General features: G+C 42.6%; 4 protein-coding genes across 4 annotated transcripts; 3 read left to right on the top strand and 1 right to left on the bottom strand.

Moving 5' to 3' along the window:
• Positions 1-3,704: 3,704 nt before the first annotated feature.
• LOC130868614 (cancer/testis antigen 47A-like) lies at positions 3,705-5,590 on the top strand. Its single transcript, XM_057760770.1, has 2 exons — positions 3,705-4,509; positions 5,439-5,590. The coding sequence occupies exons 1-2, from the start codon at positions 3,705-3,707 to the stop codon at positions 5,588-5,590; spliced, it is 957 nt and encodes a 318-aa protein (XP_057616753.1).
• A 9,596-nt stretch (positions 5,591-15,186) lies between these two features.
• LOC130868613 (cancer/testis antigen 47A-like) lies at positions 15,187-17,072 on the top strand. The gene is made up of 2 exons (XM_057760769.1): positions 15,187-15,991; positions 16,921-17,072. Exons 1-2 carry the CDS (start codon positions 15,187-15,189, stop codon positions 17,070-17,072), a joined length of 957 nt encoding a protein of 318 aa, XP_057616752.1.
• A 9,599-nt stretch (positions 17,073-26,671) lies between these two features.
• On the top strand, positions 26,672-28,557 carry LOC130868612 (cancer/testis antigen 47A-like). The gene is made up of 2 exons (XM_057760768.1): positions 26,672-27,476; positions 28,406-28,557. The coding sequence occupies exons 1-2, from the start codon at positions 26,672-26,674 to the stop codon at positions 28,555-28,557; spliced, it is 957 nt and encodes a 318-aa protein (XP_057616751.1).
• A 23,016-nt stretch (positions 28,558-51,573) lies between these two features.
• Kiaa1210 (KIAA1210 ortholog) lies at positions 51,574-105,308 on the bottom strand. Its single transcript, XM_057760767.1, is given in 12 exon segments — positions 51,574-51,723; positions 55,889-56,071; positions 56,972-58,955; positions 59,172-61,506; positions 63,748-63,853; positions 67,388-67,567; positions 70,000-70,128; positions 84,566-84,721; positions 93,308-93,431; positions 98,563-98,568; positions 99,366-99,513; positions 105,254-105,308. Coding segments are annotated over 12 exon segments (5,556 nt in total).
• Between the last annotated feature and the right edge of the window lie 38,871 nt (positions 105,309-144,179).

The following is a 144,179-nucleotide window of genomic DNA, read 5'->3' as shown; positions in this document are numbered from 1 at the left end:
GCACACACAATCCCCAAGTGGTTGTGACAATGTGCACAAAACCTGCTCAAGCCCAGGCCAGACCAATTTCCAGCACAGAGAGGGGTATCCAGCAAACAATTCTCCCATTAGCCATGGAGTGTTTGGAAATTGCTAGCTGCTGGGTAAGGAAGAGTCAATTTGCTCTTAGAGTCTATGTAGACCCTGGTCATCCGGTGAGTGGAGGACCACACAGCCAAGAATGTTTGGGCAGCCATATTTGAAGTGAGTCTTGAAGGGTTAAAGAACTAAAGGGCACCAAGTTGGGTGGGCAAGAAGAGGGGATGGATTTGAATGAGTTCCGGAAGGATGAATATGATCCAAAAACGTTGTATGAGACTTGAAATTCTCAGGGAGCCAATAAAAAATTGAAACAAAGTGAAGGATGCCTCAAACAAGCCATAAGGAGTTCTATTCTTTTATGTTTAGTTAAAATTCCATATAAGAGAAGCTGGATGTAGGGGTGCACGCCCTTAGTTTCAGCATTTGAGCGGCAGAGGCTGGTGTACCTCTGTGAGTTTGAGACCAGCCTGGCATGCAAAGTAAGTTCTAGGTCAGCCAGGACTGTTTATACTACATATATGCATATATTACATATCATATGTATGTAGTTTATACTACATATATAATATATTATATAGTGTATATATAATAAGATATATAACCACATATACATATATTGTACATATCATATATATGTAATTTAATTGAATTTACATCAATTGGGGGTGACATGCTCTCCTCAAAACTTCCTTAAGTATCCTATAAAACTCCCAGTGCCTTGCGAGTCAAGCCTGCTTTAGAATATTTGGTCAGTACAGTCCAAGAGAGCCCTAAAACAATATAGTCCCTTGCCCTTATGCCTTCCAGAAAAAGAAGACAAGGCCCTGTTGCTGAAAACACAATGCACCTCAAACACAGGATTTGAAAGAATCAGTCTGGATCCCACCTCAAAGCTGCTCCCTGAAGGCTAGATCTCATAGTATCAGAAAGAGCCATGCAAGCTGCCAAGGCAAAGGCCATTAGTAGCCCTGTTCATCGCTATTGTCTTTGAGCTACAACATTAAAAAGTCACATGGCAAGATATTCTGAAAGTGCAATAGCGGCACTTATAGCCCGAGGGGAGCCAACAGCTTCCTAATTAGACATCAGACCCACTCAGTGGGAAGAAATTCATGCCTGGCACTACTAACCAACTGCCAGGTGAGGCCATGAAGCCCAGAGGAAAAACTGATACTCCTGTCATTTTCTTAAACCAATGCAATCTCTACCCTAATGGATCTTGTATCCACAGATAAAGGTAGCTTTCATCCCTCATCAAACAATCTTCCTCGCTTTTCAGCATTGGAAATCATTATAGAAAACCACAAGCAGTAAAAATGCAGAGATGAACTGACTGTGGAGTGTCGGCATCCAAATAATACCTGACAACACAGCCCCTACACGTAAGGCTCAGGGAATATCTCAGAAAGGGAGAGATACACAAAGATCGTAAGAGTCATAGCATCAAGACAGTCTCAAAAAAGGATGAGAGTGGTGTGGGTGGGGCAATAGAGGTGAATCTGGGAAAAGTACGGAGGGGACTGTGGCATAGATAGGATTAAGATATGCTGTATGAACTTCCCAAAATAATTAAGAGAAAATAGTATGAATTTTATTATAAGGATAGAAAAATTAATCACCAGTTTAATTACTGAGTGACAAAGAATTTGTATAGCAATTCAAAAGAGCCTTAAATTACATTATGACACACACTTTGAGATAAAGTTATATATCCCAAACTGTTTTTCAATTGCACCTTTAAAAATATAAAATGAAGATTTTAATCATAACAGAATAAACGTACAAAAATATCAAAACCACAGAGGCTGTCAGAAATATCTTTGAAATAATGGAGAAGAATGAAGAAGTCGAGGATACTACATTCTTGGCACATAAAAGTCAATATTTCAGAGATGTTTATAAAATGAATTTATTATCCTTTTAAAAAACAAATATTTGGTATGTTGGTGGTGGTGGTGCACACATTTAATCCCAGGACTCAGAGGCAGAAGCAAGCTAATCTCGCTGTGAGCTAAGATCAGCCTGGTCTACAGAATGAATTCCAACACTCCAAAACAATTCCGAGAAACCCTGTCAGGAAAATCCAAATAATAGTAATAATAATATTGTATGATAATTGTTCTGTGCGGGTGTTTGGTCTCCACATATGTCTGTGCACCACGCGCATGCAATGCCTATGAAGGCCAGAAGAGGGCTCAGTTCCACTGGGGTTAGAGTTCCTGACAGTTGGGAGCTACATTATGGGTGCTGGAAGTTGATCAGAGTCCTCAGAAGACCAGCAAGTTTCTCTCACCTGGAGCTACCTCTCCAGCCCATGAATTTGTAGTCTTAATGAAATATTCTAATTTTAAAAATATATATAAAGCTTGCAAGGCGGTGGTGACACAGGCCTTTAATCCTAGCACTCGAGAGGCAGAGGCAGGCAGATGTCTGTGGGTTTGAGGACAGGCTGATCTACCAGGCTAGTACAAGAACATGTGCCAAAGCTGCAAAAAAACCCTGCCGCAAAAACATTACACACACACACACACAAATCAACAAATGAACATTTACAATCAATTTTGACGAAAGAGAACACAAAAAATTTAAGTCCCTATAGGAAATATTGGCCTCACAAGAGTTCAGTGCTTGCCTTCCATAGGTCTTATTCCTTTTTAAGTAAATGCACTTATTGTGTTTGAATTTAAAGTGTTTGTGAAAATTTGTTGTCTTTCCTTAAGTGGAAATGGATAATACAAATTTTAACTTTCTTTGGGAACTTGAGAGCCTAAAATACTCTCTAGACTACAGAAGCTTCCCTGATTTAGGATCCTTCATATAGGATAACAATATTTTAGCTGATAACCATAGAATCAAGAGGATAGGGTTTGGCCAGGAGAGAGACAGCTCAGTGGCTAAGAACACTTGCTTCTCTTCCAGGGGACCCTGGTTCTGTTCCCAGCACTGACTTCCCTGCTCATAAATGAGGTTAAGACTATTCTAGCAGGAATACTATGCCCTCTTTTGATCCCATTAGGTTCCAGCACTCACTTGACATACAAAGGCACAGATAGCTTTAAAACAGGAGGGGAGAGGAGGGATAGAACAGACTTTAACATAAGGAGAGCCCTGTTTTTCTAAGGACCCAAACAAACAAAGGAGGGTGTCTTCTAGAAAGGGTAGAATTTCAATCCATCACTGGATGGTGGCCATGGCAATCTTCTCTTTTCAACAAATCATCTTAAAGCTATGTGGTGACAAAGCCGTTTATTAACCTTCCTAAGCCCCGCCCCTACAAGCTGTGACATGAGGACTTCCTATCTAGTCCCCGGATGTTAGAAGAGCCTCGCCGGTTGGCCGCCACCCTGTTTGGCCTCCTCTCCTCTCCTGTCCGCACTGCTTCCATGGGAACACCTCAGGTACCATCATAGACTTTTGTCCTTTCTCCAACTGTCTCTTCCAAAGCCCCCTCTCCTCTAACGCCCCTGTCGACTGTCCTTTGGGACCAGCAACTTCCTGTTTGTCCTGCCGTCGTCGTCGTCGTCCGCAGTCATCTAACATCGTCCCGGCCATTACGGTCCAGGTAGCCATTGTCGTCCTTAACACTACTCACTCAAGGCCTTGGTGAGGAATCTAAGAGTGTCATGTCTGCCCCAGGGGATCAAGATCCAACCGGAGAGACCCGAGAGAACCCAGTAACCCTTGAGGGAGAGTGGGTACAAGAAGCTGCAGGGGGCAGCGAGATAGGCAATGAGTCCGGCCTCGATGGGGCCTCTGCCACACCTGCCATTGAAGAAATACTGGCCTTTCATCCTAGGAGGGTGGACAATGTTGGGCCCGAAAGAAACCAGGAAGAAGCGGGTGATAGGAGAGAGAGCTCAGATGCTGTGGAAGACTCAGATATTGAACCTGTTGAGGAGGAGGGAGCAGGGGAGGAGATGGAAAACATAAGAGATCAGGAAATGGTGGCTGACCATCGATTCCCAATGGCTGGCTTCCGATTTATGTTTATGGATGTGATCCATGCCATTCTCAACCGTGTCTATTACAACGACCATGCCACGATCAGGCGCCCCCGTGAAAACGCAGGAGTGATGGGTACACCTGGCCCTTCTGCTTCTGGCCACTCAAGTCAGGTCCAAGTTCCATCCGGGCCCATTCCATCCACAGTGAGGGCCGCAGAGTATGAGGCCCATGAGGCCCGGGCCTCATACTCTCCAGGCCTGGCCCGAAGCCTGCCAGAGATTATCTCCACCTTTCCGGAGCTGGAGGAGCCTCCAGACTTCGAGGAAGCAGCAGATCGTTACCTGCCGGAGCCACATCTTTATATGCGGGAGCCAGCAGTTAGGGCAGCAGCCCAGAACCAAGCAGGAGAAGAGATGGCAGCACAGGCGACAGCAGAAAAAGAACCAAAAAAGGAAGTCATCGAGCAAGCCATGACCTCAGAGGGTAAGGAAACAAGCTCTAGGGGCCTAGATGAGGAGATTGGTGCTGGGCAGCAGTTGGGAGGCAGGAAATAAGGACAAAGATTGTTGTCACTGAGAGGGAGGCTGAGGCCAGGGCTTCTCTGGGTGCAACAATTGACTCCGCTCAGTGCTGGCCTCTAGTGGGCAAAGTCATGGCTGGGCGAGAGATGCCTCTGAGGTCAAATGGCTCTGGTTAAAAACTTGGTTCATGCCAGGCAGTGGTGGGGAAAGCCTTGACTCCCAGCACTCAGGAGGCAGATGCAGGGGGATCCCTGTGATGGAGGCCGGGTCTATAACAATTTTTACTAGTTTTTGATTTAAGACAGTCTCATGTAGCCTAGATTGGCCTTGAGCTCACTATGTAGCCCAGATGTCTAAAAGAGAGCTTGGGAGCTAATAGACAGTGAAAGAACAAGCAAATGGTGTTGCTCATTTTGTTTATGGCTTTAAAAGGTGTCAAGGCTCTTAGGAGTTTGATGCTCTGCATAGATGGACTAGTTTGGGAGCCCGTGCTGGGAAGGGAGTGTTAGTATTCATGGCTTGAGAAAAATTAACCATGGAATTCGTACTTGAGGCAAACAGGCATCTTCCTGCCCAGGTCCTGGCCGAGGTGTAATGCATGCAAAGGGGACCAAAGCTTCTGATGTCTTCTTCAAAGGAGAAGAAGTGAACATCATTGCTTGGGATATCTGCTGGGAAGGGGAGAGAAAGGTCACTGTGGGAATGAGCAGGTGGCAGAAGTGTGAAGATTAGGGAAGGGGTAGCGTGAACAGGAGGAAGGTAGCTAATTACTGGCTTTGTAGTTACTCATGTCCCCTCTTTATCCTGAGAGTAGATGTGGGTGGCATTATTGGTTGGGAATGAGGCTGTTTTTTTCTGTCTGTTTTTTAATGATCTTTACTAAATAAACAGGCGAATCCCATTATGATACCTGGAATGACAAATACGACATCTTTGAGGCGGATGAGGAAGAAAAAGGAGAAGAACAGAAGAACCAAGAAGATGATGAAGTCAGCCCAGGTCCAGCAGACTGCAGCACCGAAAAATCCAGGTTCCTGTGCTGATATTTGAGTATCCATCACCATCCCTGCAGTTCCTTTTCAGTGGTGCCATCTCGTTTTAAATTCTAATTGATTAACTGAGGAAACTTTACTTTGAATTCAAACAAAATTCAATTTAGCTATTTTAGAATGAGACAAAATCGCTATATGCTTGCTAATCTGAAATGTATTGTGTACTTGTTGGCGATTCCTGGGTTATTCTGAGGAATTTTGTCCATTAGATTAAGACTATTAACAAGTAGTAAAGCTGTTAGACTTAACACCCTTATCAAATTAGACCAATATCTGTACAGAGAACAAATGTCAGAATAAGGGTGGTGGTGGCTGGGTTGGGCACTAGCTGTGTCCTCAGTGCTCGACCACAGTTATGCAGTCACCTCCTACAGACAAACAGTAAACAGCTGGTACTTCAATTAGAATCATTTGTAATGGTTAACAACTAAATATCCATTTAGCTATAGATTTTTATATTTAAACCAGTCCAAAGAAATTTACTGCTAATATGACCATTTAGCACCAAACTGACAATTGAAATTCAAGAAATCTTTTCTTTCAGTATCTTTAAGTGATTAGCATTTTTTCTTCTCTTTCCTTTCTTTGTCCTTCTTTCTTTTCTTTTTTCCCTGTATTTTCACAGCTGAGTGCTCACTAAAGCATGCAGAAGCCAAGGGCCCAGGACGGTAAGGAAGCATCACCTGTGCAAATGGCACTGGTTTCTCTAGCTCGACAGACTTCTTTCCATGACAGCACAACTTTTTAGCAGAATAAACAAACCACACACAAGACTGGGGTTGTGGCTCATGGGGTTGGAATGCAGGACTCTAAGTTCAGTTCAGAGATGAGCACACACACATACACCAATAGTCAAACACACACAGACACACACAGAGAGGGAGAGACAACAATACCCAAAGATTTGGTGTAATCACTTGATTTGTTGCATAAGCACCCTAATAGTTCTGGGTTTAATTTATAAGAGAAAAGCATGTTGATTTTCGTAACCGTTGAGATAAATCACAAATGTGGCAGACACGCAGTAATGACTGCTCATTTTCTTAAATACAGGAAGCAGATTAATCTTGTATAATTGGTCATTCTCTCTCATTTTTATCTGTAGGTAAGAAGACTAGGAAGAAAAGGATGAAGAACGAAACATTCTTGAATGCAACTAAATTTAAGTTGCCCACTTCTGAGACGTCCAACAAGGTTTCATCACTGACACCTTTCTAAGTTCAGTATCTAGTAGTGATATTTCTCCTTGTGAGTTTAACACCATTCAGTCAAGTTCCACACGAAACCGTGTCATGGATAAAATAAAACATAGGCATGATTTGGAGGCAGCACTGTAATTCTAATTTACTTCTTTCATGTTCATTTGACAGGGATAGCAAGCATTTAATACCTCTTTTCAATTACTTTATTGCAGCTAAGTCATTAATATAACAAGCTTAGAACAACTTTATAGACAGGAGATGGAGAATGAGGCTTTAGTTGAAACTCCATGAATCTATCCAGTTACATGTGCATTTTCTTACCTGTTACAGATATGTTTGATAATATCTGATAAAGTGAAAGATGTGATTTTAAAAAGAAATGAACAGAAATATTGGTAGCTTTAATTAGATAAATAATTTTCATGCGTTTCTACTTTTCCCTTTTTTCGCCTCACTTTCACTGAATGGCGTACCTGTTTTATTTTATTGTGGTTCAAAATAATTCAATGCCAATTCTAAAACAATTTTTTTTTTCGTATTTTGTTTTTGAGACATGGTTTCTTTGTATAGCTTTGTATACTCTCTTGGAACTCCTTTGTAGACCAGGCTGCCTCGAACTCACAAAGACCTGCCTGCCTCGGCCTCTGCCCCTTTAGGGCTGAGATTAAAGGTGTGCACCCTTAAAACCATTTTTATATATGAGGCAGCAAACCTTTAAAGCTGTGTTCCTCCTCCCGTGAGTTACTAGTCCCAGGTACCCATTCAACACTTAATATGTGACTAATCCTATTTGGAATATGCTATGTGGAAAACAATGAACAATATCTCATTTACTGTATGCCTAAATGATAACCTATTGGGTTAACCAAAAATCTATGAAAATTACTGTCACGTTCTTATTTATAAAATATTTTATTTTGCCTTTTTTGATTATGATAATTTTATTATTGGAGAATTTCTAGAGACTTTTCAAAAGATTTATTTTTACTGTTATTTGTATGTGTGTGTGTGTGTGTATCTTAGTGCGTGAGTGGGTACCCATACAGAATAGAAGAAGGCACCAGATCCCTTGGAACTGGAGGTACAAGAGGCTTGAGACACCCAACGTAGGTGCTGGGACCCAAACTCTGGTCCTCTGGAAGAAGAGCAAGTACTCTTAACTACTTAACTAACCATCCAGTCCCTGTAATGCCTTCTCCATTAAGTGTTCCCTTATAAGAATATGTTCTTTACCTCACCTTACTACTTTGAATTTAGATATTATTTTATCAGTTATTGGGATAGCTGCACCTGCTTTTGCCCTGGTCCCATTGGCTTGGAACAGTTTTTCTATTTTTTTCTTACTATAAGGTGCTGCCTGTCCTATGATGAACTCTTGGTAGGTAACAGAAAGAAAAAATGGGCTTTGTTTTTAAATTCATTGAAGTAAACTGTGTTTTTTGGTGAATAAAATAGTTATTGAAAGGTGTGTGTCCATTGCTATCTTTTTGTTCTGTTTGTGTTCATAGCCCTATTTTGTGTTTCAGTAATTATAGCTTGATTTGTTTTCAGCCCACGTCCTTATGGCTATACTTAGTATTCTTTTCAGTTGGAATTATCACGTACAGTATTTTCTGCAGGACTTATATAGTTACACGAATTTTTTAAAACGGTTTGTATTGTGGAAACATCTTTCTTCTTCAACTCTAGAAGGTAGTTTTACTTGGTCCAGTTATCTGGGTTGGCACCTGTGGTCTCAGAACGTGGATAACATTGCTTTAGGCTTTTCTGACTTTTAACTTTTCCACTGAGAAGTCAGTGGATGTTATTTTTATATCAGTAATTGGAATGTGGTTTCCTTTATGAGAACAGTGATTTTTAAATTCATTAGTTTTGTTTGTTTTTTTCCTAAAAAAGTATTTATGCTTTATCTGCATACAACTTTCTACCAGAAGAGGGCACCAGACTCCACTATAGATGGTCATGAGCCATTATGTGACTGCTGGGAATTGCACTCAGGACCTCTGGACAAACAGTCAGACCTCTTAACTGTTGAGCCATGTCTCCAGCTTTCCCACTATTTTAATTAAGACGTATCATTTTATCCCTCCCCTTTCCCTCATTTGAACCCTCCTATATACCCCCTGATTTCTTTCATATTCATGTCCTCTTTTTTTAATTCCTGTTAATATATTTTACAGACTTCTGTGAAGCAGAGAATTTTGAAGGGCTCTCTGACCTTGTCTTGTTTATATGTATGTGTGTATGTGTGTGTGTGTGTATTTGTTTGTGTGTGTTTATGTGTGTGAGTGTGTTTGTATATATGTATGCATAACCAATTTAGTCCTTATATTGTCTGTATACTTTCCTGCCTAACTTTATCCTGTTCAGCTATTTGCCTGTCAGCTTCTTTATTAAACCAATAACAATGAAAAAATTTCACAATGTACAAAAAGATTATTCCACAGTATTTCCTGCTTTTGTCAGTTTAAAATGGAAGTTTTTCACTTTAAATTAGTAAAATTATATACAACAAAGTAAGAATTACAGTTTCAATATCCAGTCCATTTGGCTTTGACCAAATTGAAGAAAATATTCCATTATTTATCTTATCTTTGTGACTTCAAAGTTTGTACCTATTTTATTTTCTATCCTAACTATGGAAAACTGCGATTATCTAGTCTTCAATTCCATCAATGACCTCAGAAAGATGAAAGGTTACCAAATGACAGGAACATCAGGCTGTTTGACAAGTCACCCAAAGTTCCTCTGTAATGTTGGGGCATCCAGCTCTGGCCTACAGGCCTAGCATATCTGACAGACTTTCCTGTGAAGCAGGGAATTTGAAGACCTGTCTTACATTGTCTTAGCAAAGTTTAGCAGTCACCTTTCTTGTGTTTATATCATCTCAGCCAGCAGCCTTGAATCTATCCTGTATGTGGGATTCTGAGGAGACTGTAACAAAGACATTTTGAAATGCTGAACCACCTGGGGGTCATCTGTTTTTATTGATGTTTGACCCCCTAGCTCTGAAAATACATGAAAATTTAAAGGTATCAAATATATCTGCACTGATACAAGTATAGTCTGTGTATTGCACGTAAATCAGCAAAAGATTTTTTTGTTTTATGTTTGAACAGGTAAAATACATATATGTCTTGTAGCTCTTTTAGGTTTATTTCTTTATGTATGCAGTCAGATTTTTCAGGGGGTCTTTTGCTATCAAACCTAATTTTTCTTAACCTGGAATGAATCCATAGCCTCTCATTTTCTGTGGAAATTAAAGCATAAACTCTCCCCCAAAGTAACATAATTTTTGACTTGAATTTTGAAGTCAATATATTTTTCAAATATATAGGTTTTTTGGATCTTGCAGGTTGTATAGTCCAGTGTCTCTTAGCAGCCAAAATATTAAAGATAACCAGTAACATACAGTATCCAGACTCTCTGTGTATTTCTCATCTTTATGTGGCTTATCATATTCATATTGTTCTATTCCTTTTAAAAGAACTTCCTTTTCTCTTCCAAGTCTATTTATTTTTAACACACTGTAACACATTTAGAAGTTTTAATCATGTGAATTTGTCTTTACTGTTTATCCATAACCTTTTCTGTGTGCATGAGTAAAACCCCAAACGTGCCATGCAGGATGCTGCCAGAGATCGTGCTGGTAGTTTAAGTCTGCAGGCAGCAGCTGGGAGACGCCTCTCTGAACTGCAGTCTGTGTGAGAGACTGCAGGAGCCCACCATGCAGCATAGCTCATGGCAGTTGGCAGCTGGCTCCATTTCACAGACAGCTGTTGGAAGTTGCCTCTCTGCATTGCAGCTGGTGTGAGGCTGTGAACTAAGAAGCTGTGTTTGGGTCCATATTTGTGTGTTTAGAAACATGTTAAATCTTTTTAAGGTCTTTATGTGGATTTATACTAGACAGTGGGCACCATATGTAGGTAGAGATTTCCTGTCTCATAGTCACTTTCAAATAACACTCAGAGGCTTAATATAAATTACAAATTCTCAGCCAATAACTCAGGCTTATTACTAACTAGCTCTTACATTTTAAGTTAACCCGTATTCCTTATTTATACATTCCCCATGTGGCAGTATCTTTATTAACATGGCACATTCATCTGCTCCATCTGCATCTGGCTGGGAACTCCAGACTCTGCCCTTCTTCTTCTTCTCCTTCCCAGCATTTTCAATTTGGCTTTCCCACCTAACATTATCTGTTCAGCTGTAGTCAGCTTGTGTATTAAATAAATCACAGCAACAAATCTTCACAGTACACAAAAGGATTATTCCACAGCAGCACACATAACATTCTTAATACCTTTTAGATAATGAGAGAAAAACCTGAAAAGGACAATAGAAGATGGAAAGAATACCCATGCTCATGACCTTGCAGAGTTGCAATGATGACTATATCACTGAAAGCTACACATATACGATATATAATACATGCATATATGTAGTATAAACAGTCCTGGCTGCCCTAGAACTTACTTTGTAGACCTGGATGGTATCAAACTCACAGAGGTCCACCAGCCTCTACCTCCCAAATGCTGGGATTAAAGGCGTGCACCGCCATATCCAGCTGAAAAGAAAATTCTGAAGCTATCATAAATCACTGTGTGTCCTTAAAGAGAGGACCATGTAAAACAACACATTGCATGGAAGGACTCATCGTCGGGACCCAGCAGGTAGCTGCACACACAATCCCCAAGTGGTTGTGACAATGTGCACAAAACCTGCTCAAGCCCAGGCCAGACCAATTTCCAGCACAGAGAGGGGTATCCAGCAAACAATTCTCCCATTAGCCATGGAGTGTTTGGAAATTGCTAGCTGCTGGGTAAGGAAGAGTCAATTTGCTCTTAGAGTCTATGTAGACCCTGGTCATCCGGTGAGTGGAGGACCACACAGCCAAGAATGTTTGGGCAGCCATATTTGAAGTGAGTCTTGAAGGGTTAAAGAACTAAAGGGCACCAAGTTGGGTGGGCAAGAAGAGGGGATGGATTTGAATGAGTTCCGGAAGGATGAATATGATCCAAAAACGTTGTATGAGACTTGAAATTCTCAGGGAGCCAATAAAAAATTGAAACAAAGTGAAGGATGCCTCAAACAAGCCATAAGGAGTTCTATTCTTTTATGTTTAGTTAAAATTCCATATAAGAGAAGCTGGATGTAGGGGTGCACGCCCTTAGTTTCAGCATTTGAGCGGCAGAGGCTGGTGTACCTCTGTGAGTTTGAGACCAGCCTGGCATGCAAAGTAAGTTCTAGGTCAGCCAGGACTGTTTATACTACATATATGCATATATTACATATCATATGTATGTAGTTTATACTACATATATAATATATTATATAGTGTATATATAATAAGATATAAACTACACATATACATATATTGTACATATCATATATATGTAATTTAATTGAATTTACATCAATTGGGGTGACATGCTCTCCTCAAAACTTCCTTAAGTATCCTATAAAACTCCCAGTGCCTTGCGAGTCAAGCCTGCTTTAGAATATTTGGTCAGTACAGTCCAAGAGAGCCCTAAAACAATATAGTCCCTTGCCCTTATGCCTTCCAGAAAAAGAAGACAAGGCCCTGTTGCTGAAAACACAATGCACCTCAAACACAGGATTTGAAAGAATCAGTCTGGATCCCACCTCAAAGCTGCTCCCTGAAGGCTAGATCTCATAGTATCAGAAAGAGCCATGCAAGCTGCCAAGGGCAAAGGCCATTAGTAGCCCTGTTCATCGCTATTGTCTTTGAGCTACAACATTAAAAAGTCACATGGCAAGATATTCTGAAAGGTGCAATAGCGGCACTTATAGCCCGAGGGGAGCCAACAGCTTCCTAATTAGACATCAGACCCACTCAGTGGGAAGAAATTCATGCCTGGCACTACTAACCAACTGCCAGGTGAGGCCATGAAGCCCAGAGGAAAAACTGATACTCCTGTCATTTTCTTAAACCAATGCAATCTCTACCCTAATGGATCTTGTATCCACAGATAAAGGTAGCTTTCATCCCTCATCAAACAATCTTCCTCGCTTTTCAGCATTGGAAATCATTATAGAAAACCACAAGCAGTAAAAATGCAGAGATGAACTGACTGTGGAGTGTCGGCATCCAAATAATACCTGACAACACAGCCCCTACACGTAAGGCTCAGGGAATATCTCAGAAAGGGAGAGATACACAAAGATCGTAAGAGTCATAGCATCAAGACAGTCTCAAAAAAGGATGAGAGTGGTGTGGGGTGGGCAATAGAGGTGAATCTGGGAAAAGTACGGAGGGGACTGTGGCATAGATAGGATTAAGATATGCTGTATGAACTTCCCAAATAATTAAGAGAAATAGTATGAATTTTATTATAAGGATAGAAAAATTAATCACCAGTTTAATTACTGAGTGACAAAGAATTTGTATAGCAATTCAAAAGAGCCTTAAATTACATTATGACACACACTTTGAGATAAAGTTATATATCCCAAACTGTTTTTCAATTGCACCTTTAAAAATATAAAATGAAGATTTTAATCATAACAGAATAAACGTACAAAAATATCAAAACCACAGAGGCTGTCAGAAATATCTTTGAAATAATGGAGAAGAATGAAGAAGTCGAGGATACTACATTCTTGGCACATAAAAGTCAATATTTCAGAGATGTTTATAAAATGAATTTATTATCCTTTTAAAAAACAATATTTGGTATGTTGGTGGTGGTGGTGCACACATTTAATCCCAGGACTCAGAGGCAGAAGCAAGCTAATCTCGCTGTGAGCTAAGATCAGCCTGGTCTACAGAATGAATTCCAACACTCCAAAACAATTCCGAGAAACCCTGTCAGGAAAATCCAAATAATAGTAATAATAATATTGTATGATAATTGTTCTGTGCGGGTGTTTGGTCTCCACATATGTCTGTGCACCACGCGCATGCAATGCCTATGAAGGCCAGAAGAGGGCTCAGTTCCACTGGGGTTAGAGTTCCTGACAGTTGGGAGCTACATTATGGGTGCTGGAAGTTGATCAGAGTCCTCAGAAGACCAGCAAGTTTCTCTCACCTGGAGCTACCTCTCCAGCCCATGAATTTGTAGTCTTAATGAAATATTCTAATTTTAAAAATATATATAAAGCTTGCAAGGCGGTGGTGACACAGGCCTTTAATCCTAGCACTCGAGAGGCAGAGGCAGGCAGATGTCTGTGGGTTTGAGGACAGGCTGATCTACCAGGCTAGTACAAGAACATGTGCCAAAGCTGCAAAAAAACCCTGCCGCAAAAACATTACACACACACACACACAAATCAACAAATGAACATTTACAATCAATTTTGACGAAAGAGAACACAAAAAATTTAAGTCCCTATAGGAAATATTGGCCTCACAAGAGTTCAGTGCTTGCCTTCCATAGGTCTTATTCCTTTTTAAGTAAATGCACTTATTGTGTTTGAATTTAAAGTGTTTGTGAAAATTTGTTGTCTTTCCTTAAGTGGAAATGGATAATACAAATTTTAACTTTCTTTGGGAACTTGAGAGCCTAAAATACTCTCTAGACTACAGAAGCTTCCCTGATTTAGGATCCTTCATATAGGATAACAATATTTTAGCTGATAACCATAGAATCAAGAGGATAGGGTTTGGCCAGGAGAGAGACAGCTCAGTGGCTAAGAACACTTGCTTCTCTTCCAGGGGACCCTGGTTCTGTTCCCAGCACTGACTTCCCTGCTCATAAATGAGGTTAAGACTATTCTAGCAGGAATACTATGCCCTCTTTTGATCCCATTAGGTTCCAGCACTCACTTGACATACAAAGGCACAGATAGCTTTAAAACAGGAGGGGAGAGGAGGGATAGAACAGACTTTAACATAAGGAGAGCCCTGTTTTTCTAAGGACCCAAACAAACAAAGGAGGGTGTCTTCTAGAAAGGGTAGAATTTCAATCCATCACTGGATGGTGGCCATGGCAATCTTCTCTTTTCAACAAATCATCTTAAAGCTATGTGGTGACAAAGCCGTTTATTAACCTTCCTAAGCCCCGCCCCTACAAGCTGTGACATGAGGACTTCCTATCTAGTCCCCGGATGTTAGAAGAGCCTCGCCGGTTGGCCGCCACCCTGTTTGGCCTCCTCTCCTCTCCTGTCCGCACTGCTTCCATGGGAACACCTCAGGTACCATCATAGACTTTTGTCCTTTCTCCAACTGTCTCTTCCAAAGCCCCCTCTCCTCTAACGCCCCTGTCGACTGTCCTTTGGGACCAGCAACTTCCTGTTTGTCCTGCCGTCGTCGTCGTCGTCCGCAGTCATCTAACATCGTCCCGGCCATTACGGTCCAGGTAGCCATTGTCGTCCTTAACACTACTCACTCAAGGCCTTGGTGAGGAATCTAAGAGTGTCATGTCTGCCCCAGGGGATCAAGATCCAACCGGAGAGACCCGAGAGAACCCAGTAACCCTTGAGGGAGAGTGGGTACAAGAAGCTGCAGGGGGCAGCGAGATAGGCAATGAGTCCGGCCTCGATGGGGCCTCTGCCACACCTGCCATTGAAGAAATACTGGCCTTTCATCCTAGGAGGGTGGACAATGTTGGGCCCGAAAGAAACCAGGAAGAAGCGGGTGATAGGAGAGAGAGCTCAGATGCTGTGGAAGACTCAGATATTGAACCTGTTGAGGAGGAGGGAGCAGGGGAGGAGATGGAAAACATAAGAGATCAGGAAATGGTGGCTGACCATCGATTCCCAATGGCTGGCTTCCGATTTATGTTTATGGATGTGATCCATGCCATTCTCAACCGTGTCTATTACAACGACCATGCCACGATCAGGCGCCCCCGTGAAAACGCAGGAGTGATGGGTACACCTGGCCCTTCTGCTTCTGGCCACTCGAGTCAGGTCCAAGTTCCATCCGGGCCCATTCCATCCACAGTGAGGGCCGCAGAGTATGAGGCCCATGAGGCCCGGGCCTCATACTCTCCAGGCCTGGCCCGAAGCCTGCCAGAGATTATCTCCACCTTTCCGGAGCTGGAGGAGCCTCCAGACTTCGAGGAAGCAGCAGATCGTTACCTGCCGGAGCCACATCTTTATATGCGGGAGCCAGCAGTTAGGGCAGCAGCCCAGAACCAAGCAGGAGAAGAGATGGCAGCACAGGCGACAGCAGAAAAAGAACCAAAAAAGGAAGTCATCGAGCAAGCCATGACCTCAGAGGGTAAGGAAACAAGCTCTAGGGGCCTAGATGAGGAGATTGGTGCTGGGCAGCAGTTGGGAGGCAGGAAATAAGGACAAAGATTGTTGTCACTGAGAGGGAGGCTGAGGCCAGGGCTTCTCTGGGTGCAACAATTGACTCCGCTCAGTGCTGGCCTCTAGTGGGCAAAGTCATGGCTGGGCGAGAGATGCCTCTGAGGTCAAATGGCTCTGGTTAAAAACTTGGTTCATGCCAGGCAGTGGTGGGGAAAGCCTTGACTCCCAGCACTCAGGAGGCAGATGCAGGGGGATCCCTGTGATGGAGGCCGGGTCTATAACAATTTTTACTAGTTTTTGATTTAAGACAGTCTCATGTAGCCTAGATTGGCCTTGAGCTCACTATGTAGCCCAGATGTCTAAAAGAGAGCTTGGGAGCTAATAGACAGTGAAAGAACAAGCAAATGGTGTTGCTCATTTTGTTTATGGCTTTAAAAGGTGTCAAGGCTCTTAGGAGTTTGATGCTCTGCATAGATGGACTAGTTTGGGAGCCCGTGCTGGGAAGGGAGTGTTAGTATTCATGGCTTGAGAAAAATTAACCATGGAATTCGTACTTGAGGCAAACAGGCATCTTCCTGCCCAGGTCCTGGCCGAGGTGTAATGCATGCAAAGGGGACCAAAGCTTCTGATGTCTTCTTCAAAGGAGAAGAAGTGAACATCATTGCTTGGGATATCTGCTGGGAAGGGGAGAGAAAGGTCACTGTGGGAATGAGCAGGTGGCAGAAGTGTGAAGATTAGGGAAGGGGTAGCGTGAACAGGAGGAAGGTAGCTAATTACTGGCTTTGTAGTTACTCATGTCCCCTCTTTATCCTGAGAGTAGATGTGGGTGGCATTATTGGTTGGGAATGAGGCTGTTTTTTTCTGTCTGTTTTTTAATGATCTTTACTAAATAAACAGGCGAATCCCATTATGATACCTGGAATGACAAATACGACATCTTTGAGGCGGATGAGGAAGAAAAAGGAGAAGAACAGAAGAACCAAGAAGATGATGAAGTCAGCCCAGGTCCAGCAGACTGCAGCACCGAAAAATCCAGGTTCCTGTGCTGATATTTGAGTATCCATCACCATCCCTGCAGTTCCTTTTCAGTGGTGCCATCTCGTTTTAAATTCTAATTGATTAACTGAGGAAACTTTACTTTGAATTCAAACAAAATTCAATTTAGCTATTTTAGAATGAGACAAAATCGCTATATGCTTGCTAATCTGAAATGTATTGTGTACTTGTTGGCGATTCCTGGGTTATTCTGAGGAATTTTGTCCATTAGATTAAGACTATTAACAAGTAGTAAAGCTGTTAGACTTAACACCCTTATCAAATTAGACCAATATCTGTACAGAGAACAAATGTCAGAATAAGGGTGGTGGTGGCTGGGTTGGGCACTAGCTGTGTCCTCAGTGCTCGACCACAGTTATGCAGTCACCTCCTACAGACAAACAGTAAACAGCTGGTACTTCAATTAGAATCATTTGTAATGGTTAACAACTAAATATCCATTTAGCTATAGATTTTTATATTTAAACCAGTCCAAAGAAATTTACTGCTAATATGACCATTTAGCACCAAACTGACAATTGAAATTCAAGAAATCTTTTCTTTCAGTATCTTTAAGTGATTAGCATTTTTTCTTCTCTTTCCTTTCTTTGTCCTTCTTTCTTTTCTTTTTTCCCTGTATTTTCACAGCTGAGTGCTCACTAAAGCATGCAGAAGCCAAGGGCCCAGGACGGTAAGGAAGCATCACCTGTGCAAATGGCACTGGTTTCTCTAGCTCGACAGACTTCTTTCCATGACAGCACAACTTTTTAGCAGAATAAACACACCACACACAAGACTGGGGTTGTGGCTCATGGGGTTGGAATGCAGGACTCTAAGTTCAGTTCAGAGATGAGCACACACACATACACCAATAGTCAAACACACACAGACACACACACAGAGGGAGAGACAACAATACCCAAAGATTTGGTGTAATCACTTGATTTGTTGCATAAGCACCCTAATAGTTCTGGGTTTAATTTATAAGAGAAAAGCATGTTGATTTTCGTAACCGTTGAGATAAATCACAAATGTGGCAGACACGCAGTAATGACTGCTCATTTTCTTAAATACAGGAAGCAGATTAATCTTGTATAATTGGTCATTCTCTCTCATTTTTATCTGTAGGTAAGAAGACTAGGAAGAAAAGGATGAAGAACGAAACATTCTTGAATGCAACTAAATTTAAGTTGCCCACTTCTGAGACGTCCAACAAGGTTTCATCACTGACACCTTTCTAAGTTCAGTATCTAGTAGTGATATTTCTCCTTGTGAGTTTAACACCATTCAGTCAAGTTCCACACGAAACCGTGTCATGGGATAAAATAAAACATAGGCATGATTTGGAGGCAGCACTGTAATTCTAATTTACTTCTTTCATGTTCATTTGACAGGGATAGCAAGCATTTAATACCTCTTTTCAATTACTTTATTGCAGCTAAGTCATTAATATAACAAGCTTAGAACAACTTTATAGACAGGAAGATGGAGAATGAGGCTTTAGTTGAAACTCCATGAATCTATCCAGTTACATGTGCATTTTCTTACCTGTTACAGATATGTTTGATAATATCTGATAAAGTGAAAGATGTGATTTTAAAAAGAAATGAACAGAAATATTGGTAGCTTTAATTAGATAAATAATTTTCATGCGTTTCTACTTTTCCCTTTTTTCGCCTCACTTTCACTGAATGGCGTACCTGTTTTATTTTATTGTGGTTCAAAATAATTCAATGCCAATTCTAAAACAATTTTTTTTTTCGTATTTTGTTTTTGAGACATGGTTTCTTTGTATAGCTTTGTATACTCTCTTGGAACTCCCTTTGTAGACCAGGCTGGCCTCGAACTCACAAAGACCTGCCTGCCTCGGCCTCTGCCCCTTTAGGGCTGAGATTAAAGGTGTGCACCCTTAAAACCATTTTTATATATGAGGCAGCAAACCTTTAAAGCTGTGTTCCCTCCTCCGTGAGTTACTAGTCCCAGGTACCCATTCAACACTTAATATGTGACTAATCCTATTTGGAATATGCTATGTGGAAAACAATGAACAATATCTCATTTACTGTATGCCTAAATGATAACCTATTGGGTTAACCAAAAATCTATGAAAATTACTGTCACGTTCTTATTTATAAAATATTTTATTTTGCCTTTTTTGATTATGATAATTTTATTATTGGAGAATTTCTAGAGACTTTTCAAAAGATTTATTTTTACTGTTATTTGTATGTGTGTGTGTGTGTGTATCTTAGTGCGTGAGTGGGTACCCATACAGAATAGAAGAAGGCACCAGATCCCTTGGAACTGGAGGTACAAGAGGCTTGAGACACCCAACGTAGGTGCTGGGACCCAAACTCTGGTCCTCTGGAAGAAGAGCAAGTACTCTTAACTACTTAACTAACCATCCAGTCCCTGTAATGCCTTCTCCATTAAGTGTTCCCTTATAAGAATATGTTCTTTACCTCACCTTACTACTTTGAATTTAGATATTATTTTATCAGTTATTGGGATAGCTGCACCTGCTTTTGCCCTGGTCCCATTGGCTTGGAACAGTTTTTCTATTTTTTTCTACTATAAGGTGCTGCCTGTCCTATGATGAACTCTTGGTAGGTAACAGAAAGAAAAAATGGGCTTTGTTTTTAAATTCATTGAAGTAAACTGTGTTTTTTGGTGAATAAAATAGTTATTGAAAGGTGTGTGTCCATTGCTATCTTTTTGTTCTGTTTGTGTTCATAGCCCTATTTTGTGTTTCAGTAATTATAGCTTGATTTGTTTTCAGCCCACGTCCTTATGGCTATACTTAGTATTCTTTTCAGTTGGAATTATCACGTACAGTATTTTCTGCAGGACTTATATAGTTACACGAATTTTTTAAAACGGTTTGTATTGTGGAAACATCTTTCTTCTTCAACTCTAGAAGGTAGTTTTACTTGGTCCAGTTATCTGGGTTGGCACCTGTGGTCTCAGAACGTGGATAACATTGCTTTAGGCTTTTCTGACTTTTAACTTTTCCACTGAGAAGTCAGTGGATGTTATTTTTATATCAGTAATTGGAATGTGGTTTCCTTTATGAGAACAGTGATTTTTAAATTCATTAGTTTTGTTTGTTTTTTTCCTAAAAAAGTATTTATGCTTTATCTGCATACAACTTTCTACCAGAAGAGGGCACCAGACTCCACTATAGATGGTCATGAGCCATTATGTGACTGCTGGGAATTGCACTCAGGACCTCTGGACAAACAGTCAGACCTCTTAACTGTTGAGCCATGTCTCCAGCTTTCCCACTATTTTAATTAAGACGTATCATTTTATCCCTCCCCTTTCCCTCATTTGAACCCTCCTATATACCCCCTGATTTCTTTCATATTCATGTCCTCTTTTTTTAATTCCTGTTAATATATTTTACAGACTTCTGTGAAGCAGAGAATTTTGAAGGGCTCTCTGACCTTGTCTTGTTTATATGTATGTGTGTATGTGTGTGTGTGTGTATTTGTTTGTGTGTGTTTATGTGTGTGAGTGTGTTTGTATATATGTATGCATAACCAATTTAGTCCTTATATTGTCTGTATACTTTCCTGCCTAACTTTATCCTGTTCAGCTATTTGCCTGTCAGCTTCTTTATTAAACCAATAACAATGAAAAAATTTCACAATGTACAAAAAGATTATTCCACAGTATTTCCTGCTTTTGTCAGTTTAAAATGGAAGTTTTTCACTTTAAATTAGTAAAATTATATACAACAAAGTAAGAATTACAGTTTCAATATCCAGTCCATTTGGCTTTGACCAAATTGAAGAAAATATTCCATTATTTATCTTATCTTTGTGACTTCAAAGTTTGTACCTATTTTATTTTCTATCCTAACTATGGAAAACTGCGATTATCTAGTCTTCAATTCCATCAATGACCTCAGAAAGATGAAAGGTTACCAAATGACAGGAACATCAGGCTGTTTGACAAGTCACCCAAAGTTCCTCTGTAATGTTGGGGCATCCAGCTCTGGCCTACAGGCCTAGCATATCTGACAGACTTTCCTGTGAAGCAGGGAATTTGAAGACCTGTCTTACATTGTCTTAGCAAAGTTTAGCAGTCACCTTTCTTGTGTTTATATCATCTCAGCCAGCAGCCTTGAATCTATCCTGTATGTGGGATTCTGAGGAGACTGTAACAAAGACATTTTGAAATGCTGAACCACCTGGGGGTCATCTGTTTTTATTGATGTTTGACCCCCTAGCTCTGAAAATACATGAAAATTTAAAGGTATCAAATATATCTGCACTGATACAAGTATAGTCTGTGTATTGCACGTAAATCAGCAAAAGATTTTTTTGTTTTATGTTTGAACAGGTAAAATACATATATGTCTTGTAGCTCTTTTAGGTTTATTTCTTTATGTATGCAGTCAGATTTTTCAGGGGGTCTTTTGCTATCAAACCTAATTTTTCTTAACCTGGAATGAATCCATAGCCTCTCATTTTCTGTGGAAATTAAAGCATAAACTCTCCCCCAAAGTAACATAATTTTTGACTTGAATTTTGAAGTCAATATATTTTTCAAATATATAGGTTTTTTGGATCTTGCAGGTTGTATAGTCCAGTGTCTCTTAGCAGCCAAAATATTAAAGATAACCAGTAACATACAGTATCCAGACTCTCTGTGTATTTCTCATCTTTATGTGGCTTATCATATTCATATTGTTCTATTCCTTTTAAAAGAACTTCCTTTTCTCTTCCAAGTCTATTTATTTTTAACACACTGTAACACATTTAGAAGTTTTAATCATGTGAATTTGTCTTTACTGTTTATCCATAACCTTTTCTGTGTGCATGAGTAAAACCCCAAACGTGCCATGCAGGATGCTGCCAGAGATCGTGCTGGTAGTTTAAGTCTGCAGGCAGCAGCTGGGAGACGCCTCTCTGAACTGCAGTCTGTGTGAGAGACTGCAGGAACCCACCATGCAGCATAGCTCATGGCAGTTGGCAGCTGGCTCCATTTCACAGACAGCTGTTGGAAGTTGCCTCTCTGCATTGCAGCTGGTGTGAGGCTGTGAACTAAGAAGCTGTGTTTGGGTCCATATTTGTGTGTTTAGAAACATGTTAAATCTTTTTAAGGTCTTTATGTGGATTTATACTAGACAGTGGGCACCATATGTAGGTAGAGATTTCCTGTCTCATAGTCACTTTCAAATAACACTCAGAGGCTTAATATAAATTACAAATTCTCAGCCAATAACTCAGGCTTATTACTAACTAGCTCTTACATTTTAACTTAACCCGTATTCCTTATTTATACATTCCCCATGTGGCAGTATCTTTATTAACATGGCACATTCATCTGCTCCATCTGCATCTGGCTGGGAACTCCAGACTCTGCCCTTCTTCTTCTTCTCCTTCCCAGCATTTTCAATTTGGCTTTCCCACCTAACATTATCTGTTCAGCTGTAGTCAGCTTGTGTATTAAATAAATCACAGCAACAAATCTTCACAGTACACAAAAGGATTATTCCACAGCAGCACACATAACATTCTTAATACCTTTTAGATAATGAGAGAAAAACCTGAAAAGGACAATAGAAGATGGAAAGAATACCCATGCTCATGACCTTGCAGAGTTGCAATGATGACTATATCACTGAAAGCTACACATATACGATATATAATACATGCATATATGTAGTATAAACAGTCCTGGCTGCCCTAGAACTTACTTTGTAGACCTGGATGGTATCAAACTCACAGAGGTCCACCAGCCTCTACCTCCCAAATGCTGGGATTAAAGGCGTGCACCGCCATATCCAGCTGAAAAGAAAATTCTGAAGCTATCATAAATCACTGTGTGTCCTTAAAGAGAGGACCATGTAAAACAACACATTGCATGGAAGGACTCATCGTCGGGACCCAGCAGGTAGCTGCACACACAATCCCCAAGTGGTTGTGACAATGTGCACAAAACCTGCTCAAGCCCAGGCCAGACCAATTTCCAGCACAGAGAGGGGTATCCAGCAAACAATTCTCCCATTAGCCATGGAGTGTTTGGAAATTGCTAGCTGCTGGGTAAGGAAGAGTCAATTTGCTCTTAGAGTCTATGTAGACCCTGGTCATCCGGTGAGTGGAGGACCACACAGCCAAGAATGTTTGGGCAGCCATATTTGAAGTGAGTCTTGAAGGGTTAAAGAACTAAAGGGCACCAAGTTGGGTGGGCAAGAAGAGGGGATGGATTTGAATGAGTTCCGGAAGGATGAATATGATCCAAAAACGTTGTATGAGACTTGAAATTCTCAGGGAGCCAATAAAAAATTGAAACAAAGTGAAGGATGCCTCAAACAAGCCATAAGGAGTTCTATTCTTTTATGTTTAGTTAAAATTCCATATAAGAGAAGCTGGATGTAGGGGTGCACGCCCTTAGTTTCAGCATTTGAGCGGCAGAGGCTGGTGTACCTCTGTGAGTTTGAGACCAGCCTGGCATGCAAAGTAAGTTCTAGGTCAGCCAGGACTGTTTATACTACATATATGCATATATTACATATCATATGTATGTAGTTTATACTACATATATAATATATTATATAGTGTATATATAATAAGATATAAACTACACATATACATATATTGTACATATCATATATATGTAATTTAATTGAATTTACATCAATTGGGGTGACATGCTCTCCTCAAAACTTCCTTAAGTATCCTATAAAACTCCCAGTGCCTTGCGAGTCAAGCCTGCTTTAGAATATTTGGTCAGTACAGTCCAAGAGAGCCCTAAAACAATATAGTCCCTTGCCCTTATGCCTTCCAGAAAAAGAAGACAAGGCCCTGTTGCTGAAAACACAATGCACCTCAAACACAGGATTTGAAAGAATCAGTCTGGATCCCACCTCAAAGCTGCTCCCTGAAGGCTAGATCTCATAGTATCAGAAAGAGCCATGCAAGCTGCCAAGGGCAAAGGCCATTAGTAGCCCTGTTCATCGCTATTGTCTTTGAGCTACAACATTAAAAAGTCACATGGCAAGATATTCTGAAAGGTGCAATAGCGGCACTTATAGCCCGAGGGGAGCCAACAGCTTCCTAATTAGACATCAGACCCACTCAGTGGGAAGAAATTCATGCCTGGCACTACTAACCAACTGCCAGGTGAGGCCATGAAGCCCAGAGGAAAAACTGATACTCCTGTCATTTTCTTAAACCAATGCAATCTCTACCCTAATGGATCTTGTATCCACAGATAAAGGTAGCTTTCATCCCTCATCAAACAATCTTCCTCGCTTTTCAGCATTGGAAATCATTATAGAAAACCACAAGCAGTAAAAATGCAGAGATGAACTGACTGTGGAGTGTCGGCATCCAAATAATACCTGACAACACAGCCCCTACACGTAAGGCTCAGGGAATATCTCAGAAAGGGAGAGATACACAAAGATCGTAAGAGTCATAGCATCAAGACAGTCTCAAAAAAGGATGAGAGTGGTGTGGGGTGGGCAATAGAGGTGAATCTGGGAAAAGTACGGAGGGGACTGTGGCATAGATAGGATTAAGATATGCTGTATGAACTTCCCAAATAATTAAGAGAAATAGTATGAATTTTATTATAAGGATAGAAAAATTAATCACCAGTTTAATTACTGAGTGACAAAGAATTTGTATAGCAATTCAAAAGAGCCTTAAATTACATTATGACACACACTTTGAGATAAAGTTATATATCCCAAACTGTTTTTCAATTGCACCTTTAAAAATATAAAATGAAGATTTTAATCATAACAGAATAAACGTACAAAAATATCAAAACCACAGAGGCTGTCAGAAATATCTTTGAAATAATGGAGAAGAATGAAGAAGTCGAGGATACTACATTCTTGGCACATAAAAGTCAATATTTCAGAGATGTTTATAAAATGAATTTATTATCCTTTTAAAAAACAATATTTGGTATGTTGGTGGTGGTGGTGCACACATTTAATCCCAGGACTCAGAGGCAGAAGCAAGCTAATCTCGCTGTGAGCTAAGATCAGCCTGGTCTACAGAATGAATTCCAACACTCCAAAACAATTCCGAGAAACCCTGTCAGGAAAATCCAAATAATAGTAATAATAATATTGTATGATAATTGTTCTGTGCGGGTGTTTGGTCTCCACATATGTCTGTGCACCACGCGCATGCAATGCCTATGAAGGCCAGAAGAGGGCTCAGTTCCACTGGGGTTAGAGTTCCTGACAGTTGGGAGCTACATTATGGGTGCTGGAAGTTGATCAGAGTCCTCAGAAGACCAGCAAGTTTCTCTCACCTGGAGCTACCTCTCCAGCCCATGAATTTGTAGTCTTAATGAAATATTCTAATTTTAAAAATATATATAAAGCTTGCAAGGCGGTGGTGACACAGGCCTTTAATCCTAGCACTCGAGAGGCAGAGGCAGGCAGATGTCTGTGGGTTTGAGGACAGGCTGATCTACCAGGCTAGTACAAGAACATGTGCCAAAGCTGCAAAAAAACCCTGCCGCAAAAACATTACACACACACACACACAAATCAACAAATGAACATTTACAATCAATTTTGACGAAAGAGAACACAAAAAATTTAAGTCCCTATAGGAAATATTGGCCTCACAAGAGTTCAGTGCTTGCCTTCCATAGGTCTTATTCCTTTTTAAGTAAATGCACTTATTGTGTTTGAATTTAAAGTGTTTGTGAAAATTTGTTGTCTTTCCTTAAGTGGAAATGGATAATACAAATTTTAACTTTCTTTGGGAACTTGAGAGCCTAAAATACTCTCTAGACTACAGAAGCTTCCCTGATTTAGGATCCTTCATATAGGATAACAATATTTTAGCTGATAACCATAGAATCAAGAGGATAGGGTTTGGCCAGGAGAGAGACAGCTCAGTGGCTAAGAACACTTGCTTCTCTTCCAGGGGACCCTGGTTCTGTTCCCAGCACTGACTTCCCTGCTCATAAATGAGGTTAAGACTATTCTAGCAGGAATACTATGCCCTCTTTTGATCCCATTAGGTTCCAGCACTCACTTGACATACAAAGGCACAGATAGCTTTAAAACAGGAGGGGAGAGGAGGGATAGAACAGACTTTAACATAAGGAGAGCCCTGTTTTTCTAAGGACCCAAACAAACAAAGGAGGGTGTCTTCTAGAAAGGGTAGAATTTCAATCCATCACTGGATGGTGGCCATGGCAATCTTCTCTTTTCAACAAATCATCTTAAAGCTATGTGGTGACAAAGCCGTTTATTAACCTTCCTAAGCCCCGCCCCTACAAGCTGTGACATGAGGACTTCCTATCTAGTCCCCGGATGTTAGAAGAGCCTCGCCGGTTGGCCGCCACCCTGTTTGGCCTCCTCTCCTCTCCTGTCCGCACTGCTTCCATGGGAACACCTCAGGTACCATCATAGACTTTTGTCCTTTCTCCAACTGTCTCTTCCAAAGCCCCCTCTCCTCTAACGCCCCTGTCGACTGTCCTTTGGGACCAGCAACTTCCTGTTTGTCCTGCCGTCGTCGTCGTCGTCCGCAGTCATCTAACATCGTCCCGGCCATTACGGTCCAGGTAGCCATTGTCGTCCTTAACACTACTCACTCAAGGCCTTGGTGAGGAATCTAAGAGTGTCATGTCTGCCCCAGGGGATCAAGATCCAACCGGAGAGACCCGAGAGAACCCAGTAACCCTTGAGGGAGAGTGGGTACAAGAAGCTGCAGGGGGCAGCGAGATAGGCAATGAGTCCGGCCTCGATGGGGCCTCTGCCACACCTGCCATTGAAGAAATACTGGCCTTTCATCCTAGGAGGGTGGACAATGTTGGGCCCGAAAGAAACCAGGAAGAAGCGGGTGATAGGAGAGAGAGCTCAGATGCTGTGGAAGACTCAGATATTGAACCTGTTGAGGAGGAGGGAGCAGGGGAGGAGATGGAAAACATAAGAGATCAGGAAATGGTGGCTGACCATCGATTCCCAATGGCTGGCTTCCGATTTATGTTTATGGATGTGATCCATGCCATTCTCAACCGTGTCTATTACAACGACCATGCCACGATCAGGCGCCCCCGTGAAAACGCAGGAGTGATGGGTACACCTGGCCCTTCTGCTTCTGGCCACTCGAGTCAGGTCCAAGTTCCATCCGGGCCCATTCCATCCACAGTGAGGGCCGCAGAGTATGAGGCCCATGAGGCCCGGGCCTCATACTCTCCAGGCCTGGCCCGAAGCCTGCCAGAGATTATCTCCACCTTTCCGGAGCTGGAGGAGCCTCCAGACTTCGAGGAAGCAGCAGATCGTTACCTGCCGGAGCCACATCTTTATATGCGGGAGCCAGCAGTTAGGGCAGCAGCCCAGAACCAAGCAGGAGAAGAGATGGCAGCACAGGCGACAGCAGAAAAAGAACCAAAAAAGGAAGTCATCGAGCAAGCCATGACCTCAGAGGGTAAGGAAACAAGCTCTAGGGGCCTAGATGAGGAGATTGGTGCTGGGCAGCAGTTGGGAGGCAGGAAATAAGGACAAAGATTGTTGTCACTGAGAGGGAGGCTGAGGCCAGGGCTTCTCTGGGTGCAACAATTGACTCCGCTCAGTGCTGGCCTCTAGTGGGCAAAGTCATGGCTGGGCGAGAGATGCCTCTGAGGTCAAATGGCTCTGGTTAAAAACTTGGTTCATGCCAGGCAGTGGTGGGGAAAGCCTTGACTCCCAGCACTCAGGAGGCAGATGCAGGGGGATCCCTGTGATGGAGGCCGGGTCTATAACAATTTTTACTAGTTTTTGATTTAAGACAGTCTCATGTAGCCTAGATTGGCCTTGAGCTCACTATGTAGCCCAGATGTCTAAAAGAGAGCTTGGGAGCTAATAGACAGTGAAAGAACAAGCAAATGGTGTTGCTCATTTTGTTTATGGCTTTAAAAGGTGTCAAGGCTCTTAGGAGTTTGATGCTCTGCATAGATGGACTAGTTTGGGAGCCCGTGCTGGGAAGGGAGTGTTAGTATTCATGGCTTGAGAAAAATTAACCATGGAATTCGTACTTGAGGCAAACAGGCATCTTCCTGCCCAGGTCCTGGCCGAGGTGTAATGCATGCAAAGGGGACCAAAGCTTCTGATGTCTTCTTCAAAGGAGAAGAAGTGAACATCATTGCTTGGGATATCTGCTGGGAAGGGGAGAGAAAGGTCACTGTGGGAATGAGCAGGTGGCAGAAGTGTGAAGATTAGGGAAGGGGTAGCGTGAACAGGAGGAAGGTAGCTAATTACTGGCTTTGTAGTTACTCATGTCCCCTCTTTATCCTGAGAGTAGATGTGGGTGGCATTATTGGTTGGGAATGAGGCTGTTTTTTTCTGTCTGTTTTTTAATGATCTTTACTAAATAAACAGGCGAATCCCATTATGATACCTGGAATGACAAATACGACATCTTTGAGGCGGATGAGGAAGAAAAAGGAGAAGAACAGAAGAACCAAGAAGATGATGAAGTCAGCCCAGGTCCAGCAGACTGCAGCACCGAAAAATCCAGGTTCCTGTGCTGATATTTGAGTATCCATCACCATCCCTGCAGTTCCTTTTCAGTGGTGCCATCTCGTTTTAAATTCTAATTGATTAACTGAGGAAACTTTACTTTGAATTCAAACAAAATTCAATTTAGCTATTTTAGAATGAGACAAAATCGCTATATGCTTGCTAATCTGAAATGTATTGTGTACTTGTTGGCGATTCCTGGGTTATTCTGAGGAATTTTGTCCATTAGATTAAGACTATTAACAAGTAGTAAAGCTGTTAGACTTAACACCCTTATCAAATTAGACCAATATCTGTACAGAGAACAAATGTCAGAATAAGGGTGGTGGTGGCTGGGTTGGGCACTAGCTGTGTCCTCAGTGCTCGACCACAGTTATGCAGTCACCTCCTACAGACAAACAGTAAACAGCTGGTACTTCAATTAGAATCATTTGTAATGGTTAACAACTAAATATCCATTTAGCTATAGATTTTTATATTTAAACCAGTCCAAAGAAATTTACTGCTAATATGACCATTTAGCACCAAACTGACAATTGAAATTCAAGAAATCTTTTCTTTCAGTATCTTTAAGTGATTAGCATTTTTTCTTCTCTTTCCTTTCTTTGTCCTTCTTTCTTTTCTTTTTTCCCTGTATTTTCACAGCTGAGTGCTCACTAAAGCATGCAGAAGCCAAGGGCCCAGGACGGTAAGGAAGCATCACCTGTGCAAATGGCACTGGTTTCTCTAGCTCGACAGACTTCTTTCCATGACAGCACAACTTTTTAGCAGAATAAACACACCACACACAAGACTGGGGTTGTGGCTCATGGGGTTGGAATGCAGGACTCTAAGTTCAGTTCAGAGATGAGCACACACACATACACCAATAGTCAAACACACACAGACACACACACAGAGGGAGAGACAACAATACCCAAAGATTTGGTGTAATCACTTGATTTGTTGCATAAGCACCCTAATAGTTCTGGGTTTAATTTATAAGAGAAAAGCATGTTGATTTTCGTAACCGTTGAGATAAATCACAAATGTGGCAGACACGCAGTAATGACTGCTCATTTTCTTAAATACAGGAAGCAGATTAATCTTGTATAATTGGTCATTCTCTCTCATTTTTATCTGTAGGTAAGAAGACTAGGAAGAAAAGGATGAAGAACGAAACATTCTTGAATGCAACTAAATTTAAGTTGCCCACTTCTGAGACGTCCAACAAGGTTTCATCACTGACACCTTTCTAAGTTCAGTATCTAGTAGTGATATTTCTCCTTGTGAGTTTAACACCATTCAGTCAAGTTCCACACGAAACCGTGTCATGGGATAAAATAAAACATAGGCATGATTTGGAGGCAGCACTGTAATTCTAATTTACTTCTTTCATGTTCATTTGACAGGGATAGCAAGCATTTAATACCTCTTTTCAATTACTTTATTGCAGCTAAGTCATTAATATAACAAGCTTAGAACAACTTTATAGACAGGAAGATGGAGAATGAGGCTTTAGTTGAAACTCCATGAATCTATCCAGTTACATGTGCATTTTCTTACCTGTTACAGATATGTTTGATAATATTTAATACAGTAAAAAATGTGATTTTAAAAAGAAATGAACAGAAATATTGGTAGCTTTAATTAGATAAATAATTTTCATGCGTTTCTACTTTTCCCTTTTTTCGCCTCACTTTCACTGAATGGCGTACCTGTTTTATTTTATTGTGGTTCAAAATAATTCAATGCCAATTCTAAAACAATTTTTTTTTTCGTATTTTGTTTTTGAGACATGGTTTCTTTGTATAGCTTTGTATACTCTCTTGGAACTCCCTTTGTAGACCAGGCTGGCCTCGAACTCACAAAGACCTGCCTGCCTCGGCCTCTGCCCCTTTAGGGCTGAGATTAAAGGTGTGCACCCTTAAAACCATTTTTATATATGAGGCAGCAAACCTTTAAAGCTGTGTTCCCTCCTCCGTGAGTTACTAGTCCCAGGTACCCATTCAACACTTAATATGTGACTAATCCTATTTGGAATATGCTATGTGGAAAACAATGAACAATATCTCATTTACTGTATGCCTAAATGATAACCTATTGGGTTAACCAAAAATCTATGAAAATTACTGTCACGTTCTTATTTATAAAATATTTTATTTTGCCTTTTTTGATTATGATAATTTTATTATTGGAGAATTTCTAGAGACTTTTCAAAAGATTTATTTTTACTGTTATTTGTATGTGTGTGTGTGTGTGTGTATCTTAGTGCGTGAGTGGGTACCCATACAGAATAGAAGAAGGCACCAGATCCCTTGGAACTGGAGGTACAAGAGGCTTGAGACACCCAACGTAGGTGCTGGGACCCAAACTCTGGTCCTCTGGAAGAAGAGCAAGTACTCTTAACTACTTAACTAACCATCCAGTCCCTGTAATGCCTTCTCCATTAAGTGTTCCCTTATAAGAATATGTTCTTTACCTCACCTTACTACTTTGAATTTAGATATTATTTTATCAGTTATTGGGATAGCTGCACCTGCTTTTGCCCTGGTTCCATTGGCTTGGAACAGTTTTTCTATTTTTTTCTACTATAAGGTGCTGCCTGTCCTATGATGAACTCTTGGTAGGTAACAGAAAGAAAAAATGGGCTTTGTTTTTAAATTCATTGAAGTAAACTGTGTTTTTTGGTGAATAAAATAGTTATTGAAAGGTGTGTGTCCATTGCTATCTTTTTGTTCTGTTTGTGTTCATAGCCCTATTTTGTGTTTCAGTAATTATAGCTTGATTTGTTTTCAGCCCATGTCCTTATGGCTATACTTAGTATTCTTTTCAGTTGGAATTATGACGGACAGTATTTTCTGCAGGACTTATATAGTTACACGAATTTTTTAAAACGGTTTGTATTGTGGAAACATCTTTCTTCTTCAACTCTAGAAGGTAGTTTTACTTGGTCCAGTTATCTGGGTTGGCACCTGTGGTCTCAGAACGTGGATAACATTGCTTTAGGCTTTTCTGACATTTAACTTTTCCACTGAGAAGTCAGTGGATGTTATTTTTATATCAGTAATTGGAATGTGGTTTCCTTTATGAGAACAGTGATTTTTAAATTCATTAGTTTTGTTTGTTTTTTTCCTAAAAAAGTATTTATGCTTTATCTGCATACAACTTTCTACCAGAAGAGGGCACCAGATTCCACTATACATAGACATGAGCCATTATGTGATAGTTAGGAATTGAACTCAGGACCTCTGGATGAGCAGTCATTGCTCTTAACTGATGAGCCATGTCTCCAGCTCTCCCATTATTTTAATTAAGACATATCATTTTACCCCTCCTTTTTCCCTCATTTGAACCCTCCTATATACCCCCTGATTTCTTTCAAATTCATGTCCTCTTTTCTTAATTGCTGTTATTATATCTGACAGACTTTCCTGTGAAGCAGGGAATTTTGAAGGGCTGTCTGACCTTGTCTTGTTTGTATGCCTGTGTGTATGTGTTTGTGTACGTATATATATGTGACCTTGTCTTGTTTATATGCCTGTATGTGTGTTTGTGTACATATATATGTGTGTGTTAGTGTGTTTATGTGTGTGTGAGTGTGTTTGTATATACGTATCTACAACCTACTTAGTCCTTATATTGTCTCTATACTTTCCTGCCTAACTTTATCCTGTTCAGCTGTTGGCCAGTCAGTTTCTTTACTAAACCAATCACAATGAAAAAATTTCACATTGTACAAAAAGATAACTCCACAGCATTTCCTGTTTTTGTCAGATTAAAATGGAAGTTTAACATAGTAAAATTATATACAAGAAAGTAAGAATTGCAGTTACAATACCCAGTCCATTCGTCTTTGACAAAATTAAAGAAAATGTTCCATTATTTATCTTATCTTTGTGACTCCATATTTGTACCTAATTTACTTTCTATGCTATCTAAGGAAACTTGTAATTATCTAATCTTCAATTACATCAAAGACCCCAGAAAGATGAAAGGTTACCTAATGACAGGGACATCAGGCTGCTTGACAAGTTACCCAAAGTTCGTCTGAAATGTTGAGGCATCCAGCTCTGTCCTACAGGCCTAGCATATCTGACAGACTTTCCTGTGAAGCAGGGAATTTTGAAGAACTGCCCTACCTTGTCTTCGTAAAGCTTAGCAGTCATCTTTCTTATGTTTATATCATCTCAGCCAGCAGCCTTAAAAATGGTTGTAGGATTCTGAGGAGACTGTAACAATGACATTTTGAAATGCTGAAATACCTGGGAGTCATCTGTTTTTATTGATGTTTGACCCCCTAGCTGTGAAAATACATAAACTTTTAAAGGTATCAAACATATCTGCACTGATACAAGTATAGTCTGTGTATTGTATGTAAGTCAGCCAAAGATTCTTTTGTTTTTTGTTTGAACAGGTAAAATATATATCATATGTCTTGTAGGTCTTTTAGGTTTATTTCTTTATGTTTGCAGTCAGATTTTTCAGGGGGTCTTTTGCTATCAAACCTAATTTTTCTTAACCTGGAATGAATCCATAGCCTCTCATTTTCTGTGGAAATTAAAGCGTAAACTCTCCCCCAACTTGAACTGATGGAGGACACATATGGATGCCCACAGACTTCTAGAGGTCTGGGGTTGGGGTGTGCACAATCAACTAGGAACCTGCCTGGCACCTCTGCCCTTGTTGGGCATCATCATACCTAGTGCCACCCAAGGTTTATAGGTCCAAGCACATGAGAGAAGAACAACAACAGCTCCTTACTATGCCTTGAGGCTGGTGCAGGCGGGATTCAACCACACGCCACCTGTGACCCAACCAAGAGCCCTCGTGCCGTGTGGTTGGGCACCAATATGCTAAGAGAGTACTGGGTGGGGAAAATGTAAGAAAAGGCAGAATGGTTCATGGGTTGGGGGAGAGGCAGATCTGAAGAGGAGAGGGTGGTGAGGAACAGGCTGATGTGAATGGACCTGAGTCCAAGGTGACATCTAGGCCTGGGCTATTGCCAAGGGCCCAAGTCTTGGGCCAAGATCTGAAGCAACTAAAGGGGCCTGTATTGACATCTTATTACCACTGTGGTTCTTATTACCACTAAAGGCCATGCAGAAGTCTGTAGTCTGGGGCTGTGTTGGTATCCAAGGCCACACTGCCATGGGTCCATGCCAATCTGAGTGGCCTGTGCTGCTGCCTTGGTGCATGGTGACATCCTGGCCCAGCCTGCTGCTGAGGACCATATCTGGGTCCATGGTCCTACCATAGCCAGGGTCTGTGTTGATCTCCCTGGCCCACGTTGCCACCAAAAGCCACAAGATGCCTAGGGTCTAGGTCACAACCTGTGACCATGTTGGTGTCCGAGGACTGCGCCACCACCAGGGACAAGCCAATTTGAGTGGCCAGTGCTATTATCTGGGGCCATGGTATTATCTTGACCAGGGCCATGGCCAAGGTCACACAAGGAAGGGCCATGTCTGGGTTCACAGCCCTTCTGAATACAGAGTCTGCATTGATGTCTGTAGCTCCTGAGAACATCAGAGGCTGTGCAGATGCCAGGGGGTCTGGGCTACCACCTAGGGCTATGTTGATGGCCAATGGTCATGCTGCTGCAGGGGCCATTCAAATCTGAGTAGCCTCTGCTGCCACCTGGGACCATAGTGACATTCAGGCCAGGGCTACTGCCTAGGACCATATCTGGGTTCAAGGTTTTACCACAGCCACAGTCTGTATTGATGTCCATGATCCCAATTGCCACCAAAGACTATATAGATGCCTGGGGTCTGGTCTGCAATCTGTGGCCATGAGGGTATCCAAGGGCTGTGCCACCTCTCTGGCCATGCTGATCTGAGTGGCCTGCATTTTCACCCAGGGCCATGGTGTCCTCTAGGCCAGGACTGCTGCTGAGGGACATGTCTGGGTCTGTTACCCTACAGCATGTAGGGTCTCAGTTGATGTCCAGGGATCCTGTTGCCAGTGAGGGCCATGCAGATGACTGGTGTCTGGTTAGCCACCTGAGATCATGTTGGTGCCTGAGGGTCATTCTGCTGCCAGGGACATATTGATCTGGGCAGCCAGTCCTGCCACCTGGGGTCATGGAAACATCTGTGCCTGGGCTGCTGCCTGGGGCCATGTCTGGCTTTTTGGCAGCCAGGGTCTGGGTTAGTATCCATGGCTTCTGTTACCACTGAGGGCTCTGCAGATGTTCAGGGTCTGGTCAGCCACCTGATATCATATTGGTGCCTGAGGGCTTTGCTGTCACAGGGGCCATACTGATCTGGGTGGCCTGTGCCACAACCAGGGCCATGGTGATGTCCGGGCCTGAACTGCTGCCAAGGGTCATGTTTGGGTCCGTGGTCCTGCAGCTGGGATCTGTAATGATGTCCACGGCCCTTGTTAGCACAAGGGGCCATTGGAAGCATGCTGTGCTCAGCAAGCCCCACTCTTCACTGACCCTGGGGTAGCTGGTACTGCCCCTCACCGGATACTGCAGCAGGAGAGCTGGTACAGCCTCTCAGGGTAGAGCTTGTCCCCGCGCTAGGGAAAGGAAAGATAGCCCCATCCCTCACCATGGGCGTGCCCTCACCTAGACAGCACACTAGAGCTGACCCTGTGGTCAGGGACACAGATGAGGCAATCCTAAGGGTGTGAGAGCAAGAGAGCTTGTAGGGGAAGCCCAGCCCAAGGGGGCGTGTTTGCCTCGAGCTAATGTTTACTATAACTCTGAAGGGCGTGAGCTTTTTTATTACCTGGTCGTCCCTGGAGCCCTGGTTTGTAAGCTCTCCCCTTCTTCCCCTTAATAAAGCTGATATTAAAGCTAACCTGATTAATCCTATTTGCCGGTCGTTTACGCCCCTACAAGAGCTGACCACCCCTCAGTCACATGCCTCTGTTGGTGTGAGTGTGGTTGACCTGGATCCGAGAATCTAAAAAACAGAGAACTGGTTCCTGCTCCTGGCTGCAGGATGCACTGGGTAAGCTAGCCTGGGCAATGCTGGAGAGCTCACCTGGGTAGTGACAGATGAGGGAAACCTGGCAAGCTGACCAACCCAGCTACCACCCAGGCCCAGAACCAGGGCTATGAGTTGGCCCACCTCCACATCTACCTCATCTATGGACTTTTGGAAGGGGGCAAACCTACAGATCCAAAACAGCAGGATCTCCATGACATAGGGTAGCCAAGACTAGTTCCAGTGATAGCCCATTATCGGTAGTGTAGCAGAAGCCAGAGTCCTCGAGCCAGACCAATGACTTGTGGCAATGAACACTTACAAGTAAAGATGAATGGACTAAAGGGTGAACTATGGGACCCAATGGGCCACAGCTTTCACGACAAGATTCTATTCCTTTTTTATTTTGTTTGGCTTTTATTTTATTTTTTTTTGTTTGTTTGTTTGTTGGTTGGTTTTGTTTGGAGGGGTGTTGCAAGGTCAGACGCAAGGGGACAGGAAGATAAGTGAGATCAGAATGCATCGTATAACATCCACAAAGAATCAATTAAAATAAAAAAAGAAAACAAATGACAATGATGCTGATGGAGATGTAGAAAAAGACGAAGTCTTAGCCAGGTGGTGGTGGCTCGCACCTTTAATCCCAGCACTCAGGAGGCAGAGGCAGGTGGATCTCTGAGTTCAAGGCCAGGCTAGTCTACAAGAGTTAGTTTCAGGACAGGCTCCAAAGCTACACAGAGAAACCCTGTTTCAAAAACAACACAAAACAAAACCAAAAAAGAAGTCTTATACACTGCTGAGAGTGATGTAAACTTGAACAGTCACTGTGGAAATAAGTATAAATGGTTCTTAAAAAGAAAAAAAAACATTGGAGCTAACATGAAGCAGCTCAACCTAATCCTGTAGGATTCTCAGCAACATGTCAGAGATACATACACATACATTTTCTTCCTGCACTACACAGCTTAGCTAAGAAATGGAACCAGCACAGCTTTTTAAAACATGAATGCCTCAACATGCTGCACAGAGTCACTGAAACACTTTCACTTTATTTTAAAAAATGAAGGTTCTGGGGCTGGAGAGATGGCTCAGAGGTTAAGAGCACTGACTGTTCTTCCAGAGGTCTTGAGTTCAATTCCCAGCACCCATATGGTGGCTCACAACCATCTGACTCCCTCCTCTGGCATGCGGGCATACGTGGAGGCAGAATGTTGTATACATAATAAATAAATAAATCTAAAAAAATGAAGGTTCCATGGGTAGGGGCACCTGCCACCAGGCCTGAGTACCTGAGTTTGATCCCTGGGGCTCATGTATTGGAAGGAGACAAATGGCTCCTGAAAGTTGTCCTTGGGCTTCCACACATAGGCCACAGCATCCTCCCTCACCCCCCCTAACCCCCCACACTCATGCTCACACTTGTGCACACACTCAAAAATAAATAATATAATCAAACATTTAAAATCAAAATTGTGACTGACATTAGCAGGAAAATGGAAGAAACTAGACATCATGTTAAACAAAATTTAGAAAAACTAATATCACATTTTCTTATACTCACAGTTTAGGTTCAAATGTGTATGTGTATACACTTGTGTAGGTCATAAAATCAGAATGGGGAAGATGAAAGTGAGAACTCGTGGGAGGTGGGAGAGGAGAAAAAGAAAATATGATGTAAAAAGCAACCAAAATTTTAATCTCCCACTATAAATCAGAGTGAAATGTGAGCATTCAGTAGGCCACCAAAACCAGGAGGTGGTGGTGCAGGCCTTTAATCCCAGCACTGTTGTAGGGAGAGAGGCCGCTTGGTCATTCCCAGCTACTCAGCCCCGAAATAATCACACAGAAACTGTATTAATTAAATCACTGCTTGGTCCATTAGCTCTAGCTTCTTATTGGCTAACTCTTATATTAATTTAACCCATTTCTATTAGTCTGTGTATCACCACAAGGTTGTAGCCTACCAGCTAAGTTTCAACACATCTGTCTCTGGCATTTCCATGGCTTCTCTCTGACTCTACCCTCCTCCTCCCATGCTATAGGGCAAGCCAGATATTTATTCATAAACCAATAAAGGCAACACATAGACAGAAGGCCTACCACACCACAGCACTTGGGAGGCAGAGGCAGGCAGATCTCTCTGAGTTCGAGGTCAGCCTGGTCAACAGAGTGAGTTCCAGGACAGCCAGGGCTACACAGAGAAATTCTGTCTCAAAAAAAGAGAAGAGACCATAAAAAGGGACATATAATAAAATTTCTCTGGAGCAGAAAATTATTTCAAGCTTAGCATGAAGTTAGTTTTCATTGCCATGAAAAAAGCAAAGTTGTTTGACTTTGCAACATAAAAAATAAAAATTGTGTAATTACAAACATTAACCAACTTTCAAAATCAAATCGAACTAGGTAGTATTTTCAATAAATTCCTAAATTGATCTACTTCTATCTACCTGTCTGACTGAACTGACTGAAAATGGTTTATAAACTGTACAGGAAGGAAACTTAGAGTTCCATGTGACTGGGAAATACTGAGGTCTGACTATGCCTCTTTTACCTCTGTCTTTAAGTAGGGGTGTATGTGGAGAGGGCACACATTACAGGCACATGTGGAGGTCGTCCCATGGAACTGTCTGGGCTCCCCTAGGACTGTGATTAACAACACATGCCACCACTGCTGGTGCTCCCATCCAACTCAGGTCTCCGTGTTTGAGCACCAGAATTTCACTCGGTGAATCATCTCCCCTGAACCTTTTAAAAGTAAATTTGGCCTTGTCAAATCAACCAAATTCTAAATCTTCAGAATGTTTTTCTATTGCTGAAACCTGAGTGGTATTCTTTGCACTTTTAAGATGATTCTGCTTGCCAGAACCAATATCACGTGGCAACTGACAAATTACTCCCTTTAAACCTGTCTCAGGATCAAGTCTATACTAGCTTCCTATACTATCAGGACTACATATAAAATCAAAATGGCTATATGTGTTTGTATCTAAAAGGTAACCTTGGTAACAGACCCTAGAAAAAAGTGAGACGTTCATATTAATGGATGGGTAGGCTGGTCATTCATTGAATGATGGGCACATCATTCAACTTTTCAGCAAATCAGTGTAGAGTTTGCTATGCAAAGGGGAGGAGAAACGGCTCTTGGTTGGTCCTTGGTAACACTGCCCCCTATAGTCTGCTATAGGCTTATCTTTTTCTTCTACTCCGACTTGTGGAAAGCAGTTTCGGTTTTCAGTTCCTGAGATTGTACTCCTGTCTTCCCGTGGAACTTCTTGCGTGACGCTAAATTAGAATCTCAATTTATAGATTATCTCCTCCACACTACCCTCAGCCCTCACCATTACCTGAGCCCCCACTTCTTACCTCAGCCCCTACCCTCTTGCCCCCTCTGCCTCTTTCCCCTTGCCCCTACTTCTCACCCCACCTCTCACTTCAACCCCTATGCCTCCTTGATTTTCATGCCTCTTTTCAGATCTGCTCTCATCTCAGCTTCAGCTTCTAGCTTCAGCTACCCCATTACCTTTAGTCCTTGCTCTTGTCCCTTCCTCTCACTTCCGCCCTAGCTCTAGCTCTCTTTCCAGCCCTTTCACCTCAGCTCTCACTACTCACCTTGACCCCTACACCTCACTTCGGCCCCACCACCTCAGCATCCTTAGGCCCCTTCATATCAGGCACCCCTTACCTCAGCCCCAGCCCCACACCTCAGTCCCCACTCTTCACATTACTCTGTACCTCTCATGCTAGCCTCCATCCCTCATCTCAGCTTCCCAGGAACCTGAGCCTTGGGACTTCACCCAATCTCCTCCCATGTTTTTCAACCACCCCTTGTCACACAGTCCTACCCTTCACTTCTGTCCTCAGGTCTCTACTTCGCTCTCACCCCCTCCTTAGATTTCTTCTCACTTCAGCTAACCTTTCACCTCAGCTCCTCTCCCTTCATCACACTCTCTCACTTCGGCCTGGCCCTTTGCTTTAGCCCACTTTCACTCAGCCCCTATTTCTTTTTTCACGCACACCTCTTCACCTTGGCCCCTACCCCTAACCTCAGCTCTCATGTCTCACAACACCCATGGGTTCTTCTCACCTGCCTCCAGCTTGGCATTGGCAGGCACCATCTTCACTAGAGTAATTATTTTTCTTCACAGTCTTGGTGGTTCCAGGCCCATTGCAGCAATTACCTATTGGTATCATACCTGCCCCCAGGGAAGGAAACTGGAACTGGTGGGGTAAAAATGGTTAGATGAGTTGGTGAGTGTTGAAGTATAATTAGAGAATGTAATGAGATAGGCTGAAATCCAAGCCAGGACTTGGACCCTATGCCGTTGGTAATCTGGGAAGCCAAGTTGCAGACTGAGTAACAGAAGTTTACCATTCTGAGAAAGGCCCCAAGGAAGAATGATGTGGAAGAACATTGGTCCTGACCAGAGATCAAGAGGGTTTTTATTTGGAGGAAGACTGGTCTAGTATACCTGAAAAAGAGGAGGCGACCAAGACAGAGCATGACTGTAGACAACTTTCAGTTCCCTATGGCTGGCTTTCTTGCCATGATTTTGGATATTTCCATCCCATTCAGCACCTTGTCTACTGTATTACATTTTTATCTATTCCAAGTGTCCTGGAGGTTAAATACTATGGTTGCTTTGGCCCTGATCTTGGCCGTGAGCCTGATCTTTAACATAGAACTTACTCTTGCCTTCTTCTTGGGACTGTTCTTGTACATCTGTCTAGGCCTAGGCATGCCTGAAGAGGCTTCCAAAGTCAAGGAATACATGTAGTTAAACGAAGTTGAGGAATTAGACAAATGGGGTGCAGCCTTCCCCACCAAGGTTTCTGTGGAGTCAGCAATAAAGAAGAAAGAAAAGGAAGAATTGATAGAAGAGGATGTGGGCATACTGGTTAAAGACGTATGAGGTAAGGAACCAAAGGACCAGTGGGTTGCTGGCAAGGCAGTAAATGGTGGACAGTGGTAGGGAGGCAGGAAGGGGTACATGAGAGGGTGGCAGAGAGGCATCCGGGCTATAGACTCAGATTAAGTAGCCTTGGTGCAGGTCCCATCTGTTGACCTTCTTCAGCTCTGGCCTAGGACTGGGGAAGTGCTAAATGTTTCTTTCCTCTAAAGCGGAAGTTACGTGGGTCAGATTTAAAGCCAAGTTCTAGGAGGACATTTTAAGTTCCAGGAGCACATCTGCTCTCTAAAAACTTGTATTTAACAAGAGAGCTGAAATTCTAAACTTGTGAGCCCACAGTTAACTGTTCATGGCAAAGAGGTGGGGGTCAGGGTGCTTGGGAAAAAATGTGAAGAAAGCCTGAAGAAAAAGAACCGGTAGATATGTTTCTCATTTTAAGTTACAAGGATTTTTAAATTTTCATTTTTAATTAAAAAGTTTTAAGTTAAAATATATTGTTTCCCCATTCCTTTTCTTCCCTCCAACCCCTTCCATTTTAACTTTTGAGAATTCCATATATGAGTATTGTATTTGCATAACTTTACCCTCTCTCTCCTCTAGCTCCTCCCATGCCCGTGACCGCTACTCCCTCACCTGCTCCCTCTCAAATTCATGTCCACTTCTCCTTATTACTCTCTCTCTCTCTCTCTCTCTCTCTCTCTCTCTCTCTCTCTCTCTCTCTCTCTGTGTGTGTGTGTGTAAATGAACTGTTGAGTCCTATAGTATTGCTCATATATGTATACTTTTAGGGCTGACCACATGGTATTGGATAACAAATTAGATCTTTTAAAATTGTTAAGAAGGGCTGGAGAAATATAGCTCATGCAGAAGAACAGGGTTTGGTTCCAGCTCTCACATGGTACTTCTAAAGCATCTGTAACTCTAATTTCCAGGGAACCCAAGGCCCTCTTCTGACCTGTGTGGAGAGATTCTTGGATATTTTATCCCTCAATGTGATTAGCTGGTTAAGGGTCCCTTTGTGGAAAGGAAATCCACAAGGAGGTGAGGAAACAATCAGCTTTGTCATATAGTTTGCCTTTGAGGCAAATAATATCTTACCAGCACATCTGTCTCCATTGTGTAAAAGAAAGCAAGTCTTTCTTCCTTCAAGAAGTAATCAGCAATGCGCCAAGCAGGGTACCGGAAAAAGGAAAGAAACAGAGCCATGGTAATGATCAAATGTCTGAAACGTGAGGGCCAGGAAAGGTGCCCAGCTATTCTTTTCCTAGCTGCTTCCCTCGCCAGTTTTTCCCAAGGATACTGCAGCTAATACGTGCTGAGTAATTTTTTTACATCTCTTCTCAAACTGCTCTTCTTCACTCTAGCCATAAGTCAGTATGAGTTTAATCATTTTGAGGAAATCTATCAAGATGATGGAAGTAATAGAAAGAACCAGACGGAAGAAAAGGGGGCCAGGAGAAGCGGCTCCAGCACAAGTCTGTTCCAGCTGCTCCAGGTATCCGTGTGCCGCGTTGAGCGTCACTCCCCATCCCTGCCTTTGTCATAACTTTATTGTTTAAGTCTACTCAAGAAGCTGAGAAAAATATATTGAAATTTAGGTAGAAATTCGGTTGATCCTTTTTGAAATGTTGCCACATTATTGATATTGCTAGTAATAAAAAATGCAGTTTGATTGGAAATATATAGGATAGTTCTTCAGTACCTCTTTTTAAAAGACTTTTAGCAAGCAGTTATTACATCAGATACCTGGACCAGTATCTCTTTAGTGAACAGTTACCAGAAACTGTTTGCATTACATAGCCAGTCTCCTGTAATGACGAGAAGACAAGAACTTTTAGACTGTTATGGCTGACAAACGGAAAAAGTTGTTGATTGAACACCAGACCATGCATGTGACTAATAACTAACAGTGAATTTTATATATATATATATATGTATGTATGTATGTATATATATATATATAGCCATTGAAAGTACAAGTTAACCTTAGTATTATCACTAAATAAGGTTTACTTTCTGTCTTGTTTTTAATTAAGCTTAAGTGATGAGGAATTTTTTTGGTACTCTATTTAGTTTTTAGCAAAATATCTATGTTTTGTGACAGGATCTTAATATTTAGGCCAGGATGGCCTGAAATTCACTATATAGACCACGCTGGCATCAAATTCAGGAAAGTCTTCCCGTCTTAGGCTCTGAAGTACTGGGGTCACAAGTGCAAACACCCATCCAAGCTTCAGTGCTACATTTCCATTCTTCCTGGTTTCAGCTGCATAGTTCCTAAATCTCTTTCTCTCCCCTCCTCCTCCCAGATTTCCTTTCCTACATTCCTCCCTCACCTTCACGTCTTCCTCCTGCTTTTTTATAATCAGGATCTTAAAGGTTGGGAGAATTTCTTTAAATCTCCAAATGCTCTCTGGAGTGAAAACCTGGAGTTAGGAAAGGATACAATGTTGTTGGCCTCACATGTTGAAGCTATCAGTTTCCTAAGACCCTGACATTGCAGCATACAGGCTACAAAAGGAAATCATGTCCTCTGCTGGTGACGAATCAGCAGACAGATGTCTAAGATCTATGAAGGTCTCTGTCTACTTTGTTTTGTTTAGGGAATCATTGTGGCTGCTCAACGTTTAGTGATTCACTGTTCTTTCACTGATTCCACAGTTAGGAGATATCAAAGGAAGGAGGAATGAGAAGAAAGATGTCTTGCTCGTCGCTGTTTTTAGGATTTTCTGTTCTCGGAAGGCCCCAGAAATTGCAAGATGGACGTCAGGCTGTTTTTCATCACTCCAAGGCGGCTTACAATGGCACGCGCTGTTTCTCCTTCCTGTTGGAAATGTATCTCACAATGTTTGCTAATGTTAGAATTAAATTTAATGAATAGGCAGAAATACTGTCATGTTTTATTTACATAATCTTGACTAAAATCTGTGTTTTTCCTCTTTGGACACTTTTAACTTCATTGAGAAGTGACCTTGTTTCAAATTACATTATATAACCCAAAGTAGATTAAAATATCGTGCCTAAAACAATTTTTGTAAAGAGAGAGATGGAGACAAGCCTTCTGAGCTTTAGTGTTCTCGACATTAATCACTAAGTTCACGTGACAACTGAGTACTTACTTGAAATGGCGCTACTTTGGAAACGAGTGTAATTTTCAAATGAACAGTTTAGGTTAGCATACAAAATGGTGAGTCTCTTTTGTGGCTTGTGTGTGTGTGTGTGTGTGTGTGTGTGTGTGTGTGATTTTCTTTGTTCTTACTCATCCCTTTCCAGTTACTCTGCCTTATCTCTCCTGCCCTACTCTTGTTAGACATCCTTCCTCCACTGAAAAAGGCTTCCCTTCTGCTTTTCCATTACGGGTACTGCATTTTCTTCTCTTTTTCTCTCGGCTCATCTCTACTTTCAGGATCCCCATCCTATTTCCATGAGACACACACATACACACACACACACTTAAATCTAAATTCCACATATAGGAGAAAACATTTTTCTGGGTGTGGCTTATTTTGCTTAACATAATTATTTCATCCATTTTCCTGATTTCATTTCTTTTCTTTTTTTTTTGGGGGGGGGGCGATTTCGAGACAGGGTTTCTCTGTAGCTTTCAAGCCTGTCCTGAACTTGCTCTGTAGACCAAGCTGGCCTCAAACTCACAGAGATTTATCTGCCTCTGCCTCCCGAGTGCTGGGATTAATGATATGCACCACCACCACCCGGCTTGATTTCATTTCTTAGTGCAAATGGAGAAAAACATTCCATTTTGTATATGCTCCTTGTTTTCTTGCTACATTCATCTTTTGAACAGCGTCGCTGGCTCTGTTTTTTTTTTTTTTTTTACCTATTTTGAATATAATAGCAGTAAATATGGATTGCGTACATCTCTGTGCTCTGTTGACTTGGAGTCCTTTAAGTATATCTCTGGGATTAGTGTAACTGAGTATTTGATATTTCTGGGCTATTTTTTTGTTTTGTTTTTGGAGGAACCTCCACAATGATTTTCCTCTCACTAGGTTACATTCCTCTCACAAGTGTACAAAAGCCCCTCTTTCCCCATATCCTTGCCAATATTTGTTATTATTTCCTTTCTTCAGAATATCCATTCGGACTAGTGAGGGGCAATCTCAAAACTACCTTCCCCGTCGGATAAGGATACTGACCACTATTTTCAGATATTTATTTATTTTATTTTTTTTTGACTCGGTGAAGTTTTTATTAAATCCACAGAAGTAAAAACCATTTTGTGAAGAGGGACTGGAGGACAGGGCCACCAAGAGCAGGAGTCAGGCCACCAAAGGAGGAGAGGGTATGGGGTAAAAGGACAGAGACCAGAGCTTGACCGGGCTGACCACAAGAGCTCCAGCTTCAGGGACCATCACCAGGGCCACCGGACAGCTCCTGAGAACTTAGGCTAGCACTGGGAAGGTTCAGCGGTGGTGGTTCTACCAGCACAGCAGAAAACTTGGTGTCACCAAAGGCATCATTCGTGCGCGTCTCAAAGAAGCGCTGCAGGCCGATGATGGACTGCACATCCGCCTATTTTCAGATATTTAGAGACAACTTGTATTTCTTCTTTTGAGAAATGCTCGTTCATTACGATAGTCCATTCATTGATAAGACACATTTTGGTTGTTAGTTCTTTCTATTCCTTTGTATATTCTAGATATTGCTCTGACTGATCAGTTAATCTAACTGATGTATAGCTAAAAACCTTGCATTGATTTTACTCAGGGTGATAGGTAGGAATCTAGCTTTATTCTTGTACATGTGAATGGCTGATGTGAGGACATACTATTCAAGTATTTTTTGTTGTTTGCTTTTTATTGTTTTTGTTTTTCAACTGAGCTTCACGATGTTGCCCTAGCTGTACTGGAGGTCATTATGAATTCAGACTGAGATTCTCCTGTCTCTGCCTGCTCAGTGCTGGAATTAAAGGCATGCGACACAAGGCCCAGCCTTCTCTTATTTCTTGAATGTAAGGGATACAATTATTTCTGGACCTCATTTCCTGTGAGCACAACTAAGTGCCAATAATACTAGTGTGTGCCTCTCTCCTGGGTAGCAGGTATAAGACCCTTGGGGCAGGCTAACTGTGTCCTATTGTATTTTAGCTAGTCTGGTACAGTCCTTTTCATTTTCATATGAAAAGCTTTTCCTATGACTTCAACAGGCGGTCCAATTATCTATGTTCCTTTTGTGTTGTTGATAGTCAGGCTTTGGTCAAGTCGTTCCTACTCCAGTATAAGTAAACAGGTTTGCCTGTATGCATATCTTACAGTTTTGGCCTAGGTTGAAGAGATCAAGGCTGACGTTTAGTAAAGCCAGCATTTTGAGACATGGCTTTCCCACACGAAAGACTTCTCTATGGTCAGTTCCCATGTTATTCCTCTTCACCCCCAAGGCCCATTATGGTCTTATCTCCTTGTCACTCTATGTGATGTGGGAATGTCATATCAATCTGTTGATTTTATTGGTTAAGTAATAAAGATACTGCTTGGCCCTCATAGGTTAAAACATAGGTGGGTGGAGTAAACAGAATAGAATGCTGGGAGGAAGAGGAAGTGAGCTCAGATGCAGGGCAGCTCCTCTGAGAGACAGACGCCATGCTCTCCTCTCCAGAGCAGACACAATGAAGCTCCGACCCAGGATGGACGTAGGCTAGAATCTTCCCGGTAAGCACACCTTGGGGTGCTACACACATGAATAGAAATGGGCCAAATAGTGTTTAAAAGAATACAGTTTGTGTGTCATTATTTCGGGTATAAAGCTAGCCGTGCAGGAGCCGGGCAGGACGAAAAGCAGGCCCGCAGCTCCCTACTACATCTATGGGAGGCCCCCACTTCAAGGCCCCTTTTGTGAGGAAGTCTGCATGTGTTTAAGATAAGAGCAATAGGTTTCCTCACAATAGTTATTTTGTCCTCTGGCTACTCATCCGAGGCTGTTACTAGCTGGAGCCATAGCCAAAGGGACCACAATTTTACTGATTTTATTGTTTTACTAGTGTGGGCAGTTCCATCACTGCATACTAGGTCTCAGAGGTGATCCACGGCTGTTTATTCCAAAGTAGCACCACCTGGAGGAGTTAGTAAGTTACTCTGATGGGCATCCAGGAATTGGGGTTTCCTTGGAACCCCATACTAATGTATGTAACCGAGTCAGAGAGGCTGAGTGGGAACTGGCTTGGATGCACATTCATGGAATCAGGTGGGATGTCAGGAGCTGAGCCACTGTCCCTATTTCCAGGTCATTTTTGATATGGGCAGTTTCAGTGACTAGTCTGATCTGGCTCTCACAGCCCACTCCTGGCTTGGGTCCTCAGCAGCCTTGGTTGAGTGTGGTATATCCATGACTTGATGCCTGCAACTTTAAGGGATGAGGGGGTGATGAGGATTGGGCATTTTTTGAGCAGTGTCAGCCAGGTCTTCAAGAACCTCTAGAGGTGGTTATGTCCATACTCGCAGAGGTCCCCTGAGTCCTTTAGGAGTAGTGGAGGTGGCTGGCAAACATGATCTCAAAAAGGCAGTAAACATTTACAGGATGCACAATGCATCCTAAACAGTATATATGGTAGAGTTAAAGTCCTTTTATTTTCTCAACCAGGCCTGAAGGTTAGGGGGTGGTAGTGCGTGTGCAAGTTTCTTAGTTACTTCTCCATGCAGATAGAATAAGCTACGTAGCCCCCAAAATGCACACCATCACCAGCAGGTATTGTTAGCGTCTCCTGGGTTGAGTGTCTGAAAAGTCCACTCTGTTGTTCTTAAAAAATATGTGGGGGTCCCCCGGGGCTCACGGAGCAGCAGCGAGCTCCCGCAGATGCCAGCAGGGCAGGTGGGTGCAGGGCTCCAGCTGCCACCGGCTCCGGAGTCCAGCACCCTAGCGGCGGCAGAGTTCCCATCAGCGGGGAGCCACGCAGTGGAATTCCCAATGCAGCAGGCGCATGTGAGCAGACCCATGGACACAAAGGTAGCCATAAAACATTTATTGAGGGAGAGAGGGAGAGAGAGAGAGAGAGAGAAAGGAGAGAGAGAGAGAGAGAGAGAGAGAGAGAGAGAGAGAGAGAGAGGAGGAGGAGGAGGAGGAGGAGGAGGAGGAGGAGGAGGAGGAGGAGGAGGAGGAGGAGGAGAGAGGCAAAGCCCCGTGTGTACACCGGGAGAGAACAGAAGGAGAGAGAGAGAGAGATGGCAGCGGAGGTCAGAGGTAAAAAAGGAGTGGGCGTGGCTAGGGCAGGACCGAAAGAATAACACACTGTATGTTAAATAGGTAAGACCCCTGTTTTGTGTCAACATGGGGACCTTGAATCCCTGCTTGAGATTTTCCAAGAACACACAGTCTTTGCTAGTTCATTAGGTCAGTGTTGGCAACCTTGGCACCACCAAATACCTTTGTAATAATTCTTGAATGGCCATGGATCTAATCTACATGGGAAATAGAAAAAGACAAGATCTCCTGAGTAAATTGGCAGCATGGGGACCTTGGGAGAGGGTTGAAGGGGAGAGGAGAGGTAGGGAGGGGAGCAGAGAAAAATGTAGAGTTCAATAAAAGTCAATAAAAAATTTTTTGTATGGCAGTTTTTTTTCCCAGATGGGTTGCTTCATAAGCTTTCGGGATTAGACTGGGAGCCGTTGTCCCTGGAATTATTATCCATAGCAATCAGCCAGTCCTGATCTTTAGTATCTTCTTCATCAATTGTTAAAACAGCCTTAGCAGATAGTGAGAGGGGACTGGGGGCCTTTGTCTTCATGGAAGGCAGGCTGTTTGGCTGCCTAGTCTGCCAGTTGCTTTCCCTAATTCACTGGACGTTGACTCTTTGTGAGCGTGGCAGTGTATCACTGCCATGGCCAGCTTCAGAGGCAGTCTCCTGTTGGGTGATCAAGCCTGTCTGACTTTCTTGCCTATCTTCCCAGGTGTCCTTACCTGATCTGAATGTCCAGCCTAGTCTTGTTTTTTTTTTTTCCCACTCTTGGATCTCACAGTCCCCTTGGCCACTGGAATAAGACCCCAGAATCCAGTCAGGGGTACACACTTCTATGTTCCAAAGACCTTGAGTGAGCTGAGAGGCCTGGGAGCAGTAGTCATTCTTCAACAACTGGGGTCCTGGTGAAGGAGATATCACTGGAGCTTCCAGAAATGTTGACCCAATCCTGTAACCATGGAAGGAAACCAACTTGGTTGGCTTGATGTGCAATCTTCTTAATGTGTAAGGTCTTTTACAATCATTTCTTTAATTTTTTGAGATTACAATTATACCATTTCCTCCATCCAAATTCTCTCATATACCCCTCCTTACCCTCTTTCAAATTTAATTCCTCTTTACTTTGAAAGAATTTTTCAAAGAAATTTTACACTTACATCCATCAAGGAAAGTGGTCTGCAGTTTTCTCTTTGGTTTTCATGTCAGTGGTCAGTGCAGTACTGGCTTCATATAGGATTTTTGTGGGTATCTTTTTCTTTCTAATTTGTGGGAAAGTTTGAGGAGCATTGATATTAGCTATTCTTCAAAAAGTCACACGATTTGTCAGTGAAGACATTCAGTTGTGGGTTTCCTTGCCAGGAGTCTTAATCACTTTTTCATCTCATTACACTGTATGGGTCTATTAAATGGTTTTATTTGTCTTACCCCCCAAAGCCCTAGGCATTGGCTTTTACACTAAATGGATATTCTCTTAGCACACATTATGTTGAAGTAAACTTGACCGTTCTGTAACCTGTTTTATTAACATCAGTGTTGATGTTTAAAGCATACCATCATATAGTATTCCTTATGGCTAGGACTACATAATGAAGCAGAGACTCTTGTCCCTATTACCTGCATTGGAAGGACAGAATGAGTCAATAGATGGGTATTAGCATAGTGTAGTTTATGTTGTATAAGCTGTTAAAACAGCATTGCTCTTGGGTCTAATTATAAAGGATGCTTTCCTTGACCTCCATATTTCTTAAGCCACACCTTGGCCATTTTCCAATCTTATTCCTCTATAGAGGGTCAGAAACCTATGAAAACAACATTTCCTAATCCTGCTAGAATACGGCCCATGTAGTTAATATCTCTATTTCCTCTGCTTCTAGAGGCTGTACTCTGCCCTTAGGATGGTCCAACCTTGGTAAATCTGACTGTTCTACCAAGGCATAGGCTCCCAGAGCTAAGTGTGGTTAGAACAGGACCTGGAGCTGGGTCTAGGGGACAGGCTAGGGCCTAGCAGCAGAACAGGAGTGGGAAACAAGGCCCACATTATTGGTTAGGTCTTTAGTAGTTTGAATGTTCTAAAATCCATTCTAGTCTCTCTGGTCATTATAAATATACATGAAAAAGATAGACCATTGTATAAAACATGTTTTATTGGTTGATTTAAATGTGAATTTCTCCAACTGAGCTCCTGTTCTGAAATTCAGTTGTCTCACTAGCCAGACTAAATAAATAGTTGGTGTTATAACTCCTTTTTGTTGACAGAGGTTTCTGTCCCACCAGGTCCCACAGCCGTTCAGTCTCAAAGAAGTGCACAGAGGCCTACATTAATTATAAACTGGTTGGCCTATTAGCTCAGGCTTCTTATTAACTCTTACCTCTTAAATTAACCCATAATTCTTGTCTGTGCTAGCCACGTGGCTTGGTATTTTTATCAGTGAGGCATTCTCATCTTGCTTCCTCTATGTCTGGGTCATGACTGCAGACTGAGTCTTTCCTCTTCCCAGAATTCTCCTGTTCTGGTCACCCCACCTATACTTCCTGCCTGCCTACTGGCCAATCAGCATTTATTTAAACCAATACAAGTGACAAATCTTTACAGGGTACAAGACCATTGTCCCACAGTACCTTTTCCTCCTTTACTGTGTATCATCCATCTCTGCATGAGCCCGGTGCTTCCAAGATTTTGAAAATGACTGGTTTAGAAGCTTATCTTTGTGTAAGATTTTGATACAGTCCTCAAACTTCCTGGTTTGCAGCCACCATGTGCTGGGTCCCTTTTCCCACCCCACCAAAGCCTACATGGAGGCCACCAGCTTGGTCACTCACATCACTGTGGAAACTACTTCTATATAGGGCAACCTCTTAAAATATTTTGGTCCACTGACAATCTTCAATCTGAGTTGCCCATATTCTATTTCCCTTCCTTCCCCATTCCCCAGACAGAAATAAATGAAAGAATAAGTAAGCTTTATTGAATTTATTTGTTTTGTGTTAATCAAAAAATAAGAAAGTTAAAAGAAACAAACCTATCAGAATACATTCCTAGGCAATAAAAAACCTTAAGCTTGCGATTAAAAATTGAGACTTGTTAGTAATTGGAGAGATATCATTAATGGGGAGTTCTCATAGTGAGAACGATGCAATGACTACATGGGCAAAACTGGGGAAGGGAAGTGTTAGAACTAATATACTGTGATTACCTGTGTTAAGAGCATTAGTTTAAACAAACTATTCACCATAGGAAAAAATGGAATGAAATTCAATCATTCGAAAATTTAACATTATCAAAAGGGCAAAGCTAGAGGACCAAAATAAGGAGATGTCTTATAGATTAAATGAAAAAATTTAGCATGTTGTACAGTGTGACATTATAGCATCATCAGAAAAACCCAGCACCAGTAATTTAAGCTAGCCATAGACTCTCATTGCCTTTTTAGACATGGTTTTGAATGGGGAAGCATCCAACATAGATGTTCAAGATGCATGTCTGCTTAAGCAAAGCAAGCACATGACAGAAGTAGATGTCCTTTGGATCTAGGGGAAAGGAGCTAGATTTACTGTTAAGGCATCTAAATGTAGATCTCTCATAATGTTTGCTGGACTTGAGAGATAGAATAAATGTGTAGAATTTGACAATGGAAAGGTTGATTAAGGTGGAGGAAACCCATCTGCCATAGACAATATCATTCCCTAGGCTTGGATCCTGGACTATAAATATAAAAGGAGAAAGTTTGAAGCAAAATGTGGCTTTTGTCTTTCTTCTAAGGCACAATGTCTGAAGTTAATGATTTCACAAAACTTTTCTGGAGAACATGCTGGGTTTGGGGATATTGGTAGTGACTTTCTGAGGGTTAGACATTAGTAGTATGTATTTCACTCAAATGATTAAAAATGTTAATTGCTATTTCTAAAGTTATTTTCCTTAATAAAAACTAGCTCTAGAAAAACTGTTGTATGGAATTACCACAACTACTGGCAATTACTACTGAAAATGCTGAGGCTCCATCCAGGAGCCATTCATTGCATGATGTCTGACATTTGGCTCCATGCTTGGGCTTTCTTCTTGGCCACTGAGAACCACACAGGCTCCTTGGGTGGTGAAACTTTGGGTGGCACACTTGAAGAGCGTCTGGTATCTCTCTCCCTGGTATATGGGTGAAGCTTGTTCTGATCATCAAACACAACTGAAATCACAGTAAACAATGCACTGTCAGAAACCCCAGAGACACTAGAGCACATGTGAAGGTGAAATGCAATGGACCATTCTTTCAGGTTTGCTCTGATCCCCCAGTTCTTAGTACTTTCCAACCATTGTTCTCTTAGAAGGCAGACTTATAAAAATCAGAGCTTGGGCAAATGGCACAGTAAGTATGTGTGTCCAGGGGCAGCATTAGGTTGGAAATAGCTGTAGGGTGTCACCAAATGTCACCCAAAGGGAAACATTTTTACCTATTCCCTTTTTTATACATCAGATCTGTTTTCACCAGTCACTGACATTGTGAAAAGGAATGATGACTCAATAAATTGATCTAATAAAATCCAGAGAAATAATACTTTACTGACCCCTGTGGTCTGACAGACTACTATCTGCTCCCCAACTCCACTCCCTTTGACTAAACAAGTGTTTCTCAATTCTAACTACACACTGGAAACATCTAGGAGCATTTAAAAAATACCAGTGTGCCTGAATGTGATGGTCCATGCCTCTAATTCCAGCATTTCAGATGTTGTGACAGGAGGTCCAGGAGTTTGATGCTCTAGCTTGGGCTATATTGCTGAAATCAAATGACAACTACAACCCCCCCCCCAAAAAAAAACCAAAGAAACACAAAAACTGGCAGTGCTTATGCAATTTCTTGAACCAACCGAAACAATAGGGATGGAGCGAGGGCGTCTGTCATTTAACATTATTCCTGGTGGATCTATTCTACAGGGGAAGTTGAGAAGCACATCTTAGGAATATACTGCTCATAAGACATGGATCAGTATGATCACAGCTATTTCCACAGCCAAATAATGGGTTCCTGAGTCGAATGTAAATACATCCTCATCTCCAGTTTTGGTGAGGGTCCGGGGATGATGGTGTACCAGAGACCAGAGACCTTGAACCAGACCAATGACTCATTGCAATAAACATTTGTGGATGGGGCTGATTGGACAAAGGGTACACTGTGTGACACACCGCAGTTCTCAATGTCACTGGGATGAACTGAAGTCGGAGTGACCAAGGTGGGGTTTGATGTTTGTTTGTTTTGTTTTTAATTAAATTTTGGAGGATTTTTTTGAGGCGTGCTGCAGGGGTGAGGGGTAGATGTGGAGGGACTGGGAGATGAGCAGGATTGGGGTATATGATGTGAAATTCCTAAAAACTTCAATAAGTAATTATGTTATTTTTTTAAAAAAAAAACCTCATCTTCCTCAACATCAGCTCCTGCTAAGGAAATCCCTCTGGCACATAACTCTCACCAATGAGGTCACAGTCTATCATTTTCTGTCACATTTCTTTGCAGCTTTCAACATCATACCCCCATGTATCACACCCTCAGTCAGAATAAAGGGCATGTGAAGCAAGCCTTTGCAATAATCGTGAATCCGTGCTGATGGGCCTATACAGTGGATTATTGTCAACAGATTTCATTGAGGTTAGAACAGGTGAAGAAACACTGCCTTGCTATCAGCTTAAAAATGGCGTGGTACTTTCCTCTCCTACCTACCCACACGAAGATTTTGTGCCTTGCCTTGATCGCTTCTTCAGTGAGGTGAGAGACTAGAAAGGGCTATGGAAATTGCACACTGGACTCAGCTATAACAACTGGATTTCCTTAAAGTAAGCTAATGTCTGTGGCATTTCATGAAAGAGACATGAAAAAGTAATGAAGCTGATTTGATCAATAAGAGAAATACATTGCCTAAACTTGAAATTGCAAAATGTTTCACCACGTTCCTCTGGGCTTTTTTGACAGGTGAGAATGAGTGCTTTCACCTGATTTTGTAGACTTAGACAGCCTTGACGGCTCTTCTCTGGGAACAGTGGAAGAAAAAGTCATTCTTGAGGGGATATCAGTTGTGGGTTCTGGTTCCTGTAATAGCAAAATGAAAAGAAAACAATAAAGACAGCAAGCTACTTAGAAGACAACATGGTGTGAACCCTGTCCTGGGCATTATGAGTTCAACAATAATCAGGAAAAAAAGATAGAGGATATAGATATTGATGCAGAAGTATACATCTGGGTAGAAATCTCTAACTATTAAAAATTGATTATATAGATCAATAACAAAAGTTAGCACAAAGCTCCTTGGGCTTATAATATACACATATATAATACATATCTATTTAATGATTTATGTGGCATATATTATTTAATTATGTATCTATTTGTGTGTGTGTTCAAGTGTTTTGCTGCATATATGTGTGTGCAACACAGGCACTGCCACTGAGGCCAGAAGAGAGTATTGCATCCCTGGAACTGGAGTTATACTTGGTTATGAGCTGCTCTGGGGGTGCTGGGAATGGAATCCATGTCCTCTGAAAGAGCACTAAATGTTCATAACCACTATGTAATCTCTCCAGTACCAGAACTTAAATTATTAACAAATCCCAAACTGAATCAAGTTTGCCACCTTTCTTTCAGACCATGAAGAAAAGCTGTCTAGTAATACAAATAGTGTAAACAAACTGATAAGAGAATACCTTCTCTCTTGTCTATGACCAAAGCATCCTGACTGTTCCCAGTGTCTTCTCATCTCAGAAGCTAAGTTGTGCTGGAGCTGGTTATTACTCAGATGGGAGAACAACCTTCTCTATAACACTGTACCATCACTTACCTGTGAGCTAACAAGATGTGATGGTTCCAAGCAAATCTGATCCAGTTGGTTGAAGTAAGCACTATATGATTTCTACCTTCCAAAACTTGTTAGTGTATGACTAGAAGTGCTTTTTCCACTAGGAAACGATGTAACTGTATTGTGTAGGCTTTTAAAGTTGATCTGTTCTAAGTCAACAGTTTACACACTCTAGGGTATTTTCCCCTGACAAAAGAGGTAACCAATGACAAAAAAAAAAATTGGAAAGATCTTTAAAGCAGAGTGCTGATCAAAACATGACTCCCTTAATAAATTTAGTAAGCACTTCTATAGGATCTCAGAAACAGCTTTTGGTATGTAAATGTAATCTGCTTTCTTGAGATTCATTTTCTGCAGATTTCCTAAGAAGAAAGCATTATCCCATCATCCCTATCCTCATGTCTAGTACATCCTGTAACATTTTAAAATCTACAGGTAAGTGTGAAACCAACCAAATCGGTATGTAGAAGTGTGAACATCAACACCTAAAAGTACGTATTTAGGGACTGATATGGAAAGGGGTGCATAACGAAACATTAAATGAAAAAGAGCTCCCCTTCCCTAAGCTTTCACTGCCCAGTTTTAATTACACATGGTCAATCACAGTCCAAAAGTATTCAGTGAGATTTTTCATAAATAAACACTTGATAAAGTTTACACTGACTGCCATTTCTAGTGGCCCAGAATCCTCATCCCTTCTCATACCCACCTGGCTGTGACTCTCCCTTTGGTCCAGCATCCCACACTGTATGCTTATGTTTCCTGTCTTTTACTTAGCTGTCTTAAGTGTCTGATGCCCTGGGATGGTGTCATCATGAGTGCCCCAAAGTGCAAGAGCAATGATGCTGTCCATTGAGACCCAAGAGGCTCTTAAGGGCCTCCATTGCACAAACAAGAAAAAATCCTGGACTTACGAGGAGAATTTAGAAACATCTTAGGCTGAGGTTGCTAAAATATATAGTAAAAAATAAATCGAACTTTGAAATTGGGAGGAATACTATCTTTGAGCTCAGATTTTAAAAAGTTAACCATCATGACATATAAATAAGGAGTTAAAGTGGAAAGGACATTCAACTACAGGGCTCTTTACTGTGTGCAACTCCCCTCAGAGACTCTTGGGATAAAAGGGTTTTCTGTGTTCATAGTTTGATTCTCATTTATGAAAAACATGTGCATGTACTTAAAGGTCTAACATATAGTTGCTCAGTTTTTACTCTACTTGTTGTCTCTGTCTTATTATTTCTGCTTGTAGTAATAGGGCTGTTGTTTTATCTCATTTTTTATGCACCCAATTTCATGGGATTCCACTTTAGAATATTTAGGACAAGGCTTGATTTATAGACTCTCTTCATATCCATTACTTTTCATAAATGCTGTAAGAGCGTCTAGGCTGTCACATTTGTGTGAATACAAAATAAAGAAGAATTGTCCTTGGCTAATGCTCCCAATAAGAGATGGTCACTGCATGTCTGGCAGTGACTCCACTAACCTTTCGTGGACTCTCCATGCCTGGATCATATTTTGACTCATATTTTTGCTCCTTGGTCTCAGCCCTAATTTCAGCTCTGTTCCGGGGTTTTTTAGGGAAGTGGGAGGCAAAGCCCTTTTGCCTCTGTTTTGCCACACTGATCCAAGATGGTTCTGTAGTGTAATCTGACTTCAAACTAGAGGTCTTTTCTGAAAAAGAAAGGAAAAGAATTAGAAAGGAAGCCAGGCAGAAAGAGTCTTCAGTCTGATTTAGGTTGCCCACAATAGTGTTCCAAATAGGATCATTTCTGGTTGTCAATCAAAAATAGATACCATTTAGGGAAGGGCCGTTCTCTTTTGTACCCTTCCTACAAAGTGGGAAGGCAGGATTAAGTAGTTAAATAGTTGCGCGTTCAAATGGGCACACTGTCTCTTAGTGAATCCTTTCTTTCCTTTAGCCACCCCCCTTCCCATCCCCAGATCAGGACAGGACAATTGTCAGACAGGCTGAGAAAATTCTCAAGATGCCAAAGACTCAGACCATTGATACAATTCCTCCAACTCTAAGAAAAATCTTACAGATTCTGTTACTTCTTGGTCCCTTGTGCAAATGTCACTGTGAAATAGGTGTGATCAGAGGCAGAGACAATAACAGGCAGGGATGATACTAAGGACACAATGTTTTTCGAAAAGACTAGAGCTCAACAGGTCACCTTGATCTGGAGTAAATTAAGATGATTTCGTATTGCTCTTGATGAACTGGGTTTGGGGGATCTGATTGACAGATTAAAGTGACATGGTGTATGTAAAGTTATTATTTAATTTTTAGGAACTCGTGGGATTCTGCCCAAAGAACGCTCTACATGAGGTAGATGGAGAAGGGAGAGGAGGAGGTCCTGCGTCTATTAATGAGAAGTGAATGGATGCCCTGACCGCTGCCTCCTGGGGAAAAGGAAGAGTGCAAAGGAGTTACTTCTGAATATTTTCATCCTAGATGCAGCACTAGCCCCACCTCTAAATCCACAGCTAGTTCTGTCAAAGTCGTACAGTCGGAAACCTAGAGACCACGGAGTTCATGGCCCATTCATCCAAGGCTTTGCCTTACAGGTCTTCTCTCTGGAGAGACAAAACTCTCACCTGGAGGTCTGAAAACTGTTGGCTTCTTGAAAATGCTTTCATATCTGGGCCTGCTTCCTTGCTTTTCTGCACAGCTAAGTTCTTGGCTGGACTTCTCATGGCCTCCGCTGAAGCCCTGGGGAGTTCCTTTGTTCGTCTGTTCTTTTCCAGCTGGGACAACTGGCGCGATAGGTTCTGGGATCCCACTCCTCTGGGAGATTTTCCGCAGTCGCACTCCAAAAACATTTTCGACATCAGACTTGCTGGTGGAGAGAAACGAAGAACGCTCTTTTTCGTCACGACGCTGAGGAACTTCTTCCTTAGAGTAAGTGCCAGTTGAAGCAAATGCTTTCTGGGCAGGAACCCAAGTGAATTTGCCAGGTTTGGTAACGGAAGTTGGGGTGGTTTTAATGAAGTCCTCATAGCCTTGTATGTCTTTCATGGTTTTCTTTGTGGAATCCGGGCCTTTGGGCATGGACCAGCTGCCAGTATTCTTCCTAGAAGTGGTTCCTTCCGTGGCAGCATTGGCGGAACTTAAGTAAACTTGTTGCTGATAATCAGAGGTCACTAAAGCCTGAGCAGACTGACCGGGAGGCCGATGCCCCTCAGGACTGCGCCACTCCACAGGAACATTTGCAGGAGCTGTTGATAAAACCGGTGGCTGCGAACTAGCTACATCGAAGCCTTGAGAAGGCTGTGTGGAAGGCGGTTGGACTTCAGACCTCTTCCACTCTTCGGGAAAACTGACAGAAACGGAGACTTTCTGCCTGTATTCAAGCTTTCCCAGGGACTGAGAACTGTCCACTGCAGAGCTGCTCCACTTCCCAGGGGCGCCCTTAGAATACGACACAACTTCCTGGGACTCTTTTGGTCTTCTGGGCGACTGCGGAGGCTGCTTCAGGGGCAGCTTCTTCAAAGTGGTGTCTTCCTTAGGCTCATCATCCCAGTTACGTAAGAATGCTTGCTCCTCCAGTTTAGGCTTCACCAAAGATCTGGAAGGACGGCTTCGATTCTGAAGCACAGGTTTTCCATAAATGGCCGTCTCCCCAGTAGTATTCTCTGCCAAAATTTGATCTGCCATAAATTTCACAAAGGACTGGGAAGGAGCGTTTCTACCCTGTTGTTTCTTAGAGCTGTCTTGGTCATCAGCACTCTCCAGACTGGAGGGCATGTCCTTAACCTTAGAACTCATTAAGAATGGGGTGGCAACTTTGGGAGGCAGTGGCTTCCAGGAAATGCCTCCCTCAAAAGAGGGACTCTCGCACGTTGAGGGTGTCTTCTGGACTTGAAGTTTTGTAATGCTTTGGGAAGGATTTCTGGGAATCCATGCCTCCTTATAAATGTCCCCCTCTTTGGCAAAACCTTCTAGACTTGAGGCTTGGCTCTCAGACTCAGGACCCAACCATGGATGAGGTGCATATTTTGAAGGCATTGGCTCGATAGGAATGCCCCATTCTCCAGAAGCTCCCAATGAATCTGGGGAAACTTCTTCCTTGAATTCTGTGCTTCTTGGGAGTTGATGTCTTCCAGGCTTCATAATTGGAGAAACTCCCTCATCTGCTGCATAAGTCTCCGGATCTACTCTTGACTGGAAAGAGAATCTATAAGGCATGAGCTCCACAGAGCCACTCTGTGGTACAGAAATAGCCACTAACTCCGTGGAGACTGGCTGTTGGACTGCTGATCCTATCAAGGACTGAGAAAGCTCTCTGGGAGCTGGTGGATCAACAGGAATGCTCCACGTTGCTTTTGCAGCCTTGTCTGGGGGTGCAGAGATTTGTTCAAATGGAGAAGTTGGCCATGGCTGCAAAGGGTTTCTAGGAGACAATGGCTCTACAGCGACTTGTTGCATAGATGTGTTCATGGATCCTGTGGAGGCTGACTGTCGGACTACTGATCCCATCAAGGGCTGAGAAGGCATTCTGGGAGCTGGTGGATGAATAGGAATGGCCCATGCAGCAGGAACGTTGCCAGGGAGTACAGGTATTTGCTCAAAGTTAGGAGTCACCCATAGCTGGGAAGGGCATCTGGAAGAACCTGGCTGTACAGACATAATCCCTTGGGCCTCAGGACTATCTGAACCTGTAGGCACTTGCTTAAATTTAGGGACAGGCTGTGTTTGGAAGATATGTTGAGCAGGTGCGGACTCCATAGGGTTGCCCCCTTGAGTGGAAGCATGCATTGGATCTCGGGTCATCTGTGGTTGGAATTTGGACTTTACTGAGGGTTGAGGAGGCAACAGCTCCACCAAAGAGGCACCTTCTACTGAGGTACTTTCTGCGACTGGTTGACTTTGAGGAGTTAGTAAGGAGTGAGTAGAATATTTGGTGTGCGGTGGACCCCTGGCAATGATCTGAGTGGCGACAGCCTCGGATTCTAAAGGCACATTTTGATAAGGCTGCTTCATAGGCTGGGAAAGGGAAAGGGGCGCATGCTCCATAGAAGAGTTCCCTTCGAAAGCTGTGCTCTCTGAACCGGAAAATGATTGTTTCCCTTGAGGCGTCATCCATGGCTGGAAAGATTGTGCCAGAAGCCTCGAATCCATAGGAACACCTCTTTCAAAAGTCGAACCCTGGTACTGGGTGAAGGGTTTCAACAGGGGTTGAGGAGGATGCTGAGTAAGCAGGGACTCCATAAAATGGCTCCCCTCAAATGCAGCACTTTCTGCACCCAGTGAAACTTCTTTCTTGATGGTTGGTCCCACTGAAGGCTGAGAAGGGTATCTGGGAGACTGTGCAGCAACAAATTGTTCAAAAATGCCAAGTTCTGAGCCTGCAGAAATATCTTGCTCAAGTACTGGTCTGATTGGGGGCTGAGAGTGGTGTCTGAGAAGCAGGGCCTCCATGGAAGCTGCCTCTCCCATGGTCGAAACGTCTGGACTTGGGGGGATATTTTGCTCAATGGTGTGCACCACTGGGTGCTTCAAAGCCTTTCTAAGAGATGGTGGCTGCATAAAAATGTCCCAGTCAGCAGCAGTGCCCTCTGCAAACACTTGATGCTCAGACTGAGGGCTCATCCATAACCTGACAGTGTGGCCGGGAGGTAGTGACTCCACGGGTCTGCTTTGTGATACAGAAATGTTCCCCAAAATGGGGGGTTGCTGCTGAGTACCAGGGCTCACAATGGGTGGAGAAGTGTGTACGGGGTGCACTGGCTTGGCAGAACCACTCCACTCTTTTGGGGTACTCTTCGAAACTGGGGACACTTCTTGCTGATCTCTGGACTGACCCAGGGCCTGCTTGGAAGGTTCAGGAGGCTGCTCTTCCTCCGAGCTGCTCATATCCTCAGAACTGTGATACTTCTCAAAGTAACTGCTTGACTCTGTGGAGACTTCATTTTCTTCAGACTCCAGCAAGGCCTGGGAATATCTCCTGGAAGACAACTTCTCTTCAGAGACGGAATCGATGATAAAACTTGCTGATTCTGAGCATCCTTCAAACTCGTCGAAGGACTGGAAGGATTGGGCTGATGTCATCTCGCAGCTTCTCTGATCGTCTGAGGAACTGTCTGATTCTGAGGAGACTTCTCCAGCTTTGGCTTTTCCGAGAGGCTGCTGCCACCCTGTCTTGCTCAGTTCGGCATCTGCATTTCCTGCTTTGAGGAAGACATCGTCATCTTGAGGGCTCCACAGAAGCTGGAAAGAATGCGCGGAGCCCAGTTGCACTTCAGAACTGCTCTCATACTCTGAACTACTGTATGAATCGGAGGAGATTTCCCCTGCAGGTGGCCACCTCCTGAGGGGAAGAGGCGACATGGGCATAGAAACATCATCTGCGGTAGTGCTTGAAACACTTGCTGAAAAGGCCCGAAGGCCACCTCTGGGATGCCTCCCTTTGGGGTAAGTTGTGCTCTCCAAGGATAATTCCTTTCTTGGTAGAAACTTTTGCAAACCAAGGCTGGATGCTTCTCCCTCTTCTCCATGGACTTGAGAAGGATGTGTGCACTCTTGGGCCTCCGCTGTCCTCGAGACAGTGGCCTCTTCTTGGCTTGTGGATGGTTGTCTTATCCGTGAACTGGCTTTCTCCTTTTTCTTCTTGCCTTCAGAAAACCCTTCTTCATGGCTGAGTAGTGGACTGCTAACCGTGAATTCTGACACATGTGTAGGTGTAGGCTGTGGTGCTGGTGTTCTTTGGGCTTCAACATCTATGGTAGCCATTTCCCCCTTCACATTCCCTTTATCGGAAGGCATCTTCTGAGGAGTAGTAACCGCTGCTTCTGCAGTTGGGTTCTGCTCTGTGCTTTGCTTCTCCAGACAAAGCTTCAAGAAAGAGTGCTCCTTTCCAGACAAATCTTCAGTAGGTGAGGAGCCAGCTTTCCCAGCCAGGTCATGTTCTTTCGTGGATTTTAGAAGGTCTTTCTGTACTAAACCCAACTCGTTTTTGACTCTTCTTCTGCGTCTTCTTGGATGGGATCCTGAAACCGAGTGGCCTGTGCTCGAGGCAGCATCAGTACTTAGAGACTGATGTCTTGTCTTCTTCTTATCCTGAGAGTCAGGTTTGTAACTCTGCTCCTGTCTTGTAGGCCCTGTACCAAATGTAAAAAGGAAAGGAGAGATGTGTGTGCTTTCAACTTCCTAAAAGAGTACCACTCTCCCCTGGCTATGTTTGCTACCAAATTCCCTGATATGAACATGGAACTATGCAGGAGATATTCCCTTGTTCACTGCCAGCTTTAAGCAATGGAAAATGTTTCTAGTGAAGGGCAATTTCGATCCTATGAGCAGATAGTCTTGGACTGGCTCATTAGCATGCCATCAGTAGTCTACTTGACCATTAGGTGTGAGATTCAAAAAGAGGCAAATGGTGGGTTTTTTTTTTTTTTTTTTTTTTGGTTTTTCGAGACAGGGTTTCTCTGTAGCTACGGAGCCTGTCCTGGAACTAGCTCTTGTAGACCAGGCTGGCCTCGAACTCACAAAGATCTGCCTGTCTCTGCCTCCCGAGTGCTGGGATTAAAGGCGTGCGCCACCACTGCCCGGCGCAAATGGTAATTTTTGTAACAATGATTACATTTGAGAAACCTAACTGGAGCAGGAGCAAGGGGGATTCTTTTTGAATGACTTTTATTTTATTATTGTGTGGATGTGGATATTTTGCCTGCATGTAAATCTTTGTATGACGTGTGTGCCTGGTGTCTGGAGAGGCCAGAAGAGATCTCAGATGCCCTGGAACTGGAGTTACAGATGTTTGTGAGCCTCCTGCATCTGTGAGGTACTCCTTCGGTACTTTTTCCTCTACAGCTCAGTTTGATCTAACAGCCCCGCTGTGCTGGGTCCTTCTTCACAGACATTGAGTCTGACGCGCCACCTAGTGGTTGCATCTGCAGCATACAGCGCAGAGCTCCTTGATTTAGGGCCTGTGCTCTTTCTAAATCAGGCCCTTCCTGTGGAACAGCAACCATAGGTACCCCTGGGCTATTGACTCCGTTCTATCTCCATGTGTGAAAAATGAGATCACACTCTCCATCTATGTCCTTTTCTTCCTCCCTCTCATCCTTCTTTGAAAGGCCTTTTTAGTGTTTTGTCTTTCTGGGAAAAACATACTGAAAGGAGTCCTATCTTTGACACGACGTGTGAAGTCATTTGTGGAAAACTCTGACAACCATCCAACATAAGTGACAGAAGTGAAATTTAATTTTGTCAAACACTGCACGGGATTAGCTTGCCGTGGATACCTGGCTGCGCCTGCACACAGCTCTGATAGCCGTGGACATGGCTATCAGTCATGAAGTGGCCATGAACAGCAAAATTTTCTCTAAACTGGAAGAGAACTGTAGCTCCTACGAGAATAATTTGGGGGAGCCAGTTCCATTGTTCCTATCTTCTTGCATTGACGGGGAAGAACACTGAATAAGCCATCACTAGCTGCACTCCACAGAACTCAGCAAGCATAGCCATTTGAAAAAACTGAACACATTTACAAACAACGTGCCTCTCCAGTTGGAAATTCATTTAGATAGGATTTAAAAAAAGCATGTAGGAGCTGGAGAAACGGCTCAGCTGTTAAGAGCACTGACTGCTCTTCCAGAGGACAGGGGTTCAATTCCCAGCACCCACATGGCATCTCACAACTGTCTGAAAATCCAGTTCCAGGGGATCTGACACCTTCACACGAATGCACATAAAGATAAATAAATCATAAAAAAATTTTAAAAAAAACATGTGTGATCCTTTCCACAAAGAAACCATTGTTTCTGTTGATTTAGGAGGAGAATTTCGGGCCATACTTTTGTAAACATATCTTTAATTTAATTAAAAGTTTTGTTTTTGTGATTTTTTTAAGTAATGCATCTGGGAATATACCTCACAGAGGGTCCTTAACCCTTTTAACTACTGAGATAGGCAGCAAGCAGTATGCCAGAAGGGTCACATAGAGTCTCCCACAGTGGACAGCCTGCCTCCCTGGCTTGTGGTGAGGTGCCCAGGGCCCTAATAGATTCATAGGCTTTCATTATTTCTTAATTCTGGGTATGGGTACATACATGTAGGTGCCCACAGAAATCATAAGTGTCAGATCCACCTGAGGCTGGACTTATGCACACTTGTGAGCTGCCTTACTTGAGTGCTGAGAACCAAACTGGGGTCCTCTGTAAGAGCAGTGCATGCTCTTAGCTGCAGAACCCTCTCTCCAGCTCACTTGTGTGTATCCGACACACAAGAGGACCCAGGGTAGCAGCCCTGGGGAGAGGACGCTTTTGTTCATACTCCCAGCACACTGTACTGTTCATCGAAGGCCGAGATCCACGGACGGGCAGTGAAGGGATTCTAACCTGTGCTGTCCCTTTTGTGCTCCTTCCGGTCGGCGTGTTTTGTCTTGGTTGTGGCCTTTTCTTTAGTCACCAGTGAAGCAGGCTGCTCTTCTTGCTTTGCTTTGGCCTGAAACAAAATTTCAAAGGAAAACAAAGAACTTCATTCTGACTGCCATATTCTCCAGATCTTTACACAAGTGACCAAGGCAGAGGCAGCTTGCCAGAAGGTTCACAGGAAGTCTCCCATAGTGAGAGCCTGCCTCTCTGGGTGATGGGGAGGTGTCCATGGAGCCCAACACGTGAATAGGCTTTGGCCCCTAGGCTCCCCAGTTGAGAACTGCCCTCTCAATTCATATTTCATCTGTGTTTTAAAAGCAAAATTGAGATATCTTTTATAATTTTTATTTTTGAGATTATGATTTAATAACAACATGCTTCCCTTTCTTCTCCTCCCTCCAAACCCTTCCACATCCCCCTCTTTGTTCTCTTTCACATTTATGGTCTCTTTTTTTCATTAATTATCATTATATGCCCACATATATTATGTGTGTACATATACTCCTAAATATTACCTGTTAGATCTATATAATGTTACTTATTTGTATGTTTTCAGGGCTGATCATTTGGTAAATTAATTGCTATGCTTTTCCCTGGGGAAGACTATTTTTCCCAATCTCAGTATTTCTTAGCTGTCTGTAGTTACTTGTGGCGGGCTGAGGCATCATAAGATTTGTCCCAGTCACTTTGACCTGTCTATGTATGTGTCATTGTTCTGCTAATCTCTCTTTGTACCCATCTTTTTAAATGGGTATTGGGAACCAAACTCAGGTCTTCACACATGTGATATTTTTATTTATTTATTTTACATCCCAATTGCAGTTTCCCCTCCCTCCCCTCACAGTCCCAACCATAACACCTCCCCCCCCTACACACACACACACACACTTCCTCCTTTTCTATTCAGAAAGAGCAGGCCTCTCATAGGTATCAACCAGTTGCAGTAAGACCAAACACCTCCTCATGCATTAAGACCAGGGAAGGCGACCCAGTATGAGGAGTAGGGTCCCAAGAGCAAGACAAAGTGTTAGAGACAGCCTCTGTTCCCAATGTTAAGAGTCCCACAAGAACACAAAGTTACACAACTGTAACATAAATGCAGAGGACTGAGGTCAATCTCATGTAGGTTCCCTAGCTGTTGGTGCAGTCTCTGTGGGCCCTGATACAAAAATATTCAACAAAATACTTGCAAAACAAATCTAAGAACACATCAAAAAATTCATCCAGCATGACCAAGAGGCTTTTATCCCAGAGATGGAGGGATGGTTCAAAATACAAAATTTTGTCATGTGATCCACCATATAAACAATCCGGAAAAAAAAAAAAAACACACACACATGATCATCTCATTAGATGATGAAAAAGTCTTTGACAAAATTCAAAACCCGTTCATGATAAAAGTCTTGGAGGGATTCAAAGAATATATGTAAATATAATAAAAGCAATATACCACAATCTGATTGCCAACCTCAAATCAAATGAAGAGAAACTAAAAGCAATTCCATTAAAATCAGGGACAAGACAAGGCTATCCATATCTATTTCATATAATACTTGAAGTTTTAGTTAACATGAAAAAGAGATCAAGAGCATATAAATTGGAAAGGAAGAAGTCAAATTTTTGCTATTTGCAGATATTCTGATGCTATACATAAGCAACCCCAAAAATTATACCAAGGAAACTCCTGCACTGATGAACATCTCCAGCAAAATGGCCGGTTATAAAATTAATTCAAAAACTCAGTAGTTCTCCTCAATACAAATGATAAACAGGTTGAGAAAGAAATCAGGGAAACAGCACCCTTTGCAATAGCCACAAATAATATAAAACATCTTGGGGTAACCTTAACCAAGCAAAAGAATGACCTTTATGACAACAACTTCAAGTCTTTGAAGAAATTGAAGAAGATATCAGAAAGGGGAAAGATTTCTCATGCTCTTGGATAGGTAGAATTAACACAGTAAAAATGGCAATCTTACCGAAAGCAATCTACAGATTCAATGATTGCATCAAAACCTATCACAAATCTTTACAGACCTTAAAAGAACAATACTCAACTTCATATGGAAAAACAATAAAACCCAGGATAGCTAAAACAATCCTATACAATAAAAGAACTTCCTGAGGATCACCATCCCTAATTTCAAGTTCTACTACAGAGTAATAACAATAAAAACCTCATGGTATTGGAATAAAAACAGATGGATAAATGGAATCGAATTGAAGACCATGACATAAGCCCACACACCTATGCACATCTGGTTTTTGACAAAGAAACCAAAATTATACAATGGAAAAAAAGTATCATCAATAAATAGTGCTGCATAACTGGATATCGGCACATAGAAGAATGCAAATAGAGACACATCCACAACCCTGCACAGAACTCAAGTCCAAGTGGATCAAAGATAGAACCTGACAGAAGAGAAAGTAAGTAGTGCCTTGAACACGTGATTTTAAGAGAATACTTTAAAAAATTTTTTGTTTTGTTTTGTTTTTTAGTTATATGTATGTGCTGTGTCTTTGTGTGGGTCTGTGCACATGTGTCTGCAGATACCTAAAGAGTCCATAAGAGGACATTGGATTACTGGAGCTGGAGTTACAGGCAATTGTGGGCCACCTGACATGAGTGCTGAGAACCAACCCTGGGTTCTCCATAAGAGCAGTATGAGCTGGCAACCATTGAGAGATCTCTCCAGAGTTCTTTGCTATGATTCTAACTTATTAGCTCTGCCTAAATATAGCTTGACTTGTTAGCAACTCATGCAGAACTCTTTGGCAGCGTGTGGAGGTCTTCGGAAGGGCTGAATTCTGAATGACTGGAATTGCTGAAAGCCTGGTCTCGAAAAGAGTGGAGCAGCGCAGCAGTTTATAGCTCATGGATCTCATACGATCAATCAGTGAATGAATCTTCATCCGTGCTAGGCTTGAATACCTTCTGCAGAGAGGACTGAAGGGATTTCCAGGCACTTAGCCAATAAGTAGGTTGAACAGGGTTAACCCTGTTTCTGCTTTCCCCCATTCCCTTTTATAGAAGTTTCAAATCGACGGGACATTTCATGCAGTTAGCACAAGCTTGCTCACCCACTGCACACATCAAGGCCAGGACAGTGATATATGGACATTACTATCCCTACTAAAGGGTGTGGATCACCCATCAACTGTGTCCAGCTGTGGCCCTCAGGCAGCACATGGCCACATGTGGCCAAGGGTATCTATGAATGTGGCCCAACACAAAGCAACAAACTTAAAGCTTGATATTTGGAGCGTCTTTTAAAAAAAAATTCAGGCCGGGCGGTGGTGGCGCACGCCTTTAATCCCAGCACTTGGGAGGCAGAGGCAGGCGGATCTCTGTGAGTTCGAGACCAGCCTGGTCTACAAGAGCTAGTTCCAGGATGGGCTCCAAAACCACAGAGAAACCCTGTCTCGAAAAACCAAAAAAAAAAAAAAAAAATTCAGTTGCACGGTTCTGAAGCTTGGTAGATAACAATGCCGTGGCACCATGTTCAAAGGCCGGACACATCTATACGCGGAGAGTTTCCTTAACAGCAGAGGGCACAGATCAGAACTCGTCTTTTCTCTTAGAATCTCGTAGAAGACTTACAGACGAGGAAGCTGTCTTCTTCCTCTTCTGTTTCCGGGCATTTAAAGCTATCTTGCGTTTAGCAGCGGAAGAATCCAATCAGCCTTGTGAGGTGGCTGGGGTGCTGAACCCTGAGAGCAGCTGAGCGCTGCTTTGAGAGAACTGCGAGAGATCAAGCTCCGAGAACAATTCCAAGCCACTCTGGAGAGTGGGAAAAACACGTGACTCAATCCATGCAGACACTGGCCCTGCCCTTGAAGCCAGAGGTGCCTCTTCCTTGTTGAGGAGTGCTTAAGGAAACCTTTCGTGGATGACTGCCCTCTTTCTATCCCCTTCCTGTGCCAATGTCACTTTGGATCCTTTGTAAAGTGAGAAATAGGAAGAAATTGGGGTGCTTCCTCACTCAGGAAGCAACCAGGGTGTCCTGTTGCCCTCGCAATTGGAACACGTAGTGGAGTTTACGAGGTGGAATCCTTGCATGTTCTCGTGTCCCATCTTCCCTTCTTAGTGACAGGAAGACATTTGTCTAGGGAGCAAGGTGCAACCTTGTACGAAAGAAGCTCCGTGGGGCTCTGGAGCTGCTGTATTGGAGTGTTAGGTGCATGGAGAAAATCCAGTTGGAAGAAGGCCTCTTTGCAAGCTCTGTTTTCGTAGAGAGCACACTAACTTTATATTTGCTGTTTGTGGGTCCAAAGCTGATGGGAAGACTCTGGGAACTGACTTTTCCCACTTCCAATGAAGCATAGACAGAGCCCATAGCCTTGTCCTCCTTGTGGTTGGTTCCGTCTCCCAAAACTACTTGGATTTGAGGCACCTGGTTGCATTCCTTGGTAGGAACTTTGAAATAGTCCCCTGGGGGATTATGGACATAACATTTTCTACACCCCCAAGAGACACGCAAGAGGTCACCTACTCCTAAATACCTGCAAAGAAGTCGCATTGAATAGCAGGTAATGGACATCAGCAACACATGACAGCATGTTCATTTTGTGTTTATCCACTAAGTCCTTTTCGAAGTAGTGTTGCATGGTGCCAGGGAGTCCTTGGCAAGAGGTAGAGTCCACATGCGGCCACATTACCTACGAACACTGTTTGCTGACACGGGGGAATCTTCAGGTGTTTATCGAGACTCCAGCTATGGTCCTTTCATGGTCTGTGATTTCAGTGTGGGGGGACTAAGCAGTGCTAATGGGTCGGGGTACTGATAAACAGAGATCACCTTTCTGGCTTTACCTCTAATCTAAAGGAATGCTGCAGCTGTTTTGGGGGGTCAACCACACAGCACTAGCCGAGGCCCCAAGCTCTTCTTAACTTGTTGTTTTTCAACACATGGATTCTTTGTGTAGCCCTAGTTGTCCTGGAACTCACTCTGTAGACCAGGCTGGCCTCAAATTCAGAGATCTGCCTGCGTCTGCCTCCCGAGTGCTGGGATTAAAGGCATGCACCACCACCGCCTGGCTTTTCTTAACTTCTTTATGCAACTTCATCCATTAATTTATAAACATCCCTCCCCAGTATAGTTTATTTGGCTTGAGTCATCACCTACAATTACTGACTGCTCAGCACATGGAATGACATCTCATGCTTTGCTGTTCTGAACTTCAGAAAGACCATCTCATAGCTTGGCTCTTGCAAGTGTATCAGTACCATCTATGCCCCAGTTAACGTCATGTGACTGTATCCCCCTCTTGCTCCTTTGTCCTCATCTTCTTACCACTTACTGATCCAGACACACTGCTGGTTTGTTTCTCTTCAAACAGTCCCAGCATGCTCTCCAGGGGACTTTGTACTGATGGTGATGGGTCTGGTATCCACCTTGTCCGTGTAGCTAGCTCCCTCCCTCACTTAGGTAAGTCTCTGCTCAGAATCTGTCTTCTCATGGAAGCCTTCCAAGGCCAACCTACTTTGAACATTTTATCACTGATGTATGTATGGGGGGTGCTATGTATGTGTATGCAAATAGCCTTGCCCATTTATGCACCCGTGAAGGCCAGAAGTCAACACATCAGGTGTCCTTCTCTGTCCCTCCCCACTGCTGTGCAATATTAGTTGAAGATGTGCTCCATCTGTTTATGTGGTGGAGCATTGGTTTAGTGATGCAAAGATGTGGCAAATTGCTTTGCTGTTGCATTTGTTTAACTCTTTAAAACTGTGTTACTGTGCCTGTCTAAAACATCTGATTGGTCTAATAAAGAGCCAAGCGGCCAATAGCAAGGCAGGCCTGCCAGACAGAGAGAATAAATAGGAGGAGAAATCTAGAGAGATCAAGAGAAATCAAGAGAGAGCAAAGAACGAGAAAAGGAGAAGGAGAGGAGGATGCCAGGGGCCAATCACCCAGTGGCACAACCAGCCACGGATTAAGAAGAGAATAAAGGCATATAAAATAAAGAAAGGTAAAAATTTCAGAGGCAAAATGCAGAAGAAGAGAAATGGATTAGTTTAAATTAGAAAATCTGACTTGATACAAGCCAAGCTAAGGCCAGGCATTCATAAGTAAGGATAAGTCTCCATGTATTTATTTGGGAGCTGGGTGATGGGCCCCCAGAGTGTAAAAACAAGCAAACAAACAAATAAACAAACTACAATCCATCTCATTTCTTGAGGAAAGGTCTTTCAATGAATTTAGAACTTGCCATTTTGTCTAGACTGGTTGGTGAGCCCCTGGGAGCCATCTGTCTTTGCTCCTTTCCTGCTGGCACTGAGGTTTCAGATGCAGGTGCTGCCACACCTGGTTTTTCCATAAGTTCTGAGTCCGGGTCCTCCTGCTTGTACAGAAAGAAATGTTACTGATGGAGGTGGGTCTTGTATTTATCTGTTGCTTTCATTGGTTAATTAATAAAGAAAACTACTTGGTCCTGATAGGACAGAAAATTAGGTAGGCAGAGTAGACAGAACAGAATGCTGGGAGAAAGAAGCCGAGTCAGGCAGTCGCCATGATTCTCCCACCAGACACAGACACAGGATAAGATCTCTCCTGGTAAGCCAGCTCGTGGTGCTACACAGAATATTAGAAATGGGTTAGATCAATATGTAAGAGCTAGACAATAAGAGGTTAAAACTAATGGGCCAAGCAGTGTTTAAAAGAATACAATTTGTGTGTTGTTATTTTGGGTAAAGCCATGCACGCGGCCGGGTGCCGGGGACGCAGCCCCGCCTCTCCACACTACATGTTACCCATATAGCCATCTCCCCAGCTCCAGCTCTGACATTTTAGGATCCTCTTTCTTGCATTGTCTTTCCCCTGACACTTTCATCACTGTCTTATGTGTTTCCTTCCTAATCTCTTTCATTGCCTGTATTCCCCCATTACAGTTTGAACTTCATAAAGAAGAGTTTTTATCTTTATCTATCTATTTATTTATTCTGTACATCTTTGTGAACAAACATGCACACAGAGACCAGAGGATAAGTTCAGATGTTGCTTCTTGAGTGGTAACTGCCTTTTCCCTTTGAGAAAGGTTCTCTCACTGGCCTGGAACTCATGAAGTAGGCTAGTATGGGTAGCTGGCCAGCCTTAGAGATCCACCTGTCTCCACTTCTCCAGAGCTACGATTATAAGTGAATGTCACCACACCCGGCTTTCTCTTTTTTCTTTTTTGGAAATGAATTTGAAGGTCAAACTCAATTCCTTGTGATGACATGATCAGAAATGTGCTAACTGCCCACCTCTTGTTTTGCCTCTTCACAGATCTTGAGAGGACATTAATCAACTTTATATGGAAAAACAAAAAACCCAGGATAGCCAAAACAATCTTATATAATAAAGGATCGTCTGGAGGCATTACCATCCCTGACTTCAAACTCTATTACAGAGCTTCAGTATTGAAAACAGCTTGGTATTGGCATAAAAACAGAGAAATCGATCAATGGAACCGAGTAGAAGACCCTGATTTTAACCCACAAACCTATGAACACCTGATTTTTGATAAAGGAGCTAAAAGTATTCAATGGGGAAAAGAGAGCATGTTCAACAAATGGTGCTGGCAGAACTGGTTGTCAACCTGTAGAAGAATGAAAATAGATCCATATCTATCGCCATGCACAAAACTCAAGTCCAAATGGATTAAAGACCTCAATATCAGTCTGAACACACTGAACCTGATAGAAGAAAAAGTGGGAAGTACTCTACAACATATGGGTACAGGAGATCACTTCCTACGTATATCCCCAGCAGCACAGACATTAAGGACAACATTGAATAAATGGGACCTCCTGAAACTGAGAAGCTTCTGTAAAGCAAAGGACACTGTCACTAAGACAAAAAGGCAACCCACTGACTGGGAGAAGATCTTCACCAACCCTGCAACAGGCAAAGGTCTGATCTCCAAAATATATAAAGAACTCAAGAAACTAGACTTTAAAATGCTAATTAACCCAATTAAAAAATGGGGCACTGAACTGAACAGAGAATTCTCAACAGAAGAAATTCAAATGGCCAAAAGACACTTAAGGTCATGCTCAACCTCCTTAGCGATAAGGGAAATGCAAATTAAAACAACTTTGAGATACCATCTTACACCTGTCAGAATGGCTAAAATCAAAAACACCAATGATAGCCTTTGCTGGAGAGGTTGTGGAGTAAGGGGTACACTCATCCATTGCTGGTGGGAATGCAAACTTGTGCAACCACTTTGGAAATCAGTGTGGCGATTTCTCAGGAAATTTGGGATCAACCTACCCCAAGATCCAGTAATACCACTCTTAGGAATATACCCAAGAGATGCCCTATCGTATGACAAAAGTCAACTATGTTCATAGCAGCACTGTTTGTAATAGCCAGAACCTGGAAACAACCTAGATGCCCTTCAATGGAGGAATGGATGAAGAAAGTGTGGAATATATACATATTAGAGTACTACTCAGCGGTAAAAAGCAATGACTTCTCGAATTTTGCATGCAAATGGATGGAAATAGAAAACACTATCCTGAGTGAGGTATCCCAGATCCAAAAAGAGGAACATGGGATGTACTCACTCATAATTGGTTTCTAGCCATAAATAAAGGACATTGAGCATATAATTTGTGATCCTAGAGAAGCTAAACAAGAAAGTGAACCCAAAGAAAAATGTATAGTCATTCGCCTGGATAGGGGAAGTAGGCAAGATTGCCTGGCAAAAACTGGGAACTTACGGGTGAGGTGGCTTGGGGCTAAGGGGAAATGGGGTGAGAAATGTGAGAAGCGGAGGATGGGAGGAACTTGGGGAAATGGGATGGTTGGGATATAGGAAGGGTGGATACGGGAGCAGCGAAGTATATATCCTAACTAAGAGAGAGCCATCTTAGGGTTGGCAAGAGACTTGACTCTAGAGGGGCTCGCAGGTGTCCAGGGAGATGTCCCCAGCTGGTACCTTGGGCAACTGAGGAGAGGGAACCTGACATGACCCTATCCTATACTGATGAATATCTTGCATATCACCTTAGAACCTTCATCTGGCGATGGATCGAGATAGAGACAGAGACCCAATTTGGAGCAACGGTCTGAGCTCTTAAGGTCCAAATGAGGAGCAGAAGGAGGGAGAACATGAGCAAGGAAGTCAGGACCACGAGGGGTGTACCCACCCACTGTGACATTGGAACTGATTTATTGGGAGCCCATCAAGGCCAGCTGGACTGGGACTGAATAAGCATGGGTTGAAACTGGACTCTCTGATAATGGCGGACAATGAAGGCTGATGAGAAGCCAAGGACAATGGCACTAGGTTTCGATCCTAATACATGAACTGGCTTTGTGGGAGCTTAGCCTGTTTGGATGCTCACCTTCCTGGACCTAGATAGAAGTGGGAGGACCTTGGTCTTCCTGCAGGGCAGGAAATTTGGACTGCTCTTCAGTATCAAGAGGGAGGGAGAATGGAGTGGGGGGAGGAGAAGAGGAGTGGGGATAGGGGGAGGGGAGTGGGGGAGGGGCAATATGTGGGAGGAGGGGGAGGGAAATGGGAAATGGGGAGCAGGTGGAAATTTTAATTAAAAAAAATAAAAATAAATTAAAAAAAAGAAAGTGAACGTAGGATGTGAAAATAGTAACCAATACAGACCACTTTTCATTGGACTGGTCTCTCAACCTTGCAGTATGAACAACTACATAATAGCATTCTTTGCTCCAGTGACATTCTATAGTACAACAGAATGATCAGGCCAGGGAAAAACCTGTAATTTTCCAAACTGGGTGTATAGAAGAGGGAGTTAATTTATTCCCAATCACAGTCAAAGCCAAGAAGCTATCAAACTTAACCCCAACCAGTAGTCTTCTTGTACTAGGTCAACTCTCATTGATCTAAGCCCTGACCTACGTATATCCTCCAACCCGAACTAAAAACTACAAAGAAAAATCCCCTTACTATGGGGCCTTGTACTCAGACATACGATTCAAACTAGCCTCCAAAGCCTCTTTCGTAGGCTCACAGTATGTTGTGTAGAAGTGGTATATCTTTATATTTACATAGTTTCTTTACCCCATCAGTGGGGTAAACAAACTGTATATTCTCTGGAGCTCTGGACAGTATTTCTTAGCATAGGATTCAGGGACTCTCCCATATTAAAATCATCTAGAAGTGAGTGTTGAAATGTACATTTGGGGGACCTATCAAGACTTTACAGTAGCTGGGGGTGTAGCTCAGGGGTAGAGCATAGGTTTAGCATGTGAAAAGCCCTGAGTTCAATACCCAGTATCAGAACAAAATAAAACAGATCTGGAGGTTAAGAATATCAGACGAAGGGCCTTCTAAAGGTTTGACAGACTCCCTGATTTTTTTTTATTATTATTATTTTTCGAGACAGGGTTTCTCCGTAGCTTTTGGTTCCTGTCCTGGAACTAGCTCTTGTAGACCAGGCTGGCCTCAAACTCACAGAGATCTGCCTACCTCTGCCTCCTGAGTGCTGGGATTAAAGGCGTGCGTCACCACCACCTGGCTGACTCCCTGATTTTTATGACAGATAATTTAGGGCTAGAGTGGAGAATAAAACCTGACAACTAACTGATCTAGCACATCTTCAAATGAAAGCACATGGAGGTCTTAAGTAATCCCATCAATTGTCTTAGAGGAATCTACAGATTTCTTCTGGTTCCTTCTTATGCCTCATCTCTACCCTCAGCCATATTGTTTAGTGTCTCCCTAAAATAGTTACCAAGGGAGTCAATCATAAAAGAGTGTGAGTTACCCAGGAAGAGCAAATCATATCCCCTTCTGGTAGGGTTCTGAAAGGAAAGGGGAGGAAAGGGGATGGGACTCTTTTTCTAGTTCTCTTTCCCTAGCTCCTCCATCTGAACTCAGAGCAGCTCACACTATCTGTACCCGTGTGCAAAGTGTCGAGGTAGATGGAGGTGTTTTCCTCATATCTGTGGGGAAGGAGATTGAATATGGACATCCTTCCTGGGGAAGAAAGCTGGTTAGGGCTTTGGGCAAAGCGAAGGGATCCCTCAGTACTGGTTTGTTGTGACGTACTGAACACTCTTGCTATTAGCTAGGTTAATGGGGTGCTTTGAAAAATTAAAACACATTTCAGTTCCATTTCCCCTCCTGTCAAGTATCTAGACATAGGAGGAAGCAGGTCGTTCAATAATGAATCCTTAGGTAATCCTTTCAACGACTACATCTTTTCTCTGTGTGTTGTCAGACTTCCATGTCTTTCTTTGTAGTTAATAAGATACTGGTGAAGGGATATGAACAACCAACCTGCCTCCATTATAGGTTTAAAAGCCATCTTATAGTAAAGACAAACTAGGTTCATTCCTGCTTATGATTTATTATGTTTCTCAAGTGTTGGATTATGCCACACCTGTAACCTTAATGACAAATGATTCTGTACTGCCTGTTCCAATAATGGCAATTATGTCCTCATTTAAAAAAAATGTTTTTTTTTTTTTTGGTTTTGTTTTTTTTTTTTTTTTTTTTTTGCTTTTTTCGAGACAGGGTTTCTCTGTGGTTTTGGAGCCTGTCCTGGAACTAGCTCTTATAGACCAGGCTGGTCTCGAACTCACAGAGATCCACCTGCCTCTGCCTCCCAAGTGCTGGGATTAAAGGCGTGCGCCACCACCACCCGGCAAAAAAAAATGTTTATAACCATCTTACAACCCTATCTTTGTTTTAAAAGGTTATATGACTACCTATGACTATGATGACTACCATGTTATGACCACCTTGCAATCATGCCTTTGTTTCAGGTGTTTGTTATGACTAACTTGTTATTCTTATATTCTGCTCCTATAACCCCTACCCTTGAACTGTAAACAATTCTTGTCTTCCTCACATACAGTGCTGACCTCTTGAACCCCACTTTAGTGGAAGGCAGCCCATGTACATGAAAACAAAAGCATCCATTATTTTATTTGGCCATGGTGATTTGAGTTGATGGTCCTTCTCTTTGTATCTTTGGGATTAACAGAGAGAGAGAGCAGTTGGGTCTGTTTCTCAGGATGAAGAAAAATCGTGTCTTGTGTTAAATAAGAGTAACAGTCATGTGCTATGGCATTGTCTATAAGTCCAGCAATTGAGAGGCTGCAGCAGGAGAATCTGGAGTGCTTGACCAGCCTAGGCTATGTGATGAGAGTCAACCTTTAAAAATTGGAAAGCCTGGGAACTGTTAGCCTGAGGTTTCATCAAACAATACACTGTGATGTGGAATGTCCTCCTGTATATGTGTTGCTTTATTGGTTGATGAATCAAACTGCTTTGGCCTATGCCAGGGAAGAATAAAAGCAGGCAGGAGATATTAACAGAGATACAGGTATTGTAATTAATATAGTTTCTGTGTGATTATTTGGGTCTGAGTGGCAGGGAAATGAATGAGCAGACTCTGCCTACAAATGGCACCCAACATGGGATGACTACATCCACATAAAATCTGAGAGAGCTTGGAAAAGAATTCTAGACATAAAAAACAAAGTTAAGTACAACTTCTTGGTAGGCATTTTTTTCAGATAGGCTCTGTTTGCTGGCAACAATCAGAGGTACAACTCCTTTAAGAGAATTCTTCCTGACTCCGTATTAGAGGCAAAAAAAAACTGCTCAGCTTCTTTAAGGGAAGGCTTCCTGGTTCGTGTTGGCAGCATAAACTCTGGTTCTTTTGAGAAGTCCTGTACTTAAATGGGTTTTGTGGGCAGCATACTACAAGTTGCTTGATAGTGGCATGGGCCACTTGCTTCCCAGAGTTGAGGTGATGAGCATGGTTCCCACCCAGTGGTCCCCATAGCTGGTAGTGAACTACCACCACCATGTTAAAGGCTGAGAGAGGTGGAGCCAGGATCCAGGGCTGCCATGACCACACTGCTTACCATTTTTAAATGCTGCTTGTCAGAAAAGTATTTCAGATACACAATAGGACACATTCAGACATTAAAGACGTCTAAATGAGACACAGTGTGCTTAAAAATGTACATAGGCTTAGGAGAGAGAAAAAAGTATAGATAAAATGATGTAGGTGGGCCATCTATCTTTCTGTTGTTTTCATTGGTTAATTAATAAAGAAAACTGCTTGACCTGATAGGGCAGAACTTAGATAGGCAGAGTAGACAGAACAGAATGCTGGGAAGAAGGGAAGTGAGGCAGATGCTATAGCTCTCCTCTCCAAGATGGACGCAGGTTAAGATCCTTCCTGGTAAGCCACCATCTCATGGTGCTACACACATTATTAGAAATGGGTTAATCAAGATGTGAGAGTTAGCCAATAAGAGATTAGAACTAATGGGCCAAGCAGTTTTTAAAAGAATACAGTTTCCGTGTAATTATTTTGGGTGTAAAGCTAGCCGGGTGGCGGGACACAGCCCACCGCTACAGTAGTTCCTTACTACAGAGTGGCACTCCAAGGTGGTAACAAACTCCACGTAAAACCTGAGAGAGCTTAATTTTGAACATAGAAAAAACAGAGTTTAACACAGCTTTTTGCTGTTTGTGGGTGGCATGTTGCAAAGAAATTTCCCTGACTCAGCAGCCAGAGCAGGAAAAAAGCTGCGCAGGTTTAAAACGCAGCTTCCTGGGCTGTGCCGCCAGCACGAACTCTGGCTATAAAGCATTTCAATGGCTTTTATGAGACTGGATATTTGTGTTCCCGCTCAGGATCGGAAGGAAAGTAGCTGAGACCATGCCCTTGGCTCTTCCTGCCTGGGCAGACGGCAGAATCAGACTTAGGCAGGCTGGAGAGCATGGCGGATTCCTGCCACCATACAGAGAGATGTTTTCAGACTGCACAGTGCTCTGCGTGTCTGATTTGGCTGTACCTTGGATGAAAAGAGTTTCTGTGCCACAAGCTCAGTATCAGAGTTAAAGTGCTGAGTGTGGCTCCTACCTGGCAGCCCCAGAGCTAGCACAAAATGGTATGTCCTCCATTTTGAAATTGGAGAGAGGTGGAGCCAACATTCAGAGCAGCCCTCTGCTCTGCAGCTCAGAGGCACAAGTGACTTAGAGGCACAAGCAGCTCCACCATGCTGAACTGTGCTGGTCTCAGGCAGGAACTATCGTAATTATCCTAATAACAGCGCAATTAAGGTTTAGACTGGCAGTAAACAGGCAGTACCGTACTACCTCTACACGGCGCAACTTAAGTTTTTAAGAAGTGCTTGACATTTTAAGAAATGCTCCTGGATAGTAAATATTACAGATTCACAATAGGACAGATTCAGACATAAAAGACCTCTAAATGGGTCACAATACTGGATGAATGTACGTAGGCTTGAGAGAGAGAAAAAATATAGAGAGATTTTAAAAAAGGGTAAAGTCTTTAAAGGGACAGATTAAAGATAGTTATAGATTAAAAGAAATAAAGAAAAATAAGCCACATAAAAACGGAAAATTCACAGAGAGTCTGGATTATGTACATTGTATTGTCTTTAAAATTTTTGACTGTAAAGGAGCTAAGTACAGAGAGACATTTCATTATATGGGCTACCAAGCTAGACCAGAATGGATATCATAAGGGCATGACTTCAGGATTTGGATCTAAGGATATGATGCTTTGGAGAGGGTCTTCTTTGTTTTCACAGAGGATGAGACCCTGTGGATTGCTTCTATCCCAATTGTTATGATAGCCCACGCCCTCCTGAAAGGTTGCTGTGATTACCCTCAAAAAATTACTTCACTCAACTACCGACTGAGATAAACCTGCCACACAGGTTATACCATAAAAGACCTGATTAACAGCGCCCCCATACAACAGGAAGCAGTTTGGAGAGAAAAAACTGCACCCATGTTCCCAAATATTGTTTATAAATGTTCTTTTACATTTAAAGGGGGATATGATATAGATATGAATAATTTACATTGCTATAAATTTTGCTTTATTGGTATTAAGTTAAGGTCAATTTTGTTATATATATATATGTATTTCTGATCTTTATTAAGGTATTGTGATTGTGTACTTCATTTAAAAATGTAATGTATAATTAGGAAATATAGGTTGTTAATGGATTATCATCTATAATAGTCAAGCTTGTAGTCATGTTAGTTAGATTTTCTAGATGTGCATAGATATATTTCAGTTAGATAGGCATTCTTATATCTTTCAAAGACTACAGAATATGGCATTTAATGTTTTAACAACTTAGGGCTTTTCATGACAATGAGACATGTCTGCTCCTGGCAGCACCAAACTACTTCAAGAAGATGGGCATCAAAGAGGCTCCTTAAGGAGCTGGTTAGCCATTTGGGCAAGAAACTGCTTTTACCTGGACTGTTGCATAAACTGGACACAGAGAACTTGCCTAAAGGTGAGATGGTCTTTTGTGGTTCCTGATTCATGAAAGAGTCTGCGAGACATTCTCAGGACACAGCAGATAGTGACTGAACTGTCTTTGGAATTTCCTGCTTCATGGAAATGTCTGCTGGATACTATGGGCCTGTAGGCCGAAGATGGATGCCCCAACGGTACAAAAGAACTTTGGGTGATTGTACAGGCAGCGAGATGTCTCTGTCATTTCTAGAGTTTGGAAGTCGCTTATTTCTTGTTTGCTTAGGTAATATTATATCCTTCTGGAGTCTTTGATGGAGTTGAAGAATGGTTAGTTATAGTTATAGTTTTCCTTAGTTATGATAAAAGATAAAATATATATAAATACTGTAACTGTAATTCTTGCTTTATAACTGTTTTGCTGTATGTAATTTTACTATGTTAAAGTGAAAGCCTTTCTTTTTTGTTTAAACAGAAAAAGGGGAAATGATGTAGGTGGGCCTTCTATCTTTCTGTTGCTTTCATTGGTTAATTAATAAAGAAAACTGCTTGGCCTGATAGGGCAGAAATTAGATAGGCGGAGTAGACAGAACAGAATGCTGGGAAGAAGGGAAGTGAAGCAGACGCTATAGCTCTCCTCTCCAAGATGGACGCAGGTTAAGATCCTTCCTGGTAAGCCACCAACTCGTGGTGCTACACACATTAATAGAAATGGGTTGATCAGATGTGAGAGTTATCCAATAAGAGACTAGAACTAATGGGCCAGGCAGTTTTTAAAAGAATACAGTTTCCATGTAATTATTTCAGGTGTAAAGTTAGCTGGGTGGCGGGACACAGCCCGCCACTCCTACTACAATAAAACAACGTCTTTAAAGAGACAGTAAAAGTAATGTTTGTGCAACTCACTTAAAAATTTAATGTGTGATTAAGAATTACAGATTAATCAATAATTATCTAGAATATAGTCATGTTAGGTTTTCTAGATATACAGAGATATATTTCAGATGAGGTATTCTTCAGATCTATCAAAGACCTACAAAACATGGCATTTAAGAGGTTTTAAAAACTTAAACTTTTCTCAACAGTGAGACATGTCTGCTTCTGGCAGCACCGATTACTTCAGAGAGACTGATGGACATTAAGGAAATTTGTTATGTAATTTGTCTTCAATGTGGCAAGGTTAGCCATCTGGGCAAGAAACTACTCTTGCCTAGACTGCTTGATGGTATGCTGTATGAACTGGACATGCAGGACCCACAGAAAAGTGACTGCTAAACTTTCCAAAAGATGGGATTGTCCTTTAGGGTTGCTGTTTCACAGAAAAACTGCCAGACATTCTGCAGGATACAGAAGAAAGTGACTGACAAACTGCCAAGATAGGCAAAACAGTCTTTCAAATTTCCTGCTTCACGAAAAAGTCTGCCAGATACTATGGGCCTGTAGGCTGAAGATGCATGCCCCAACATTGCAGAGGAACTTTGCGTGACTGTCCAGGCAGCAAGATGTCTCTGTTAATCCTAGAGTTTTGGAAGTTGTTTACAATGTATTTCCTGACTACTTAGGTAATATTATATCCTTCTGGGGTCTTTAAAGAGTTTTCCTTAATTATGATAAAGGTTAAATTAGATATAAAGCTTTAGACACACAAAGATAGGATAGATGATAGAGTATTTTGATGGAGGAAGGTCATTGGTTAAAAATAAAGAAACTGCTTGGCCCTCATAGGTTAGAACATAGGTGGGTGGAGTAAACAGAACAGAATGCTGGGAGGAAGAGGAAGTGAGCTCAGATGCAGGGCAGCTCCTCTGAGAGACAGACGCCATGCTCTCCTCTCCAGAGTAGATGCGATGAAGCTCTGACCCAGGATGGACGTAGGCTAGAATCTTCCCGGTAAGCGCACCTTGGGGTGCTACACACATGAACAGAAATGGGTCAAGCAGTGTTTATATGAATACAGTTTGTGTGTTGTTATTTTGGGGCATAAGCTAACCAGGCTACCAGGAGCTGGGGAGGCAGGAACGCAGCCCGCAGCTCCCACTACAGTATTTTCCTTAATTCCACATGTAAATGAACTAAATATTGTAACTATAATTCTTGCTTTATAGCTATTTTGTATATGTAATTTTACTATGTTAAAGTTAAAGCCTTCCTTTTTAATTAGGCAGAAGAGAACAAATGATGTGGGATGTCCTTCTGTATATGTGTTGATTTATTGGTTGATGAATAATGCTACTTCAGTCTATGGCACGGGAAACGAACAAGCACTCTCCACCTAAAGCCCTGGGTTTCGTGTGTGTGTGTGTGTATGTGTGTGTGTGTGTTTGCATGCAAATGCACAGGGGATTTGAAATTAAATAGCTCTTAATTTGAGGTTCTGGCTGTATCATTTCCTGACTCAAGTTCCCTAACCTCTTTAAGTCGCAAGCAATAATAGAGACGTTGATGTGGTGTTGCAAAGAATAAATAAGATAATACATGAGAAGTGCTTGGCACAGTGCCTTTCACACAAGAACCCCCTCCCTCCCGCCGTGTTACTCCATATTCATGTTGGAGGTGAGATAATTGTCAGCTTCCCCATTGTATTAGCTAATAAACAATGTCATTGCTACTGTCACATGGCTCAATGGAAAGTGCTATGGAATATGGGTAGGGATCTCAAGCTCACATCTCAGCTTATCACTGATCAGCTTTGTGGCCTTGTCCAAGTCATATTACCTCTCTGAACCTCCCTTCTTTCATCTGAAATGGGCATTTATATCTTAAAGTCTTATAGAGAAAACCAAGTGCTCTGTAAACTGCCAATTTCCATGTGATAATTGGAAGGTGTTGTCCCACTCTCCTCTGATTTATCACATGAATTTAACAAGGAATGCTCTAAGTTTCAGAGGCTTACTGATCAACATTAAGAGTGAATTTATTATGAAGAAAACTGCCAAAAATAACACAAGAATCGTGATTGAAGGAAGCAGCTGGGCGGCAATCTGAATGAACTCCAGTAGTTGAAATAATGGAAGAACTGAAAACAACCTAACCTACAACATGTGACCACAGAAACATTTACCCTTCAGTGGGACTGAGGCTGGGCTATTTAATCTTCTGTTCCTTTAACCCATTCCACCCTGTTCACAAGTGAGAAAATGTATTGGTCCTGTGTGTGTGATTTCTTTACCATACAATTATTTTTCCTCTTAAACGCAATACTGAAAAAGAAAGAGTTCCATCACTGCATTATGGCTGGAGATGACCAAAGTTCTGGGGATGATGAGGTGCTGGGAAGCATTAGGCAAGGAGATTCCCTGGTTAAAGTGTAAGGCGAATTATGCCCTGCTCAGTAGTAATATCTACTAGGGGATGTTTAGATTCCTCTGCATGACAAACACTGAGATCAGACACAGTCACATGTCATATGTGACATCCTGAGATACCTATTCGTACTCACTGCCTTTCTTGCTTAATGTAAAGACCTGGAGGCCCTGTACTAGAGTAGAGGCCTAAGTGGGGGGGGGGGGGGCGCCGAGGGGTCTAGGAGGGTGAGCGGTAATCCGGGAGGAAACTACGTGTTTTGCAGACTGGAGCTGAAACAAACCAGGGACCCCACTCTCCACTGAAGGACTTGTGGGAAGAAGAAACTGCAGAGGCAACTGCTTAAGCAAGCCTCCCATTTCCAACCCAGGGCGCTCTGGGAAAGCAAGCCTGAGCACCCAGGGCAGTAATTGATGGCATGCATTTCCCCATTCCGCCAGCAGAGGGAAGCAGCTGAGAGAAGAAAAAGCCTGCAAATCACTCCAAAAAGCAGAGATTTAGTAGTTGTTTACTCTGACCTATCTAGATGTTTTCTACTCCGTTTAGTTTTCTGCTTGTTGTTCGGTGAGAAGGAGATGGGGAAGCATTTGGGGACAGGAGTTAGGGGCCAGAATGGGTAAACTGAACAACCTATCTGCTTAAAGAATCTTCTGCCCAGGCTCGTTTATTTCCCAATGCCTATGAGAGTCGCTTCTTTAGAAACTGCTTGCTGCCAGCTGCACGCCCCTTGGGTTTACCATAGTAAAGTAACAAGCGTGGCGTCATGACAGAGCAGAGGCACTCATGTCTGGGGATAATTAGGAAATACACTGTAATACCAAAGACTTGACTTCTACCTGACGGCCTAATAACTACCTTATAGCAACCTGCCTCGACGCAGTTCAATTTGAGGGTCTGGGTTTTGTTTCTGAGACACAAATATCCATAAAAGGATTGATGACTAAACCAAGTAAAGGACAACGTCTCAGCCTTGAACAGGAATGAAACTCAAAACCAATACGCTTAAACAAAGAAGCTATCTATGAAGACCTCAAAGTATTCATTCCATGCCTATCAAATAGAAAACTAAAGACAGAGAAATTGAATTGGTGCTGTCAGGAGTTGATAGAAGAGAAGAAAGAGGGGCCACTGTTTCACAGCCTTCCATTTGGGAGAGTCAAACAAACTCTGGACCTAGATAGCGATGGTGGGCTTCATGACCCCACCAAATCATACTCTAAAATAGTTTGCATGATTAATTTTATGCGAACCACATTTTCCCACAATAAAAAATAGTTTCCAATCTAATCCTTCCACCAACTCGGACTGCACATTCCAATCCATTTGATTTAGTGATGCTCTCCAGAAAGTAGTCATAACCTTATTTCATAAATTAATGATTTCGTATTCACTTACTATCAGTCTGTGCTTTAACTTTAGCCAAACCTAATTTTGGTCTAACCTAATTTTTGACATTGATAGCCAAAGGCTGCTTTTCTTTATGCAACCTTTTTTTTTTTTTTTAAGTCAGGGCCTTACAAATGCTAAGCAGGTATAATATCACTGGGCTACACGCCCAGATGCTTTTACAGGATCTTTTAGCAACAAAATAGCGTTGTTTCAGCAGGCTAGTTGGTTTTGGTATAAATTATGTTTCTGTTCACTTTTAGTTCCCAGTATTAATGGCTCCAAATTTTAAATCAATTTAAGTTCACAACAGTGAATTAAGATAAACACAAATTAATTTGAGAATGGAGCTGTTAATATGAATACAACCTACTAATTTGCCAATTGTTAATAGATACTATTTGGTTGGCAGATCTAAACATACAAAACACTTATGCATGTATGCCCACTAGTGTGGCAACTCCCTTTTATTATGGTAGACAGTTAGGAAATAATATTGTATTACTTAACCTCTGACTTTTTATTGAAAAAATGTATAGTGGTATTCATTAAAGAATCTCTATTCTAGTTTTCATAAAACAACTGAACATATCCACAAACTATTGTGTATTTCAGAAACAATATCTTCCATTGTTTATGAGTTAAACTGGTGATTATTTGATTTGTAAAACTGAATGGAAAAGGTAAACCACTTTTGATGCAAATCAAAAACCAAGAGTGGCAATTTCTTTCCCAAAGTACCACTCTGGTTTGCCCCTGGAGTTGAGGCATGGCGATAGAAACTAGAACAAGAAATGATGCTTCTGATGGGTGGCCACCCTCAAACCTATCCCTGAGAGTAGAACTAAAATTCACCTTGCTCCATGTTGCTGAACGGTCTGCTGGAAACTTCTTTGGGGAGCTCTTGGATATCTCGTCGCTGGCAGAGTCTTTTTCTAAGTCCTTCGAGTCTTTCTTAGCTTGGGTAACACTGGAAGAGACACTGAGTCTCCGTGAGCGCAGTGGTGGGATCTGTTAAAAGGAGAATAGAAGAGGTTCAAGCTTAGGCTTTTCTCACCCCCCTCCCCTCCCCCGGCTACTGGTGTCCTTTGTTCCTTAACCCGGTGAAAGACTGACAGGCCAAAAAGAAAAAAAAAGACACATATAGAAAATGTCATAATAAAACCTAGCCTTATGTAAAATTAATAAATTCTAATACGGGCTGGGAGATGACTCAGTAGATAAAAGTGCCCACTATACAAAGACGAGGATCTGAGTTTAAATCTCTAGAACTCATGTAAAATTAGAATGGGTAGCAGAAGCATATGTAATGCCACTGCCTCGATGGCAAGATGGGAGCCAGAGATAGGAGAATCTCTGGAAAGTTGCAGGCCAGGCGGCCTGATGTACACAATAGAAAAACAGCAAAGAACCCCTGCCTGAAACCAAGGGGGTTGAAAGGCAAGAATAGACACCTGAGGTTCTGAGTTTGTCCTCTAACTACTACAAATGTGCCTTGAATGCGTGCACCCCCACACATGTTGAGTGTGTGTGTGTGTGTATACATGTGTTTGAATGTGAACAATGCCCTTGGAGTCTCTGTAGATCAATGTCTAAGCTGAAAGTGCTGTGTGGTAGTTTGAATAAGAATGGCCACCACAGGCTCAAATTTGGGATGCTTAGTCATCGGGATGTGTGTGTGTATACATATATGTGCGTATGTGTGTAGACATGAATTGTCTATATGTATGTATACCTTTATTTATGTATGTATATATAAATATGTGTGTGTGCGTGTATAAATTAACAACTGAGAAATAGGTTCAAGAAGGAATCTCCTGCCTCCTTGCCTTCACGTCTAATACCTACTGAAATCAACAACCAGAAGTCTTGGGTTTGCCTCTGGGTTTCTGCACACTTTTGCCAATCCCCAAAGTCGGAAGTATGTTTAATTAAAGCCAGAGTCTTGGTTTTAGGCCGTTCTGGATTCTGTCTAGAAATCTTGCTTCATTCTGATCTTTCTTTGAATCTTGGCTGTGTCTTTGGAGCCTAGTGCTTACAGAAGCAAATATTTATTATGATCTGAGATTGACTTCCACACTATATATAATCTCTAGTCCTTTTACTCCAAGAATCTTCTGGCCTGGATCTTAACAATATCCACTTCTTGTCTTCATATTATTAAGGTCGATCTTTCTGGGAATACTAAAGAAAAACCTAGAAATTCATGCTCAGCAAGCCTGTACCATTGAGACTGGATATAAATAAATAAAATCTAAAACCTATAGTTCTTGGCTTTTTGGAGACCTTTCCCTATGGTGAGATACCATGCTCAGCCTAGATACAGGAAGGAGGGCCTTGGTCCTGCCTCAACTTGATCTGCCAGGCTTTGTTGACTCCCCATGGGAAGCCTTATCCTCTCTGAGGAGTGAATGTGAGGTGTGGAGGAGGTGGGAGAAAGTATGGGGAGGAAGAAAACAGAGGGGGAAACTGTGGTTAGTATGTAAAATGAGCCGGGCGGTGGTGGCGCACGCCTTTAATCCCAGAACTCGGGAGGCAGAGGCAGGCGGATCTCTGGGAGTTTGAGACCAGCCTGGTCTACAAGAGCTAGTTCCAGGACAGACTCCAAAACCATAGAGAAACCCTGTCTCGAAAAACCAAAAAAAAAAAAAAAAGAAAAGAAAATAAAGTATGTAAAATGAATTTTTAAAATAAATAAATCTTTAAAAAATAAAATGTATAGTTCAATCTTTAATTTTATAAAAAAGATAAAAATGGTCTCTTTGCAGGGTAGACTAATTTCAGACTAATGACCATGATACAAGAGGACCATGGCCAGGCAAGTGCATCATGGTCATTGGACCATAGATTTTAAATTTTATCTATTTGTTCATCTGTTGTGGGAGATCAAAGCGAGAGCCTCTCACTGGTGCTTAGCAAGACTGTACCGTCTGCAGTTTGCCTCACCCGATCCTATAAACTAGGCTACAATAACACACGGTTCTTTATTCTTCAGAGTTAACATTTCTTGTTTCTGTCTAAGGGTCTACATAGCTCAGGAAATAGAGCCTCCAGATGCTAGCCAAAGAAAACTGGACACAGTAGAGGTTTGCCAAGATTTTGCTCCTGGATAACTCCTGGCTAGAGTTTCTGATGCTCCTTTATTGCTACCAGTCTTTACTGGGAACTTAGGAACTAAGCCTAAATCAACTATTGCTACAATCAACCTTCCCTAAGGCCAGGTCTAAGGAAAATAGTTACAAATGATGACAAATAACTTTCACTAATGGATGATAAAATGCCAGGCAGTGAGAAATCTCCGCGGGCGCATGTCATTTAAAAATCATGGTTCTTAGAAGTATGAGCTCCATTATCTAGGTGGGGGGAAATGAGATTTGAGAATAGATGTAACTGATCATAGTTCCACCACTTACAAGGCAAGTATTTGAAATCTCTTGCCAAATTGATAGCTTGTGTTCTTACCCACTATGCACTCTTGTTTCCTCACCAGCAATAAGTGCCAGGGATGGGAGGTCCCATACTGAAGGTCATGTTTAGGAAGCTGAAAGGCAACATGCAGAGCCAATGGTCTATTTGCTCCATTTAGAAGGACTGCAGAAGGCTGCAGAGATGGCTCAGTGGTTAAGAGCACTGACTGTTCTTCCAGAGGACCTGGGTTCAATTCCCAGCACCCACATGGAAGCTCACAACTGTCTATAATTCCAGTTCCAGGGGACCCAACCCCCATGGCAAAATATAAATACGTGTAAAATAAATATATAAAAAAAGAAGAACTGCAGAAGGAGGGTTGGGCCTGAGAGCAGTAAGAAAGGTGTTTCTTACAGGGTTTTTTTAAATGATAAACTCAACGGCAGGAAGATGCTATGAACACACTATCACATCTTAAATGTTTGTATTCAAATAAGGAAAGCCTTATCTAAGCACACACATTCCCAGTACATCAGAGAGGGCATCGGGTGAATGTCTGGAAGGGAAGAAAATTGGCTTCATTTTAGTATTTGAGACATAAATGGATACCTGGATTTCCCCTCTCACACTCTTTATATGCTGCGAAGGTCATTTATGACCCACTTAGAACCCTGCTCTGGGGCTGGAGGGATTGCTCGGCGATCAGGATCCACATCAGGCAGCTCACAACAGTCTGCAACTCCAGTTCCAGAAGAATGCAACCCCTCTGACCTCTGTAGGCAATTGTACTTATGTGTACATACCCCCACACACATATAGATAGACTTTTTTAAAATTTAAAAACGAACCCAAACTCTTTAAGGGACCCGGACACTGGACAATTCTATACTTCTACCGGATCTCTGGAGCACTGCATGCCTTGATTATTTTAGTTTTGTGTATGTATGTGTGTTCGGTGTTTTGAGACAAGGCCTCAAAACATACTCCAGGGCAATCTGAAATTCGTTGTGTAGAAGAAACAAGTCTTGAACTTATGATCCTCTGGCCTCAATATCATAAGTGTTTATATTATAGAAATATGACAGCCACCTTGCCGGGCATCTGGGACCCTTGCCACCAATTAAGCTTCATGAAGTGCAGCCATCTTGGCACTTGAAGGGAGTTTTCTACCCAGAGGTTAAAATGGTCATTGAGGATCTATTGTCACCTAACCTAGTTGGCATCACACACACACACACACACACACACACACACACACACACCTTGACACAAGCCAGAGTTATCTGGAAAGAAAAACCTCAAATGAGAAATGCTTCATCCGATTGCCTACAGACAAGTCTATGAGGAATTGATCACTTCTTGATAGAGGAGGGCCCAGCCCATTGTGGGCAGATGATCCTGGGTGGGGTAAGAAAGCATGCTGAGAAAACCATGCAGAGCAAGCCAGTAACCTATGTTCCTCTGTGTCCTCTGCTTTAGTTCCTGCCCCCATGCTCCTGCCTTGACTTCCCGCCCTAGCTTCCCTCGGTGATGGATTGTTTACCTGGAAGTAGAAGATGAAATAAACCATTTCCTCCCCCCAAGTTGTTTTTTGGTCATGGTCTTTATCACAGTAACAGGAAAAAAATAATGCAGCGCCCTCTGCTGTCCCTGGACACGTTTGACAGGAAGAGGCCTGCAGGCAGGCCCAGTCAGGTCCACACTGGTCATTTAAGGATGTGGCCCAGAACCCAGCAAATATGTCAAAATATCAGAACAACCCAAAGGTTATGAATCTTATCAGTAAATTGTCAGCCAAGTTGGGAGGTCAAGCGTAATGTCAAACAGAGCCCTTGCTGAATGAAGAGCAGCTTAGCTAGCTCACTGGATGTTGCAATAATACAAACCAGTGTACCTCTGACCTCATCAGGAGAGCTGGGGTGCTTCGAGGACTATCCCTACCCTTCGGCATCAAATGCAGCTGAAGCATTTTACAGTGGTTTGCCATTAGGGTCTTCATTCAGATAATGTTTTCCTACTAGGAATTATAAACACTTTTCAACCTTAAACATATTTTTTAAAAATTTAGGGGGTATTAATTCCTCCATTTTTCTTTACTAATCTTTTGGGGGTTTTCCTTTGAATTACTGGGCAAGGAAGCTGAATATGGCCAACTTACTTTTTTCATAAATGGAAATAAAGATTTGTAAGTGGGAAGCAAGTAAAACCCATTTAAGTTGATTTGAGTTGGGGAAAAAAAAGAAAACTTGCTTTTAAACTATTGTGGTTTTTCCTATCCCTTCATCATGACAAATAAAGCTCCTATAATATTTCCTTGCATTCTTCTCAAAAAATAATCTTTGTTTTTAACTGAATGTCTGTACAATTAATGTCTGAAACTCTACTACAGGAGGGAAAGAGTACAGAAACCAGGAACTAGGCTGTTTGGTTCCAAATATAAGAAACAACCCGTAACACTTGCCATGGCCAAGAAGGGGTAGAGAGAGTAACTGCGGGCATGCAAAAGCTGGTGTCGCTATTTCAGACTGGATATTAGAAAGTACAGGAGAAGAGGCTTCCCACCACAGAGCCATGCCCTCTGCTGATTTCCTCAGTGCCATCTTCCCCACCCTTCAAGATTGAAGCACCCAGCAGAATTTGCACACACCCTGCATAAACCAGAGCCAGTCACCTGAAGCCTCAAACAGATGTGACAAAAATAAACTCAACTTCTTTTTTGCCAAATACAAAAATCATATCAAAACAGCTTTCCAATGGGGAATAGTCTCCTTGTGCAGCTTCCCCAGTTTCACAGGGATGCTCAGGCAGAACCCACCCATAAACAAGAAACAAGCTGCTAAAAATTGAAGCCCTAGAATTTAATCCAACTCCATGAAGAGCACTCCTGGATCAGAGTTCTAGAAGTATCTGGCTGGGGAATGGATGCATCTTATAAGTTTAGGATTAGTTGGAGGTAAGGGGCTGTCTTAATGTGAATGACAGATTTTTCGGAGACCGCTAAGAGTGCTACCATATCTGGGCAGATATGAAGAATTAGAGAATCTTAGGAAGTGAGGTATAGGGAGCCCATGGATTTTGAATGTTAATACACCTGGAATACATTTCTAAGTCAACAATGTACTAGCTGGGTGAATAATTTATTTTAAAAATATTTATTAGATGTATTTATATTCCTTTTATGTGTGTGAGCATTTTGCCTGTATGTATGTCTGTGCACCACGTCTCTGGTGTCCATGGAGGCCAGAGGAAGGTATTGGATTACCTGAAACTGGAGTTACAGACAGTTATAAGCTATCATGGGGTACTGGGAATCAAACCTAGGTCCTCTGGAAGAGTGATTTTAACCACTGAACCATACCTCCAGCCTCTTTAATGACTTATTTAAACTTTCAGAGTCTTCACTCAATCCTCATAAGCAAATTTTTGAGGGAGTTATCAATGCTATGCATTGTAGATGAGCAAAGGAAGGCTCAGAGAAGTTAAGGTCTTACAATCACAGCCACTAAGTTGCAGGACAAGAATTCAAACATAGATTTGTGTAGTTATTTGTTTGAAATGGCTCCCATAGGCTCATAGGGAGTAGCACTATTAGGAGGTATGGCCTTGTTGAAATAGGTGTGATCTTGTTGGAGGAGGTGTGGCTTTGTTAGAGGAAGTATGACATTTAGGGTGGGTTTTGAGGTTTCAGATGCTCAAGCCAAGCCTACTTTCACTCTCATCCTGCTGCCTGCCAATCCAGATGTCCAACTCTCAACTCCCTCTCTAGCACCATGCCTGCCCGCCTGCTGCCATGCTAAGAATGGACTAAACTTCTGAGCTGTAAGCCAGCCCCAGTTAAATGTTTTCCTTTTTAAGAATTGTCATGATCATGTGTCTCTGCACAGCAATAGAAACCCTAAGACAGAAGTTGGTACCAGGTACTGGGGTATTGTTGTGATGGGCCTGACCGTACTTCTGTTAAGAATGTGGGCTTTGAGACTTTGGATTTAAAAAAAAAAAACATCTGAATGCTTTAAGTGGGCCTTAATGGGCCAAACTAGTAGGAGCATGAAAGACAGTGGTGCTAAGGGTATTGTGAACTGTGGGGGCCTGGCACATGGTTTCAGAGAAGAATATTAATAGGTTGCCTAGAGATCATTATTATGATATTTTGGTGAAGAATGAGGCTGTTTTCTGCCCTTGTTAAAAAAAAAATCTGTCCGAAGCTAAATTAAAGAATTATGGATTAACAGCTTTGACAGAGAACATTTTCAAACAATTTAGGATTAACTGTCTTGCGTGGTTATTAGTGGCAAGTCTTATGTAGATCTATAATGAAAACGAGCAAACTGAACAAGGAAAATTACCAAATGGACAATTGGAAGAGAAAAGGGACACCAGGAAGTGTAAACAGATTAAAGAAAAGCCTGATGCTAAGTGGAATTAAGGGAGTGGTGACCTCAGAGCAAGATCCCACCCAGCTAAGCTTCCAATTTGTAAAAGGGAGTGAGAGAAAAGTTTAGGGCCAGATGTGGTGGTGTACACCTTTAATCCCAACACTCAGAAGGCAAAAGTGGGCGGGCAAATGTCTGAATTCAAGGTCAACCTGGTCTGTCTACAGCACTAGTTTCAGGAAAGTCAATATTAGACTGTGGAGGAAACCACTGAAAACAAAAAGCTGGTGAAAATATATTTGAACAAGGGGGCCCTGTTCAGCCCCAGCAAGGAGAAGAACTTGGCAGCTTCAGCCACACTGTTCTGGCTTTAGGGTCAAGAATAGAAGAAATGAGTTATAGAATCTCCCTCCACAGCTAAAAAAAGCTTCTGAGGCTAAGTATGTGGCAGGGTGTCCCTGTATGGAGGCCCAGAGACACCACTGTGTGAAGCTGTGAAGGTAAAGCCTGAATTGCCTTGGAGACCCCCAAATCTTGAGATGCTGGAACTATGGGATACCTGCTAAACAGAGCTGATAACAGGAAGTGGAACCAACCCAAGAGAGAAAAGTGTGTTGCAGTCAACAAAGCTGAAAAGAGTTGAAGATCTGAGGAGCACTTTGACATCAGACATGGAGATGCAGAGTTTGGAGTTTGCCCGGCATGTTTTTGGTCTTGCTTTGGTCCAGGATTTTCTCATTTATGTTCCTTTTCCTACATTTTGAAACTGTAATGTATGCCCTGTGCTATTATGCATTGGAAGTATGTGATCTGCTTTTTCATTTTGATTTTACAAGGAATTACAGTTAAGAGATTGCATGAGTCTCAGAAGAGACTTTGAACTTCAAACTTCTAAACAATGCTGGCACTGTTATAGACAATGGGGATTTTTGAAATTGGACTATGACATGGCTACGAGTATATAGGGGCCAAGGAGTGGAATGTGCTGGTTTGAATGAAAATGGCTCCTATAGGCACATAAGGAATGGCAAAGTTAGGAGGTGTGGCCTTGCTGGAGTACGTATGGCCTTATTGGAGGAAGTGTGTCACTATGGGGGAAGGCTTTGAGGTCTTATATGTTCAAACTATGCCCAGTATGGCACACAGTCTCTTCTGCTGCTGCCTGTGGATCAAGATATGGAATTTTTATCTTTTTCTCCAACACCATGTCTACCTGCATGCTGTCATGTTTGTTGTTATGACAATAATGGACTAAACCTCTGAGATTATAAGTCATCCCCAGTTAAATATTTTCCTTTAAAAGAGTTTTCATGGTCACAGAATCTCTTCACAACAATAGAAATTCTGACTAAGACAATCTGTCTATTTGACTTAGCTGCCCATGCTCCACACATTTCCATGGTATTACCTCAGCAACCTTGGAGCCTGAGACCCAGAGTTCACTTTTGGGACCACAGCGGCCCACAGATCTACTCAAAGCTCCAAGGACATCAGTTCCTGTCACTCTAGGCAGAGTTCTGGAAATAGGAAATCTCTGTGGGAGAGAGAGAAAAGCTTGAGTTTGGTATGTTAGCACATAGTGAACACCCCACTATCAAAATAATGATAAGTGTGTTAAGTACACTAACAGCAGTCAACACTCTGTGTTGGCCATGTTACATAAGAACACACCTATTTAAATATTGGATTATTTGATGTTTAAGATATTGCTGTGAGGTAAAATTAACTTTTGAGCAGGATTAAATTTCTCCCTCCTTTGAGGAGGGTATGACAGAGGAATAGTGTCGAATTAGACTGAGGTCAAATTTATCATTACCTCCTGTGGTCTGTTTCTCTGGGGCTCTGGAAACAGCAGTTTGCTTGCCAATTTTTCAGGCTCAGATTCCAAACAGAAGACACTGTCATGGGATATGGACTTGGTTCCCAAGCTACTCTTAGGCCTACATGGAAAGAAAATGTCTTTTAAAAGCAGTCCAAGATTAAGAATCAAAGTATATGTTTTCATGATGTAGATACAAGAGACAGCCCAGAAAGAATGCAGAGATGCATATATATTGAACCATAAATCAGTCTGTGAGATGGGGAGTGAGAATACAAAAACACAAAGACAAAGATACACAACTGTAACATATGTGCAGACGACCTAGGTTAATTCCATGCAGGCTTCCTGATCATCGATTCAGTCTCTATGAGTCCCTGCGAGCCCAGGTTAGTTGATTCCATGGGATTTCTTGTGATGCCTTTGACCCCCACTGACTCCTACAATCTTTCCTACCTCTCTTCTGCAGGATTCCCCAAGTTCTGCCTAATGTTTGGTTTTGGGTCTCTGAATCTGTTTCTATCAGTTTCTGGGTGAAGCCACATAAATATAAGTACGTCATTTCCCTGCTGTAGATTATGCTTATTGTTAAAAAATAAAGCTGTTTGACTGATAGCAGGGAAGAAAGAGATTGGGCAAGACAGCCAGACAAGAGAGAATCCTGGGAGAAAAGGGTGGAGTTAGGGTAGTGTTGGGGAATATTATTTTAAGGTGTATGAATTTTGTTTATGATACATTTGTTTAACTCTGTGAAGTTGTGATTCTTTGCCTGGTGGCCTAATAAAGAGCTAAATGGCCAATAGTGACTCAGGAGAAAGAATAGGCAGGGCTGGCAAGCAGACAGTATTAAAAAAAAAAGAAGGAAGAATGATGAAGAAAAGGAGCAAGGGAACAAGAAGAGGGGGACATCGGGGGCCAGCAAGCAATAGAGAAAGAAGTAAAGAAAGGTATGTAAAAATAGAAAAAGATAAAGGCCCAGAGGCAAAAGATAATCAAGATAATTTAAGAAAAACTGGCAAGAAACAAGTCAAGTTAAGGCTGGGAAATTATAAGTAAGAATAAGCCTTTGTGTATGATTTATTTGAGAGCTGGGTAGTGAGCCCCTCAAAACACCAAAAGAGTAAAGCATCACACAACAGACACTAGCCAGCTGCCAAGCAAGCAAGACGCATAGAAAATGAGGTAACCAGCCACGAGCCACATGGCAAAATGTAGATTTATAAGAATGAGTTAATTCAAATGTAATATCTAGTTAGTAATAACACTAGTCATCAGCTGACCATTTATAAGTAATATAAGTCTCTGTGTGGTAATTTGTAAGCTACTCCCAGGACAGGAAAACTCTGCCTACATGTGACACTCTGTGGCAGGCATACGTCCACATAAAGCATGAAAAGGCTTTTTAAAAGGGAGGGATTCTAGACACACAGAAATATAACCAAGGGGCTGGAGAGATGGCTCAGAGGTTAAGAGCATTGCCTGCTCTTCCAAACGTCTTGAGTTCAATTCCCAGCAACTACATGGTGGCTCACAACCATCTGTAATGAGATCTGGCGCCCTCTTCTGGCCTACAGGCATACATGCAGACAGAATATTGTATACATAATAAATAAATCTTTTTTTCAAAAAAAGAAATATAACCAAGAACAGCTTCCTAATTTGTGTCTCTCATGTAGGCCATGGTACGGAGACACATCTCCTGGCTGCAACATGTGATCTTGAGCTTAAGTGGGATAATGGGTTCCTGCAATCTCTTCCATGGGTAGCAGCACAGAGAGGCTTCTTCTAGCTGCTGCCTGCAAGTTTGAGAGCTCTGCCAGCACACTACATGATGGGTTTATGAGTTTTGCTCATGCAGACAGGAAGGGTTAAAGATGCACAGTAAGGACAGATTCAGACTCCCAAAAAAGCCTCTAAATGGGTCACAATGTATTAAAAAATGTGTGTAGGCTTAGGAGAGAGAAAAAAAGAATATATATATATATATATATATATATATATATATATAGTCTTCGATGTAAAAAATATAGTTTTAAAATAAAATCCTTAAAAAAGAATAGAGTAATAAAAATAAGTCACATAAAATGTAAAATACACAGAGTCTAAATACTGTATATTATTGTGTTATCTTTGAACTTTTTGGCTGCTAAGAGACACTGGACAATAAAAACCAATAGACTGAACCAACCTATATATTTTAAAAATAACTTTAAAATTTAAGTTAAAAAATATGTTACTTTAGGTGAAAGGTTATGCTTCTATTTTCACATAAAATAAGAGGCTATGGATTCATTCTTGGGTAAAGAAAATCAGGTTTGATCAGGAAAGACCCCCTAAAATCTTGACTACAGACATGGGAAAATAAACCTAAAGAAACTACAAGACATGTAATGTATATTTTGCCTGCTCAAACACATAAAACAAAGATTCATTGGCTAACTTGTGTATTCTGCACATTCAGTACTTATATTGATACAGATATGTATGTTACCTTTAAAAAATTATGTATTTTCAGAGCAAGGGCACAAGATACCAATAAAGACAGTCCAGATGACCCAACTTCAAGGCTACTGACTGAGATCATCCAGTCTTACAAAATACTCCAGCTAAGACTAAACAATTATTCTCTTTTCCTCAGGGTTTCTCCAAAGATTACCAGTGCCCCCAATAAGCAGGAAGTAGTTTAAAAAACTATGTCCACATTTCCAAAATACTGATTATAAATGTTTATTTTCATTTAAGGTGGGTTGGTTATAAATTGTTATTGGTCATGATCAGAAAGGACTAAACAAAAAATAAATGTCTCTTTCTAAAATAATAAATGTGAATATACTATAAAAATGATGGGGAGAGGAGCTGGAGAGATGGCTCAGAGGTTAAGGACATTGACTGCTCTTCCAGAGGTCCTGAGTTCAATTTCCAGCAACCACATGGTGGCCCACAACCATCTACAATGAGATATGGTGCCCTCTTCTGACATGGAGGCAGAACACTGTATTGTATATGTAATAAACAAAATCTTTTAAAAAATGATGGGAATAAGGAGTAGATTATTGAATCTACTTTAAACCAAAAAACAATAGTTAATCTCAAAATATTTTACATTGATATGGATTTTAGTTTAGTAAATTTAGTTAATTTTATTATACTGTATGTATATTTCTACTCTTGTTATGGTATTGTGTTTATACAGCTCAATTAAAAATGTAATATGTAATTTAAAAATACAGATTAATAGTCATTTATAATAGTCAAAATTATAGTCATGTTAGATACATTTCAAAGTCATAAACGTAGGTTTAGATAGATAGATGATCTTTAGACTTTTCAAAGACCTACAGAATATGACATTTAATATGGTTAATAACCTAAGGCTTTTCGTGACAATGAGACACATCTGCTCCTGGCAGCACCAATATACTTCAGAGAAGAAAATAGGCATTGAAGAAACTCTGTATGGAGTTTTCTTTCTTTATGGCAAAATCTAGCCATAAACAAATAAACTTCCCTTGCCTCAATTGCTGGTAGTCACTGTTCAAATTGGACCAGTAGGACTCAAGAAAGGTGAATGCCAAACTTTGCCAAGACAAGGTATAACAGTTCTTCAAAATTCTTTGCTTCACAGGATAGTCTGTCAGATATGCTAGGCCTGTAGGTCAGAGTTGGATGCCCCAACATTACAGAGGAACTTTGGGTGACTGTCCAGGCAGCCTGATGTTCCTGTCATTAGGTAACATTTCACCCTTCTGGGGTCTTTGACAGAGTTGAAGACTAAATAGTCATAGTTAAAATTTTTCTTAGTTAGGATAAAATGTAAATTAGATACTCACCAAGATAAGATAGATAATAGAGTATTTTCTCTAATTTTGCCAAATAAAAATGGATTGGATATTGTTACTGTAATTCTTAATAACTGCTTTTGCTGTATATAATCTTACTATGTTAAAGTTAAAACCTTCCCTTTTAACTAAACAAAAAGGGGAAACTCTGTGGATTTTACTCATTATTAATAATAAAGTTGACTGGTCAATAGCAGGGCAGAAAGAGATTGGACAAGGCAGCCTGACAACTGGGAGAATGCTGAGAGAGAAGGGCAGAGTCAGGGCAGTCACAGCAGATGCCAGTCAGCTGCTGAGCAAGCAGGATGTGTAGAAAAGGAGATAACAAGCCACAAGCCAAGTGGCAAAATATAGATTAATAAAAATGGATTAATTTAAATATAAGAGCTAGTTAGTAATAACCTGTGCCATCAGCTGAGCATTTATAGGTAATGTAAGCCTCTGTGTGGTAATTTTAAGCACCTCGTAGTATAAGAAAACTCCACCTACATTTTCCCCTCTCCCTTCTTACCTCTAACCCCCCATGCTTCCCTCCCTCCCTCGCAAATAGAGAATGGCACTGTTAGGAGATGTGGCCTTGTTGAAGTGGGTATGGCCTTGTTGGAGGAAGTGTGCTACTGTGGAGGTGGATTTGAGGTCTCATATATACTCATGATGTGGGAGTCCCCTCTGTGTGCTGTGATTAGCATTAATGAATAAAGAAACTGCCTTGGCCTGTTGATAGGGCAGAACTTAGGTAGGCAGGGAAGATGGAACTGAATGATGGGAGGAAGAAGGGCAGAGTCGGAGAGATGCCATGGAGCCGCTGGAGATAGATGTGCTGGAATTTTGCTGGTAGGCCATGACCTCGTGGTGATATACAGATTAATAGAAATGGGTTAAATTGAGATGTAAGAGTTAGCCAAGAAGAAGATAGAGCTAATGGGCCAAGCAGTGATTTAATTAATACAGTTTCTGTGTAGTTATTTCGGGGTTAAGCTAGCCGGGTGGCCAGGGTGAACAAGCAGGCCCTCTTTCTACCTCAAGTCAAGCACAGTGTCTCAGACTACTTCCTGTTGCCTGAGGGTCAAGATGTATTAACTCTCAGCTCCTTCTCTGGCATCATGTCTGCCTGCATGCTGCCATGTCCCACAGTGATGATAATGGTCTAAACCTCTGTAACTGTAAGCCCCCACCTCAAACAAATGTTTTCCTTCATAGGAGTTGCCATGATCATCATGTCTCTTCACAGCAATAGAAACCCTAACTAAGACAGTGGCAAAAACAGTAGAGTAAACAGACCATTTTGGAGTGAAAAGTTACCATTGTTATAGAAACAGCCATTACCAATTTGCAGAAACAATGCAGAATATGCTAGATATTCCCTCCCTCCCCCACCCCTCTGTTGTGTAGACAGGCTTCTTCTAGTCTTACTTTGAACTCTAAGACAATGTTCTACAATGGTATTGCTTGAACAGTAATGAAATGAGCCCTTCTTTTTTCAATCCCCCTCCTCTTGGCAAAGCTATCTGAAAGTCCTCATCGTGGGTACACTTATTAAAGAACCACGGATATTTTAATGTCATAATGCCATGGAAAGTGTTTGGGAGAGGAGAGTACTGGGAGAGTCTTGGCATGGCAGAGCCTCAGAAAATGGTGAGGAGCAATGGTGAACTCTGTGTGGCACCGCCAGATGTCTGCAGTTTAACATCCTGAGAATTGACCAAAGTGTTCCATAGAGGGAGATCTGGTTGGTCTAGGGACAGCTGCAGGTACAGGAGATCCCAATGAAAGAGAAAGGTAATGTTTAAATTGGAACACCACATATAAAAATGTGAATGGGTGTCAATGAGTGGCTGAGAAACAGCTTTCCCCATATCCCTGTGACCACCCAGTGTCCTGAGGGGGAGTGAAAGATAGATTGAGCATGCTAGTTTGTTTGTGTACTTTAAAACAACCAAAGATTTTATGGCTAAGCTCTCCTATGCTTCAACACTCCTTTTCCTGAGATTTTATTACATAGGAACCTAGATTCCATTTTCCTGCTCTGCAGTCTGGAGATGAGGTAAGCAAACCAGGTCAAAAGACTAAACCTCTGCATGACATGAGCCATCCTGACTGTCTGAAATAGGCCACGAGCTCCTTGTGAGCAGTAGGCCTGGAGTCTGATTGTTCTACCTGCTTCTGCATGTTTGGATCCAGCTCCAGCCCCAGCCCCTGACCCCATCTGGGCTTACTTGTGCACTTTGATTTCCATAACTGGCTTCAGACTGCTACTAGAAAGCCTTGGCTTTACCACGTTCCCTTCCTGGACATCTTCCGGCTCTTTCTTCTTCTTCTTGCCAAAAAAGCTCTTAAAGGCTTTAAACTTGGATTTCTTCTTTCCTGGAAATGAGAAATGGCCATGAGGCTGAGTGCGGCGGAAGAAGTGAAGGTAGAGGAGAGACAGAGCTGTAGCTGCAGGAAGAGGCCTATGGTCTCAGGTGCCTTGAAGATTTTGCCTCTGGTACCCACCATACTATTCATGTGTTTGTGACATTTTTAGAAACTCAGTAAGCAGGTGTCTGGATTGTTGTGGGAAGGAACAACCCAGGACATAGCTTGGGGTCTTAAGGTAGCCTCAATCCAGGCCAATACTCACAAAGTACCAATTTGCTTGTTAATTTCAATGACTGAGAAAGCTCAACTACATTTTATTTTTTAGCTTTCATCCTTCTTTATCTTATTTTATTTAAATTTATTGAAGGGAAGGCCCAGAATATATATATATATATATATGTATATATACAGAATATATATATACATATATATATACATACATACACATACCAGCTGGCCTTGAAATTGTGACCTTCCTGCCTGAAACTCCCTAGTGCTGATATTACAGGCCTGTGATACTCACCCTCAGATATGACCTCATCTTTATTCTTCTAATTGCTCAAATCTAGGAAATTCTAGGGATTTTTAGAAAGCACAGGGTCTTACTCTGTAAGCCAGGGGCCTCAAATTTAGGTTCCTCCTGCCTGTGCAGCCAGACAGCTGGTATAACAACCTTATGCCACCACCCTGGGTTTGGCCTTCTGTTTTAATTACTAATGTATCAAATCTAGAAAAGTGGGAAGGATAAGAACAAAACAAAGCAAGAGCAAAAAACAAAACAAAATAAAAAGCAAACAAACAAAACCCTGTAGGTCAAACTGGTCAAAAACTCTCGATCCTCCTGTCTCAGCACCCCATGCTGTTATTGCAGGTCTGGGCCACTACCCAGCCTGACGTTGTCTTTTAATATTTCAATTTTGTAAATGTGGGAAATTCTAGACGTTAAAAAAAATACAGATCTCAAACTTTCAAGTCTCCTGTCTTCACACCCCAAGTCTTGGTATTGCAGGCCTGTAATAAATAAAACCACCTAGGCCTTGTCTTCTCTTTTAAATTAATTTCTTAAATCTATAAAATTGAGGGGGTTTTAAAACTGGGACCTCACTATGTGGTAGAGGCCAGCCCCATTCTCTTGATTCCCCTGTGTCCAAACTTAAGTTCTGGTATCGCAGGCCTGTGCCACCACTCTAGGCATTGCCTTCTCTTTCGATATTCTATTTTTTTTAATAAATGAAATTGTGAGGTGTTTTAAGGTCCCAATATGTAGCCTACGCTAACTTCGCACCTTTGATCCTTTGGCCTCCACACCACAAGTGCTGTTATCACAGGCCTATGACACCTACCAAGGCTTGACCCGCTCTTTTAATCTTCTGATGTCTTAAATCTAGGGAATTGTGTGTGCATGTTTCTTTTCTAGAAAGGATTCTCTTTGTAGCCTAGGTTGTCCTTAAATTCCATCCTCTGCCTTCTACACCCTCAGGGATGATATTACAGGCCTGTGCCACCACCCCAGGCTTGACTATCTCTTTTAACCTTTTAAATGCTTAAATTTAGGAAAGTGTGGGGATTAAAGCAACAGGGGTTCATTCTATAGTCCTCACTTTTGGGATTCTCTTACCTCCACACCCAGAGGAATACCACCTCAATCCTAGCCTTATTTTTTACTCTTTAATTTCTTTAATCTAGAAATCTGTGGTGGTTAAAAAAACTGAGCCTTGCAGGGCAGTGGTGGAGCATGCCTTTAATCCCAGCACTCAGGAGGCAGAGACAGGTGGATCTCTGAGTTCAAGGCCGCCTGGTCTACAGAGAGAGTTCCAGGACTGGCTGGCTCCATAGCTACAGAGAAACCCTGTCTCAAAAAAACAAAAACAAAAACAAACCAGCCAAACAAAGAAAAACCGAGGCTTGCTCTATAGCCCAGACTATCCTCAACCTCTTGATCTTTCTCCCTCCACATACGGAGTTCGGTATTATAAGCGTTTGCTACGACCCCAGGCTTGACTGTGCCCTAGTTGATGTATTATAGGCCACCACTACAAGCTAGGCTTCCTCTTTTAGTCTTTTAATATTTAAATCTTAGAAAGTGTGGTAGTCTAAAAACCAAGGCCTCACACTGTAGCCCAGGTTGGCCTGGAGCTCACAATCCTCCTGTTTTCCATATCACTGAGTTCTGGCATCGCTGTCCTGTGCCACCACCAAGGCTCGGTGTTCTTATTTAAGTTTCTAGTTTCTTACATCAAAGTTGTGAGGGAAAAAAAAAACATGGTCTCACTATGTGGATGAGGCTAGCCTCAAAACTCTTCATGCTCCTGCCTTCACCTCAAAATCCTGGTATTCTAGGCCTACACTATCTTAATCTTTTAAATTTGTAAATCTATGAAACTGTGAATTTTTTTAAGGATTTTGATGTGTAGCCTAGGCCGTCCTCAGACTTCGCTTTCTTTTTTAATCATCTTTTTTTTTTTAAATCTAGGAAATTTTACAGTTAAAAAAAAAAACAGGGTCTCTCTTCACAGATGAGGGGAGCTTCAAACCCACGATCTTCCTGCCTCTATGCCCTGAGTGCTGGGATTATAGGACTAAAGTAATGTGCAGTTCTAATTGGTGCAATCCTAATTGCGGTTTTATCCTAGAAAATGCTTCACAGTTAGCCCCTTGTAGGGAAATGCCCTGGTGTGCACACTTCATCTGTTGGTGCAGTGGAAACACTCCTACTATGGCCATGTTGAATCAGTTTCTGAAACCAGCTTGAACCAGTTTGAGCCAGCCTGAGCCAGTTCCAACCCACCAATCACATTAGTGTACAGGCCCTTAAGGAAGAGTTGGGCTAAGCAGGAAAGAACCTGCTACATTCCAGCCATTAGAAGCTGTAGCATCTGCTTTCAAAACCAGAAGACCAAGACTGACTTTCTGAATGTTCACCATGCCTAGAAATACAGAGCCTACTGTCCCCCCACCCCCCCATCCCCCCACCCCCCCACCCTCCCACCCCCGCACCTTGCTTCAGAATCCAGGAACGAATGCCAGGAAAGCTAAGATAGATGTTTCAGAGATCTTACAAAGCAACAAAGACAAGATAGATGCAGCCACAGCAGATAGCTCCATTTGCCACACAACCAGTGAACATGGGATAGCTGAGTAAAAGTACCAATAAGTGGTTAAGGCTGCAAAACCGAGCTTGCCAAGTGTAATCATGAGCCGAGCAGACCAAATCACACTCTCACACGCCTTATCCTCCTGACTTAACAGGATGGCTTGTTTGCACCGATTCCAATTTTCACCCATTCTGCACTCTTTGGAGGGAAGCAGCAACTTCTTTTCCTAGGATTCAAAATACTTTAAACGATGCGTGTCTCTTTCCACTAGAGGCACTAGAGGACAAAGAATGTTTCCATCGCACCCTTGGGGTCTAATTGCGGTGAGCATGGGGTTTGCATAGCGTTGCTAGCAGGGATTTGGGGCAACACAAAGAGGCCAAACTGGCAAATATGGTGTGTTGGTTGCTCACTGATCCTGAACAGCGGTGTGGAAGCAGGGCACTAGCTTAGACAGCAACTAGCTGCTAGACACACACTTGTGAAGTCCTAATACAGTCAAAGAGGTTTGCCAGATGTTTGAGTATATAAAGATGCTTTTTCAAGTTTTCTTTTTGTAAGGATTGACTTTAACTTGCTAGCAAATGAGTCACACAATTCTTGTTTTCAAAAGCCACTAAAAATATGAAGGGTAGTTAGGCAGGTAAAAACTTAATGCCCAGGAGTGTTTATGTGACCTGTATGCCTTTTAACTCATGTCACCACAAGGTGTCACTATTACAACCAGAAAACACAGTGGTGACAACTGAGAGTGACAGCTATCTAGCTTTCTCCAACAAAGCCCTTGATTTCCAAACAACAAGCAACCTTCAGTATCATTTCTCAACAAAGCCTGAATGAGCGTGTCACGTGCCACGGAACAGCCCTTTAAAGGCTGCTCCATGCCACCTGCAGAAGAAATCACAAATCCAGTGAAGAAATAGTTGCTGCTGCTTCCTGTGTTTTTTTATCCACCATGTACATGGACAATCCATTCCATCTGGGTTGAACACAGCTTTAGAATGCATAATATAAAATGGCAACCTTGTTCTCTTGCTTTGATCCTTGGGAACTAAACACAGACAGACAGACATGTGTGCACACACACACACACCTACCTAACTTTTCCTACCTTCCATCTCCAAATGGCCTTTTTGTTTTTTTTTTTTTTTAAATTAATGTTTTGAAAATTCTAGAGAACAGAACAAAAGAATTTCTCGCTATCCACCCTTCATCAAGATTAACACACCGCTGCCCTTGGCCGTAGGAATCAGTCTCAGTCAGCTGATAACTTAGTTGGGTCTGCTTTGGTGAGTAGGCATTCTGCTCATTCCTTCATCCATCCATTCACTCATTCATCCATGCCTCCATTTCGTGAATATTCTGGAGTGCCTAAACTCTCTGAGACCCTGCTAACCAGAGGTCGAGAGCACTCAAGGCTCCGTAAGCAATCTTAGTATGCCATACCTCACAAGTTCAGTGAGCTCACCTCCCCACAGGAAGCCATAAGGAATTCTAGATAGACAGTCTTCTACACCGTACATGACTGAAGAAAACTCAGCATATAAATTTTAAAAAAAACAACCCAATTAGCTATTACATTTGATTCTATCTTTAAAGTAAATTTTCGCTTTGTGTCTCACAGTTCCATTTAAATATACTTTTGGAAGAGAAATAGTAATGGGGCGACCATATTAAAATTGAGATACATACATATATAAAAACTTGACAATGAAACCCATTATTTTATATAATTAATATACACTAATAATAGAAAGAAATTCATAATCAGTCTTTGTGATTTATCTCTCCGTTTCTATCATTCCTCTCAGGTTCATCTGTCACTCATAGATAGCACCACAGTTTAGTCCATGAATACATATTTGAAGAAGGTTTGCAAATGACATATATTTTTACTTTTTAATTTAATATTTTTATTTTTTAATTAGCACACATAGGTTTCATTGTGGCATTTTCAAGTAAGGTTTTTGTTGTTGTTGGATTCTCCTCCCATTTCCTCACCCCATTCTACTGTTCCCGCCCCCTTCCACTCCCAGCAGCCTGGTGGCTGTGTTTCTCTGCAGGCTTCTTCCCTTCCTCAAGGCCTCTTCCACAGTTCCCATCATGGTGGCCCGTTCAGCACTCACACCCACATATGAATAAACATTAACAGCTAGGATATGCATATGAGCTGTTTCATGCTCTGAACTTAGATGCTTGTGGTGGGCTCTTTTGTTTTTATCCCCTTTACTCCTCGTTACAATTCCCTGCCTAGACTGAATCTGAATTACTATCTGCAATGAAATCCTAATGAAATTCATGATGCTATGGTTCCGTTCTGCTTTTTATTTCTAAATAAACAGAACTACTTCTACCTTAGTGAATAACAGCGTCTGCAAAGATTTTAGGCCTTGTTTCTCCTCCCCTCCCATGCCCCACCCTCCTCCATCCCTCTATCCTCTCTGCTGCTCCACTTCCTAGGCCTAGTAGCCTCCATTTTGCTTTTGTGTCATGTAGATTCTATTGTTTTTTCTTCCTCACCCCTCCTTTAAAACCCCTTTTCCCTTCTATCCTCCTCTATTGGTCCCCTTTCTGATAGGACTGGGCTTTTTCCTGATGACAGTACACAATGAATCCAGCATTGGTCATTAAGATTTTATCAGGTGACTTACCCTCATCTTCCAAACCCTCCATGCTGCTGGACACTTCACTTAAAGACTCAGTCATGGTAAACTCACTAAAAAAAAAATGCAGAATATAAGAGGAAAAGATGATTCCTTCAATATATAGGATACAGTAAAAATCATTTTGCCTTAAGTTATTTTCTTTAACTATTTAAGAAAAAAATACCAAAGTAATTGCCACTAGAGGTAGGTATCATCTCTTAAAAAGACAGTAATCCCAATAATAGAAGGCGCAAATGCATGGATTTATAAGTTAGCTTGCTTAGGGCTGCGGGGGGGAGGGGGTAGTGTTTGGGATTGATGAATGCGGACTCACTGGGACACTTGTGGCCATCTTAGAGAACATGGTAGTACTTCTCAGCACTCACACCACACAGACAGGAAGAAACTATGTCTGAACTTCAGAAGCCCTTGGCAAAGGTGCCTATTGCATATGATGCCAGGCCCTCTTAGGCTCACACCGCCCTTGCTTCACCATCCCCAGTGGTAGAAGGAAGGAGAGTCAATAAAGAGAAACTGACAAAAGACAAAGGAGGAGCAAAGACAAAGGGGTACTTTAACTCTCCTGCAACTCGGTGTCACTACGAGAAGCAATTCCATTTAAACCCCAGAGTTCAGTCTGAATTTTTTTTCCTGGAATACATGCCTCATTTCCGCCAACTGATCCTAAATGCCCCAAGACATCACCAGCAAGCACTTATCTCAGGTGGGTCCATGGACCGTCTCCACTCATCACCAAGTCCAAAATCATGGCACAATGGATAAACCTCCCCTTTACTGCAAGTCTTTCCGGTTCCCTCCACATCTTCTGCGGGACAAAATCCCTGAGTTGTCTCTACTCACTTGTTCTATGGCTTCACTCAGACTTCTCCATGCTCGTCCCAGCGAGGACTCCAAAACCGCCTACCTCGCTCGGTCCTGGGAACAGAACTGCTCTGCCCAGAGCCAGCCTTCCCACAGTCTCTCTCTCCTACTCTCCCTTTTAAAACATTTGTATCGTTCCTGTGCAGAACATCACACTCCCCGAATTTTCCTCTTTCTTTATTGGCTGGCCCTTCCCAGGTTCCTCTAACGGCCCATTCTCCTAGCCCTGATTTTTGAAACATAGCATTCGGGCTTTGTCCTTGGCCCTCTTCTTTATCAACAATAAAGTCCTGGCCCAACAAACATGAACAGAAACACAATTGTCCACCATATGCACAATTAAAAATTCCCTAGCAGCACCACTTTAAAAAGGAGCAACCCTGAAAACAGGTGAATTTTTGATAAGGTATTTTATTGAATCTGATTGAAATAAAATATCAGTTCAACGTGGAATCGCTGTGAAATATGAACAGTGTGTTTGCATTTTTCTTGCCGCACTAAACTGCCGTACGAGTTGCATTAGCTCCTTTCTCTGTTTAAACTTAGGCACCAAGTGTCTGCTGCGTAAAGGTTAAAATCCTAACTTTCTACACTTTCGGGGTGGCCCTTTGCCCTCCATCTCCCGGCAGCCTCCTGTACTCTCATCCCCAAGTTGTGGTGTCCTAGAATTATTCATTCCCTAAACATACTATGTTATTTTGCTTTATCTGAACTATGCACAGCCTGTCCGTTATGCCTGGAACGCCATCTTCCCAAATGCCCATACCTTTAAGTTCCCTCTTGTTCTTGGTGACTCAAACAGCCATGTCTATCCCATCCTGCTCTTGGCTCTTTGCACATACATCTTCCATAACGGGCATCACCTGGTGGTTAGGGACAGCATTTTGCTTAGCTAAGTAGCATCATTGCCTAGGAGCACTCTGAATACAAGGTACTCACTACAAGTGGTTAGATCCCAAGCTTTGCAATCCCAGTATGCATGCCCTGTTTTTTCCTCCCCTTGGTTATGGGTGGGCCTAACCTAACTATGTGAGCCCAGTAAAAGAGGGTCTGGATGTTAGATACGCAAGTCTGAGATTTGAGGCTGTAGCAGATGCTTTTGTTGGCCTTGACGAACAAATTGTCATGGTGTAAAGACCACAAAGGCAGACATTGGGCAGCTGGGTGTTCTCAGTCTTGTAGCTGAGAGCAACCTTTGGTTAACAGCCATCAAGAAACCTCATGGTGGTGCATGTCTGCAATACATGCACTCAGAAGGCTGAGGCAGGAGGATGACTTGGGCTCAGAAGTTTGGGCTAGCTTCAGTATTAGGGTTTGGATATGAAGTGTTTTCTCAAAGGCATTGTTGAAGAGCAGTTGGTGGAGATAATCATCGAGATGATTTGCTGGGCATGGTAGTGCACTCCTTTAATCCCAACACTTGGGAGGCAGAGGCAGGAGGATGTCTGTGAGTTCAAGGCCAGTCACTATGGTCTACATACTGAGTTTCTGGATTACATAGGCGGACCTATTATAAATAAACAAATGTAACTCGAGAGCTTTGGCCTAATAAATAAATTCACCCACTGAATTTTGTAATTTGCTGGTATTGGTGAGAGGTCATTGAAGCTTGGAGACAAAGTCTGGATGAGGGTATTACTGGGAGCATGTGTTACAGGCACTGTCCCCAAACTCCCCACTAGCCTTCACCTCTGTTTCAAGCAGGGTGTGCCTGAGATTTTTTTTATTTTATTAGTTTTTATCATAGTTACTGCTATTACAGATCCTAACAGTCAATAATACATTAGTTGAGAGAACTGAACCTCTTCAAAAAGTGGGGCAGGAACAGAGGTAGAAGAAAGAGAAGTGGATGTTGGCGTGGGCTATGAATTTCCCTTAGCTGGTCGGACTCTGTGGGGTTTGACTCAATTCTTCCCTGTCCTTACAATTCCAGAGGCACCAGGGAGGGGAGTCGGCAACAGGGACTCGGGAGGGGAGACACCGAAAGCCACTCCCTGGATCTTGGATATAGAGTCAGGAAGCAAAGATGAGAAACCAGGGCCCAGGAGTGTGCTCTCGTCCCACGCTGGATCACCCGTACCCCTTGTGACAGCAACTCATAACTTTTTGGTTTCTTCTTGAGAACCTTTAGTCCGTACTGTGTGGGTTGGAAGACACAATCTGCCGGTCACCCCATGCTCTCAACAAATAGCCTTTGTTCTCTCAGCTGTGTCTCACATGAAATAGAGCAGCCTCTGGATAAAAATCACTCTTAACAGGGAGGAGTTGGCCTAAGGATAGGCGATTCTGTTATCCTTAGTGGGTGTACACTCAATGAAATAACAATGCCTCCCAGAAAATGAGACCCCTGAAGAGTCTCAGCTAGGCTGACAATTGCAAGCCTTCTGTACCTCTGATCTCCTTAGACCTTAAATCCATAGGCATCCCTTCGACTGTGCAAAGAAGCAGCTGCTACCTCACCCATGAGCAGAATCATCGGAAGGCACTCTGGCAGGAACCTGGGGGCAGCAGCTGATGCCGAAATAATGAAGAAGTGCTGCTTACTGCCTTTTTCCTCCTGGCTTGTCGAGATTATTTTAAATATCTCCTGAAATGCTAGCCTGGTGGCCACGGATTGCTTTATTTTCTACTTGTCTTTAAATGTCTTTATTTCTCCATAGTTTTTTTTTTAAGATTTATTTACCTATCTTTGTTTAAAATAATGATTTAATGTGTCTGAGTGCTTAACCTGGGATGTATGTCTAGGCACCATGTGCATGCAGTACCCATAGAGGCCAGAAGAAGCTGTCCGAGCCCCTAGAAATGGAGTCACAGACAGTTGTGAGCCACCACATAGCTGCTGGGAATCAAACCTGGGTCCTCTGGAAGAGCAACCAGTGCTCTAAAGTGCTCTGAGACATCTCTCCAGCCCCTCTCCACACATTTTTAAAGACAGCATTACTGGATTGACCAATCTTGAATAACAGTTATTTGCTTTCAGGGCTTTGGCATCTACCATGCTATGTGCTTCAGGCTTTTAGTTTTCTGCTGGATGCACTTATGATGCTCTGATATCTTTCCTCTTTAAGTGCTTGGTATTTTTTTCTCTTACAGCTTTTGATAATATTTCTTTGTTTTGTGACTTTGATATCTTGACTTCAATGTTAAGTTATGGAGAAACTCTCCTCTAGTCATGTCTATCTGGAACTCTAAATTCCTTCTGTGCTTCTGTGTCCACCCTTCTATGCCTGATATTTTTTTTCTGCTGCTTGGTCTAATCTATTTGTGATGCTTTCCACTGTATTTTTGTTTTGATTCATTAAGTTTTTCATTTCTACTTGGCTATACTACTCCCGAAAAATACCCAAAAGATTTTACATCCTACCGCAGAGTTTCTGGCATGTCCATGTTGACTGAGGCTAGTAAGGAAACAGAAAACAGTTTAAATATTAACTTAATTATCAACTTGATAGACTCTAGAATCACCTGGATGAACTTCTGGGCACTCCTAGGGGGAATTAAATTCATTACAGTCAGTGATGTGGGGAGACCCATCTTAACTGTGGGTAGGACTATTCCCTGAGCAAAGGATTTCTAAGTGTATGAAAAGTAAGAAGCAAAACAAGCAGCATGCATGCATGCGTTCATCTCTATTTTCTGATTATGGATGGTATATGACCAGCTGCATCATTCAAATGAATAATGATAACAATATTCAAAGAAACAAATAAATGGTTTAAGGAATTTTAAGAGAAAACAAACAGCAGAATGAAGTAAGAAAGACAATGCAGGACATTAAAACAGAATTTAGCAAGGAGGTAAAAAATATTAAGGAAACGTGAAACTGAAACAACGCTGGAAATAAAACTTTGAGTAAGTCAAACAAAATGTTCCGTAGAAAGTCTCACCGTAGAATGAATGGGGGTGATGAAATATCAGAGTACAGAGGCAAGGTAGAGGAATTGGTACGTTCTATCAAAGGTGACAATAAATATTTTAAAACACATAAATTGAAAGTAGAAGATATTTGAGACACCTTGAAATGACCAAATCAACAAATTCTAGACACAGAAGAGCTCCATGCAAAAGGTATGGAAAATCTTTTCTTTACAACCACAGCAAAAATTTCCCCATGTCATGGGAAGCCTGCCCCTTTCTGGATGGAGATAGAGGAGGAGTGGATGTGGGTGTGGCGGTAGAGGGGAGTTGGGGGAGGGGCTGGGAGGAGAGAAGGGAGGGGAATCTGTGATCATGATGTAAAATAAATAAATTTTTTAAATAAGAAATTGCTCAAAAATTCTCCATGTCTAGAAAAAGTGAACAATAAATAGGCAGAGACAGAAAAGAACAAAGAAAGAACATTGAGAACTGCAAGAAAGAAAAAAAAAAAACACCAAGTGGCATACAAAGGCAGGTCCAACGGGATAACTGATTTATAAATAAATAAATACTAAAAGCCAGGAAGACATAAAAAGATGTAATTCAAGTTCTGAAAGGTCATCACTGACAGCCAAAGCTATTATATCCAGCAAAAACATTTATCATAACATAAGGAAAGATAAAAATGTCCCATGATAAAAAGCACACTAAAGGAGTTTATGAATACTAAGCCAACTCTACAGAGGCTTTGGATGGAAGAGAATGATAAACACATTCCATTCAAGAGCCTACAGGAATGGGATTAAATATTCAACAACAGGATTTTAACAAATGAGAATTGGAAAAACACCAAACACTACAAAATCAACCGTGATAGAGACCACATACATTTTCCCATAATAATTCTGGATGCTAATGATCTCAAATTTCTAATCAAAAGATACAGACTAGCAGATTGGACTTAAAAATAAAAACAGAATCAATTATTTCTTGCCCTTAATAAATACATTTTGCCTTTAATGATGGATGCTATCTTAGGGTAGAAAGATGGAAAAAGGTATTCCAGGCAAATGGAACTGGGGAAACAAAAAGATGAAACTAATCTAATATCTTACAAAATAGATTTCAAACCAGATCTGATGAAGATACAGAAAGGTCATTTCATAGTAGTTAAGGGGACAATCCACAAAGATGACTTGCAGTTCTGAGCAAACAGTCATTTGGCAGAGGTGCACCACATTCTATAAATAAAATCACAAATTAACCATCCTATTTCTGTATTGTGGTTAATGTGTTTGAGGATTAGAATGGCTAGGAGTTGTGGCCTTGTTGGAGAAGGTGTGTCCCTGGGAGTGGGCTTTGAGGTTTCAAAAGATCACACCAGGCCTCTTTCTGCCTGCAGATCAGGATACAACATTCTCAGCTACTTCTCCAGCACCATGCCTGCCTGCCTGCCGCCACACTTCCCACCATCAAGATCATGGACTAAACCTCTAAAACTGTAAGCAAGTCACCCATCAAATGCTTTCTTTTAGAAGAGTTGCCTTGGTCGTGGTATCTCTTCATAGCAATGGAGCAGTAATTAAGACACATAACAGATGAACTTAACCAACATCTACACCACAGCCTATCCAGACACCGCAGAATACAGAATCTTCTGGGTAACCCACCAAAGTTTCTGTAAACCAGATCCTATTTAAGGACACAAAACTTCTCAAAAATATGGGAAAATGAAAATAACATTTTGCATACTATCTGATCACAGTAGAATACATCTAGAAATCAAAAGCAAGAGAAACCACAGAAAATTCACAAACTCATGGAGATTATACAGCATATTACTGACTATTAAATGAGTCACTGAAAAAGTCAAGAACATTTTCAAATTCCTAGAACTGAATGAAAATGGAGACACAAAATACCAAAACCCAAAATCTAGGGGTTACAATGGAAGAAGTCTTAAGACATAAGTCCATAACTCTAAATACCTAAATAAAAAAAATCACAGAGGTTTCAAATAAGCAACTTAAAGATGTACCTTAGGGCCTTAGAGAAAAAAAAAATCCAAACACAAAAGAAGTGGGTAAAGAAACAACCGTGAAAGCCTAGAAATTACAGAACTAAAAGTGTCAGAGCAGTATACAGAATCTATTGAACCAAGAATCGAGTCTTCTTTGAGGTTCCATCTGATCCCAGACTAAATGTCTACCCTAAAATATGGGTAACAAGAAATTTCTTGCCAGGATGTGGGGACAGGAGAACCCTTATTCACTGTTGGTGGAAGTTTGAACTGATGCAGCTACCACGGAAGCCTCAGAAAAGCTAAAAATAAAACTATTATGTGTACGTCCCAGCCGTAACACTCTTACGCATATATGCAAAGATCTGTATGGGGTCACCAAAGATGGCTGCTAACTGATGGATGGGTAATAAAAATGTGGTCCATATGTGCAATGAAATTGATTCTGCTGAAAACAAAAAGAAAAATGTGAAAATTTCAGATAAATGGATGGAAGGGGAAAATATTATACCAAGTGAAGTAACCCAGGTCCCAAAAGACAAATGGGCCATGTTCTCTTTCACGTGTGAATCCCAACTTTAAATTTAAGATCTGTGTTTTTAACCTGGAGTGTCTGTGTAGGCCAATATATTAGACAGTGACCAGTGGGGGTGGGAAGGAGAGGCTTTAAGGGGAGAAGGCCAGTAGAACATATGCGACATGACTAATGCTGTCACGGAATAATGGGGATGGAAAGGTTTAAGTGAGGATGGGAAGTGAGTGTTGGAGGAGATAATGAACTGGGGGAAGGATTAAACAAGGCCAAACGTGTATAAAAAGCTATATGGAAACCTTTTGGTGAGCTAATTAAAAATACAAATTGAAAGGGAAGATTGAAGGATGCACCCCCAGAAGCCATGTTATTTAAGAAAAATCCCAATGCGATACTTCCTTATGGATGCAGGTATAGGAGACCCTAAAGGCTCCCAAAGCAATACAAGCCATTGTCATTGCTCTTGGTTTGCCGCTAGAACTGGGCTGCAAGATCTTATTGTTGAAGACATGCTGTTGCTGGAACTTACGTGCAAGTTTCTCCCCTGCTAGCTATTTCTCATAGCTAAGGAAGATGTTATGCAGGCTACTGGGGGAGAAAAGTCATTGATGGTCTTCCCTAGATGTGAATCCTATGAGTTAAAATATCAATCAGCCAGGAAAGATGTGCCCATTCACTCAATAGTGGCATGAGTGTTTTCAAGGCAACCAACCACTTTTTGATTGGATGGATGTAAGGCACATTCCACAGGAAGAATTCAATCATGGTACTATAAACCTGACCAAAAACTCATGGCTGGTGAAGTCATAGGCCATAGAAGGAAATCTAGTATTGTTATTTTGATAATGGGAGTAGTGTCAACACGATTAGAATATATTGTATGAGAAAAATTTCAATAAAATATTTAAGTAAAAAGAATAAATACAAATGTACAACAAATACTTGAAAGGGTGTTTGACATTCTTATCCATCAGGAAAATGCAAACTAAAATTACTCTAAGATTCCTTCTCACTACAGTCAGAATGACTAGCATCAGAAAACAAAGGTTGCTAAGACTGTGGGGGCAAAGAAGACTTATTCATTGTTGGTGGGAGTATAAACTAGTTGAGTCAGCACGGAAATGAACATGGAGGTTTCTCAAAAGACTAATTCTAGAAATCACATATGACCCAGCTGTACTACTCTTGAACACACACTCAAAGGACTCCATATTCTCCAACAGAGATACTTGCTCATCTGTGTTTATTGCAGCCTTTTCATAAGAGCAAGGACATTGAATCAGCATAGATGTCCACCAACTGCTGGATAATGAAAACGCAATACACATACACAAGGGAATTTTATTCCCCTGTAAAGACAAAAAATACATTACGAAATCTGAAAAAATATGAACTGATCTGAATATGAGTATATGATGTGAGCTGTCTCCAAATCAGAAAGGTAAATACCACAGGTCTGTCACACGCAGAGTGTAACTTCCAACCTTCAGGCATGTGTGTTTATATGTGAGTGAGTGTGTGTAAAGTTCTTGAGACAAAAACTGTCTCAAGGCAGGGAGAATAAAAAAAGACATCTTGAATGAAGAGAGCTGGGCGAGGTGATGGGATAAATGAGGCATGAAGATGCAAAGAAGACCACCAGGATCCAGAAGGACACAAGCAAAGATGGGCGGATGGGGAGAGGCTGAGGGAGGCTCAACCAAGGGATAAAAATGCCTTAGTGAAACCATGTGAACCATGAGTCAAATTACTTATGGTAAAAAAAAATAGAAATGGTAATTGAATGAAATAAAAGAGGAGTGGGGAAGAAGAATGTAGTTTAAAGGAAAAGAGAAACAAGCAGAAGGGATGGAAAGAATATTAGAAAGAGTGAGAGAAAAGAGATACAAAAACCTTTTTCTCAATAGAGGAAAATGTGTAAGCCTCATTATATAAATGTAAGAAGAGAAATAAAAATAATGTTACTTTAAAAAATAAAATGCAAATAATAAGAATATGGGAAAATAGAAACCACAAAGACAAAAATAAGAATAATAACCCAAAGCCCCAAAACAATGCATTGGCACAGCTTCGTTCTGAATTCGCTAACAGTGGGACCTGCAGGGAGTCAGTTGAATTTGGTGACTTTTGTACCAGTTCAAGCTGATGCCGAACCCTGAGATGTTGAAGGTCAGTTACTCCGTGGTATTATAGTTATTGTAGAGGCTGCTTCACATGGACACCATCCAGAATTTTAACCTCTGTCCTAGGTAGGTTCTCACCGACTTCAGAGGAACACACACACACACACACACACACACACACACACACACACTTATGCTTTGGGTAAGTAATTTCCAAGCCAAGGAATGTCTCCCAAGTGTGCTGGCGTGGGGGGCGGGGTAGGTGGAGCACTGAGATCTGTTACTTTAAGGCCCATGTCAGTGCTTTCTGCTTACTGATCCTGTTTAGTTTTAAATGCCCAATGGAGTGAGGGGGTTTGAACTTGAGTGTTAGAATTCTCCATCACGTGAACAGAAAATTGCACTGTAGAGATGTCCTAGAGTTCAAGTGGCCGGCTGACCTCTGGCTTGGTACTATCAATCTCCACAGTTACCCCAGGCTTGATTTTTGTTGTCCCCTCACACCATCACAGGGCAGGGAAAGTAGGAGGGTAGCTACTGGGCTGGAGCAGCCCACGGAACTCTCGTTGGGGTCTACTAGTCTCCAAAGCAGCTAAAAGAATGGAGACCTTCATTGCAGGAGCCTCTGGTGGCCTGTTGGCAGTGGCAAGTTGCCATCAAGTCCTGATTTGTGATTGTTCTCTGTGATCAGTCTTAAAACAATAGGCTTCCTCTCAAGACAGCACCGAGTCATAGCCTTCTAAGACATGGGGCGAGACAGAACGAATGTCCTCAGCACTGCTGACCAGGAAAGCCAGAGCAGCCACTCACCAGAACCTCTGCTGGAGTGAGGAATCCAGAGCAGTGTGTAGGAGTCTAGTCTTCCTTGCCAGCACCACCCGCCTTACCCTGGGGGAGGCTTCGGCTTCCCGTCCTTTAATGGGGAGTTACAAGGCTGAAGCTGCTGTCTTCTTGTTCCTTCTCTCTGGCTCTGCCATCTAGTTCGCTGCCCTTTCCAGCTGTGCTATCATAACGCTTCTGCTCTGCAATGCCCTTCCACCCTTTCTTTCCTGGGAATAGAGCCTATTTGTTATCCTGACATTTACCCACGCACCACAGCGCATGGAGGCAGCTTCATACCCATCTTCATGAGCTAGGAAATAACATTTGAAGACAGAAGTGTCCAGGAGGAGCAAGGGAGAGGGGGTTCGATAGTTCTGCGTATGCGCTGCTCTTAAAGAGAACCTAAGATCAATTCTCATCCCCCACATTGGGTGGCTCACACCCACCTGGAATGGTAGCTCCCTGGGAACGGTAGCCTTTGGCTTCTTCAGCCTCACTCAGACGTAAATCTCAGCATCCTGGTCTGGCTTGCCTGCTGCCCACTTGTGGTATATTGTGGACACACTTCTCCGGCTTACTAACCATCCTCACCCTCACCTTTGCCCTCTGGGCCCCTGTATGACGCATGCAGACAATACACCTTGTAGTTCTCTGTCTCGTAAATCTTAGGGATGAAAACATCTGTTTGTCTAGTTAGCTTTTCTCTGCCTTGGAGAAATACCTTTTAAAGATTTGTTCTAAAGCCGGGCGGTGGTGGCGCGCGCCTTTAATCCCAGCACTTGGGAGGCAGAGGCAGGCGGATCTCTGTGCGTTCGAGACCAGCCTGGTCTACAAGAGCTAGTTCCAGGACAGGCTCCAAAACCACAGAGAAACCCTGTCTCGAAAAACCAAAAAAAAAAAAAAAAAGATTTGTTCTATGATTTTTAATGATGTGTATGTATGCGCCGGTCTATGTGTAAGTAAGTGTGTGCCATTGCTTGGGGCTGAAGTGATCATAGGAAACATCCATGAACACAGGAGGACTTTCTAGGCATGTGTCACCCCTGGCCTACAGGTTGCATGTGCCTGAGGACAGGTATGAATACAGCTAAACACAAACCATACACTTATTTCAATTGTTATGAAAGACTTTTACGATTTTGAAAACTTCATTGCGGTTCGTAGGCAAAAACTTTGTAGAAGAGAGAGAGTTATGTCACAATGCCAAAAGGTCTGGCCCGGGCAGGAGAAATGGCTCAGCCAGGAAAGCACTTGCCTTGCCAGCATTGAGGACCTGAACGTGATCCCATTTTCAAAAGCCAGGTATAACAGAGGGCTCTTATCACCCCAGGGATGGAGATGCAGACAGGCAGATCTCTGGGACTCACTAGGCTGCCCGGCTAGCCTACTTGGTGAGCTCCAAATCAATGAAAGGGCCTGTTTCCCAAAACAAGGGAGACAGCACTGAAGCCAACATACACACACAGGTGCAGGTCCACAGGAACACACACACACACACACACAGAGAGAGAGAGAGAGAGAGAGAGAGAGAGAGAGAGAGAGAGAGAGAGAGAGGCGACTCCATTTAAAGCAGCGGTGCTAAAGGCACTTGTCACGGAAGCAATGCACCATTTACTACCCAGATTACTCTATGGGTCAGGTGAACACTGAGACACTAGGGGGTCAACATGGGCGAGCTAGAGAAGAGGCAGAGGAAGCAAATGACGTTCACAGATCCTAGGTGGTTCGAAAGATCCTGAGGACGCCAGCCTCGACATTGGGATGGGACTGCCTTGCTCAGATCTTTTGGTTCAGAGTCGAGAATGCTGTTGAATTTGACTCATGTTTCTTTGGTTCGGGGTTGAAGCAAGATCGTGAAACTTCTAGAACAGTCTTGGCAGGGCACAGAAGGAGGCAGCAGAGCAATGGATTGGGAAATGGGTTGTCCTGGAGCCCTAGAGCTCCACAGGACAACAACAGAAAAGGGGCTTACTTGAAACATGGCCTAGGACCGGGCAAGGACAGAGGGCGGCTAGTTAGAGAAGGGAGAAAGATCCAGAACCCTAGACATGATGGCATGCCTGTAATCCCAGCACCCTGGAAGCTGAAGCAGGAAAGAAGATTTCAAGTTCAAAGTCAGTGTGAGCTGCAATAGAGAAATCTTGTCTTAAAACAAAGGTATAAAGCCAGGCACAGTGGCGTGTGTCTTTAATCCCAGGACTTGGGAGGTAAAGGCGGCGGGGGGGGGGGGGGGGGTGTTTATGCCAGTTTAGTCTATATCGCCCTGTTGGGGCTACACAATGAGATGCTGTTTAAAAAAAACATGGAAGGAAAGAAGTATGGAAGAGAGGGAGGGAGGGAGGGAGGGAGGGAGGGAGGGAGGGAGGGAGGGAGGGAGGGAGGGAGGGAGGGAGGGAAGAAGGGAAAGTCCAAAGCCAAGAGCAGAAAGGAGTTTCTTTTTTGCCTCCTCCTCCCCCAAAACACCCAATCCAAGGGCCTGCATTCCAAGTATTCTATACTAATTTACTTCGCATCATTCCTAAGCAAGAAAAGAAACAGGACTGACTGCCACGGTAAGAAATCACTGATTCTTGCAAAGCTCTTTCCACTAGGGAACACTCCCTCGAGGGAAAGTGATAAGGAGAAGCAGGAGGGCTGAAAACTCTGGTGTGTCTTAGGCACAAGACTCCCTAGCCATTAGGGGTTGGGTAACAAAAGGGCCACTCTGGAAGTAAAGTCTCCGTTGTCCTCCCAATGCCCAGCAAGGACACTTCAGTGATGGGCCTGCTCCGGTCCAGACTGCTGTGCAGTCCGCTGAGGGGTGAAGGAAGTACATGAGGAATAAATTCAATCGTGTATGAAGAGTTGCACATGCGCGCACAAAATAAGAACACCCAGGGAGTTCTGCAAACTTCGACCACAGATAAGGGTGGTGGTGGGCAGTCAGACTTCAAATAGAAGCCTATAGATCAACGGCAAACATCACAAGTCATAAGAAAGTAGGCGACAAGGTGAGAGAGGTGATGAAAATGTCATTTGAATGAGCTTCGGACATTACTGTGGCCAAAAAAGGGAAAATCGCTTTTGGTGTGGGGGAGAGTGGCATTTTTTTAAAGATGTATTTGTATTCATGTGTATGGTGTGCTACATGTATGCACGCCATGTGTATGCAGTTACCAGCCGGGGTCAGAAGTGGATACGAGATCCCCTGAAGTTGGAGTTACAGGCTGTTGTAAGCCTTCCAACCTGGAGATGCCCCAAAGCTATCGAGGGTCCTTTGGAAGAGCAGTAAGCATTCTTACTCAGGGAGCCACCTCTAAGACCTAGCAGAACATTATTTAAAAACAGAAACCAAGTTGTAAAGTTTGAGTCTCCATAGCGGACTCCCAGGATTTTTAAAGATCATAAACCTAAGCCCTGGCATCCATTCGTTGCATGACATTTAAACAAAGCAAGTCTTTTCACGGGGGCTCAGTTTCCTCATCTCAGCGCTCAGAGGGTAAAGCTAGATTTGGAGTTTAGTGCTCATGTTTGTCCGGGCGGTCTGGATTCTACAGTCGCCGGGACCCTCTTCCCAAACTCCCAGTTCCTCTTAGTGAGGTCACACTTTGCAGCTTCCCTACAAACCCTGCCTGAGTCAGCCCACTGGCCTGGCTGTAGGACGAGGACCTTCTGAAAGCCTGCTATGCTTTCAATACAACTTTTTTTTTCTGGTTGTTTAGAAATTTAAGTGTCTTTTTTTTTTTCATTTAAAAACATATATAGATTTAGACTTGAAAATTCATCGAACTCTTTCCTCTGCTTCTAAAGAAACTTTTCTTGATTTTCTTTTTGTCCAGGGGTGGGTGGGTGCACACTCTCATGGTGGCCAGAGAACAGCTACAGACTACAGATGTTGTTACTCCTCAAGAACCACCCACTGGTTTTATAATGCAGTCTCTCGCTGGCCTGGGGCTGATCAATTAATTAGGCTAAGCTATCTAGCCAGATAATGTCAGGGGTTCCTTTCCCCTCCTCTGCAACCCTGGGGTCACAGGTTTGTCCCATACCACCTCCATGGGTCTCAAATGAGTTTCCCTCTGACTGACTGACTTTCCATTTTCCCGGGACAGGTGGGTTTATGGGAAAACAACATCCAAATGAGGATGCAGAAGTAACGCCATGACCCTCAGCTTGTAGAATCTGCTCTTTGGCCCATGAAGGCCACACGGTGGGAAATAAGGACCGAAGCCTATACAAATACAACACAACTCAATCGGTCTTCAGTAACCTCATTTTTTTTTCTGAAAAACAATACCTACTGTGCCACTGTTCTTTCCTTATCCATATCTAGACTTTCCCAGGCTCCTATTTCTTCTCTGGGCTGTTAACTGTTTCTAGCCCTCAGTGGGAGTGTCTCCCTTACGTGCTGGAGTAGATAACTGAGCTCCATTGTTAAAAGTTGTTGCTTGAAACAGATAACTCGGCATGAAATGTTCATACCTGAGTTCAAATCAGACGAATAAACTACTTTATGTTTCAAAAATCATTACGGCTCAAACAATACAAAGCCTATTGCTGATTTCCCCACCAAGCCTTGACTAAGTCGGACGAAAGTCTCCCTAACAGAATTTAAGGTTTTTTTTTTTTTTGGATCAAAAGCTCCAGTTAATGTCGGCCAGGGGTTCTCAACCCCTTTGGGGGTCACATGACTGTCAGATATTTCGTTCATAACAGCAGCAAAATTACAGTTATGAAATAGCAATGAAAATACTTTAATGGTTGGGGGTCACTACAACCTGAGGAACTGGATTAAAGGGTCGCAGCACTAGGAAGCGTGAGAACCGCTGCTGTAGACTCTGACCAGCCGTGTGGCCTTGACCAAGTCAGACACACTCTTACACCTCAGTTCCCTGCCCTATAAAATAGACACAATCGAATGTGCCTAGCCACCGAATTCGGGAGATAGCTCAAGTAGGTAGGCGCAGCTGTGGAATTGATAAAATCACATCTTTGGGCTGTTCTCTTGCTTCTCTGATCCAGTAGCTTCTCAGAAGATGTTTCTCAGAAATCAGACACAATGATCTTTTCGGGGAGGAAATATAACACATTTGCAAAGGGGTCAGACAAATGTAGGTTTGACTCCTGCCACTTATCAATCACTTTTGTGTATTCTGATCTTGGGCAAAACATTGAACTGAGGCTTAAATTGCTAAATGGAGCTGTTTGGTGCCTATATCATAGGCTAATGAGAATGGCTCATTAACTTACTAACAGTCATTTGAATGCCTGCTATGTACTTTAGAAAGCTCCCAACAGTGGTCAAAATCGAGAAGGGCACTTCTATTACAGATAATGCGATGAATCTCTGCATGGGGGACGATCTCTGCATGGGGGACAGTATAGGCATAGTTCAAACATGTTGACTCTGCTTCCCCATGGAAAGACTTCCCTCCTCATGGTAGAAATGATCCCTCTTCTCCTCTCCTCTCTCACGCTCCGAAGTCTCACGCTCCTTCTACTGCATGAAGCCAAACTGTTTGGTATGTGTAAGTAAGTACATACAAACGTGCATGTCTTTTGGTTTAGATAGGTGATGGAGCTCTTGGGTAGCTATGACTTCAGACAGCATGGTAGCTCCCTAGCTATGGAGCTGCCATGAGACGCCCTCTTTTCTTCCCTTGAGCCAGGCGCCTTACTCTTTCATTAGAAACCTGGAATCAGTCCAGTCCATACAGTGCTCTGGTCTCTTAGGCCCAAACATCCAGTGAGCTGTCTTGCCACGCTACTGGCCAGGTGAGCAAGAGCAGGACTCTTGCTCACTGTGAGGAGCAGCTGCCTTCCTGCTACTCTCCAGTGCATCTCCCCAGTCCAGACACTCTTCTTCCAGACTGAGGCTGATCCCATGGCAGCAGGGCAGCACCACTCTGGACAAACTACCAGCCTAAGCCTGAAGCTTAAAGAGGGTGGGACTCTCTGTGAGGCCCTTCCACTTCCTTGTAACTCTGTGTGGTGGACCACTGGGCAAACGGCCTTCCTGTGAGGGTCAATGGCCATTATTCCCACCCAGAGAGAGGTACCAGCCAAGATCCAAAGAGGCATAGGGACACATCTCTAGAGTTACTGTGAGGCCCAAAAGCCAGGTCTCTGCTTCTACAGAAGCATTTAAATGATATCTCAGGAAAGCTTTTGTTCTTGAGCCTTCCATTTACATAATACCAACTGCTAAATGTTATCACAGACCTCTGTCAATTAAATCCCGCAGCCCTCTGCACTGGAGATTGTACCACACATGTTCATCCCATCCATCATTTCAGGGGCACTCACAGGCCTCAACAGTGCGTCTCTTGATTAATTCCTGTTTTAGAGATGGGGGACTGATACTCAAGTGGCATAAGTCACAGAAACAAGGTCACAAAGTGAGGAAGTGGTATTGTGAACATAATCTAATGTTCTAATGGACAACGCCCCTCAAGCAGAAATCCGTGGTGCATGGAGAGACAACTCGGTCATTAGCATCAATTACTACTCTTCCACGTGGCCCAGGTTGGATTCCCAGCATCCAAATCAGATGACTTACTATGTAACTCCAATTCCAGGGGATTTGGCACCTTTTGACCTCCGTGGGCATCAGGCCCACAGAAGATATACAGATATATATATATGCAAAACATCACATACATAAAAAAATATGTCTATATACACCCTGCCCCCTCGAGGCTAGGGGATCTGTGTGGAAAATAGTACGAAACGACTGTAAGAGTAAAAGGGGGTGGGTGAGTCCCAGGACAACGGGACCGATGCACATTTGAACTCACAGAGACAGTAAGAGCACGCACGGGACCTGCACAAGCTAAAGCCAGACAAAACTCCAGCATGCAAGAGGGGCAGAAGACACGAAGGACCACCCCTAGCTAAGGTGCTATTGGTAACTGAGAGCTATCAGCAGGAGAGTCAGGTTTCTCTAAGGGACGGACACTGGCTGCATCAACCACACTCCAGGGCTTGTTTTCTGATTTTTTTTAACAGAGGAAGAACATGAAGTTGGATGGGTAGGAGGGGGCATAATTTGGGAAGAGTTAGAAGAGTGGAGATAATATAATCAAAGTATATTGTACAAAATAACTTAGATAACAAATAAAAGCATCAATAAATAATATATCACAATTCTCAACACAACATAGAATGTTTTGATGGACTATTCAGTATGCTATCTAAACAGACTTCATACATAGTGCAACATCATATTACATAATCTCTTATTCAACTCTTGATATTAATTGTCATTTTAATGGAGAGAAATTTAAATTCTATTTTATTGATATTTGGAAGTAAATGATTCACAAATTACTTATGTTTCTTAACTATAAATAAGTACACTAAAATCAAATATATTTTGTCAATTTTTGAAAAAGAAATAAATATTTAAAAGTTAAAGGTAACAAAGCAGAGTTTCATAAAGAAGACACAAATCACATATGGCAACTTATATTATGGCTGTTATATTAAACAGCACAGGCAGAGATTATGTCCATCACTGAAGAAACTTCTATTGGCCAGGGATAATCTGAAAACTCTCAATGCTAGTCTTCCTACCTTAGCCCTCCATACCTATGCCTTGGTTTAGTTAAGCTTATAGTTCGCAAGCCTAGAGAAGCCAAATAACAAGGTGAACCCAAAGAAAAACATATATAGATCCTCCTGGAAATTGGAAGCAAACAAGATCGCCTGGGCAAAAGTTGGGAGCATGGGGGTGGGGGTAGGGGTGGGAGTAGGGGAAGGGGAGAGGGGGAGAGAGAAGGGAGAAAGGAAAGACTGGAGAGAGCTTGGGGAAGTGAAAGGGTGGAGATGAAGGAAGAGTGGATATAGGAGCAGGGAAGAAGATGTCTACATTAGGGGAGCCATTTTAGGGTTGACAAGAGACTTGGCTCTAGGGAGAATCCCAGGTGTCCATGTGCTGTCCTTGGACAGCAGAGGAGAGGGTGCTTGAACTGTCCTTACCCCACTATCACACTGATGATTATCTCGAATATCACCATAGAATCTTCGTCTGGCACGGATGGAGATAGAGACAGAGACCCTCATCAGAGCAACGGACTGAGCCCCCAAGGTTCAGTTGAAAGGTAGAAGGAGGGAGAAGATGAGCAAGGAAGTCAGGACCGCGAGGGGTGCGTCCACCCACTGAGGCAGTGTACCTGATCTAATGGGAGCTCACCAAATCCAGCTGGACTGGGTCTGAACGAGCATGCAATCAAACCAGACTCTCTGAATGTGGCTGACAATGGGGGCTGACTGAGAAGACATTGATAAAGGCACTGGGACTTGTTTGTACTGCATGTACTGGCTTTTGGGGACCCTAGTCTATTTGGATGCACAGCTCCCTAGGACTGGATGTGGAGGGGGGAGGTTTGGACTTCCCACAGGGCAGGGTTCCCTGCCCTCTCTTAAGCAGGGAGGGGAGGGAGGAGGGGGAGTAGGAGAGCAGGAGGAGAATGGGAGGAGGTGTAAATTTTTTAGTGGAAAAAATAAATAAAAAAAAGATTGTATCTTTCACTAGCAGCGCATTTGCAAGGAGTGAGCCCATGGATATTTTTAGTGACATCTCCGGCCTGTGCCCACTAGATGTCAGTATCGTGCCTTCCACTTTTGACAACCAAAACACCATCTCATGGTTTTGGTCAAATGTTCTGGAGGGAGTAAAAGTGCCCTCCGCCTCCCTTGGAAGTTGGGAACTCTAGCTAAAGGGTATCATATATACTTGAAGCAATCAAATGGCAAAGCTTTTTACTTACTAACTTAACCTGGCCTTCTGAAAGTCAGCCAGCTCGTTGACACATTTTTCTGGTGGATTAGAAAGTGCATTTGCTTGTGTTGAATGAGTGGCTTTAATAGCTATTAAAGAAGTCATAAAAACTTCAGGCTGCAAGCGCCTGAACTATGAGGACTATGCCAAGAAGGGAAGATGGGATGACTAGCTCTTCAAACTGGATGGCCACGAATCATAGCTAAGAAATTTGTGATGTATGTAGAAGAGATAGATTGGTTTATAAAGTAAAACCAAGACGATAGGAAAGTTTAGAGAACTGAGCGAGAAATGGCAATGCTATTATGCACCACACTTTGGTTACTAGTTTCTGGAAGTAGCAAATGACAAAGAATTATGTGACTTGAGAAATTGGTGAACCAACTCTTAGAATGATAGTTAGCTCAGCAGAAAATGTACTGTCAAAGGACTGAAAGGAAATTAGTGCAAGAAGCGAATTATGTAATGAAACAAACCTGTTAATCATACCGCAATCTATGCAATACATTAAGACGTCAAGCTTGAGGACCGCACAGATGGCTCGGTGGTAAATGCACTCGCTGTCCAAGCATAAGGACCTGAGCTCAGATCGCTAGCACCCAGGTGTAAGAAAAAAAATAGCTAGGTGTGTCCATGAATATCTATAACCCCAGTGTTGTGGAGTGTGGAGGAGGGCAGTCTCATGGGGTCCCACCCCTAGGTGAATTGCTACAGGCAATTCATGAATGCCAAAAGAGGCAGAAAGGATGAACCTCCTAATTAATGATTCAATACCAAGTGGCTAGCCCCTAAACCAAAATATACCAGCAACACTAAATGAAGTCAGCAGGTTGCAATTATGTGTCATGAGTGTCTGTGTGTGTGTATGTGTGTGTGTGTGTGTACATACATATAAAGAAAAGAGGCTATATATTTGAGAAGGAACATCAGAGACCTGGAAGGTGTTGGACGGAGTAAACCGTGGGGAAATGATGTGATTATATTTTAATTAAAATAGAATAAATTATTTTTGTATTTATGTACTTATGTTTGTCTATGTGAGTATTTTGCCTGCATCTATGCCTGAAGCCAGCAGAGACCAGAAGAGGGGTGGGATCCTCTGGGACTGACAGGTGTGAACCACCATGGGCACTGGGAATTGAACTTAGGTCCTCTAGAAGAGCAGCCAGCGCTCTTTATTGTGGAGTCTTCTCTCCAGCACCGAATAAATTAATTTTTTGAAAGCAGGGAAGAAGAGAGGGCAGGCAATCAGAGTGCTGTAAGGATCACTAGTGGCCATTGAACACACTCTGAGTTACGTTGAGGCAGGGAAGCAGGGTCTGAGCTCACTGTCTAAGAAATCACAGCCTCACATTCCTGGTGCTTTCCAACGGCCTAAACTTGTCTTTCTCAACTGAGAACTCATGTGGAGGCAGACTTCGCCACCGTTATTGTTCCCAGGATGCAGCTGGCATACAGTCTTCAGGTTCAGGAGTACTGGCTGCAGGTGGTATAGAGAAGTCGATCCAAGGCTGTGGGCCACTTTCGGGTCATGCACGGGACCCTGATTATTGGCAACTGGATCTTAGGAAAACTCAATTGTTTGTGGTCTCCAACTTCAAGTAGCAGTCCACATTGCTCCCAGGGGTATCAAAGAAGTTTTGCACCTGGTCTGGGGAGCGTTACGAGTGCATGACAGAAAATAACTATTTCACAATCAGGACTACAGAGCTGTCAGCCTCACCTTTCTGAATTCTATTCTTTACTGAGGAAAACTGACTACCATGGTATGAGTGTCTCATCATCCTGACTGGTTCCTCCAGATGACCGCCAGTAAGCCCACAGGGCCCATCAATGCACATTGTTAAAATTCACAAATGCCCAAAGACTAACCAGCACATGTCAATATATCCAAAGGTACTATCTGAGCGGCAGAATGACAAGGTATCAGCCAAGGGGAAATCAACAGCCTTGGCCTCCAGAGGCTTGGAGAAGAAAAGTCTAGAGAGATTTACCAGACACAAGCCCCGTTATACCTGGAGTGGAAACTGCTCAGGACAGGAATGGTATAGCACAGGAGAATGCCAAAACCAAATTCATCATAGCACACTATTCTGCCTTACGGCAAGTGGATCTTTGCAGAAGGCCCCTCTGGGTGTCACAGTTTCCTTGATACATGCTTTTGTTCTGCTGTTAATAAGCGGATCCTTTCTCTATCCTGTACTATGCAGAAGTCTCATCTTATAGTTGACAAATGACCCACAGCACACTTTCCCACCCGTGGGCTCAGTTTTCCTACCCTTAACGGGCTCTGATCATGTTCCAAACTCTTTTGTGACTCCTTCATCTCCCATCCACAACATGGAGTCACATAGGCAAGACTATTTTCTTCCTTCTTCCAATAGGCATGGTTACTGACATGTTGATAATTCTCTGGTTACCTGATGCCATTCTGTGGCTATGACAATGACAAGACTTAATAAGTGGTTATCTGGAGCAAAAGCTATACCTACAATAGCCAGTTCAGAGTTTAGAGATAAAAAGTGGTATCCCAGAAACTCATTCCATTCGAGCAAAGTTCCAGTGAGATTCTTAGAAGGGGGTCGACATTTGCTGGGTACTGGGTGGCTTCAACATACCCATTTCTACCACTGGCTAAAGAGCCCAAACACCTCCAACTCATATAATAAATGTATATTTCTAGAGATGAAATCTCCAGTGCATTTGGGAGCTAGAGAGGAGACAGACCCAAGTCTGAGTTTGGGGCTGGGAGCGGTCTGTTAGTCTGTTTGGTAGATTCCATTTGCAAGGTCAGTTGGGATTTTTAAAAGGTATGTAATCCTCGAGATACAGCCAAATGGTGATTCTAGGAAAACCCCTAGGGGAGCAAATAGAAAGTGACTGGGACCAGGGCAAGTGCCCCAGGGCTACTGGGGGAGTCATGAATATTTAAGTAGCATGCTTTTCCCCCAGGTTTCCTCTCCTGAACCCAAACAAAAGCAAGAAAAACCTAAGCTCCTCCCCCTGTTTACCTATGAGCACCTTTGTCTTCCTTTCCTTAGTTTCTGCTGAGCCACAGCTCCACAGGCCAACTCTTCCAAACTATGATTTCCTGGGATGAGCGCCTGCTCAGAAGCCAGCTCCTCTGCTAGAGTCTGATTCAGTCAACATCCTTCTGCAGGTATTTGTGTCAGATGTTGTGCTCGCTTGGCTCCAAGAAGGAAACGGAATGGTTTCCCTTGGGGGAGTCAGCCCAAAGCTAGCTGTATAGTGCATGCCATTGCTGTGTACTGGGTCTCCTGCATAGTTCAGGTCCTGTGAGAGAGTCCATGCTGTATATTTATATAGACCCTGGCTGCTCAACCTTCTCAAAGTACTATCTTTGTTCCCACACACATACACACATACACCTTTTCTTTTTTGCCTTCTCGTTCTCATTTTGGGAGGGCGTGAATAGGGTCTCATATATGACAAGCTGGCCTCAAACTCTCTGAGGCAGAAGATGATCTTGAACTTCTGATCTTCCTCCTCTACCTCCCAAGTGCTGGGAGAACAGGTGTGCAACACCGTGCCATGGTTATTCAGTGTTGGAGATCAAAACTGGAGCTTTGTACATTCGAAGCAAGTACTCTATCCACTGAGCTATAGTCCCTGGGTTGCTTTTAAAATGATCTGCCCCTTGAGCTCAAGTCCAGATTTATCCGCCTGAGACCATGAAAACAGGTTTTGTGTCCATGGAGTCTCCCTTTTCCACCCCAAATACCTCAGGCAGCAGCAGATCCTGTCATGGAAAACCAACGCTGGGCTGAAGGAGCCCTGAAAAAGCAAGCCGTTTGCAAGAAGAAAAAGCTCATATGAACTGGCCCTGAGTCCCAAGAGAGGACCAGCTCGTTGCTCATCAGGGTGTGATGACATTGCCATCTCCCACCATCATGACCATCCCTCACCCTTTATGTCCCAGCATTCGCCATCCATGCTCAACTTCTCTGTCATCTGACGCTATAGTGCGTTAACACAGAAGCAGCCCTGTAAATGCGCACAGCATCTGCCCAAGGTCATAGACCAGGCACGGTAGTGAGGGGAGAGATCTGGAGATGGTCCTTTAAATAGTTGCCAGGGACACTGCCTACAGAGACCAGCAGGGTTTCCAGAGCCCAGGTCCACAAGACACAAATGTGTGGCCACAAGGTTAATTCTCACTACAGTGACTTTCAAGTTTTCCCTATCATCAGTACCCTCGGCCAGTCCCTTTTTCCCTAATAGAGCCCTGATGAAGTTTAATATAGATCTGCTAATTGCTAAATGCTCCATATCTTGTCACCACCAGGGGACTGGGAGCGTGATGTGCAAGCGATGCTGAGGGGAAAAAGCAGAAAGTGGTTTTAATTCTACATCAGCATGCCCAAACCAGCTCACCTTAGCATCCAAGATGAAGCATTAGCCCGAGAGAGTTCTGTAAATGGACAAATAGCTGTGTTAGTGAACGCCAAATGACCATGTCTACCAACATTCTCACCAATTTAACGCATGACTGACTATATCTGTCTTGGTTATACTTTCCCTGTTGGCAATGCTTAAAATATGGACACAAATTCAAAAGCAACAACACACATACATTAAGAATACGCTGAAAGCCAGATGTGGCAGAGTGCACACCTGTAACCCCAGCACTTAGAAGGCAGTGACAAGGAGAGTCTAAGCTTGAGGCTAGTCTGTGCTACACAGTGAGTCCACATCGCATAAAGAATATACTATTTTGAAAAACTGCTCCACTGAGTAACCCAGTAACTACATAGAACACATTTTCTAAATACAGCTTGGAATAGATTTAGAAAATCTGGACAGATTTTTTAAAAATGCAAGGTGATTTTCGTGATTCCAAATTCTCCCTTCTTCTGGTTCCTTTCTCTTCTCTTGTCACCAAGGTCCCCCTTCCATCTCAAAACTTGTTTACTTTCAGTCAATGAGGCTCTGGCTGTTGTTGCCTAGTGTCGGAACAACTCTATTCAGTGTAATTGCAAAACAATATTTAGTGGAATCCTCACTATGAATGCTAATGAGTGGTTTTGCCAGTTAATACTGGTTTAGTCTAGGATTTTAATCCAGGCTTGTGGGGTGCGTTTAGTCATTTAGTAAACCCTGACAAGGCTGGTTTTTTTTTTTTAATTTTGTTTTGTTTTGCTTATTACACATGCAAGTCAAGGCCTGTACTCTTGTCCAAGTCTCTCTCCATAGCCTGTGTGTCCTGCAGAACCCTCCATGTAAAAGCCCTCCTTCTTCAATTTTCGAGTCATTTTTTACAAATATTGGTGAATCCAAACTGCCATAAAATACCTCGAAACCTAAGGAGTGGCCCAAATAACAGGTACTTTCCTATCCTCTGCAGCCCTGCAGAGCTTCCCCCGCAGTACCTCCCTTCTCTGTGTCGTTATGAAGTCAGAAAGTAAATTAATCAAGTACCGCAGTGGTTTGGAGGAAACGCTAGCGTTTGCTAATCACTTGCTCGGTGACTTGGGTGCGCCAAGTTGGAACTATGGCAAGAAGAAGAAAAAGCCCAAACACCGAGAAGTCCAGAGGCTTCAGAGACTCCAGATTGCTTCTCAAGGGATGCACTTTGTCTCTGCTTCGCACTCTAACCGGCAAGTCTTAGAAGCTGGGCCAAGCTTTGCACTGCTGTGCAAGCTCTCTCAGCTGTACACTGCTGTGCTTATGTACAAATGCGCTCGTGTGTGTGTGTGTGTGTGTGCGCGCGCGCGCACACACACACACACACACACACAGGAGAGACGCTACAAGTTCAGCTCTTAAGAAGGGCGCCACCTGCATCCCCTCATCTCCTCCCAGGGTTACTTATCACTCCCCCTCTTTCCTGCTAGCATCCTTCTACAGCAGGTGCAACGCCTTACGCAGCCTTTCAGGGCTCTGCGACAAACGACTCCATTGTCTAGTGGGACCAGATGGGCTGCAGCAGCCACTTACATTAAGTCTTCAGGCAACCTTATTTGCCAGCCATGGAGCTTCTCAGCCAGCCGCTAGTTCTTTATGCAGCTTACCCTTTGAAGTGCCTAGGAGCCTGCGCTGTGGACACAGCCTTGGTAACTGCCACGTGGGGGTACCTTTCTGCTCCAAGTTCACACACACACACACACACACACACACACACGGCTCCCAACTTGTGGGCGGATGCAAGGACTCGCTAAAAGAACTGTCTCCTGAACCAGATCCAGAAAGGGTTGGACTTGTTTCTTACAAGATTAGGAATTGTGAACGCTCACTTTTCCTCAGCATCCTCAGTGCTAACTACCAGATGCTCTTTCATATTTCTCTGAACCCCGAAGGGCTAAGGAATCCAAGGGATGAGCTGGTAGAAATTTCTCAAGAGCAGAGTAGAAACTTAGCAGGGCAGGGAAAGATGCTCAAGGGCTTTGGGAAGGAAATTTGATTTCTGGAATTTGAAACTAACCTGCCTGTGGCAAGCAGAGTGTGTGTGTGGCGGGGCAGGGGGCGGGGGTGGTCAGGGACAGAAAAGGAATTTCACTGTTTTTGAACCATCTCAACCAGGGTTCTCTACATGGAGGTTGAGACCTTTAGGGGGCCACAGGGGTCACCCTAAGACCACCCTGCACATCTCATATTTGCATTATGATTCACAACAGTAGCAAAAGCACAGTCATGCAGCAGCAACAAAAAGCAGCATTAGGAAGGCTGCGAACTACTGAATTCAAAACTTTTCTTAACTGACTGTAAAGAAAGCCATTTAATCCCTAAACCATTCCGAGGCCACAACCAAAATATTAAAGGTATATTTAGTCGTTGCGGGCGAGACTGAAGCCGAAGGACCATGAGTTCTAAGCCAGCCTGAGCTACATGTTGAGTTCAAAGCTAACCTGAGCTTCATAACAGGACCCTACACTCCTGCCCCCACCAATAGTTGCTTTAGGGTGTCAAATCTTTCCCTTCTGTGAGATAAAAGTCTCTAGCAAAGATTGAGTGAGATACATGATCAGTCCATTACATGGATTCGAGGAGATTGCCAATCAACCCACTCCCTGAAACATCCACTAGGGGATTTTGGTTTTGAAATGCAGATCTACAAAGATGTGACCCTGCTTGGCATTTGAAATACACAGGTGTGTAACATATGACATGAATGTCTAGAGGGAGAAGCAAACGCACATAGGTGTAGGCTTCTACTTTTTGGAAGAGACCCAGAAAAGAAGGTCAAGCTTTTTCCTGTGCACATACGCATAGGGATCAATAGACACCACTGGACTAGGCCTAGTTCAGTCCCACAAAGGTTCCCCAGCTCCCAGTGTGGTGTTAGTGAGCTTCCACTAGCTCAGGTCAGCTGTCTCTGTGGGTTTCCCCATCATGGTTTTGACCCCTTTGCTCATATAATCCCTCCTCCCTCAAGGAGGGCCAATTTTTAATACTGGCCAGAGATGCCAATTCAGAAGACAAATAAGTAGCATTTCTCAAAAACCCACACAGAGTTCATTTTATTCTTATGTCATGCACAGTTCATGGTTGTTTGCCTATGAATAACTAGAAGTCCACAGAAAATCTGCCCTGTAATCCCAAGACTTTACTGGGGAAACCCTCTACTGATCTTCTAGAGCACTTGGGATCAGTCTCTGGAGTCACAGAAAGATTCAAGTCCTGATATGTACTGAGTCTGGTGGCACCAGCCTGTAATCCTAGCTTCTTAGGAGGCAGAGGCAGGAGGATTGAAACTCCAAGACAAGAGAGAGAGACAGAGAGACAGAGATCAAAGACACCATAGGAAACAATGAGATCCTGTCTCAAAATTAAAAAAGTCAAAAGAGAGCTTAGAACAAAGCCCAGTGCTAGGGTGGTTTGTGTGCAAGGCCCCAGGTTCAATCCTAGTACCCTGAAATATAAATAAGAAGCAAGCAAATCCTGTCTCAAGGTGAAGTTTCTGTGGTGTGATAACTGCATGGCGACCTTGTAAGATGTTTTCAGATGTGTGCTGAAATATTCAGAACGGAACACAGTGATTCTTGCAATGGAGCCTCAATTCGGTCAGAAAATGCATGGGTTTTGTGCTTCTTTGTACACAGAGACAGAAAAGAATGATAAAGCAACCATAAAAGTGAATAGTTGGAACTCACCAAGGCCAGCTGGACTGTGACTGAAAAAGCATGGGATAAAACCGGACTCTCTGAACATGGCGGACAATGAGAGCTGACGAGAGGCCAAGGACAATGGCACGGGGTTTTGATCCTACTTCAGGTTCTGGCTTTGTGGGAGCCTAGACAGTTTGGATGTTCACCTTCCTAGATCTGGATGGAGGGGGGAGGACCTTGGACTTTCCACAGGGCAGGGAACCCTGACTGCTCCTGGGACTGGAGAGGGAGGAGAAGAGGAGTGGGGGGAGGGGGAGAGGGGCGGGAGGAGGGGGAGGGAAATGGGAGGCGGGGAGGAGGCGGAAAATTTTTTTTTCAATAAATAATTTAAAAAAATTTTAAAAAAGTGAATAGTTGGTTAATCTAAGTGGAATACACACAAATAAAATACATACACACACGAGTCTTTAGCATTTTTTCCACTTTTCTCTGCGTGTCAGGTGTTGTCAAAATAAGAAGTTGAGGATATAGCTCTTTCTGCCTTTATCAACTGTGTGAGAGAAAATGATGTAGTCTTTGGCTCAAAGTGAAGACACTAACACATCCAAGACCAAAGAATTGTTATGACAACCGAAATGATAACATGACTGCACACGGTCCCTTCAGAGGGCTCAAACCCTGATAGGAAATTGATCTTAGTCAAGTGTTGTCTTTATTATTTTCAGGTTGTTTCACACATACACACCTTGTCTCCTTAGCTGACATTTTAAGCCTCTGGAGAACCAGGCACTTTTTTTTTTCATCCACCATAGTAACTGGGGCAGAGTAACTAAAACACTCTGTAAAATGATTCTCAGGTATTGTTCTGTGGGGATCTGTGGACATAGCATTGAAAATGTTGATATAGCCCAAGACCCATTGTTATTTTGACAGACTTCTGGAAGGAAAATGTTGGCCTAGTATGGTATGGAAGACAGGGACAATAAGAAGTAAAAATGAATAATTATGACCGCATACCATGATGATTAATGTTATGTGAATGTGTTTTCTCTCTCTCTCTCTCTCTCTCTCTCTCTCTCTCTCTCTCTCTCTCTCTCGTGTTATAGCAATGTAATTTTGGACTGTGGTTGACCATGGGTAGTGAAAAATACTGCGAACAAACCTCTGATAAAGGGAGCTTACTATGTGGGCTCCCAAGCCAAACTACTTTTCCCTCCTCCATCATCAATCTTCACCTTTGCTCGGAGGCCTCTGAAGGGGATTGAGAAAAAAAAAGAGCCAGGAACATCCCGATCACATATCACAGTCAGGTTTGGGTTTTGTGTGTGTGGTAGAGAGCAAGCAGACTTGGAGGAAGTCTGGATTCTAAAGAATGTTTAAAATAGTCAATAACACAAACTTGGCCCCAGGTGTGGTCCTAAGGGACCTCTTGACTGAGTAGAGATGACAAAGTTTGTAAACAGACATCATGAGCATTCGAAGCATGTCCACCTATTGCCTGTGTGAACTGCCTGTCTTCCTAAGAGGAACCTGGGGCTTAGATGGGGCCGCAGATGTTGGGAGTAAAGGTAAAAGAACATGGAAGGCTCTTGCCAATTTTTTTTTTTGCTGGATACATTTATTCCCTCTCTTCTAGCTGTAACAGAAATGTGAAATAATTCTTTCCACCTTCCCCAAACCCCTGGCCTTCTAGAGCCTGGGAATGGAAGGATGTTCAGGACAAATCCAATTTTCTTTCCTCTTGCCTTCAACTATGGCCAAAATAATGATCTCCAACCTGAAAACCACCGGGATAGAAAAAGCACACACATTAACGTTCGCATTACTCTCAGCCTGAAGCTTGGAACAGAACTGCCGAGGCTCCCCAGCTGTTGCCTTTAAGATCAGAAGAAGCTGGGCCGGGAACTTCCCCTATGGGCGGATCTGTCCAAATCCTACATCCTGCTCTAACCTTCAGGAAGGACCCAGCCAAGGATGCCACTTTCGGTGGGGACAGGAGACTTGCTTGGCTCAGTTTACAGCAGTTCTAGCATTTAGTTAGGCAAGTAAAGAACAGTATAGGATTCCTTGCCCAGGCACCTGAGAGAAAAGTGACCCCCTGTGTCAGCACCCAATGCTTCACACTGGCCTACCTCCTTCTGGCTTTCAGTTTTCATTTCCTTCCTTAACACACTGAAGAAAGAGCTCCCCGTACTTTCCCTAGGCCAATGGCTCTCAACTTCCCTAACACTGTGACCCTTTAAGACAGTTCCTTGAGCTGTTGTTACCCTCAACCTTAAAGTTATTTTCGTTGCTACTTCATAACTGTAATTTTGCTACTGTTATGAATCAGAATGGAAATATCCGTGTTTTCCTATGGTCTTAGGTGACCCTGTGAAAGGGTTGTTAAACCCAAAAGGGTCACGACCCACAGGTTGAGAACTGCTGCCCTAAGTCACTGGAACCCTGAGTCGAATGGGCTCTAAGAAACTGACCTCCAAGAACTCTCCAAAAGGAATGGTAGAAAAGGATGAGCCCAGCTAAGACTCCAGGCAACAGTGAAGAGGGCGCCTAAACATGCCTTCCCCTGTAATCAGATTGATGACTACCTTAATTGTCATCATAGAACCTTCATCCAGATACAGAGATCTACAGCAAAGCACTGGGCTGAACTACCGGAGACCAGTCTAACAGAGAGAAGAGCAATAATATGGGAAAGAGGTCAAGACCATGATGGTGATACCCACGAAAACAGCTGACCTGAGCTAGTGGGAGCTCCCTGACTCTGAACTGATAGCGGGGGTTGGGGGGAGCCTGCATAGAACCAAACCAGGCCCTCAGAATGTGGGTGACAGTTGTGAGGCTTGGGCAGTCTGTGGGGCCCCTGGCGGTGGGGCCAGGATTGATCCCTAGTGCACGAACTGTCATCTAGGAGCACATTCTCTTTGGAGGGATACCTTGTTCAGCCTAGATATAGGGGGAGGAGGGCCTTGGTCTTGACTCAAAGTGAAGGGTCAGATTTGTTTGACTCCCCATCGGAAGCATTACCCTTTCTGAGGAGTGGATGGGGCTTAGGGGGGAGGGTGGGGAGGGAGGGGAACAGAGATAGCTATGTAAAATGAGAAAAGACTGTATTAAAATATTCTTAACAAAAAAGAAAATTCTAACAGTACATGGAAATGTAAAACAAAATTTTGAGGCTAGGTCTTTCTTGCAATATAGCCCAGGCAGCCCCCAAATTTACAATTTTTCTGCATCTCAAATGCTGGGATTACAGACAAGCATCACGATGCTGTGCTGAAAGTGTGTGTTGCTGAAACATAAAAGCCTTCTCCACCTTCACCTAGATGGAACCCCTATCATGTTTCTTGGATTCTCTATAGCAACAAAAACTTTTATATATGTGTATATGTGAATATGTGAATATATATACATTATATCTATATTACAATAACATATACACAGTTCTCTGTTATCTTGAAAATCTGGGCTTCTCATGCCAAGAAAACACCCCTACATGTGACAATGAAGACACCGAGTGAAAGTGAGGACATTAGCACTCCTAGGTACAGTTGAGAAGGATGATTTTGTTATAGATATGAGGAAGAGTATAGCCAGAAAGATCTGGAAGTGTCCAGACTGAATCAAGCAATGAGAGGAGGGACGGAGGGAGAGGAAGAGAGGAAGAGAAGAGAGAGGAGAGGAGAGGAGAGGAGAGGAGAGGAGAGGAGAGGAGAGGAGAGGAGAGGAGAGGAGAGGAGAGGAGAGAAGGCAAGCAGACTAAGAGAGAGGACTCACGAGGAATAGAGAGGCCAAAGGAAGAGTCCACACAGTGTGTAGCTAAAAGGGCTGAGTTATATAGCAATCCAGAGCCAGAGGAAGCAAAGCCCAGTCCCTGAGCTGGAGATGTTTAGATTAAGGGCAGGAGAGAAGGGCTAGGAAGACACACAGGTACTGAGTGAGACTTGTCCCAGGTTTCTTTGGGACCTGATACACATTCTGGGGAGTTCAATATTTACTGCTGGGTAAACATCATAGACAGAACCACCATATGTGGGCCGCCCATGCCTGCTTCTGCATTGCCGGGGCAGAAATTTCATTCTCATTTTTTCCCTAAACATCATAGAGGGTGCTTACAGAAACTAAGACAACTATGCGGTCACTAGGGATAATGATACCGTTCATCAGTGACCAAAACATTTGTATGTAACACAACTTTGGTTTTTTTTTTAACATTTCATTTTATTTTTAGTGGGGGCATGCAAGCACACCCCTGTGTGTAGGTATGTGCATGTAAGTGCAGGCGTTTGGGGAACAGAAGAGGGCATCCGATCCCCTGGAGTAGGACTAATTGTAGGTTGAAAACTGACTGACATGGATCCCGGGAACTGAACTCTAGTTTTCTCCAAGAGCAGTTTTCGGTCTCAAACAGCAAGCCATTGCTCCAATCCCCACAGATTTATTTTGATAATTGTATGGCAACTGGCTTTCAAACCCCCTGAGAATAAAAATTGGAGATTTGCCTCTCTCCTCAGTCTCAAAGTCTCTGTCCTGTTTCCTAAGGACCTCAGAGAGCCGCCGGGTGTCACGTGACGAGAGGTGGAGCCTGCAAGACAACAAAGCAAGCTCCTTAGTTTTCTTGCTTCCCTGACAAAATAAGCAGCAAAGGCAACTTAAGGAAGGGTTTCTTTTAAGTCACAGTTGGAAAATACAGGCGGTCATGGCAGGGGAGGCAAGGTGGCAAGAGCTTGCTTGAGGTAGCCGCTCACACTGTGTCCCTAGTCAGGAAGCAGATTGGGAGGAACGCTGACAACAAGCTCACTTTCCCCTTTGTGTGTAGTCCAAACCCTCAGCCCATGGAATAGTGCCACCCACGGTTAAAGTGGATCTTCCCAATGTTATTAACCCAGTCTAGACTCTCTGGTATAGACACGTCCAGAGGCTTCTCTCCTAGTTGATTGCAGCCTGTCAAACTGACAATGCTGAGGACCACACCTGTCTCATGCTATCGAGAACCTAGGTCTGCCTAGAAAGAGTCCCAAAAAGGAGCATTAATGATGGGTCATTGGGCTTGCAAGGTGACTACCCCTTTCCTTAATGTCTAGAAACCACTATTTCCATGTTTAATTCATTGTTTCAATATTAATATATGATAGAGACTTGACTTATGATAGCTCTGAAATCTTACACACACACACACACATATATATATATTTGTCTGACAGTTTCGGCAACATGGGAGAGAATGATTCGTGTGTATATGGCTTCTTACTGAAGGTGACTTTTTTGATGAATTCATTTCTTAGGGACTTCTTATTTAAGGCAGAGTTCCCTCTATCTGGAGATAGTGATTGCCTCTGGGTGGAAATGGGGGTGAGCAGTGTCTTTCTTTTTTCCATCTAATCCACCTCTCAATAGACAGTTTTCTCTAATGGGACATGGCACAGGTGAATGAAGACAACTGGTTGACTGGAAAAGTGTTCTGAAAAGAAGACCTTCTAAACATTGCCTTGCATTCCCCTCACTCCCAGCCCACCGAAATTTGGAAGCATCCGTTCTTGAATACTTTTCTCTCTTCTTCATTTTAGTTTCAGTAGGTTGATCACGTCTTCAGGACCCCAGACACTGTACCCTACTCCCACAAAACACTATTAATATGAATTTTCTTTTCCCCCAACACAGGAAACTACTATTTAACACTTAACAATGTGATACACACATGAATAAATTGGCATCAATCAGATCAGATAATTTTAACTCTATTTGTGTTAATATCAAAATTCTCCAAGTTGGGCATATGCCTGTAACACAACTCTTGGGAGCTTGGAATTGGAATTCAAAGGCACCCTGAGCTGCATAGCAAGTTCCAAGCTAACCTGAGTTCTGAAAGGATGGTCCTGTTTGATTCTCATTTACGTGGTCTTTGTTTATCACACATGGTCATACTCATACTAGCTGGCTGATCGCTCTCCAGCCTGCTGCCTACCATTTACCCAGGTTGTCCACACGGTCTTTAGTGGCAATGCTTGAAATATCTCAACCTCATTGTAATATCGTGCCCCATGGTGAAAGTCTACACCTCTTGCAATGCTTCTTGGCAGCTTGGTATCTTGATGTTACCCAGATATACTGCTCCTGCATATACCTCAAGGAGTATAAAGCATGGCTCAGAAATACTCGTATGTCTATGTTTATTGCAGCAGTGGTCACGATATCCAAGATATGGAATCAGCCTAGGAGTTCACCGATAGATGAGCAGATAAGGACGATGGGATACATGTACACAGGGAAGTTTTGTGCAGGCATAGTGAAGAAGGACATTATGCGGCTTACTCGAAAATAAATGCAACTGGAAATCATTATATTGAGCAAAGGAAGCAAAATGAAAAGATACAAACATTACATGTTTCCTCTCGTTTGTGGATTGTAGGTTTTATACTGATGCATAAAATTACTTATAAATACATGGCAACAAAGCAGAAGCGAGACTGGGGATAGGGGAGAAGGTTAGAAGGAACGTGGGGAGGGAGAGGGAGATAAAGAAGACTGTTAAAATACCTGCTGTACATGGGAGTTTGTCTTTAGGGAGCCCAGTGCTGGGTACAATGAATATGCAACTATAAAAATGAACAAATCAATACTAAGATTGGTATTGAAGTCTGAGGCTCCAACACTTAGCTGCATGGCCTTAGGCAACTACTCAGTTGCTAGGTGTTTGGAGTAGAGAGGATGCTATACTCTGCTCCTTTCCCATCGAGTTATTCCTGCTTCTTCAGAGGGAGGCACTATAATGCAGAGAGTTATCTGAATGTTTGGATCCTTGATTCTTAAACCAATGGTCCCAGCCAAGTACCCCCTACTGAGCAGTAGTCTGAGGAGGGACCAGTTAATGACCCACAAAACTTTCCTGTGGGAACCATCAGGACGGTTCTGGCCCAGGTCACAGAAAGGTTAGCATATCTGGCTTTGTTCTTCTATTTGGCCCACATGCAGCAGAAAACACTTGTCCTTTGATGGTTGTACAAAATACTCATTGAGAGATGAAAAGGTCCAAGGGTCTTGATGTCCTCTAACTTTGCCACATAATGAGGCCTTAGATAAGCCATTAAGCTTCCTGGGCCTCAGTGTCCCCATCTATATAAGAGAAATGCCATCCACACTTCCTGGATGGCAGAATCATTATAAAGGTCTAATTGAACACTGTGCTTGAAGCCGTGTTTACTTTTCTCTTATACAACCATAAGGAAATATAGCTAAGAGGCATATATTTCCAATATGACTCTAAGCAGACAAAGGTCCAAGGAGGATGGAATGATTATTCACATCTTGTGACTGGACCCCAAAACTCCCAGTTTACCCTGAGTTTGCCTTCACAAAGGCCTCTCTCCCTGATTCCACACGAACTTAATGTGCTCTGGATTTTCCCATACCAACAAAACCTTACTTTTCTCTAACCTCAGATGGTTGATATGACAGGAACCCTAATCCAGGCAGCTCCCCACTTCTCTTTTCGTGTTTACTCATGAAGAAAATGAGAAGCGTCGGTGCCTGCCTGTCATACTAACATTTAGGAGGCATGAGAATCACGGGTTTGAGCAGTTTAAAGACATTGGGTTAAGACGGCCAGGCTCTGAGGGGTAGGAAGGGAGAGGAGACAGAGGAGGGAGAAAGAGGAAAAGGAGGAAGAAGTAAAAAGAGAGGAGAAGAAGGAGGAAGAGGAGGAGAAGGAAGAGACAGAGGACGAAGAGAAGGAAGATGAGGAGGGAAGGAGAAGAAGGAAGAGGAGGAAGAGATGAGCAGGGATCTAACAATGATATGCCTTTCTGGTCCTTCTAAGTTCTAGTGATTTCTGAATTTTCCCACTGTTACCTCAAATAGCTCACCCCTTATGCTCCCCTTTTAGATGAACCAGCTAACACTCACTTGCCACCTCTAGGAAGCTTTGCCTTTGGTGAATGACACCCAGGCCCAGCCACACACTGTGAATTCACATCCCATTCAAGTCATCTCATGGGTGCCTTGTCATGGGGGGGTCCTTGAGCACAGGGCATGATTTTGAGTGCTTTGGCCTCACCTTCTATTCTCTACATGAAGGAGAGCTCTTCTTGAGAAGTCGGTAGCAGCCCCAGGTGGCCGACTCGCTGACAGAATCATCCATCAGTTACTCCCTGAAGATGAAAGGAAACTGGAAGGGTTTCTGAAATAAAAAAAAAAAAAAAAAAAAAAAAAAAAACAGAAGTTACAGTCCAACGGCCCTCCTAAGCAGGCTGAATATGATTAAGAACAAGCATTTCAAGCATTTTAGCGTAGCCAGCTGGAGGTTAGAAGCCTGGCCATACCGCTTTCTAAATGTGCACTCTCAAGCAATCTGCCTGTACTCCATGTGCCTTGTTCGTCTTATTCATAAAAGTGGGATGGATAGTCCTACCTTGTCGATCTGGAGTCAGGTTGTAGTAAGATCCTCTAGCATGTCACCTAGGAAATGCGTCAGGCCATGAGCTATTTGATGGTGAGGAGAGAAGTATCAACCCATCCCAAGAGGGCAAGAATCGGGAAATCGCTCTAAGCTTGGTCTATTGTTACTTCTTATCCCCAGCAAAAGACCTTGAATAAACACTGGTTGTCTTCCGAGTTATCAACGCCTAACTGCAAGGAATCCGGCTCCTTTTTAAATTGCCCTCATCATTTAGAGAAATGTCATTAAAAACTGTGAGAATTTGAGGATGCACATGCGGCAGATTATAAACGTCTTGTGACATTGGAAAAGAGAATATATCCTTGCAGTTACTCAGCTGTCCCAAGTCTCTGTCTCTCTCTCTTTCCCTCGCTCACTTTCCTGGTACTGCAAATGAAACCCAAGGACTGGCGTGTTCCAGGAATGCACACTAACACTGAACTATATCCCATACCCTGACTTCTATGTTTTTGTTCAATTAGATATCTTTACCTTCAGGTCCAATGGGCACTGCAAGGTTTAACCCACCCAAAACTGAGCCCTTTTCACCCCTTAACCTGCAATGCCCTAAACTTTTCCCCTGCCACTCACTTTTGCAGCCAAGAAAGTTATCCTCAGTTCTGTCTTCTTGCTCAGCACCCCAGTACCAACTAATCCCGGAAACATGTGTTACCTCCGCCCCAGGAGTCTTTTCAGTGTGCTCCTCGGGGATGTCAGGCAAGGCACTTTGCCCTCTAAATCTCAGGGCCTTCTGTGCAATAACGCATCAGAAACAGATGATTTCCTGGGACTCTTTCTGCTCTGACAATCTGAGCTAACAAGCCCAGAACAGTGCTCTAGCCTGGGACTTGTCCAGGCCATGAGTCTTTAAGGTGCCCCAAGGAGAGTAAATGGGAAGAGCATGGCCTTTCTTCATGGGGAGAGCTGTGGTCTTTCTGCACATGGAAGTCAGAACTAGGCCCAAAGGATCAGGGATGATGTTGAAAAGGCCAGAACAACTATGCAAACCAAGGATCGAGTAGCTAGCAGGACTGATACTATGTGTGTTTCTTATCTGGGGAATGGAGGTGGATGAGTTTGACTGGGAACAAGCAGTCAAGCACACAGAACACCCGTCAAGGTCGAGGCCAGTCCCTTAAAAAATTTCTCATTCTGTCCTTTCAAAGTCGGAGAATATTCTTTATACACTGACCTATTGTTCTCTGGGATAAGGACTTAATGCGGCCATTAATTCATTCCATAAGCCTTCATTTGAACACCTGCCTTGGATTAAGTCTTGCGTTGAGTGCCGAAAGTAGAGATGGATAAAATATGGGTCTTGCCCTCGGAGGGCCTGGGTTCGAGCAGACAGTTACAATGTGATAGCCTATTCAGGGCCCCACAGGGAGCGTTCATGTGCAAAGGAAGAGCTGCAGTAGGGGAGGCCAAGAGCCACGTGGGGCTTGAGGAGGTCTTGAAAGGTAGCGAAGATTTATCACACTGGGGAGGAAAAGGGGAATTCTTTCAGTTCAAGTCTTTCCCCTCTTGTTGATAGATACTGTCTGAAGTTCTCAAAAGAAGAATGTCAGACAGGATTTAGCTGGGGCTGGGGCTAGCCTCTCAGCAGATGGCTTCATATTACCCCCCAGGTTCTGTGAAGGCGTGGAGGTGTTTGGAAAACAGGGGATTAACTCAGGCAGATTTGGCTAAAGGATTCACTTTTGTAGATAGTGGTGATGTCATAAACTTTTACTGCAAAGGAACTATTGAGACAAATATCTGTTTCCAAGAGAGCTGATGACTCAGTGCACTTCAGTAGAGAGGGTGTGTTGTGGATGGATTCGGAAGCTATTTTTGAGTTCCAAACAACCCGTTACCATTTAGGGGTCTTGATCTGGCAGCATGGACTCTTTCTTCCTAGTTCCTTATATTCAACATGATAGTGTCTTATATGGGTGGATTAGTTACTTGCCTTGTTGCCGGGACAAAATGTCTGAAAAAGGCAACGAGAGGCGGAAAGGCTCATGGAGGACACAGTCGTTCATGAGCACAGTCACAGTGGCAGGCGTTTGAGGCAGCTGGTCATATTGCATTTGCAGTCAGAAAGCTTCGAGTGAGATGGATATTGTCGCTCAGTTAGAGTTTCCTCTTCATTTAATCCAGACCTCCCATCCCAGTCTATGGGATTGTACCACTCACAGCCATGATGGGTTTCAGCAGCTCAGCTCAATATAATAATTCCCTCGCAGGCATGCCCAGAGCTCTGCCTCCGTTGTGAATCTTGATCCCATCAAGTTGGCAATCAGGTTTATTAACCACCACATCAGGTTTCTTCACTTCCTAACTCCTAAGATGCTTCCTCATTAAAAACAAACACAAAACAAGACAATGGAGACAGAAAATCACCTTCAAATCAGTCTATGAGCATCAAGGAAGAATTGGCCTGACAGCCATCTCCAAATGCTGCTATTTCTCTGATTTTCCCATCATCGTGGTTACCCTTAAGGAAAATTATTTCAGATTGGAAGATTTTATTCCTTAGGATGATATAGGGTTTCCTCAAATGCTTTTCTTGAGTTTCCTTTAGGGAAAAAAAAAAAAAAAACAGAACATCATCAAACAAAGTGACATGATTACCTGATACTAAGGTCACAATCTTAGGCTCTATTGGTGTCTATGCCCAGCCTGGCAGGAATCCCAAGTAACTAGGAGGACTTGACACTTCCTAGAGTTTACTAACAGGGATGGGAATATGGATCAGTGGATATATTTTTAGTGCAAGCATGAGGACCTAAGTTCCAATTCCCAACACCTACGTGAAATCTCTGCGTGGGTGTACATGCCTATAAATCCATTATTATGGGGTAGGTGGAGTTACCAGAGCTTGCTGGCCATCAAGACTAGCAGAAATAATGAACTTCTAGTTCAGTGAGAGACCCTGTCTCTAGAAATAGAATGGAGTAACCCTTGAGAAAGACATCCCAACCTCTGGCTTCCACACAACATTCCCACACAGGCAAATCCACTTCCAAGCACATTTACACACGTTGGTGTAACACACACACACACACACACACACAGAGTCCTTATGGTTATCAGACTGACTTGATCAGCGCAGAATGGTAGCTTCAGACATTTGGTTACCTTCTAACAAGTAGGGTGACAAAATGAGCTCTCTGCTTCCACCTTAGTTTCTCTGAAATCACCACCAAGCTCCTTCCACAAGATTTTGAACAGGTAAGTTTCCCCTTTGCTGAAAAATTCAGAGCTATCAAGCAAGTCTCTATTGCCTCTATTGTAGTCAGAGATCTCTTGAAAGAAAAGAAGCCACACGCTTGCTAGCCATGGCTCCAGCGTGGCCCTCAACGTTCCTTCTGTTATTGGCCGGCCCCTGCCTGGTCTCTGATTCCTTCAGCACAGGAGGATAGGCAGGGACGCTGGTTAGAGGACGGAAT

Source organism: Chionomys nivalis, chromosome X, assembly GCF_950005125.1.
Source record: "Chionomys nivalis chromosome X, mChiNiv1.1, whole genome shotgun sequence".
In the NCBI taxonomy this organism is placed as follows: domain Eukaryota; kingdom Metazoa; phylum Chordata; class Mammalia; order Rodentia; family Cricetidae; genus Chionomys; species Chionomys nivalis.
Note: the sequence above shows the minus strand (reverse complement) of the source record. Positions and strands in the feature narration are given on the sequence as shown.

Bases quoted from the DNA above. Each gene is read 5' to 3' on its own strand.
- LOC130868614 (XM_057760770.1), top strand. From the start codon at position 3,705: ATGTCTGCCCCAGGGGATCAAGATCCAACCGGAGAGACCCGAGAGAAC. The intron at 4,510-5,438 runs GTAAGGAAACAA...CTAAATAAACAG, and splicing joins GCAAGCCATGACCTCAGAGG to GCGAATCCCATTATGATACC.
- LOC130868613 (XM_057760769.1), top strand. From the start codon at position 15,187: ATGTCTGCCCCAGGGGATCAAGATCCAACCGGAGAGACCCGAGAGAAC. The intron at 15,992-16,920 runs GTAAGGAAACAA...CTAAATAAACAG, and splicing joins GCAAGCCATGACCTCAGAGG to GCGAATCCCATTATGATACC.
- LOC130868612 (XM_057760768.1), top strand. From the start codon at position 26,672: ATGTCTGCCCCAGGGGATCAAGATCCAACCGGAGAGACCCGAGAGAAC. The intron at 27,477-28,405 runs GTAAGGAAACAA...CTAAATAAACAG, and splicing joins GCAAGCCATGACCTCAGAGG to GCGAATCCCATTATGATACC.